This window comes from Rhamphochromis sp. 'chilingali', assembly GCF_963969265.1.
Source record: "Rhamphochromis sp. 'chilingali' genome assembly, chromosome: 4".
NCBI classification, from domain to species: Eukaryota; Metazoa; Chordata; class Actinopteri; order Cichliformes; family Cichlidae; genus Rhamphochromis; species Rhamphochromis sp. 'chilingali'.
The window spans coordinates 21,597,135-21,716,105 of record NC_137948.1 but is presented as its reverse complement, the minus strand read 5'-3'; the positions used below and the strand labels follow the sequence as shown (position 1 = coordinate 21,716,105).

Genomic DNA, 118,971 nt, shown 5'->3' with positions numbered 1-118,971 from the left:
ACAAATAAACATGTAGAGAGGAGTGTGTAGAATAAATGGAGCTGAAATTTGAAACTATTGATCTGTAAAAGTTAGTTTCACTGGTTGTGCTCTGAGAATAATTGTCCATATTTTATTCAATGCAGCTCAGTGTACACAGGCCGGAGTAACTTACGATGGGTAATAGTGTGCGTGTGTGTGTGTATGTGTTGGCACAGGGCCTGTCAGCAGCTCCAGACAGGAAAGTCACTGGGTAAATATCAAATGTTCATTTTCACACACTCTCCGTGCTTTTATGTGCTGACCATAGAAATGCGGCGAGATACCATCTCTGTGGTCCACTTCCTTACACTAGAGTCTGCGGTTGGAGAAGGTCCAACAATAAAAAGTGGACTGCCTGTGTGTGGGGAGACAGGATGACTGAGAGCTGACGGGAAAAGCCTCAAATTGCAGGAAGCACTTTTGATGTTCGGAAATCAGGTTTCTTGGATAAGTAATACTCTGTAACATTTTTTTTGTGATGAGCTATTGTTATTGTGCAAATTATAATCACCCACCAGGGTTATATTGGTTATATCTCAATTTTATAACCATTTTAGGTTATGTGGAGGTCTTTTAACCTATCAGTTGAGCAAGTTGCAAAATCCTGTAAATTTCTTAGACTAAGGAAGGACTTCTCTTTATTACTGTAAATGAATGATTTGCAGGGTTTGCTTTATTTTACAGTCTTTCAGTGGCTTGAATGAAATCACACCTCCAGGATCTAAAGTTACATCTTTTTCCAAGTTGGAAACTCAAATGGGATTAATTTTGAAGGGGACATTGTGCTCATCTCCATATTGCATGATTCGCAGCCTTACCTTGTAAGGTTTATTTTTGAAGTGTTTATTTTAGGCAACCATATAAGGCATTGCCTCTCACTGACATCACACATAGCCAAGAGTGGAAAAAATGCTCTGAAACTGAGAGAGCAGTCTGAAAGCAGGGCTTTTGGTTCATAGCAATTATGTAAAGCTCCTGCATAAAACTACATATATGAATAAGTTCAAATAAATAATAAGGTAGTTAAGTGTGATATGTCAATGATGGTTATGATCTTTTGCTCTCTGTATGTTTTTTAATAGTCCTACTCTGTGTTCATTTCTACAGTGGTATTGTAGGGTACTCTTCTTTGTTTGCATACGAAATGGGATCAACTGGAAATACCTGAGTTGAGCTTTCAGGGCAAGCTGCTGAGGAGGCAGTATAGCTCAGCTTAATGGTTAAATCACTGTTGTTCATCACATACTCTGGAAGACACACACACACACACGTATATACTGTGCCTGAGTCAGTGTCCACATCAGAGAGGAGCAATACAAGTTTAATCTTATCTTGACAAGACACAAATGAACAACTACAGGCCGATCTCAAATCTCCCGTTTTTAAGTAAGATCATTGAAAAAGCAGTTTCTCAACAGCTCAGTTACTTCTTAAACAGAATAATTGCTACGATGCCTTCCAGTCAGGTTTTAGACAGAACCACAGCACTGAAACCGCTCTGACCAAAGTGTTTAATGACATATGTCTGAATACAGACAGTGGAAAAATGTCAGTCCTAGTTTTACTGGATCTCAGTGCAGCATTTGATACAGTTGACCACAACATATTACTCAAACGACTGGAGAACTGGACAGGTCTTTCAGGAACTGTACTAAACTGGTTCAAAACATACGTAGAAAACAGGAAATACTTTGTATCAATAGGTAACTTCACATCTGAGCAGACAAGTATCACATGTGGAGTTCCCCAAGGTTCCATCTTGGGACCCCTTCTGTTTAACATCTACATGCTCCCACTGGCACAGATTATAAACAACAACAAAATAAACTATCACAGCTATGCAGATGACACACAAATATATATCACAATGTCACCAGGAGACCGAGGCCCTGTACAGGCTCTTGGTAAATGCATTGAGGAAATCAATGACTGGTTGTGCCACAATTTTCTCCAGCTAAACAAAAACAAAACTGAGGTAATAGTCTTTGGTGCCAAAGAAAAACGATTACAGGTCACCAGAGAACTTCAATCTATACATCTAAAAACCACAAACCAGGCGAGAAATTTGGGTGTAGTGATGGATGCAGACCTAAACTTAGAAAAACACATTAAGACAATAACAAAGTCAGCTTACTATCACCTCAAGAATATATCAAGGATAAAAGATCTGATGTCTCAACAGGACCTGGAAAAACTAGTCCATGCATTCATCTTTAGTAGGCTTGATTACTGTAACAGCATCTTTACAGGTCTACCTAAAAAATCAGTCAGACAACTACAGCTCATTCAGAACTCTGCTGCTCGAGTCCTCACTAAGACCAAAAAAGTGGACCACATCAGTCCAGCTCTGAGGTCCTTACACTGGCTGCCTGTCCGTCAGAGGATAGACTTTAAAGTTCTGATGCTGGCCTATAAAGCTCTGAATGGTTTAGGACCAAAATACATCAATGACCTCCTGACCCAGTATGAACCATCCAGATCCCTCAGGTCATCTGGATCCGGTCTTTTATCAGTTCCCAGAGTCAGAACCAGACACGGAGAAGCTGCATTCAGCTTTTATGCTCCTTATATCTGGAACAAACTCCCAGAAAGCCTCAGATCAGCTGAAACACTCAGTTTATTTAAATCCAGGTTGAAGACTCACCTGTTCTCAGCTGCATTTGAATAAAGCACCAAATCCACACTTTAAGCTTAAATGTCAAAACTTACATTTAACTACTGATTTTATCTACTGTTCTGATTTTATCTGTTTTGATTTTATATACTGTTGTTTGTTTGTTTGTTAATTAGTTAGTTAGTTTATTTGCTTGTTTTATTCAATTTTAAATCATGCTTTTTATTTGTTCTTGTTTCTAATGTCTCTGTAAAGCACTTTGAATCACCTTGTTGTTGAATTGTGCTATACAAATAAACTTGCCTTGCCTTGCCTTGCCCTTAATGATTATAAACCATTCACTTTAGGTTTTGAATCAAGATCAAGAGGCAAGTAATTATTTCTTGCATTCAATACTGCAGTCAATACTGGGAGCACTGCAGTTTCTTTACAGTAAGCACCTTTTTATTCATGGTGAGTATAAGTGAAAAACACAAAAAATAATGTGTGTAAATCATATCAGTCATCATATCATCGTATCAGTAAAACCTATCTTCTTAGATCAAGTGAAAAGCGACTGATTTGGATCAATGCACAGAATGACAATTTTTCGATAATTCCAAACCAGAAACGCCAATAATAATAAGAAAATCTATTAGGGGTGGGTTTTTATAATCGATCCATCGATTAAAATCGATTCTGGCTTGGATAACGTAAAATCGATTCATTAAAATCCTGAATCGATTTTTTAATATAAATTTATTTTGTCCGAAATGCCAGAATCTCTGGTGACATCTCACAAAATTTCAAGAACCACCAAACAGTAAATGAGAGCAGGTACAGGGATTCTGCACATAGACTTAAACACACAGCGCGACCCGCGGATCAGAATCAGTTAGATGTCGCCTTTCTCACAGTCGGGGCTGAAAGCCGACAGCTCGCTGATCCGGGTCCGCGCTTTGTGTTCACGCCCTTTATGCGCTGATTCTAAAGCTGTTAGTTTGATCTCTCTCCAAACAATATTGACCGAACCAGCAGCTAAAGAAGATCCAAACGCTTCACATAAACATCGTCATGAATTCTTTTACTGTTTTGCTTCCATTGCGATGCGCAGCTCTCTCTCTCCCTCTCTCTTTCTCTCTCTCGAACAGTTTTGCTTTCTTCATTATTCGCTTGCTTGTTACACAAGTCTACTGTTGTTTACAGGCTGTCAGCCGCTGTTTTTTCCCCTTTTACATTCTTCCGAAAAGAAAACCTCATTTCTGCTGTTCAATACTGAACAAATTTAAACTTTTTAAAATTATTCAAAATGCAAAATGCTTAGCCGTGTCTCTAATAAAACCGCTGTAACGTCAGAGGTAATGTTCATTAATTAATGGTTTTCTTTCGTTTTTGATGTACTGCAGAATATTTTTTATAAAATCCCAGGCCAGGAAAATCACCTTCATGTTTTTTTGTGTTTTATCTTCAGCTACTTTGACACAAAGGCATCTGCTGTGATGCTCACAGCTTGGATAAAGTCTTGCGTGTGTCAGCTTCCTTTTTATAGATACAAAAATATGTAAATGTACTGATCTGAATTATATTTCTGACTGTCAAAATTTCCCAGATTTAAATTGAATCGAATCGAATCGAATTAAATCGAATCGTGGATCGAATCGATTCGGGACCTTGTGAATCGGAATTGAATCGATTCTAGAAATCAGTGACGATACCCAGCCCTAAAATCTATCCAGGCTTTTTTCTATCCTGCAACAAAAAGCTTCTGGGAATGGCTCTATACAGAAATCACTTCAGTGTGACTCACCACCATGCATCGAGCTGTTTTCCTCTGGATTCCTGCATTTTATAGAGGTGGACAGCAATGCGCAGAAAGAGCTTTCTCATCAATAACTTCTAACTGCTTAGTGGTTTGATTCTTGGCTGTTCAGCACTCAATTGGAGGACATGTAATCTATACATCAATAGGAGGAGGACTAATAAGCAGATTTATGGCAGGATAGTCTGCTTCCATGGTGATCACAAATATTTCTAATCAACAAAGTGTCATAATTTACCTGCAAAGTTAAAAATCTGGGATAAAAAAAAAATCTAATTGGCTACTCATTTTAAACTACATTTTGATACATGAACATGTAGAAATACATAAATTATAATACAAAATACAATAAATAGTGACACATGATTAGTTACAGATTAGTAACAAATTAAATATGTTTAATTTAAAGTTACTAAATATTTTATCACTTTATGAGAAATCAAAATATTAATCTTTTTTTCTCTAAGTGGATCTGAGGACACCTAACACTGACCAATAAATCATTCAAGCAAACAAGGTCCCCTAACACAAGGCATCAACCAGTGATGAAAACGTGTCATATCTCTGTATGGTACGCAGTGTCGTCAAAAAAATGAGGAAACTGGACAAGTGGAGGCCAAAGAAGCAGCAGGCCTGAAAACAAATACCTAGAGCAGACGAACAGTGCCTGAAAGTCATGTCCTTAAGAAAGTGGGGGCTGACAGCAAAGACCTGACACAGGACCCGATGTATCAGGTCAGATGTATCTGACCCTTTAGTTGATCCATCTGCTTGGTTGGTCTCAGTGGAAGCATGGCTGTCAAGAAGCTGATCTTACGAAGTAAAACAAGGAGAAAAGACTCAGGTGTGCCAAATTACACAAGTCTTATGGAGTGATCAATCCAAACTTGATTTGATTGATGACTGGTTTGATTCCGTCTGTAGAGACAAAGTCAGGACAGAGGTGAAACAGTGAGTGTGTACTATCTGTAAAACCTGGTGGAGGCTCTGTCATGGTTTGGATTTCAGCCAGGGGTGTTGGGGATTTTGTCAAAATCCATTGAACTATTCCTGAAGACATGAGATGAAATTACAAGAAGCTTGCCTGAGAGTTAAAGGCTATGTTACAGAATAGTCATACAAATACTGATGTTCAATTTTTTTAGAACTGTACAAACCATTTTTCCCTCATATACTGTATTTCTGTGTATATTTGTATAATTGCTTCAATAAACTGCTGCACCTAATTTACATTTTCCTTGTAAAATATGAAAAAATAAGGGGTAGTTCAAGAATTTTGTCTCAGTAGTGTAATTTTCCTATATTAGGAGGGTTATGGTAGCATCTTACACTGTATTTACAACTGAGATGCAATCATTTTAAGAAATTTGCTGCCCTCTGGTGATGAAAGTTAGAAACTACAGCTGATTGTTTGGCCCTTTGTTAGCGGTTCGTTACTGTTTTATAGAATACTCTTTAATTGATGGAACTGCAAATGTTGACAACAGAAGGTAAATGAGTAAAACTGTATAAATTGTGTTTTCTTTTAAAGCCCAAATATAAAATTAATACAAATAAGAAATCTTTTATTTAACACTTGAATGAACTTGTCACCTTTTTTTTGTCCGTCTGGAACATTCTTGTACATGAACAGCCAACACCAGGAGTGTTCAAGATTTGGGAAAATGAATGTGATAGTCTGACACGATTTTTAAACATGGATCGACGCTAACTATTCCATAGTACAGAATTTGGACTTACTGTGACAGCTCCCGATATCTATGAGCATTATTAAGTGCTATTTCCTAAATGTTTCCCATGATGCCATCTATTGATAACACTCATTTACAACCACAACAAATGAGCTCTCCTCTAAAGGACAAGTTTAAAATTGATCATCTTCATTTGTTACTTCTTTTCACTTGAACTGACTGATTAAGCTGACAATCACAAAGGTTGCCTGCAAGTGATTGTGGCTGATGAGCTGATCAACATTTGATTTAGTCCTGTGGTTGTGGGCAACAAAAAAAAACAATAAATAAACAGATAAAATAGATAAATAAAACTCTGCTGTGTTATTTTGGTATAAAATTTAATAAGTCACAAACATCATGAACAGTTTATGCATTGTAACATAGTTAGCCACCAGTTTAAAAAGGTACACTCAAACATCCAAATGGTAGCTGTTTTTTATCAAACACGTTAAACCATCATATTACTTAAAATTCCACAAGGGAAACCCACATATGTGAGGGAAAAAAAGCCATCCTATTATTAATAACAAAAACATAAACCCAAATAAACATGTTACATTAGAGGCAAACTTTACATTCTCATACAATCTTTTTGAAAAATAAACATTAAGAAACATCTTCTGCAAAACTATGTAAAACTTCTGTACAAAGTCAGTTGTTATCTATCTGGTGGATGTCCCTGCAGTGTGACGCTGGCAACCTCTGAGTTAAAAATTGGAGATGTGGTTTTAGATGTTTGACACAGTATCAAGCTGAAGTCCCACGTGCCTGCAAGAAAAGCAAACAAAAACACTCCACTTTTACATCATCTGGCATGCAAAACCCAAACCTACAGCAGTGGTTAGCTTATTTACTTATTGGATCTTTCGTTCCAGGATTGTAAACAAATTTTCAGCTCACCATGGGCTTCATCTCACGACCATCTCCATCATCTGGCTTTTTCCAACCCATTTTTTTACTGTTTTCAACAAATTCCTGAAAAGGGGAACAAAGAGTTATACAAAAATGATTTAACTCTTAGGTCAAAATAATCTTCTTGCAAGGTTAAAAAGCAAATGAGAAAACATTTGAGCAAACACTGCGACTCAAAGCCAAAAAGTTATAAATTTAAAAGAAAATGTCTAAGAAATCAATATTAGTAATTAGAAGTTTTTAATCTTATTCACATATTCAAGTAAAACAATATAGTAATTTTTACAAAACGCCATGTAGGGTTAGAGGGATTAAGTGGCAGGAGAAATGTCTTTCCATGGAGTCCAGGAGTAGAAGGCCAGTTTTGTTTGGGGGGTTGTTAAGTGTTTTGGGTAAACAGTATCTGAACTGCCAATATCAATCAAAGATACTTTTTTTCTTTTTTAGAAAAGTTATTTTGTGGATTGCATGTTCTCCCCATGCCTTGGTTCTCTCTGGACGCTCCGGCTTCCTCCCACAGTCCAAAGACAAACATGTTGGTTTAACTGGTGGGTCTAAATTGGTCGTAGGTGTGAATATAAGCATGATTGGCTACCTGTCTATTTTAGAGAGACAGAACAATTGCAAAGGTTTGCTATACACCTTAACCTCCTGCCTATTTTGACATGAGCACAGAATGTCTCCAGTCTTCTGTTACTTCATATTCTCAAATAAAATAAAAAAGGACCTCAGATAAAGGACAATCCCTCATCTCACCATTAACGCCTTGTCCATGTAGTACTCTCGCCCAGGGCTGCCATCATTATACTTTGTGTCCACAGCGAAGCACAGAAATAGGACATCGACCACATTTTCAAACACAGAAAGGAAGCAATGGGCCACCAGGAAGGCAAAGACACAGACGATGAGAAGAGGCAGCACCCACACCATGTAGTCCCTCTGGTAGTTCAGAGCCAGAACGCCGGCAAAAGCTGTGCAGGAGACGATAAGAATCTGAGAATGAAGACACACAGCTGGTTAGAAAACACACCTCAACAAGTATTAAAGTGGACCAAAAATGTACGTCTAGGCAACGTGGGGGCAGAGCAAACAAGTTATGAAAACACAGACATGTTGACATGTGTTGATAACGTCAGCTTTCAAACTTAGTTATTTGATACATTTGGTACCTTTCCCAAGAAGAGGACAAAGTCGCCGACAGTGTTAATGGCGGCTACTCTGAGTGCGTTCTCCACCAGGATAAGGAAAGCTTCACGAGCTGAGGTGCAAAAACTTGTGCTGTTGATGGCTGTGGCTGTGTAAGCGTTCTGAAATCATTTGACATTGAAATGCAGACGGTAAATACTTGGGATAATCTACACACAACATACAGTTCATTAAAATGTGAGTTCTTACTTGATTCAAGTATGCTAAACACTTCTCAAGGCACCACAGACAGCAGACACAGGCTTTTACCATGCAACGGGCACAGGCATTTTCCTATTAAAAAACAGACAAAAACAAAATGCAATCCATGTACAAAGATGAAAAGTTTTAGAATATGTATTATAATATAATTTAAGAGCTTTAAACATGACTTTTAAAGCTCACCTTTCCTTTGAGCTGACTGTGGATGTATGTCAGGATTAGACGAGGGATCTTAACAAGTGTGATGATGAAGGAGCCTTTGGCCAAAGTACCCAGGTGGTAGCGGATAGTACGTGCCATAGAGGAAATGATAGGAGTTGCTGGCATCTGGGACTTGTTCCTTAAGTTAAACAAATACAGAAGAACCTTACAATCAGCTAATGCAGCATTAAGCATCTAGTGAGATTAAACCCAAAGTGCTGTCTGTTACTTCTTTTGTACCTTGTGAAATAGTAGGTGACCACAGCTCCAGCAATAGTCATCTGCTGGAAGGCAAGGATGAACTCACTGATCCAGATGAGACCCACGACGTGATACCACACCAGGAACTGGAGAGGCCCTTGCATTTCATACCCAACCACACCTGTAGAGTTGTTTTTTACTGGTGTTCCTATGAGGGGAAAACAAAAACAAAAACCCAGCATGACTTTCAGTTGCTTTAATATGAATGTTGCAGTTTTTTCATTCATTTTGCTGCCAGCCAATCACTGGAGTTTAATAAGATGCAGGTTTGAGTCAATGATATGCATATGAAATGCTAGTAACTACAACAGAAATGAAAGCCACACAGTGATGTCATGCATGTAACAGCCTACTTTACTGTAAAAGACACAAAGCCACTGAGCAGCTGCAATTAAAACCACAGGAATTAGATTTTAGCATTAAGAATTTCATTTTGATTAAAGAGCTTGAGACTATTGGTGGATTATCCCCAACGGAAACATAGGCAATGATTTTGGTAATTGCCAAATAAAACAAATAAACAATTCAAGACTTCACCGTTTTACCGCACAGCTACGTTCTTACTTGCTTGTCAAGTGTCACATCATTCTTTCCCTAAATTCCTTACTTCCAGAGATCTATTTTCTAGATTTTTTTTCTAGAAGATTTAAGAGTCCTAAATTATAAACTGTTTCCCTCTGATTTATTAAAAACACATTCCACTTAAAAGTTACAAGCAGTATTTAAAATACTTTGTAACCACTTTTAAAACATCATTCATAGAGATGTGTCTCATTTCTGCTGGACAGCTATGAACCCATGTGTACCAACTAATGCTCCTTTATTAATGTACACTTACTGAGGATCATTCACAAAACTTTTGTACTCCTAGTTTGACATTACTAGGAGTACAAAAGACTTTCAGATAAAGCCACTGGATTATTTTATTACTCCTTCACAGTATGTTATTTGTCTTGTGTGTGTACTTTTAAATTGTGCAAACTGAAATCAACTGAATTGCTGCTCTTGTGCTGACCTTTCATTTAAATACTATTTAAAATCCGCTGTGAAAAAGAGAATGAGGAGAAGGAAGAAGTGGTTCTTTCTTTGTCCGTTCTCCCACATCACGAGACTTGCACAAGACTCCGAATGTGGGAGTGCAGTCATGCCACAAAACAAAGACAAAATGTCACAATGCGACAATTAATATTCCGCTTGCTTGAACTCATCTGACGCTAGAAAAAAAAAACTGGTGCATTGCAATGTCAATACACAAACTGAAGCAAACAGCAACTCAAAGAATTCTCAATAATGACAAACAGACACATAAAAAAGAAACTAAAACTGTGGTCTCCGATAGGCCTTTCTTCTAACCTGTTGTCCCGAGGAAGAGAAGCACACCAATCCAGTAGATCCAGAAGAGTATGAGGCAAAGGAAAGTCCAGAAAGGCTGCAGGACCAGCAGGGGAAGATGGATGAACACCTTACCCGCCACATGGAACAGGGAGATGGTGAGAGCCACACGCTTCCTCATGAAGAACATCACCAGCAGGAGAACAACCTGAAGCGTTTCACAAGTTCAGTGGAGGTGTTCAGTTTGATGATAATTGTGATTTTTTTCTCTCTAATACCAGCAGAAACATGTTATAATGTTACATGTACAGTGGGGCAAAAAAGTATTTAGTCAGCCACCGATTGTGCAAGTTCCCCCACCTAAAATGATGACAGAGGTCAGTAATTTGCACCAGAGGTACACTTCAACTGTGAGAGACAGAATGTGAAAAAAAAAATCCATGAATCCACATGGTAGGATTTGTAAAGAATTTATTCGTAAATCAGGGTGGAAAATAAGTATTTGGTCAATAACAAAAATACAACTCAATACTTTGTAACATAACCTTTGTTGGCAATAACAGAGGTCAAACGTTTACTATAGGTCTTTACCAGGTTTGCACACACAGTAGCTGGTATTTTGGCCCATTCCTCCATGCAGATCTTCTCGAGAGCAGTGATGTTTTGGGGCTGTCGCCGAGCAACACGGACTTTCAACTCCCGCCACAGATTTTCTATGGGGTTGAGGTCTGGAGACTGGCTAGGCCACTCCAGGACTTTCAAATGCTTCTTACGGAGCCACTCCTTTGTTGCCCGGGCGGTGTGTTTTGGATCATTGTCATGTTGGAAGACCCAGCCTCGTTTCATCTTCAAAGTTCTCACTGATGGAAGGAGGTTCTGGCTCAAAATCTCACGATACATGGCCCCATTCATTCTGTCCTTAACACGGATCAGTCGTCCTGTCCCCTTGGCAGAAAAACAGCCCCATAGCATGATGTTTCCACCCCCATGCTTCACAGTAGGTATGGTGTTCTTGGGATGCAACTCAGTATTCTTCTTCCTCCAAACACGACGAGTTGAGTTTATACCAAAAAGTTCTACTTTGGTTTCATCTGACCACATGACATTCTCCCAATCCTCTGCTGTATCATCCATGTGCTCTCTGGCAAACTTCAGACGGGCCTGGACATGCACTGGCTTCAGCAGCGGAACACGTCTGGCACTGCGGGATTTGATTCCCTGCCGTTGTAGTGTGTTACTGATGGTGACCTTTGTTACTTTGGTCCCAGCTCTCTGCAGGTCATTCACCAGCTCCCCCCGTGTGGTTCTGGGATCTTTGCTCACCGTTCTCATGATCATTTTGACCCCACGGGATGAGATCTTGCGTGGAACCCCAGATCGAGGGAGATTATCAGTGGTCTTGTATGTCTTCCATTTTCTGATGATTGCTCCCACAGTTGATTTTTTTCACACCAAGCTGCTTGCCTATTGTAGATTCACTCTTCCCAGTCTGGTGCAGGTCTACAATACTTTTCCTGGTGTCCTTCGAAAGCTCTTTGGTCTTGGCCATGGCGGAGTTTGGAGTCTGACTGTTTGAGGCTGTGGACAGGTGTCTTTTATACAGATGATGAGTTCAAACAGGTGCCATTCATACAGGTAACGAGTGGGGGACAGGAAAGCTTCTTACAGAAGACGTTACAGGTCTGTGAGAGCCAGAGATTTTCCTTGTTTGAGGTGACCAAATACTTATTTTCCACCCTAATTTACGAATAAATTCTTTACAAATCCTACCATGTGGATTCATGGATTTTTTTTTCACATTCTGTCTCTCACAGTTGAAGTGTACCTCTGGTGCAAATTACTGACCTCTGTCATCATTTTAAGTGGGGAACTTGCACAATCGGTGGCTGACTAAATACTTTTTTGCCCCACTGTATATATTTCATTCTTCTGAATCACTGCATTTCTTAAACTGTAAATATATAGCAAAGCATCCACGTATGTGTACCTACCGTGAAAATAGTAGCACCAATGGCATAGAAAAGCAAAGCCTTAACATTATCCGATGCCACTTCTTTTCCAAACACTGATGTGGTGTTACTGTTGAGAGCCTTTCTGTGGTCTACGTAGAACCACCACAGAACGCCCGTCCCACCTGTAAAAGATCATACCCACGTAAATGTTGCTTCTTTTTTTTTTAAAGCAGATAAACTATAATGTTCTGTTGCTGTGACTCAGAGCGTCGGATTAAAAGATGTTACCTGTGGAGCCGATGATCACCAGAACTGTGAGAATCCACACCAGCAATTGGGAGATGTAACGAATGACGACCATCATGATCAAAGAGAGAACTGCATCAGAGAAATAACAGACGACATCACGTGAGTACAGAAAACAATGTTAACAAGAGAAATGCCTAAATATCTGCAGCCTAACTAACACGGAAATGCAGCATGTATAGTTTTATAATACAAAAAAAATTTTTTTTTAGTTGTTTGGGATATTGCTGGTCACGGTTCAGACACATGGCATATCAAAAACATTTTTCCCTCCATGTTATAAACCATAAACCAAGCATGAGAAAATTAGGTTGAACAAAAACAAACATTTTGTATTTTATCTCTTCTGAAAAAAGACACGACATAATTTTAAAAAAGCTATTTAACCTAACTAATGAAAACTTATAATTTTAAAACACAAACCAAACTGAAAGTTAAACTAAATGTAAAACAACATAAACATAGCTACTGGCTATAGAGGAATAAGGAGCACTGTGATAGACAGCAGAGGCATGGTTATCAGGAGCATCACAGGCCAAAGTGAATAGTTCTCCAGGGTTCTTAGAGGATATTCAAAGCTGTTCCTTTGAATGTTGGCTGCTTTTTGCTCCCTTTTCTTTCTATACTATTTTATATCTGTCAGACTTTGTTATATGTGGCATTTTTCTTTGATTCAACTAAAGAAACAGGAACAAATTGCGTATTTCTGCAACAAGCTGATCGGTGCACCTGTGGCTCATGGGACAGACAGGGTCATCCACAAGTCAGAAGGTCAGTGGTTTTAAAGCTACAGTTAGAAAATTGGTTTTGTATGTGTAGACACAACACTGGAAAGCCCTTGAGTTAGGTGCTGCTTTTGCACTGGAATGATTTGTAGGTCAGTTTTAAGCAGCTCACCAAAAAGAAAATATTACTGAAAATGGTCAGGTACAAGAGCTGGAGTGAAAATGTGGGAAAAAGCAGCCAATGTCCAAAGAAAAGCTTTGAAAGAAAAAAAAAACCCCCAGAAAGCCTGGAGAACCACTGCTCAAGATCACTTAAAAAAATACAAGGAGGTCTGGAAGCAAAATATAAAGAAATTAGGCTTAAGACTCAAATGTTAATCACAGCCTTAGCAATGTGGCTACATCCACTCTACATACTATTGCAAATCACTGTTTTTCCTTCTGTATCTGTTGTTTTTTTTAAATCTGTAAGTTTCAAATATTTGTCCAACTGTTACAAAACTATTTGAGGGCTATTTGTCAGGAATCATTATTATTATTATTATTATTATTATTATTGTAGAGAAAGTCGCTCTGAATCTGAATCACATGAAAAAGTCTGTCCTGTAGCACTGAAAACCAAAACCCCAGAACGAGGCACATCAAATAACTGAGATGAAAGACGTCTGAAGCTGACATGAGATCAGCTCTGTCTCATGGGGATGAGTTAAAGCAGACCTTAAATTAAAGCTTGCGGGCAGAACTTGAGTGGATACGACGACTGTAACCGCTCAAACATTTCCTGTTTTTTCAGGACAAAAATAGCATCCCTTCCAATGGTTTCCTTCCTACTGAATCCTCGTTAGAAATTCGAGCTGTGCAAGAGGGGCAGCAGAAATCATAAAAGCAAATCTCATACTGCAAGCTGGAGTTATACCTAAAGCCAGAATGCAAAGTCCTATGATGATCTCTTTGCTGGCCATCACCCCAGAGATGACACGCTGCAACACAGTGTTGTCGCTGACAAATGTCATAAAAGCTTTGGCGAACTGAGTGTAGCAGCTGATATCCGTAGGAATACAACGCCGGAAAAGCAGGACAGATTTACTGCAAAGAGCAAAAAGACACAGAACACAGATTTTTATTCATTTCTAATGACTAGGTCTCCAAGAAATAAATGATAAATTGTGGAAAACCATTTTTCTGTTGGTCCTGGAATGTATTTAAGCTAATAAGAGTACAGGAGAATTAATGAATTAATTTAAAACTAATGAAAGAACTATATCTCTAGATAGATAGATAGATAACCTTGGTGGAACAGGCAGCTTTGGACACTTGGTTGATTTTTCTGATGAATAGCTTGTGTATCTTGTAGGAGTAAGATCATAGGAGCAGAGATTCGAGCCTAACAGAAAGAAAAAAATATATCACATGTTCAACTTGGCAAAATGCTTCAACATACAATTATAAGGATGTTGGTGAGCAATCTTTTCTGTAAAATACTTGCACTTCTGAAATTTCTCACCATTATTCAACGCAAACTGCTTTAAATCAGAGTATGTCGTCAGCTCAGTAGATGGACACTTGGAAACACACAAAGCAATGGACTTGATCTTCCTGTTTATTAAGTCAATGTTGCAAGGATCGAGAAAGAAAACAAACCTAAAAAAGGAAGAACAATTTGATTTATTGCCCATCTGATACCAAATACTTCCTGCCCTTTACTTCAAAACGACAAAAAAATATCCCCCTATCTGTTAAGATGAGGACAGAAATATTAGCCCCACTATGAAATTTTCCTTTTTAAAACATTTCCCATGAGCTGTTGAACGGAGCAAGGAATTTTTAAACTACTTTTTTGAACATCCTACTTTCATTTTAGATTTTTAAATGATTTTGCTTTACACATAGGAACACAATTATTTCACAAAAATGAAACTAACTAAATAAGAAAGTAACTAACTAAGAGTCAAAATGCTAATAGATGCTAATAGTCGGTTGTGTGTCCTTTCCTGCAGATCATAGTCATAGTTTTCGACACTCTCACACGTCTCCTGAGCAATCCCAGCCCATTCTTCTTTGGCAAATCTCTCAATCCCTCCAGATTTGATGGAGGTAGGACTTCAGTTCATTCCACTGATTTGGAATGGGATTAAAGTCAGAGCTTTGTACAGCTAGTCCATAACTTTCACTTTCGTCTGGAGGTAGTTCTTCATCAGGAGCAACGTACGTTTTGGGTTGTTGTTGTGCTGAAAGCATTCCACAGCATTTGGGTTTAATGCCTCTTTCTCCTTTCTCCAAACATAAGGAGAGTTTTTATAACCAAAGAGCTCTAGTTTCATCTCATCTGACCAAAGGACCCACTTCTAGTATGCTTAATCTTTCACTGGGTTGTCTTTAATGTGCTTCAATCTGGCTTAAAGGCGTCTCTTCTGCAGACATTTTTCTTGGTCTGCAGCCTTGCAGGCCAGAGTTCTGGAGATTGTCTTCTTTGAGGCTACGATTCCCAGCTTGGCCAAGTCATTCAGTGTCTTGGCAGTTGTTCTGGGGTCTTTAGACACAGCTCTCAATGGTTTTCTTTCCAGAGTCTTTGAAAGCTTTTGTTTTCTTACCTTTGCCAGGTTTCTTCAGTACTGTGTGGCTCTCTCTCAATTTCTTGATGATCCTTTTCACTCCAGTTCTTTACACTTGGAAAAACTGTGATAACTTTGTATATCCATCTCCTGCTCCTTTAGTATCAATTCTTCTTCTACAGTCTAAATTGATTTTATTTGTTTTTAGCATATTTTCTCAAGTGCCAGCTCAAATCCTTGGTTAGGTTGTGTACTGTTCATAAATCATGATTTTCTCTTAGAACTTGATTTTACAAATTTGCGCTTTATAAAGTTAAAGCACATCATTGCACAGCAATAGTTTGTGCTATACGTCAATAAATAGATGGAGGACTAAATATTGACCGTGGTCATTTTGGTTTTTTTTCCTGGCACAACACTGTTATTTTGTGCAAATACAGATCATTAATGCATTCTAAATAAAACTAGTGTGTTTAGAAACGCTATGTTGAAAATCCCTTGGTCTGTTTAAAAAACAGCGACTTGGAAAATCTTGAGGCAGGCTAGTAATTTTGTCCTCATCTGTATATCATGTTTGGTTATTATTATGCCAGTTGGGAGTTCTCTGTCTGGTGAGAAAATGAAAGATGGTGACATTTGCTACTCTGTCAGACAGATCCTTCTTTGTAGCAGAAACGCCTTTTATTCAAAGCCTCCATGGGCAATCAGCCCATCAATAAAGCATGACCCATTGTTTCAGTAAAATGTGGCCCACAGGCTGCATGCTGATGGAAAACTACACCCCAAAACGCGAAATATAATCAAAGACTTCAAAGACAAATCGTGATTTTAAAAAAATCTCATTAACTAAGACTTTCTTTGGGCAAATTATACAGAAAGAAGGTATGCTAATAAACTACACTATTCATCAAGGAATGCAAAGAGCTTAAGAATTAGACTGTTGCAACAAAGGGTCTGCATAGCTGAAAATGATGAGTACAGTGTAAAAACACTCTAAACCTATGCCGCATGCAAAGTCATATGTAACCAATCAGACTCACTTGTTTTCCGTCATGTCCCGGCCACTAAGAGGAACTCCCTCAATTTTGGTGTTATTCTTACCACAGGTATTGCCATAGCTGTCATATCCGAAAACAAGTCTGGCGGCACCTCCGGTGGCAATAGGATAGCCACAAATACATGCCTGCAGGTGACACGGATCAAAGATGATATCATCATGAGATTAGTATAGAATTTATTAATGGTACGCCCACATTAAATAAAACTAATCTAATCTGTAATAAATGCTAATGATGGCAAACCTTTATGTTTTTTATTGAAGAATGCTGATTCAACTTTTTGAAAATGTTCTAAATTTACAACAGAGTTTTTTTTACATATTCAGATCTGACCAACATAGCCACAAAATTTATACGAGTGAGTGTTTATTAAATGTTAAAAATCCCTCTTACGGCACAGTTCAACAACACGACAAACCTCAGCCCCAAAAGCCATCATCGTATCACTGAATCTCAAGCTCGCAAAAACTGTTTTTGCCAAACTGGATATACAGCAGTGCTGTTACTGCAAAGGTTAGCAGCTATTTGATGAAAGGCAGCAACTTCACTGCTGTCTAACTCACTAACTGGCCAGCACAACAAAGAAGGGACATGAGTTAATGCAGAAGACCTGCAATGAACCCTGCACTCATTAAGTTTCTTACTGATGTTGCTTTTAGATGAGTTGCTGCTGACCTGTTAAGTATTGGAGAAGTACAATTACACAGCTACACAGCAGGCTCCGTAAAGGACCGCGAAGTGTGATCAACACCTCATAAAATAGTTTTAGATAAAAAAAAACAAGGAGATATCACAACTTTCTCAAAGGTAGCATTGGCGTGTGGCTAAAATATCAGCAGAATCACCCACACGCCTATGCTCTCATTCACCTAAAGACTTACCATGCCAATGCAAAAGAGTGTAAATATGATGAGCCATGGGATATCCGTGCAGCTGTGCTCCTCCAGCGGTTTCCATTCACGTTTACTCTGCCAAGGCATAAATAACAGTTATCCTAAAACTCCGTTTCTGTGGAGAGCGCCCAGAAGTACCTGCCTCACTGCCCTCCCAAAAATCTGCAAACTAGCGACTTCGTTGGTACCAGACGAAGTAACAAAAACAAAGAGCTGCTTCTGCTGCTCAAAGAGTGACGTTAACGCTGCGCACGAGCTTTAAACGAGCTTTGCTGTTCGGCTTTTCAAACTAAAAGCGGCCATAGCGCCCTTAGGTTTAGCTTAACTTACCTCTGTGCTCCCGCAACACCCCATCGTCGAACTACGAGTACACAACTTCAACAGAAAAAACTTTGAAGTGCCTAAACTTTATTAAATTTCTTAACTCCTTCGGCTCATGTTCAGTTCTCTTTAAACACTAATTCACTCTAACCACCTCAATGAAGCAAATTCACGAATTTGTTTGCAGGATTTTCCTTCCTTTGGCTAACACCCACTTACGCCCTTCCACTTACAGGTAAACACGGAAGAAGACAACTTTTTGTATGCGACGTTTAGGGGCTACTGTAAATACTCCAAATACTGAGCTAGCAATGCAGCAACAATGAAAGGTGTCCTTGACGCTTTTGAGCTTTTGCACGACATTTTTGTAGACGAGTCACTACACTTGAACTTGTCCAAGCCTGAATTTTCAATTTCTATTCTTTTTTTTGATCCGTTGACCAAACATTCACAGCCATGAAACATGAATCACCACCAAGCACACTCTTCTGAAAGACCACTGACTACTTATCCAGGAACACTTTAAGCTGGGGACCCCCGGACCTTATAAAATATTAGCCACAACACATTGATCTAGTAAAACTAACGAATGCTAAATAGGTATTTTATTAACAAAAAATCCTTAAAAATATCTATATTTGTCGCATTGTCCCTGAACGCAGCACATCGGCTTGCACGCCAGCGGCTTGTGTGGAATTTGGCGCCGTTTGCTGGAGTAAAGACGTAACTGCTGTTTGTGGTCGTGATTAATAGTGGATGAAAGTAGCTTAATAGCAGCAAATAACGCGTGCTTCCTAGTGGTACAAAATATATCTTTGAAATGAGTGCTGAGGCTTAATGAAGAATAAAATTAAGCTTACGCGGGTGTGTTTCCGGTCTGGTAAGTGTGCCACCTCTGTGGTTGGTATTTAGCCTCCAAAGGTAGTTAATGTTCAGGTGATAAAAATGAGTGATTTACTGATAAAGCTGTTCTTTGACTGTATAAAAATGAGTGAGCTTGTATAGCACTTGAAACGTTTACTTATCCCACTGCACGTCGTGTGCGCAGTTTCACTCTGACGGGGAAGGGAGGGAGTGTCTGTACAGCTGGCGAATGGACCTCACAATCTCGCTCGGCTCGGTAAATTCGCTCACTTTTGTGCTCTGAATCAAGTAGCATGTGTATGTAACATATTGAGGAAATGCAAAGGTCATCCCATTAAGACCATCAACTTGTATTTACCTGATTAATTACAGGCAAACACCTGCAGTCCTTCTGTTTGAGTACTCCAGCGCTTGAATTTTGGCCTCAGCTTAAATGTGAGGATAGGGTGTTTGTAGACCTTCTAGCTCATGACTACTCAGATTGAATCACTGTACACTGTACTGGGTTAGCCAAACTCTTACCCTAACCCTTGGACTAAATTAGCATCCCAGATGCACGCTAATTTAGTCCAAGTAAGGGCAAGGTGTAGTTCAGTAGAGTCTGAGGTGTTTTGTTTCACTACTTTTGTAGTCCTGAAAATCTGCCCCTTTGTGAGTCATATTTTTGTTTTCTTTGAACTTTTTTGCATATTGTAAGCTGATAACCAAACAGCTTACAATATGCCCAAGTTCACAATAACATAGTTTAATGTATTACCCAAAAGGTTTCCTGTCTTAATGTGAAGGTTTGAAGACACGACTTCCAAGTGGACTGAACGCACACAATATCATGATGAAGAAATGCTTTGCTTCTGATTTTGCAATAAACACACTAGGTGGGAGACTGTAAGGAAAAGTAACTGTGAGTAGGAGTAGTCTTTCTTAAATGACAAATTCAACATTCCTGCAAAGTAAAATTTCACACATAAAGATATTTTAGTAACTCTGAAGTCCATATGAACACAGGGGCAAATCTTCATTCTCAGTAAAAATCAGCATATAATAAAAGCAAGCTAATTCAGATCCTGCAGTTTCAAGTGTATGTAAGAGCACCGGTGCAGATGCAGGGAGGTTTCGCTTGGAACTGAAACACAAATGAACACGGAGCGGAAACATAGCTGCTCAGAGGTCTCGCTCATCATATGATGAAACGACTCCTGGCCCCTCATTTTCTGACTCTTGGTCTGAAGTATTTCCTGCTGATGCTGCTGTGGCAACAGTGTCCAAGGACAACACGTTTTTTCTGGTTCTCAGCTGGATGAATTAATGCCAGTGCTGCATATGTTCAGCAGAATTCTGGGTGGGAGGGTGTAGTACCTCACTAACTTGGACTGCACGGGGTCTGGTCCAGCATGCAGAGTAATTCCTCATGAACAACAAGACTTCAGGATAAATATTCAGTTTCTCACTTCGCAGACACTGTCCAGTTTGGGATTGTGTAAGGAATCCTGCAAGGTTGGTGCATTTTACTACGCGTTGATAAATTGCTTACATTTCAAAATGTCTTCCAAGACGAGTAAAGTAATTCTATCACTTGTCTGTATCTTGTTTAAATAAATATGATTCAAGAACAGACAGATTTACTTTTATTTTATAAATCTGGTAAACTTTAGCAAGTCCTCATGACCGTGTGTTTGCAGAACCGTATAAGCTTGTGTATGTGTAAGAATTCATCTTTCTTTGTGCTACTTTAAGGCTACAGAGGTGTTACAATATGCTGAGGTGCAGACGCTTATACGCTTCTGAGGCATGTGTTTGAGCCAGAGTGTACCGATCAAATCCAGCTGTCATCACCACCTTACCAGGCTTTGATCCATAAAGTTGAGATCCAAAATTTTGGGGGCCAGTGACTTTTTTAAGGGGAGAGAAATTTACAAGACCTCTCTGCTGCCTCATAATACTAACACCAATTTGACAGGTAATCTGGCTGAAAGTTCCGACTTCAAAACAGAGCTGTGCAGCGCGGGGCCTGATCCATTCCTCTCTGACAGGGGGGAACCTAACTGTATTGCCTCACTGAAAGAACGTCTTGGGTTTGGATTCACTACCTGGCTGAAACCTTTCTGTGGGGATTTTGCATGTTTACCCCATGCTTGTATGGCTTCTCTCGTTAGTTGTTTTGGGATCCTTTTACAGTATTAATTGTCAATTCTAAATTGTACTTAGGTATGATTGTGAGCATGAACGGTTGTCGACCTGTCCAGGGTATACCCTGCTTTGTGCCTTGTGTTAGGTGGAATGAATGGCGCCCTAGTGATGGACAAGTGCAAGAAAACCGATGAATAGATGCTATGCAGACCCACTAGCTGTGGTTCAGGAACCTCTGGGTAATTTTAGAACCACTGGAATAGTCTGCCTTTACTTAAAAAGTTGTATCCCAGAAAGTTGGTTCTTTTCATCTGGACATTGTTTTTTCAGTGGGAGAAACATTTTGTCAGTCATTCACTTCTACAGCCTCTTCTTCAGTCTTCTTTAGTGACTGAAGAGCTCACTTGGATGAGTGATGAAACGTTTCTCCCACTCAAAACGCAGAGCACAAGTGAACAGAATCAACTTTCTGTGATTTCTTTACCTGGGCCATCAAGCATCAAGATAAAAAGTTGTATCTTATTTTTTGTCCTTCCTTAGATGAAAAAGTTACTGCCTAAACAGGATGTTTGAAATTCACATTCCTAACTGTAAACAACATCAGCTTTAGTAGAGAAAGGCTGTTTTTTAGAAGGAGTGTCAAGTAACTCTCATACGGTCACAATCAGAAGTAACAGTTTCATAAAGGTCTCTGTGGAGATTACAATTCCTTCTTTAAGTCCTTTATTTGGATAGTTTAGGACTTCCCCTCATAAAATAAAAAAAACTGAAATGGCTTTCTTGGCTGCTGTTTTTGTTTACAGTATGCCTGCTTCTCCAGAATGAGGTCACCAATAAAAGTTTGCTGTTTTTTTAGGAGGGGACTTTCTGGGAAATGGAAGATGCCAGTTTGTGATGCTGTCACTATCTTGTTTTGAATAAGTTGTTTGCATTTGTAGTCATTTGTAGTCAGGGAGCAGCTGAAAGTGGCTTTATATAAAGACTGCGAGTTGTGAAAGTAAAGAAAAAAAGAAATTCAGCATTCGCTGTGGTTACATATACTCTGAAGCTAGATAGAGCATTTATTGTTTCTGCCAATGTAAGGTTTATAGAATAATTGTAAACAATTATAATTAGGAACTTAAATATAACTGTAGCTTTTTAAGAATACAATCACCCATAGCAAACATAGCAATACATGCAAGACTCAAATCCCCCTTCCAGGTAGTCCTATTTGGCCAGATGTGCCATAACTCCAGTATTTATATATTATTATATATTTAATATTTTGAAAATATGTGTTGTTTAAAAGAATTGGGGCTAAATAAATATTCCACTATGGTACGGTAGCACACATTGCAGGTTCCTGCTTTTGAATGATGCAGTGAATGACAGTCAGAGTCAAATTTATTTATTTATGTATTTACACAGGAGTGTGTGTCTGCTCTCCATCAGCCTGGTTTTGCACAGTGAGACAAAGCCAACACACCATAACCAGCATGACTGAATGAGTGACTGAGTGAGTGACTGAGTGAGTGACTGTGCAATTCACTTCAATTCAGCTCAGAAAAATTCTGATAAATTCAATTGAATTTTATTCATATAGCAGCAAATCACAACAACAGTCATCAAGATGCTTTATATCATAAGGTAAAGGTCCTACAATACCATCCATCCATCCATTTTCTTCTGGTTATCCAGTGCCAGGTTTGGGGCAGCAGCCTAAGCAGAGAAGCGCAGACCTCCCTTTCCCAAGCCACCTCCTTCAGCCTTTCCGGGGAACACCAAGGTGTTCCCAGGCCAGCTGAGAGATATAATCTCTCCAGAGTGTCTTGGGCCTGCCCCGGGGCCTCCTCCCAGCGGGACATACCCTCACACACCTCACCCAGGAGACGCCCAGGAGGCATCCTGGTAAGATGACTGAACCATCTCAACTGGTTCCTTTCTATGTGGAGGAGCAGCGGCTCTTCTCCGAGCCCCTCCTAGATGGCTGAACTCTTCACCCTGTCTCTAAGGGAGAGGCTAGCCACCCTTCGGCGAAAGCTCATTTCCACTGCTTGTATCCGTGATCTCGTTCTTTTGGTCACTAACCAAAGATCGTGACCATAGGTGAGGGTAGGAAAGTAGACTAAACAGTAAATTGAGAGCTACGCTTTTACGCTCAGCTTTCTCTTCACCACCCCTACAACAATACAGAGAACACTTCAATAATCAGACCTCCTATGAGCAAGCACTTGGTGACAGTGGGAAGGGAAAAACTCCCTTTTAACAGGAAGAAACATCCAGGAAGACCAGATTCAGGAAGGGGCAGCCATCTGCTGGGACCTCTTTAAGGTGGGGGGGGTGCCTTCTTAATGAGACTTCTGAAATGGCAATACAATGCTGGCTGTCCAAGCTCTTTAACCATGCAAGAGACCAAAAAAAGAAAGGCCGGATGGTCCACTGTGAACACTGGTGGGACTTTTATGAGTGTGTGAGGATTTTGTTTCCACTGTTGTCATACAAATGTAAAGCCCATCATTTGATTTGAAAAACAAATGTAGTCTATTACAGTTGCATACATCCACACCGTATATAACTGCCATCATGCACAGTTATAATGTCCTTCAGTTGCATCATTTACACACACAGACACAGAGCCCCTTCCCTAGGAAGATTAGATTATTTTAGCCTATTATGGTCTGTATTCTTAATAACTTGTACTTCCTGTTCCCACGGTTGGAGTCACACTATGACCTGTGATCAGTGGGCCTCTGGGTTTCTCCCACAACATTGTCTTTGAGGTTAGACCCACATAAACAAAGCAAGTCAAAATCAAAAAATGAACAAAAGCAGTTTTTAAAATCAAAACATCAAGGCAAACCTCTTAAGTTGCATCATATTCATTGAGATATTTCATTCAAGAATACTGTGACTGCTCAAGTTCCCACCCAGCCCTCAAACACGGTTATTTAGACTAGCATGACTGTAGACAAAAAGAGTTGTTAACCACAGGGCATAGCAAGTGACAGGAAAGATTTGCAAAGAGCTCGGTGTGGTTTGCAGATGTTATATTTAGATCATCTGATGAGAAACTTTGTTTTGTTGTATTTTTAGTGTTAATAAACCTAAGATCAATTTTCACAACTTCTCATAACTACCAGGCAAGTACAGTGTTTTTTTTTTTTAAAGTTATTTAAAGAAACCCTAAAAAAGAGCAACAAGATCTACTCAAAGCCGTCTTTGTATATGAAAGCACTGAAAATGACTCAGTTATGGGCGGGACAGTATTTTTCTTCTCTGCAAACGTCACCTAGATTTTCCTACATGGGCAAACACTGTTCTTCAATGCACATGATTTAGACTGACTTATTTTTCCAATAATAAACTATATCAGTGAGGAATGTGGGGTTGTTTCCTCTGGGCCCTCGTTGCTCCACTTAAGAATCTGACGGGTTGAACAGTGGGGGATTATAGGGTGAATCATGAATGGTCCTTTCTTATCCATGTATGTGACTGATCCAGACTTGTGACCCGCACTATTGCATGCCTATAAAAATGGTCATGCTCATCCTTTCTTGTGTGGGACTTTGAGTTTGACTTGCAACAGTGACTCCTAAGGCAAATACATGTTCCCATAAAAAACACGACTTATGGCATGACTTAATGGATGGCAGATCTGTTGGTAAAGCCAGACTGAAATATTGCAGAATCCTTTGGATAAATCCGCTGTGCCCATATAAATGAAGAAAGTCCAATTAAAAAACCCTGAAATATCTCATATCCTTTTTGTGCTTCCTGCTAAAGATCAGTTAAAAACAAATGATCTGTCCTGGTATTGTCATAGATTTGTGTCATAATCTTGTCTCTATTTATGTAGTTGAATGCTAAACTGGCTTTGTGATTTATGACCAAATATCTACACAATGATACAAAAAAGAATCATCTAATTTCAGAGTGCTTGGAGGGAGAGGGAGACCTAAAAAGAAACAAATGTCTGCAGCAGATGAACAGCATCTAAAAGTCACTGGAAAAACTCCAGCAAAGACCAGACATGGGACATGAGAGATACATCTGGCCCTTCAGCTGATTCATCTACTGTTTGCCAAAACTTCATCAGAAATGGTCTCAGTGGAAGGTTGGATGTCAGGAAGCCATTCTTAAGGAAGACAAACAGGGAGAAAAGACTGGGGTATTCTAAATCACATAAGAACTGGATTGAAAATCAGTGGGTCTTATCGAGTGATTAATCAATTTTTGTTTTTTCAAATTCTCGTCAATATATATGTAGCTGGTCAGGGGAGACTGTCAGGAGAGACTGTCAGCTGTGGGTGCCTGGGTGTAAAACAGTGGAGGCTCTGTCATGTACTGGGGCTGTATTTCAGCAAATGAAGCTACAGTTCTTGATGGAATTGTGAATACAGTAAAGCACTGTCAGATTTTGATCCACCTGCAATATTATCTAGAAAGCTTCTGATTGGCAATGGCTTCATTTGTTCAGCACAATAATGATCCCAAACACACTGCCAATGCAGTAAAAGCATATCTGGATAGAAGGACATTATCAGGCCTGACTAGAGCCCAGAATTTATTGAAGAAGTACGGGATCATCTTGATAGGGAAGAGAACAAACAGCAGCCAAAAGCCAAAGAAGAGCTTTGAAGGTCTTTCACAGAAGCCTGTAGAATTACTCCTGAAGACTTCTCAAAGAAATTAGAAGAAAGCCTGCCTAAAACAACTGTGTTGAAGAATAAAGGTCGTCATACCAAATATTGGCTTTCAAGCGTGTTAGAAATGTAGAAATGTTTTTATATACTGTATTTTCATGTATGTTTTGCAAAGTACATCATTTAAATCTGCCTACTTGTATTTTGTGTTCAGTGTTAAATATTAATTGGTGGCATGCTGGCAAGCTTTGTCTTCATGAATGGAGAACATTCCTAACAGTTTCCTAGCTGAAGGTCAGCATACATATTGTTACGTCATGGTTGGTATGTTCACATTCTTGTATTTAGTCCCTCCCTGAACTTCCACAGTAGTTGTAGATCTGTACTCACATCAAAGCTACATTTTGCTTTAACCTCCCACATTTAGTGCTTCGCTGCTCTTCCAGTTCACACACAACTGCACACACAGAAACATTGCTGATGGGCATCTTCTCTTGCACATGTTGTTGCCTAAATATGTGTTTTCACAGTATCACTGGTGTATCAGATTGTGACGTACACCAGTTGCCCTGAGGACAAGCAAGATGGTGTGATTGGCAGGGGAAGGCATAGCCTTTTAAATTATAGAGCAGCATTGGACGTCCGCAGGAGATAATGAGTGGATAGCCTGAGTCATGCTCTGTGTCGGGCTCCGCACTTCAAACACCAACTGTATCCACATGGAAGCTTCTGTAACTGAAAAAAAAATCTGCATTTCATTACATGGCACTTGGTGTAAGAGTGCAGAGTGCATCATGTGACATGCAACAGCAGAGTCTTGTTGTACTTGGATGGCTTGCCCTTGAGTTCGACCATCTGTGTCCCCGGAGAGGCAACATTTATGGTAGTGCACAGTTTCCCAGTGCAGCCCCTAAGAAAAGACTCATCCAAAGCTTCAACTCACATCTGGATGACCCAGAGGTTAGAGGCTGGGGTTAGAGAGATAGTTGGAGGGGGCTTCATTCCAGTTTTCTCTTGTGCTTGGACTGTCCCTGTTGGTATGCAGCTGATCCAACTGAAACAAAAAAAAAAAAAACCCAACACAAAAAACACTCATTATAAATCTGATCATAGCTGAACTTTTAGTGAAATTAGGAGATTACTTACGTTTTGAGGTTTTCAACTGGTCCGGGCTTTCCAAATGAAATATTCAGCTTGTGCTATGATCCTAATTTCACTATGGGTTTAAAAACAAATTATGTCAGTTGGTCTTTGTGATATGAAGAGCAGTCATTGCCAGCTTTGCCCTTTCTTTCTGCAAAGTGCTTCACAGAGAAATTACTATATTAGGAAATGAATTGCTGGTATTTTGGTCCTAAATATTTTTTTTTTCTTCCCACTTAATCTCCTTGAAAAGAAAATTGTCAGGTTCATAGCACTTTTAAAGCTGTCTCCATTATTATAAAGTATGTTTTAATGCTGAAATATAATTTACCATTTTAGTGTATTTTTAAATACCTCTCCCCAACCAGATTAACTATAAAGATATCTTGCCTTGTATTTTTTTCACGAGTGCCAGTATTTTTTATCTAAGAATACTTGTAGTTACAAGATGACAAATTTGCTGCAGATATGACTGCCAAAACATTAGAGCAATCTCAGTTGGCTCGCAGCCCGAAGTCTTACGAAGCAGCCTGTCTGTTACTAATCAAAGCCAACTCCTCCTTCCCAGCTCGGTGAAATAGGGAGCTAAAGAAGAATGAAGAAAATGTCTCCTGAAAAGAGAAGCAATATTTCTGAAATAGCGAGTAGTGAGTGTACAGTAGAGGAGGGTGGAGTGTATGGTGTGCTTCGAGAGCTGTGAGACGGGGGATGGGGCTCCTGAGATGTGACTCAGACTCACTGTCAAAACCAGCGGGGAGGGGACCTGATGAGAAAAAAGGATAGAGCGGAGGAGAGAAGGGAGGGCCGGGAGAAAAGAAAACCCAGCCCCTCTTACACCACCCCGACTCTTGAGCGTTCAGCGTCAGCAAAAACCATAATGTGATCAAGATGGAAGTTGTCCATGGACTTTTCACTGCTTCCCGGCTTTCTGCCTTCCTCTGGGGGCTTCACTGCCTGTCCAACAGTTTTACTGCGAAGATACTGACTCGAGTCTAGAAAAAGGCTCGTATAGCTTAAAGTAAGGACTTCTTGCTTGGAAAGAGTGAAGTAAAATTTCCCAAACGTGGACAGATTTCTTTTGATGGATGAATGAAAAGTCAGCTTGAGTAACATCTCTTGGCAAACTGCATTTCAGGAACTAATTGATCTGCAATCTTTGGTTTGGATTATATATTCCACTTCTGGATTTCCACAAAAGCTTTCAGATTATGTTGCTAAACAATGTGTCATCACTGGAGTATTTATGAGAAGTAAACATCAGTGTTCCTCCACTGTAGAATGTGGAGTTCGGCTGTCAGCTGTTCGTTGGAGTGCAAGTAAGAGGAGCGACTGCTTTTTGGATCTTTCCCTTATTTTACATATAACCAAATCTGGTACATGTTTGTGCCAAAGGGTGCAAATGGCAGTTAGAACCACCATCCTTATGACTTAAAATGAATATTTGGGAAAAGAAACTCTTCAAGCAGGTCTTCCATTTTTAAAATACTTTCAATACACTTAAAAAAAATCAGATTCTTTGTCACAGACTACTTAAGGTGGCTATGCTATGTTGTTTTGAATTGTGTTATTTACATAGTACAGAATGGTTCTCTTTAATCAAAATATTTTATTTGTCTGTCTTGACACATAGCAGATTTACGGAGTGTAAATCTTCCATGATTTACACTATGTTTCTTCACATCTATAAATTGAAATCAACCACAAAAGGAAGAAAAAACACAGAGCAGTGTAATGCAGTATATCTTACTTTGAATTCTGTGATAAGACTTGCATTTGGTTCTGTGATAGTGTTGGATTCTGTTCCAGTTTTACTTCAATCTACTTCAGTCTCTTATTTTTGTAGGTGAATGGGTGCAGAAAGACTGTTAACTAACACCCAGCACTTTTTCAGACTCTTTTTTTTTTCACTGTTAAAATGGTGCAAATCTGACAAACTGCTTTGTTTACAGTTTCCTGTTTGTGATAAGATAAACAATCGGAGGGATGTCTACATTAATCTCAACGATTTAAACTTTCTCCGTCTTAAAAAATTAAACAATTGTTAGAGATCAGAGTAGTTTACTTGTAGTTGCCAAGCTGAAATATGGAAAAACTTCAAAAGAAATCGGTTTCCTGGGTTAAATTAATACACTTGGATTGCTTACTTGAAAGTTGAAGCATTATTTGTACGTTCAGCTCCTGCAAAGTGAAAACTTTGCAACACTGGCTATTTCTTATCTCCTTTTCTCCTCTTGTTGCACCAGATCTGGCCCTTCTATTTAACCTGGCATCAAAAGCAGCTTTATGGGATAGCATTGGCTGCCCATCATGCCAGTTGCCATACGTAAAAGAAGCTGGGAGGAGCATGTGACTCACCCGTCAGGATTACAGTACAGCTATGATGATCTGGATCTCGTCTGCTGTCATGGGGTCGAAGGCGATGGGCTATGGATGGCTTCTGCGGGTTCGAAACAAGGTAGACGGGCAAGGTGTTCCTCTATGCCAGAGGGATGCCACCAGCTGCCTATAGATGACCCTGCTCAGACTTGTGAAGGGGGAGCTTCTGTGATGAATGATGATACTGAACCGGAACACTTAAAACTAATGGAAAACAATGGAAAGGATTTACAGGAGTCAGTGGATCGGTCTTATGAGTTGGTGGGTGCTGGCATACTCCCAAAGACTGACTCTGACTCAGAGGATCTCCAAACCGCAAGCCCTGGGAATTTTGGAGAGTTTTGTAATTCAAACAGTGGTATGTCTAGTGCAAATATTTCTTGTGCAACTGATAGCAGTGATAAAACTATCGATAATAAAAGTGATTTGGGCACAGAAAGTTGCCAGAATCACAGCATGTGCGATGACAGGGTCTTTAAAAGTACACATATCTCTCACCAACAATACGTCTCTATCTCTTCCAACAATGTGCCTCCATTGTCTGAATGTGCTGGTGAGCAACCTGGCAAAGTTCCAAACCATCAGGATACAAAGGGGAGCCATAGAGAGGGTTACAGCAGACCTCCTGAAATCACTGGGGCCACAGTAAACTGTTGCTCTGCTGGCGAACAGGAACCTCAAACCGATCTCCCAGATGTTGAGGAAAGCAAGACTGTCATCTCTGACCAGCCTGGTATGAATGCTCTGCTAAGCTCAGCAAATATGGAGGGTGGTGAAGCACTGGCGCTAATCAACAAAACTGTGGAATCATTAGTAGCAGATGGAGAATGTGACAAAGGAATATCTGAGAGCCGGAGTGCATGTTCTGCTGACAAGCAAGATGGATTGAGTGACCTAGGAACTCTAAATGAAAATACAGGACTGAGCTGTCTCTCAAGAGTCACTATAGGAGAAGAGCGGGACCATGAAGACTGTGCTGGACCGTTGGATAAGGATCATGGTTGGGAAATATCCAACCAGACATTGTTGGAGCAGCACAATGTTGAAATGTTAGCGGAGAGCAGGCCCCAGAGAGTGAAAAGTGCACAAGCAGAAAGCAGCGAGAAAAAAGGACACGTCAGACCTATTGAATCATCTGATGTTAGTGTCATAAATCAGTGCTGCTCTTTAATGGCAGACAGCAACGTGTCATCTAAACAAATGAATTCTGGACATGCAGGAGATGCCATTGGGACAAACACGACACAGTGTGCAGATAAGGATGTGAAAGGTTCTGTAAGTCAGTCACTGGGAAATACTGACCAAAGTTTAGTGCCTGTTAGTGAGGATCTCGCCATTCCTCATCAGACAGAATATAGTTGTTCAAAACTGGACACTATACCAGAGATCAGCCCTGTGGAGGCAAAAGACAGCTCTCTACTTCATGCTCAAAAGAATAATGATGTTAACAGTACCCCAAATCCAGCTGCTGAGCGCTGCTGTTTGGATGATAAACACGAGGTTGTTGAACAACACACGCAAAACCTGCCACCATGCTCTACAGAGGTCAACGAGGGACTCCATGGTAACCGAGCCTCAGGTCCTCACTTCAGTGAGTCACCTGCCTCTGAGGTGGCAGATGGTCACAGAGAACACCACCAGCCAGGAGCCACAATGGAGGCGTCAAGGGAAGACATACGTTCAGTTATATACAACGATACACAAGACGGCAGTTCGGCTTTAGATGGAACATATGAGCATGCAGATCAGAAGGAAGACAACGTGTTCAAAGTGCGGCTGAGAAAGGTAAGAATAAATATGATACAGAAGTGTAATGGATGTACAATTACTACATGTACTACATGTATACTAGTTTAGATCAGTTTTGCAAGTTCTGTCTTTGTAATTCTGCGACCTGAATGCTTCTAATGAACAGACACTTACTGGGCACACATAATTTTGGTCCCACACTCTGGCAAGTGTCTCGGAAAACACTGACTTCACTCTCACATGCTTACAGATCTGTGAGGGGGCTGTGTGGAAGGGGGGGGGGGGTCTGTGAAATGTTGTACTTTTTCTCAACCGCTCATTGCAAAACAAGGTCCTATAAGGGCATGGAGACCATGAACGCAGAGGGGTTGGAAGCTCAAAGTAATCTCTAGGGTGAAATGCTTAAACTGTTTTCTCTAGCAAATACTGTATCTTGTGCTGTTTTCACACTGTTAGCAGTAGGGCTGCTCGATTATGGCAAAAATGATAATCACGATTATTTTCACTGAAATTGAGATCACGATTATTTGACGATATTTATTTAACCCTTTAAGACCTACTATAGAACCAAGTCCACCAGAGCTTATATTATTTTTTTACATGCTGTAGTGCCATTTGTGGGAGCATTTCAAGTTGCTATACATCAATACAACTGTTATAGCCCATATTTTAATAATATGTATGCATTAAGTCCATAGTAATTACATAAATTGCAAAAAAGTGCAATAAACTACAAAAAAAATTGAAAATCGCTTTTGTTTTGTTTACATATATTTCTACTTGGAGAAATTTAAGAGGTTTATCCCTCAAAACTTTAAATACAATAAAGTTGCAAAAAATAGTTTACAACAACAGGAAATTTATTTTGAGTGTCTTCATAGTTTTATTTTGGAGATACAGCAATTTTTATATACTGCAGGAAAAACAAAAAACAATCCTATGATGCAAATTTGCAAAGAAAACAGCATGTGCATCATTTCACTGTGGGAAGTGTTACGAACAGCTGATGGATCGGCAAAACGTGTTTCTGGAATATTATGTTTTTGTTCCTGCAAGCGCTTTTTATGCAATTTTTGCAAAGCTATATGTGGAACGAAACCGTGACCGAGGACAAGCTGATGGCATCAGATGTAAGTACAACTCCTCCGGTTTCATATGCAAAACAAATTATTGCGCTAGCTTACGTGGTTCAGGTTCTACAGGGATTTAACAATAGTTACGCAAAACGGAGCGTGCTGCTCTGACCGGCTTTAAAGGGTTAACAATGACTTTAAAAAAATAATATAAAATAGTGTGCAACACCACTGAAGTTTTTTTTTAAACTCTCTTTTCAACCAACGGCAGTCACTCTCCAAATAACTTCTGCTTAGCTTTCCGAGCTTCCCTCGGGTCCTCTTAATCAGCGGTCTCCACCCTTTTTTGCGCCACGGACCGGTTTATGCCCGACAATATTTTCACGGACCGGCCTTTAAGGTGTCGCGGATAAATGAGGGAGGGGCTAATAATCGGCTCAGTCATTTTTAATGATCGTTGAAAGCCCAGATCGTAATCGTGATTAAAATTCGATTAATTGAGCAGCCCTAGTTAGCAGCATGCTTATGTGGTGCAAAAATATACCAAAAATCTTAGAAGCAGTTCGTGGATTTGGGATCAGTGAAGCAAAGCAACAATCAGACAATTGAAACTGTATTCGCTAATAAGTTGCTGTAGTTTCAGTCCTTTTAAAATAACAGTAAGAAGCCCATTAATTTCAACTCAGGGCCCATTAAGAAGGCATGTTGTTTGGACAAGAAACGTATTGTGAGAAGTTAAATTCTTGTGTGACATTCAAGATCAAATTGATCACACTCTTGTAAACAGTGACACATCTGAGTTTGTTTTATTATAAAAACTCGTGGAACGTTTCATATTCATATTAATTCACCTATTTTGCATTAATCAGAAGTATAGATATTTATAGTAACACCATTTATAAGAATGCCAAGGTAACTGCAAAGAGCCACACAGATATTTCCTGATAGAGACTCACTGATATAGGATTTTTAAGGCTCATACCAGTGTTTGGTGATTTAAATATCTGATATGCCAATTGATATTTATTCGTTGAGAGATACAAAGCATAAATAGATTTCCCTAACACCTGTTGTGTGTAGTTATTGATGGGTCCCTACTAAGATAATATGACATTTTTTCCGTCACAAGTTGTGGATTATTCGTTCACTCTTGACTCTGCTCTAATCCACTGGCTATTGTGTTTGTGATGTCCCCAGATACATGCTGCCATAAGTGAAGTTAAGAGTGGTGGGCAAAGTTTGCTGCATTATTACCCATAACATGGTTGAAGAGTATTTCTCCTGAATCTTCTTTACTTTTTACATGTATCGCCTGTTATAAATGTTGAAATGAATGTATCGGCAAATAGCCAATATCAGCTGGTATTGGCATGGCTGATATATCGGTTGGGTTCTATTTTTGAATATACCGTATTGTTAGCAATTATAATTTCTCATGTGATGACATAAGTTATGTTATTACAACTCATTCATTATTTGTTGAAACAAAAGGAGTCCATGTGCAACTGTGTAGTGTGTGGTTAACTATAGCTTGTTGGCTATAGTTTACATAATGTGAAAATAGTGCTGATTATTGTGCTATTGTTTGGTCATATTCAGTTGTTTTGTATATAAATCTATTGATGTGTGCTGCCATGACCCTAATAATATACCACAACCCCTTCCTAATAGTAGAATAAAATGCAGGCATACAATAAAAAAAAATATTTGGCTTGTAGTCTAGAATAGAAACCATAAAATCAGCTGGTGCTGAGTGGTTTATGTGTCATATATTGACACTCTGGTTATAGCTGTGTTCCTGAAAAGCCTATGGGTTGTGTAATCCTAAAGATTATCATAGCATTATTTCCACATAAATTTTTTAGAAACTTTGGAGCCACTTTTAGCCATGACTAATGTTGAAGTCAGTCCACCAACTGCCAAAAACAATAGGTCATACTCCAACAGGGAGACATGGAAAACCAGTGCCACATTTTCCCCTGGCTCTAATTTCAAACTTAGGATGACTTTAAATACCCCACCAAAAAAGCAGGATTTTGGAACTTGAAAAGAGCAGTTAAGCCAGTGGAAGAAGCCAACAATTCATCTACCATATGGTGATGGCTTGCCTCATCTTTGACAGCAACGTGATTTGTGTGTCCAGTTTAGCGCAGGAATTGTGCCGTATAGAAGACCATGCTGATAAAATATAAATTAAAAATGTAAAGCTTTATCCCACGGGACATAAAAAATGGAGAAGAGTGTTTTCAATATCACGAAGAGAATTACTGAGCTTATGTTAGTTTCTTTAGTGGATAATGACAGAAGCAGCCTGGAATGATCTCTGACAAGATATTGTACTGACTAATGATTGCATCCCCCAGTAGACCAAGTTTTTGTTACAGATTCAGCTTGTAAAACAAACCCATCTGGTTTGCATAACAGCTTGAGATTAAGCTGATATTGGGCTTTGTTACTGTGTTTATTTGTTTTAGCAACAAGGCCTTATCCTGACCCCAAGGCCAAACTGGCTCAACAGTCAGCAGACAACTTGGCAGCATCACCCTCAGTGCTCTCTCTTTTCCTTTTTGGCCTCTTTGTCTGTATTAATTAAGAGAGCCCACTCAATGCAGAGGTCTGAGAAATGGGATGCAGACTGGCTGTAAGACAGGCGACTGAGGGGTCTTGAAAAAAGAACAAGTTAAGGGGAAGGAGGGATCTAAGAGTTCAAACAGTGTGGGAAACATCTCCCATCTCAAAAAAACAGGAAGTTAAGTGGAATGTGACAGAAACCTCAAACATGGGAAAGACAGCAAAGAAACCTTCTGAGAACACCCAAACCACCAGAATGCCCCTAAAAACGTTGCCTCCGAGGCAACTGAAGTTTACGCTTGCACTTGTTTTTCACTCTGCCGTTTTGTGGTTGTTTTTGCCATCCCGAGCCAGATGCTTTTGTTCATTCAGCGAGGCCTCGTAAAGATGTCATTGTTTTACAACGGTACAATGTTTCATTGTGATACTTTGCCAAGAAGATGGGACCGTAGCGCTGCGCTCTGCCACGAGCTGCGCGCTGCCACGAGCTAGAAATGTCAGTGAATGCATCAGTGTGAAGCGCATTTCCCCGACACACACGGCATGTCTATTTGCGCTCTCAGCAAACCGATAGGATCTGACTTTGACAGCCAAATTGGGCACTAACTGGAAAATAAATGTAGAAGCAGTCATAAGACATTATTAGGGTTGGAGCTGGAAGCCAGACGCAGGGATGAGGCTACCTTTAGTATCCTGACTCTATTAGCACATTTATGATTAAACCATGCTGACCATTTCAGCAGACACATTTATGATCTGTAAAAAGTGCATAACCCAAAGATTCCTCTTCAAGGTACTGCATGTAGAGACAAACCAGGCATGAAAGCCAGCCTCACATCCACTAGTTTTTGTAGCTTTGCGTAAGCATACAGTCACAGTGGCTGTGTGTGTGCCATGAGCTCACTCTCATTAAGAGTTTAACAGCATCTGTTAGCGGGGATTGTAACAAGGTTTGTTTGCGGGTAATGGGCCAGCCATGAAATTTCCTCGGGTTCTTCTCAAGGGTAAAGCTCAGGCAGGGAGCCACACCCGGTGCCAAGATAAGACAGGCAGAGGGAAATGAAAACATACTGCTTTAAGCAGTGAAGAAAAGGATATTACACGTTTTACTCCTGCTCAAATTGCATGAAAACAACATAGAGCTTAAGGTTAGCAGAGGACAGAGTGGTAGGTGGAGTGTGATGCAATGCTGGATTGTAGCATGTCGGTCTGCTTGTCTTGCACAAGTCAAACCACCTGAGGTCAGTATGAGACTTGTTATCACAGCCCTAAGATGGATAAATTAGCACAGCATATTAAAGGGCAAATAAGTGGAGTGTTAAAGTAATGACAGAGGCGAAACAAAAGAGATAGCCATTAAATGGCCACAATGTGTAAATCAGCTATTTTAATTGGCTGAAGTGGAAGGTTGCTGGGGAACATAGAGGGACAAAGAACAAAGGAACAATTAGATATATTTTGTACTTTAAATCATGCTTAAAAGTTATAAGCCTTTAAAACAAAGTCACCGACTCTGTGAATAGTTCTGATCTTACTGTATAGTACTGACTTTTTGCTTTTCCGGTCACATTTCTAATTACGTTTCACATATATATTTCATGTTTCTGTTCTCTTCCTGATCATCTGGTCAGAGATCACAGATGACACTGGAGAAAAAAGTTTCCTTAGAGAAGTGGAACAAATTGATTTCGGCACATTTAATGCTGGTCTTAATAGTTTTGTGAGTTTGACTGTTCTCCACTGATCTGTCTCAGCGTGGGCATGCTCGCTTGGACTCGATGGTGCTGCTGCTGATGAAGTTGGACCAGCTAGATCAGGAAATTGAGAATGCCCTCAGTGCTACTTCCTCCATGGACAGCACAGCCACCTTCCATCGACGGCATCACCCGGTACCCGCACAACTGAGTTATCTAGCTGGATGTGACAGCAGTTTTTTCTATATTTGAAACTGTGCAGCAGTTCGGCGTTCTCAGTGAACTATATTGTTTGTTTTTTTACTTGTGCAGGAGTTTGATTTAGGATCCTCTTCAGCAACGTCACAACCACCCACGCATCCACATGCTGCTGTTGTTGCTGCTGCTGCTGCTTTGTCTTCAGGATCTCCACAAGCCCTTGGAGCAAAGCCTAAGAGTGGGGTAAGTCAGCACCCGAATGTATATAGAAATCAAAACAATGTTCCAGATTCCAACTGACTGATCACATTTTCTGGCAAAATGTCACTGACATGACTAAAACACGTGGGCAGTTAAAATATGAAAATATTTTTTAAAAAGGACTAAAAAGCCAGAAAATAGAATAGACAAAAACAGCAAAAAATAAACTGACATTAACATTTAAACTTAAAAAGCAGTGACAATAAAACACCTAATTTTTCAAGGTGAAAGATCAAATAAATGTTAATGAAATATAAAGAATATCCTGCATATAAAAAGGTACATTTCTAACATAAAATAGTTTTTTTCTTTCACAGTATGCCCAAAAAAAAAAAAACTGTAACAGGAAATAGTCTTCGCGTTTAGCTTAAGTGTTCGAACTAATCACTTTACAATGTGAGTCACCCGTTCACATGCCAGTTGTAATGGAGCTGCCACAGAAGGCGCCCGCCTGATCTCGATCAGCTTACAGTCTGGTGATCTGCTCGATGATACTTGGGCAATAAGTCGATAACCTGCTTGTGCCTCTATAGCCACAACAGCACACTACAAATCAGGCACTACTCTTAACTTCCGAAACACTGGCTAAACTGGGCCCCTGATGCCAGATTTTAGTCCTGAGGCCTATTTCGCAAGACATGAGCTGACACAGGTGTTTCATTGTAAAATGTCAAGGACACAAATATGCCTATCATATGACTAAAGTGGTATAGTGGTTAAGTTACTCAGTGGTGCTAGAATAGATGAGACAGCTACTAAGAATCCCAATCTCAGGCATGTAATTCAAGACATAAAGACCTGATGCAGTTAACATCCTCTGCAGGTGTGAAACAGAATGGCATGGTGGAGAAATACCCAATGCAAGTATTTGGCAAAGAGGAAGGGTCTTGGGTTATCTTTTTGCTTGGGTGTGAAGACTTTTTTTTTGCTTCCACTGAGATGTATGATGAGATAATGGTCTGATAGTGGGCAGGAAGCTTTGGAAAGAGAGGAGGGGAGGACACACAGTAAATGTCCCCGGGCATATTTGAACCTGGACCTCTGGAATAGCCTAACAGTATATTGGTCACCTGCTTCATCCGGTGAACACCCGTGAAGGCTCTAGGTTTTAACATTTAGCAAAAAAAAAGTAAAGGTTGCCAAACTGAGTGCACTTACTGTCTTTCCAATCAAGTGGCTGGAGATTGGTTGCAACTCTATAGATAAAACATGGTAAATGGCCTGTATTTGTATAGTGCTTTACTAGTCCCTAAGGACCCCAAAGCGCTTTACACAACCAGTCATCCACCCATTCACACACACATTCACACACATAACAGTGTTGCAACCTGATCTTTGAGAATCACTGAGTTGGACACTCAGTTAGGCTCCCAGTTCACACACGCACACCAAGTGTACAACTTTTTCCTCTTACTCTATACATGCCATTTAATATTTATAGGCCGTGCAACAAAACCTTAGTTTGCATTAGTCTGGGTAAGACTTGCACAGAAACTAGACCTGTGTCACAATCTGTCTCCATTCAGAGGTCCACTTCTATCATATCATACTAGAAAAATACATTCAATATTTTTTGATGAACAGCAGCAAAAAAAGAGACATGTTTTCCTATTCTGGGGCTTTCACTGGTTTTCCTTTACTTTACTGCCACCAGAATGATGTAACTATGACCTCCACTCCAAATTGGTCCATAATCTTACTGAGTAAACAGATTTAGGTCCCCACAACACTAGTAATATCTGGACCACACAGACACACATACTCCAATTGTAGGAATGTCCCTCAGCTCTCAGGGCTTAGCAAAGCAGACGTTAAAACTCTCTAATTGGCTGGTTCCAAAGATCTAGATCCCTTCACCCCATCAAAAGGGTCAGAAGGGGGGGTCTGGGAGGTGAAAAGCCAGGGCAAGAGGGAGCAGTGGGGGACACGCTTCGAGTGAGACGTGTGTCTAAAACCCTTGCATGCTCACTTAATGATTTTGTCAGCCTTGCATAGCCATTGCCTACATTCAAGCAAGCCTTTCTATGTCAAAACTGGTTAAAATGACATAGAGTATAACTTTGTAATCTTACAGAAGTGTCTGAGTTACTTTAAAATATATATATATATTAATTTCACGATTTATCTGTTGCAATGCCACAGTTGACATTGCTGTGTGCTGTTTATCTTCCCTGCCGTCAAAAAACATAAGAACAGTTCTTGGTTCATTTAAAGGGTACATATCAACATCCTCAGTGATGTGTGATTTATTATGTCTGTAGCCAGCAGTTTCCACAACCTCCATTCCTACAGTAACCCAAGGTAACTCACTAGGCTTGGGTAAACACAGCTTTCACTGTGCCTAATAGAAGGCCTTTTACAGTGGTGGCCCTGTGGAGTGATTGATTGAGGCCAAAGAGATGAAGACTTGGTGAAGGGGATCTCAGTAGTTCATAGTTGCAGGGGTCCTTTCAGACATAAAATGTTGTGACACCCACTTAATCTTTTTACCTACACAATACAAATCCACTGGCCTTTCCTAAAAGAAAACAGGAAAGGCAATCTGGCAACCTATTGGCTATTTCTGGTGGGTTCAGCCTCTGGAGAGGACAGGGGTTCTGATATAGCCAGCAGATATCTGTGCCAAGACTGTTTGATTATTTTTATTTATTTTAAATGCTTCAGTTCAGCTTAGACTCATTTTTTTAACACTGACAGGTTGTTGGTATTTGTCAGGTCTGTAGACTTTATCAAAGATGAACAAAGCTTCTGGGTGGAAAAATGAAGCCAGTGAAGAAGGGTTAAACCTGCATTCTATCTCAGGGCCACCAGATGGTGATGGCTGTGGCTGCAAAAAGACTTCAAGTATTAAAGAAGTGTATAGATAAACAGATTTCTGATTTGACCTTTGGGAACACTTTCCTGTTGGGTTTATGGCCTTAGACACATTTTGAGTCATAGTAGATAAAAAATAAAGCCTGTTTTGTAAATCTTGGTTACGATATTTTTTAAAACGAAGGATTATAAGTGCTTACTCTTTGGCTAACAACTTTGGCTAACATTTTATTTTTATTTTATTTAGTAAAAACTGGTTTTAACTGTGGGGCAGCATGGAGGCACGGTAGTTAGCAATGTCACCTCACTGCAAGTTTGAATCCACCACCTGGCCAGGGCCTCTCTGTGTGGAGTTTGCATGTTCTCCTCATGTTTTCGTGGGTTCTCTCTGAGTACTTTGGCTTCCTCCCACAGTCCAAAGACATGAAGTTAATATGGGTAGGTAAATTTATGATTCTAAATTGCCCATAGATGTGAATGGTTGCCTGTCTCTCTGTGTTAGACTTGCAATATTCTGGCGACCCGTCCAGGGTGGGCCCATTGTAGCTAGCATAGTGCTCCAGCCTCTCGATGCCCCTAATAAGGATAAGTGGAAGAGAATGAATGGATGGATGGATGGATGGATAGTTTTAATTGTTATTTTATCTTTAGTTACGTATAATAACTTTGGTTAACTGGTAGTTTTGAGATTGCACTTGAGATGTTACTTTTCCACTCCTTACCAGGACATGCAACCAGTGTTTGCTCTAATATAAATTCAGACTGCAAAACAACCTTCTACTATCAACAGTCTTGTCACTTACCTGTAGACATGAACACACATGCAACTCTAAATAGAGATTACAGGAAAGGCAGTACGAGGCAACTGTCTAAGATTTATTTTTCTTTTGTGTGGGTGTAATCTCAGGTTATAATAGGAAATAGCTTAATCCTAATTCCTAGTATTAACTTTTATTCTGTACTAATAACAGCTTTTATAGATTGTACATGTGTTGACTGAATTGCCAGAAGTACAAATGCATCATCACAAAAGGCATCTAAATCGTAATCAGGTTTAATTACCACCCCTCTGACACACTGTCGCCAATATCTAAGCATTACAATAGAATAATAGGATTTATTGAAAAGCCTCTGAATTATATACAGTTAGGAGGTACCTGTACTTTAGTTGCCCAATACACAGTAAATTGACATATCCAAACAATCAGGTCATACCCATAAAACAAGCCTTGTATTGTCTCACTACAAAAATGTTGAAACAACCAAAATCTCAGATAGGCCTGCTGTAAAATTAAAAGGGAAAAAAATAACCCTATTAGGAAATCTCTCGCCCTTTTCTGCATCGCTTTTTCACCAACATTTGTACATGTTGCCGTGAGCATCTCTTGACATCAGTCAGGAAGGTATTTGCAAGTTTACACAGGACAGAGCAAACAACATATCTCTTTAGCAAACCGGGGGGTGAGCGCAGCCTGACTGAAGGTAAAACGCTACCATGCACGCTTTTGTAATTTACGAGAGAGAGGAGCCAAGCTGAAGCAATTAGAGCACAGTCTGGACCATCTGAGAAAGTAAAATATGGGCATAGTATGATTTGAAATAACTGTCTAACTGCAGTTCTAATTCTTTCTGAATTCTCTGTGATTCCCACATGTACATCAAAGCATCAGGAAAGCTGTGGTGAAAAAGAGTGACACTCTCATCGCTGACATGCATGCGTTTCTGCGTGTGTATGTTTGTGCAGGATGTGCTAAAAGTAAAGTGTTTATCATTTTTGCATTAACATTCCTTCCATTTCTTCAGCTGGATTATGCAAGATGTGTCTGGTGTTTGTGCTGACACTATCCCCATGACACCTCCATAAACACAGTGCAACACTCGGGTGTAAACACACCGCATCTACTGAAGCACTGTCTCATGCTGTCCCGACCTTTACGTAACCACGCTAAAGGTGATATGGGGTTGTAACTGTTTGTGATGAGTGGACATTCACTTGGCATGCGCAGTATCATTCCTTTGCTGCTGTGGATAAGGTATTGGGTTCATGCGAATGCATTCTTGGCTCCTTGCAAGTTTAGACGGTGGGTATTGTTAGCCTCCAGCAGGTGGCTGTTATTCTTGCATAGAATGTGAGCCGAACACTTAGCGGATGTTGTGCTGCAGCAGGTGTTTGTTCTTATGCTGGAACTGCTATTCTTTACTCTGAGTGTTTTTGTTGGCAGGTTTATATTACTTGCTTAGTGTGGCAGGTGTCTTGAACTGTTGGTTAGCTTGCATTATTGTGTTGCAACAGGTGGGTTTTATTTGGTTTATAGACTAGTGGGTACACTGATTCAAATGTATATTGTATTCATGGCTGTAAATAATGATTATTTTTGTTTTTTGGTTTGATGATTATGCACTGATTACATTACAAGTTGGTTTCATCAACTGTTTTCTAAAAGTCACAAGAGCATTCATTTTACATTATAAAGGACTAGAACAGTAAAAAGTATAAAATTATTCATGCTTGACCATCTTAAACCAGTAAACAGGTGTAATAATTTTCAACTAATACAATCCTAGTATAAAAATGAGTATTTATTTGTCCAAAATTAGAGTAGATAAGCACTCTGTAGTGACATTACTGCACCATCCGCAGTGCAAGAAGTATTTGTTATGAGACTATTTTTAGGGCTCTGCCGCTGCAAAGGATGTGCCAAGTCACAGAGGCAGGCGGAGCCTGCTGACCCTTATCCACCTGCCTTTTAATTTTTTAGTCGGAAACAACATATCAGTCACCTTGGGCAGCGACAGTTCCCATGAGTAAGGCATGTAACACAGAAGCTGCTGAACAAATCGCATAACTGCCCATTAAATTTAGCACAGGGGTGTTTCCCATGTCATGCACACGATGACAGGGAAGGTGCTGGCGGGCACCACCTCTCATCCGTCTTCGGTGAACATTCCATGGAGCGGTGACCTTTGACCGTATGTTTGGATCTGTATTCTATCTCCATAGCAACAGTATTCAATTTTACCTCTGGTTTCACTGCCAGTGAATTTAGAAAGTAAAAGTTTCCATATCTGGGTTCATGGGATTGTTTTGCTTTTTTCTGGGAGGGATGATTGATTGAGAGATATTTCTATTTCAGAATGACGGAAAGACTCTACTCCCTGTCAGTAGGTTATGTATGAACATGGCTCTTTATCTGTCTGGTGGACAATAGAAGTGCTGTGGTTTGCGTGCTAAGGTCACTGGCAGATCTCTGCTCTGTCCTTCCTCCATGTTCCGGTTTGGCAGCCTCGCAGTCCCCAAACATCCTACATCCAGACCACACCTTCTCCGCGTCCCAGGCAGATAAAAGTCTGAGTATTTTGCTACTTTCACTGCCTTTTATTTATCTTTACATTTACTCCCACTCTCTCCCACTCCTGTCTGTGGTCAATAGTCGACACAATGGGCAACAGGCGTAATTATGTTTGCCTACATTCCACCCACGTATTGGCTTAAAGGCTGTAGTAGGCCATAATGAGTCAGGGAGCTATGAAACCAGTCACCATTCAGTCTGTCAAGGGCTGCCAGCAGTGGCTCTGGCCATGGCCATGCTAGCAGCTTTGTGTAGTGTCATTGTCCTCAAGGTCACTTCTCTGCTGAGCACAGCTGTAACAAGGAGACAAACAGGGACCTGCTGTGGTTTCCAAAAAGAGGGTAAGAAAAAAGAAAAGGCTTATGTTTGGAACAGGATGTGGAAAATGAATTTCTCCTCATGCCCCATAAGGAAATTCCTGTTGAATCAAGGCTAAAGGCAGTGCATAAAGTACTCCAAGGGAATTGATTCAGTGCCTAATAAATGTATTAGACTACCTGTCACAAAAACAAGAAAGCAACTGTCGAAAACATATTTAAAACTCATAAAAATGTATCATTATTTATCATTTATCAATCTGAACTCGTTTATATCCAAATTTGAGCCAGCACCTTGGACTCAGTAAGAAATGAATTGTGCATAACATTCAACCACTAAAATTCTATTTTTAAGTAAACAACTGTAATTTGGCATTGTAATAAAAATATATTAACTGTGTGTAACTATTTTTTTCTGCTCTTTTGTAAAACGGGGCAGCATGGTGGCACGGCGATTAGCACTGTTGCCTCACAGCAAGAAGGTCCTGGCAAGATGCCTTTCAGTGAGGAGTCTGCATGTTCTCCCCATGTTTGCGTGGGTTCTCTCTGGGTAAACACTCTGGCTTCCTCCTACAGTCCAAAGACATGGAATTACGGGGGTTAGGTTAGTTGGTAATTCTAAATTATCCATAGGTGTGAATGTGAGTGTGAATGGTTGTCTGTCTCTATGTGTTAGTCCTGAAAGAGACTGGCCTCCTGTCCAGGGTGGACCCTGCCTCTTGCCCTATGGTAGCTGGTCCAGCCCCGCCCCCCAATTCAACAGCAATGATTGATATTTTAGCATTAAAAATATAATTTTGATTAAAGAGATTATACAAACTAAAGGATTAATTCTTACAGAAACGTAAGTGCTTTCTATCCAATGTTCACTATCCATCACAAATCAACTTGGGGTTAGGATCTTACCCAAGGACATTTTGCAGACTGGAGTAGCCAGGCATCAAACCACCAACCTTACGATTAGTAGATGACCTGCTCTATCTCCTGAGCTGCAGCCACCCCATAATATCATATTAATATAATCACAAGTGAAACTCTAATAGAAAGCACAACACATGGTGTATTTTAGAGATATTGGTATTGTCCACATACATGAGCCTGACGTATTTGATGTGTTTAACTCTTTAACAGAAGGAGTGCTCTGTTTCAGCAGTGTCATGAATGTCAAATATCACATGATTCTTAGTGTTTACACACTCAGCTCAACGGCAACTCTCTGTTTTTATAATAACATGTCGTGGCACCGCCCCCAAATCACACCAGCCCAATCATCAATGCGATTTACTGCCTCCATATGGATATCGCTGCTTTTTTTTTTTTTTTTACTTAAATGAATCATACTTTTTCATCCATAATTACATTTAAAAAATCGCTTCACTATTGGTATCGTGGAACGCACTGAGTCAGTGAATTGAAGCGTGAATCGATTTCATAGAGGACACTGCAGAACGTGTAGCAAATATTTGCAAGATGATGGTACTTGTTGACACTAAATCATGAGGATGACTGTAAAATGCAGGCATCTGGAAATACCCCTACAGATACACAGATAATGAAGTGCAGTAAATCACAGAACAAATAAACAGCGTCTCAGGAACACAGACGCACACATGAACCCACTGTAAAACCAGGTGCAATTCAAGATACACTCACTGGGGCGTGCGGTTTGAGGTTTTAATTGGGACGTTTAAGTCAAGCGTGTGTTTGCATTTTTTTGTTTTCCATCCGTATTTGCCTTGAAGTTAGATTACCTCAGTCAAGAGATACTTGAACCTCTTGCTCAATTCTTCAGCTTTCCTTAATATCTTAAGGAAGGAATGCAGCCCACTGGTGTTTTGTGTTTATAGCTAGATGTGCTTGTGGCATTTGAAGTTGTACAGGTGAGGGGTTTACAGTTAGGTCATGCAAGAGAAGAGACTTGAGTGACCTTCTTTGACTGGATGTAGTGCCCTGAAAAGCGAATGGTTAAACCTAAAGTAGATGTTACAAAACCGTGACCCCCGCGATCGAGTAGCTGTTTTTGCCACAGCACAGGGCCACCATAATCTTGTGCAGAGGATATTCTAATCCCCCTTGTTAACCTACTCTCAGCTTTGTCCTTAAAAATGTCAGCACCTAATCCTGTGGGCAGCATTGTTGTTGCAGTTGGGATCTTAGCTTATCCCTATTAACTCTGGTCCATAACCCACAAATGTGACCTGGTGAGAAGAAGCAGGTGACACATTTAGTGCCTTAATGAGCGTAGTGACACTGTAGAGATGTAAAACTAAAATTATAAAACTAGTTTGTGTGGCTTAATCAGTGGTTTCCGAACTTTTTATCCCACTTTTTTCACATTGCCCTTTGTGGAGCTACTTTAGAGTACAATCCAAAAAGCAATAACTAGGCTTACAGAGTGATTAATTAGTTTTAGATATGATTGTGCGTATGCCTCGATCTGGTGCCAACCATTCTGTTTTGAAAGAACCAAAAAATGGAGGGAAAAGAGCTGCATCAGTATATGCTCTGCATGTTCAAACATATGCCTAAGGTGTGGTTATTTGTTCTACTTGTCAAAACATATACATTAGACTGCCTGCTTTCATAGCACCTTATCGGTTTCTTTATTCGTAAAAATTAAAACTTTTAAAATCATATTTCTCACTTTGCACATTTTCAGCTCAGATTCTTTTTGGCACCTGCTTGCTCTGGTTCTGCTGCTCTCATTAGGCTTGGTCATACAACAAGCATGAAAAGGATTATTGTCCCTTAAGATGCATAAAGTGGTTTCCTTAATGCTTTACTCATATGAGGTAAAGCAATGGCATTATTCAAAGAGAGAAAAATAAAACATTTTCCTTTTGGGAGAAAAACGGTCCTGGTCGGACAAGTGAAGAGTTATTGTCTTGTCTGGTGATGGAATCCAAGGGCCACTGAACAGTTCACAGTTTACGCTCCACCACTAAACCCTTCCACAACAGCGCCTGAAACCAGAAGTCCGTTGCTTTGGCTTACGTGTGTAAACAGAGTCAGATGTATGGGGCTGTCTGCGTTTGTGCACATCTCACCCTCTCTTACTCCCTTTCAGTGGACATCAGCACGTACAGAACATAACTCATGACTCAAGGTTGGGCGAGGGAACAAAGTCTCAGCTGGCAGTCTCGTGCATGTGTGTGAATGTGAGTAAGTGCACAGGTTGTACGGTGAAATCATTAACCTCGTCACACAGCTAAAGACTGAAAGTGCACCCATTCGTGCTGTAGGTTTTACTTGAGCTTTTTACTGCATTAAAAGATCACAGTAAACGTCACAGAGACATTTTCAAGCATCACCTCGTTTTGCGAGGTCACTGTTAAATCCAACATCTGGACGCTACTATACTTTTTCTACAAGAAATGTTCCAGTGGATCATTAAACCAAGTCATCGCATCACTTCCTGTTGACACATTCTAAGTGTGACATATGGAGACTATTAAAATGAGGGAAGGGGATGCAGGGGAGAAAGGAGAAAATGTGTGGGGTGGATAACTGTGTGTGTGGGAGGGGGGCTTTTCTGGAAAGGAGAAGGTTAAATGAAATTGTTTCCCACGTTTCCCTGCACACATGGAGTCTTGGGCTCTGAATAAATTCCTTTGTAAATGCAGGGCAAAAAGAGCACATGAATGCCAGTCAAAATACAGTGAGTTCCAGATAACATCTCCAATGTTCCTAGGAAAGCACGCACACACAGTCAGATGCATTTCTCTTTCCTCTGTCAGACACACACCTTAAGCATCTAGTGCTGGAGACTCAAGCTTACCTGGGCATAAGCCATCTGCACCGATTTAGCCATTCGCGTTAAGTGGCTGAGAAAAAAGTTTGGGTTTGCCTGAGCCCCCTAATCCTTGGCCAGCACAAACCATGGGTGGTCACACACACTCGCACATCCACACAAACACACACACACACACTCATACACACACTGCAGCTGCAGTGCTGGAGGGGGGTGGGGATGAGAGGTTGGCGGTGGGGTTGGAACAGGCCTGGTGGACTGCTTGGGTTTGTTGTGCAAGAGCCACATGCCAGTGGCTTGCTTAACAACTCTGACTACCTCACTCACACAGAAAGGCATGCCACACACAATGAGGGGCCATTACTAAGAGACAAAATAATATTTGTTACTAGGACTGAGTATTGAAAGTCTTTACTTATTTGTCTATAAGCTGTCATGTTTCCATAGTACAAGATAAATTAACCTTTCAGTTACTGAACCCAGGCTTTGAACGTCTCTTCAGCAGGCAGCAGACCATCTGTGAGGAAGCATCGGCCATGCTTCAAAGCCTCTTTAAAGATAGCATTCATTTTTCTCAAGTGGTCAGTCTGTTACACAAGTAACACATTATTTGACTCATCTAGCCATTTTTTTTCCTTGAAAATAGGTTGACAGGTTGGTGTCTGATGCTGATTAACACACCTATTACTGGTTGTTCGTTCGTATGTCCTTAGCATCTTACCTTTCATACCTCTTCCCATTCACTTGTCTAGTTGTACATTTTCTCACATTGGCTGTTGTGGATGTCCCAGTGTAACTGCAGTTGTTATCATCTAAATTCTAACTCTTAAATATCAGACAAGCTATATATTATTGAGAACGCTCCAATGAGTCTGCGAGCATTCCAGGAGGGTTAAGAGTGGTTTTGTAATCCCCTCTCATTACCAGAAAATCTGGGCAAGTACGGACCGACGTCCCAAACCAGATGAATGTCAGAAGCAGGGCTGATGTCACAATACCAGAAATGTAGTAGTTGGTAACAGCACCAAACCCATGTACTTTAACGTAAACTCCTGTATTAAAAAGTAATTTTTTATCACCAGCATTGTTGTAGCAGACCATTTATTTAACACTTATTTACATTGAAGGTTTGTAATTAACATATTCATATAACATGTGAATGTTCAAATTCAAATTTTATTTATCACACACACAACCATGCAAAGTATGACATGAGGTAAAATGCTTGTAGCTGTGCAGTGCCCTGTTTCAAGTGAGAGAGGGTCGCCTCGGGAATGGCGTCTGGTGTTAAAAATCTGCCAAATCAAACCTGCGGGATTCATCCGTTGTAGCGACCCCTGGTGAATAGGACCTCCCATATTTCCATTATACAAGGATGGTCCAGCAGAGGTAACATGCATGTAACTCTGCTCCAGCTCGCAAAGCTCTGTTGTCAGATGGAGAGAGTGTACAAAGTAAGTGCTACAACCGGCCTTGGGCCATGCTTGCTTGTGCTGTTGTTGGTCAGTCAGTTGCAGAAATGACTGACCAACAACTCCACACTGGGGAACTTCACTTGTTACACCAGCACAAAGGACAGGAAGAAAGAGTGAAGGGTGAAGTTCTAACATTACAAAAAGCTGAGGTGAAAACAAGTGTTAAAAGCAATGAAAAGTGTCCACTGCATCTTTCTCTGCTCTCATGCTATATTTGTTTAATCTTTGGAGTTTTTTACTCAGTTCTCCTGTTCCCAGTGAACTCCACTATTGCTTCCTCCTACTACAAGAACAAATTCTGTTGTGTTTTCATCATGTTTCCAGAATTTTGATATCAAAGGGTGTCACAAGCATCTGTTCTGGGGACATATACTACAAATAGTTAGATAAATATTTTAAAAATATATACCTGCTTGCCAGGAGCACTTAACAAACATTAGAATAACTGAACAGCTTTTAGAGTAAGGCAGTAATATTAAGTGTCAAAGTTCTCCATACTATTCCAATCAAAATATCCAAAATGTTTAGTAAAGTAAATACATACATAAATACAAAAAAAGTTTCATACCTGGATTTTTGAAATGTATTCACTAAAAGTGATTTGTTGGAGAAAAAAAACCCAAACCAAGACAAAAACAATTTCACCGGCCTGCTGCTTAGAGTAATGACCCTAATTAACAACCCTACAGTGTGTAATCATGCAGGCACGCATGCTTGCAGGCCACTACATACTCATGAGGCAGACGCATACCGTACCCCTTGTGCCCCAACACCAACCACTTCCAGTAAATTAGTGGCAGTAAATGAGGCAGCTGATGCCTGTGTGCTGTGCAGCCTGCAGCTCCCCAGTGGACACTTGACACGGCCTGGGCGACCCCACACTGGGAGAACCTGCACTGTGGCATGCAGAGTGGGGGAGAACAGAAAAGCATTAAGAAAATATGTGAGTGTGGTGCAGTGAAATCACTGGTACTTACGTGTATTCGTTAACATTCTTGTTCTCATAAATATATGAACATATTTCTAAATGTATTCATTATCTGTAATTGCTATCATAAAGTGAAACGCAACAGTACGTGAAAGCTGAGGTTTACACTGTGTGTAAGTGATCTCATGGGTCACTGAAAGGAACCCGTGGTGTCGTGTTTACACAATAAGATGGGTGCACTGGTGAACTGAAATGTCTTGTTAGACCTAAACAGAGAAGCCACACAGACCTCCCATATTTCCATCCTTCAGAGTTGTAGATGAAAATACAAAACATTAGCCATTCAGATTTTTTTTAAAAAGAACCTTTTTGCTACAATATAAAGGAATAACATGTCTTGTACATGTACAAAATCTGAGTTAATGTGGTGCTGTTTAAATATAAAACGCTGTTTGAGGATATATTTTGGCATTTTGGTAGTATTTCAAATAAAATTGTATATTGTGGCGAAACAAGAATAATAAATACTGTTTCTAACCTATATCCAGCTGATGAAAAGGCAAAAATGGAGCAGGTGGCTTGTGTTATCTTAGCTGAGTCTCATACCATTCATAATGTTTTCCTGTAACAAAACATTGTGGCTGAAAAAGCAGAGCTAATATTACCCGTGTGCAACAGCTGAAACAGCACTGAGTATAAATGTATGTCTGGCATCACCTCACTGCTGATGTTCTGTTTGTTCCGGATAATTTAATGACAGGAGCCTTCAGCTTCTCCCTGGTGTCTTTTTTAGGCTGTTAATTAGCAATAAATTGTGAAGCTGTTTGTCCACAGAGGAAACTTCACCCGTGTTACGTCTGAAAGTGACCGACAAATGATTTACTGCTGTTTCAGCACACATATGATATGTTACACATGTGCAGACATAAACACGTACACATGCATACTCAACAACCATAAACAAATGCATCGCCAGATAAAAATCTAGTTACGATTTTGTGTGGATTTTAGTTTAAACTATGTGTGAGCAGATAATTCACTCGTTGGATTCTAAAAACTGGATTTAGGACCAAGATAATTCATTTATCCAGCGTGAATCAGCAAACACGTTAGCAAAAACAAACTCGTGCATAAGAGCAGCCATTGTGTTTATACTCGCCAGACCGTGTCATACCTGTGGTTATTCAGTCATAAAATACAGGGGCTGCCTCTGAGACTGGAGGAGCAAATCGCCTGTAGCCATATTTTTTGCTCTGTAATGATTAGTCATGTTTCTTTCTTGAATGTGACCGTACTGCAGCCTGATGCCAATGAAATTAAAAGTGATTAATAATCAAAGTAATGCTCCCTTTATGGCAAAATATATTGTGCTCATACTAACAGAGAAAAAAAGAAACATTTACAAGGCCGGGAGTTTGTATTAATCAGATTTGTAAAGTTTAGTGTTGACATCAAATTTCAGGAAACAGTGGAAATTATTTGGTTACTAGCGTAACGCCGGTTCTCTGTAAGCTTATTGCGGTATCTCGTCATCCAAAAATTACATGTGATAAATGATGATAGAGGCATCGTATTGCATTGTAGTGCATTCCAGCTCAATTTCAAAATTCCTAGTCAGAATTTCCAACTGGAACACCCCCTCAAATCAAATTTCCAACTCGAATAGTTAGAGCAGCCCCACCAACACTGACTTAACAAGACATGATGGCAGTCGTGAACATATGCAGTAGTAAAACAGTAAAGATTTAAAACTGTACAGCCACTATTGTGTATTTCTAACTCGATAAATAAGCCATACGCAGAGCTCTGACTAGGCTCTTTCCATGATCACGCTGGAGATCTTTTACGTGCAAAAAAGCATCATTGCGCTGTATTTCTTGTGATGCATGAATAGTTCTACCTTGCTAGGAAGTAAAACAACTGACTTTGCTACTAAAACTTGCTCAATTCATGAGTGAAATCACTCACAGCTCTGAAACCCGATCTCTGAGGTAAATGAAATGCAGCATTAGTCCAGAATGTTTGAAATGAAATATGTTTACAAGGTAACGTGTTTCCCAACCTTACGGATGGTACAGAAAGGATAAAACACAAGTTACAAGTTGGTCTTTTAGGGAAACACTAAAAATCTTCTTTCTTGAATGGAGTTTTTTCCTTAAGGAAATAGTCACTCTTTAAAGGATCTTCATTATTTTGAGTCCATTATGGCACATCACCAAAGGACTCCTTATGCCAATCTCTGATGCCAGTATCACTGAGTAAGGACTCTCGGAAGAACAGAATGTGATCATTCTTCAGCCAAAGTGAGTGTGTGGGCAATTGCCTCAACTGTTAACCCAAACTACATGTTTCCAGCCAGCTGTCCTGTGGTATTTGTGCCACAATGTGGGTTTAGGCATTAGTAGGATAGGTCTTTCACTCCAAACTCATTGCATATGGGTGCACCCTTGGCATCACATTTAAATGCAATAGGAAAGTGTTATTTTTCAACATGCGTTTCCTAAACCTGTCCAAGTAGATTTTGGTGTCTAAACCTAAACTAATAAGCGAGTGAAAATGAAACAAATCAGTGAGTGATAAGTGAAACCAAGCTCTCAGACAGGACACAACCTTTGGTCTCTTGGCTGACGTTTTCTAACTTCTGCTGTTTTTTAATCACCTGAAGGTGAAACAAGAATGATTCATTTCTTTTGCTTCCACTCAATGTGATTAATTTGAATTTTGGTGCCATTTGAGGCATTATCGCTCTAAAAGAAGGATGGAATGAAAGAGGTCAAAGTTGTAACAGCATACTTAAACATCACTATTTCTGAGGGGAAAATAAACATTGAGTTGTAAACTCATCCTAATACAAATATCATATCGCATATAATATCACAATGTTTAGACTTTATGAAAACAGAATTCTTCTCTGGGCAGTGTGAGAGCATTGTAAGAATGGTCCTGCTTACTTTGTCTGATCTCTTCCAGGGGAGTTTGGATTAAACAGGTCAGGGTGTGGAGATCAGCAAAAGACCCTGAGGTCAAAAGTCAGCACCAAGAAAGACCTTTACATTCCAGCTGAATGCTCCACTCTACGCACGTGCAGACACACATGCACTTTACCACTGAAACGACACACAGACTGTTCTATTTTTACCCAGAAAGGTTGTTGATGCAGCATTATTTTCTAAAACCTGCAACAAATCCAAAAAAGGTCATATTAAGCAACTAGAATAATAAGAATCTACTACAGCTACAAAATGTGTTGTGATTTTATCAGTAATGTCTCTCCAGACGACCTACGTGAGAGCTGAATCAACATTAACTCACAGGAAAGTGTGCTGTGTGAACACTTTTAATGATGTGGTTTTTTCAGAATTCTTTGGTAGGTTTGTTATCTACTGTAACCATTTATTAAAATGTTTACACATCATAAAATTATGCATATTGGGTTTTGGCAACCACATTCCTGGTATCTCAAACCCGGTATGTCATGAAACAATGTGGTGTAATTATACGCTCCATTTAGGCAAGATTCTTAGAAGCATATATGGTTAATACCGAAGATCAACACTTATTTTTATGCAATGACTGGCATGCTTTTCTCTTTAGCCAGATGACCGACACGAACAAGCAGTTCAGCAAATACATACAATTTGCTGAGCTCGTGTTAAAACACTGGTTTATAAAACTGCAGATGCTCCTCAAATAAGAGGGATAACATGTAAAGGAATGAAATAAGTAGCTGCTGAAACACTGGAATAACACAGGATGAATGCTTATTTTAATTACACTCTCTAGGTCAAGGTTTATTTAGGAATGCTTACAAGTGCTAAGAAAAATCAAGCGAGTTTCCTGTGTGAATCACTCCGTGGCATCAAGTATCATGGAAATGCATCATAGCCAAGCTATCGTGACTATAATCTTTTTTTCTCCTCTTTTTCCCAGAGCACCCCCGTTGTTCCTGAGAAAGAAAAAGCTGGTAAGTGCTTGCTGTTTTTTCATTATCATTTGTGCCTGCCTAGATGAGAATCTTATTATAATTTTTTTTTTTTACCTTGTTCATTTTTCGGTCACGTAGAAGTTGTGAAAGTTGTCTTCAGTGTGTCTGGTCTGCGCCTAAAGTGGTTTATGTGAGGAGATTCTTGACAATTTGCGATGGATCCGTTGCAAAGTACTGAGAGAGAAGGTGGAGTGTTTGACTGAACAAGGACAGACTGTGGTGCTATGAGGCTCTGGATATGAGTGTAGATAAGATCCTAGACTCATCTACGAAACCATCAAGCCTGTCGCCTCTCCGAGATAAGAGCCAGACTGGATGTCGAGTCTGTGCCCAAAACTTTGAACCTTTCCCTCGTTTACCTTTTGCCCTCACTTTCCAGACTCTGTATAAAAAAGAAAAATGGGGGAAAAAAGCAAATAGAAATAATGATCTTATATCAAATACATACAGCAGCACACAAGTTTCTCTAAGCAATATTTATCGAATAATTTAGCAATACAAATAATCTATTCTGAATGAATGAATCTGATGAAAAGACTTATTTCTATTGACATGTTATATCATTACATTGCAATTCTCCCAATGGGCCACTTTATTATGAATCGATCTAAAGAAAAAACTCAAATCTGTAGTGAATGCTCCCTCCACTCTCTATCACATAGTGCACAGGAAACTGTGGATGTACAGACCTACTTGCAGACAGACGGCAGGGGAGCAGTGTTCATTAAACACCCCCCCATGTCGTCAGTATGCTGGTAAACAATACCGGAGAGGTGGTTCGACGTAGGAGATGAGGCTTTCATATTGCCCCCTGCTGTCTCAAAGCCTGATGAGAGTCCTCACTCAGGCTTGCTCTGTCTGTCCCTTTCTCTCTCTAATTAATACCACTATTGAATGGAAAATGTCCCAAATATGTCCTTGTGTCTGTGTGTGTGTGCATGCTGTGCATATGTGAGTGCTACCTGCATTCTAAGTTAAAGCTTGGGAAAAAAAAGTACTTTGGCAGCTTCAATGGGGTCAAAGTCTGTTCTTCATTTTTCTTAAATTAAATCACTCTGACTCCCTGTAAGCAAGTTATGTAACCTCAATCTTTGCGTCTGTGTGATAGGGCCCGTGGATGTGGATGGAGGGGGAGGATGGGGTTACAATGGGAGGTTTTTTGTTTTTTGTTTTTTTTTTGGGGGGGGGGGGTGCACAAGGCCCAGTGTTCATTGTGGCACTTCAAAGCCCTCTCTGTATCGCCAGCATTTAAGGCCTCTTGGAATGACACATTTCTGACAGTGTTACATCACACGCCATGCCCTGAAGGCTCCTGCTGCACTGCTATGAAAGACAGCTCATTCATGGTTAATTTTACTATGTGTGCAACAACAGAAGCTCACTAGTGATCAACAAGACGTTTCCACAGTCCATGCTCCCTAATGGCACGGTTGATGACCTGCCTGTGTCACTGGATGTACCTTAGCCAGTGTTATGGCTTGGCTGCGCACAAAGACCATGTGTCTGTTGCTCTGCAGAGCTACAGCTCCTGTCCTGCTGGTTATTGCCTGATTTTACAGGGCCTGCAAAGTACCAGTTAACTGTAATAGCAAGAAAAGACACAAGACATACCGCATACCATTGGAGGATAAGGACAGTCATGATGAGGTGAGAGATGCGATGTGTATGTTATGCTGCTGAAACTAAGAATACACTCAGATTTATTCATTTATTTATTCATTACCACAAATGTATTATTACTATAACAAAGAGGCAATTTTTGTTAAACAAAAAAAGCCTCTGTTTATCTTCAGAGGCAACTTTTTCTTGGATAAAAGATAGGAAGCTGACAGACTTGCCTCGTGGAGTAAAAACACAACAAGGAAAACAGCAAAGACAGCCTATATTGGAGGATTTAATATTTTTAATGCTTTCTGCTGTAGGCCTGAACACTTCAAGCACTCCTTTATCTGCTCTTTATTTGAGCAGGTTAAGGTAGCACATAGTTGGTATGGCTGGGTGAGGTTTAACAACTAGGGTTAGCTACTGTGAAGCTTTTCTTACAGTACTATTGGATCATCTGGGAGTAACCTTTATTGCCAATTTATGACTTAGAAATGTCGTAGACATCGCCCTCCATGTCATAACCAGAAACTGAAATGTGAAAGCAGAAAAACATAATTGTTTATTATAGCACTTGGTTAAATCCGTATCCAGTACAGTAATGATAATTATCTTACTGAAAACAAATCTTTTTTACCAATATCCTAAATTATTTGATTATCTATATTTCATAATTTGCAAGCTAAAGAGAAAATAGCTAACAGCTAAATGATGGTGTTTTAATTTTTGAAGACAGAGAAGACAGAGTGTAGCAGATAGAGCACAAAGTAACAAAAAAAGCTAAATGTTGGCATTTTTATTGTTTATGATTCAAACAACAGCTTCTGTTATTTGAACCAGTGACAGTGGTCTTGCCAAAACAAGATAATATGTGCTGCCTACAAAATGAAACGAATCCAGGTTCTTTGCTGAATGGGATCCAGATCCACAATATAACTTGATATCCAAACTAAGTTTGATAATAATAGACACTGTTGAGGGTAATAACACACAAGCTTAAACTGAATGTTCACTGATGTGAAAACTTGCAATGTTGTAAACATGTCAGAAATCCACGTTGCAGATTACTGATAGCAAAGTCGGTCTGTCTTCTGTGTTTTTTTCTTGGCTGTAGTTGAGTTTAGAGGCACCATGATCTGCCTAACTGATCTAAATATAAACCAGTGCAAATATAAAACACAATGATGGGCATCCAACCAATAGCAGGGTCAAATCCCGGCTTTTTACCTGGACCTACGTGTCTTGGCTAGCAGTTGGCGATAAGAAGAATAAGGAAACTGGAGGGTTAGATACCCTCAGTGGGATTCTTCATGCTCCGACTGTGAATAACTTGCCTCATCATGTCTGTCTGGCGCTGTTTTTTTTTCCTGTTTCCCTGTTAGTCACTATTCTTTCCAGTTACAGTGATGTTACTGGTATTTACGGCTGATGGTAAGATAATTGTTTATTAGAAGTGACCTGAGCGTTAAATTGTGGGGAACCCAGAATGAATCATTAGAAAATCTCACATCAAAAAAACTCCCTTTTGAAGGCACAGCCGTCTGGTCAAGTGAAAAGATATCAGCGTGTGGATAAAGTCAATAGTTTCTGATCTGTAATGTCAATATGATTCATGTGAAGATTTGAATCTGAAAGAAGCAGCCAAAAAGATGTTTTAACTATATTTAATAGTTTGACTTATACGCCACCAAATCACAACAGCAGTTGCCTCAAAGTGGTCTATTATATTATAAGTAATACACTTTACAATAAGCGAAAAACACCACACCAAGCAGGTGACCCCTGTGAACAAGCACTTGGTGACAGTGGGAAGGAAAAATTCCCTTTTAAGAGGAATACACCTTCAGCAGAACAAGGCTCAATAAATAGACAGAAGGCTTATTGTGTAAAAGAGACAGAACTGATCCACTCATCTAATAAAACGGGGGGAAAAAGAAATTTAAGTATATTTTTCTATTTTTTTTCCTTTAGTAGAAGTTCTTAGAAATATGGTGTATCTGTGAGGAATATGTGACAGACTTAGTCATCTGTGCAAACAAGTAAATCAGTCCTCTGAGCACAGATGGTGTCTTAAGGATCACGTTTTCTCTGCAGATCTTGTGACTGATCATTTTGGCTCCAACAGACCACGTTCCCACACAGCGTCCCACTTAATTCAGAGAACATCACAGTTAGCAGAGTTGAACAACTTGCTTTTCTCATTTGCGACAATTGCCTCTTTCCTGCAGCTGCGTGCCCTCTTAACGGCAGCGCTGTCATCTGAGAAAGCGCTCTGACATATGTAAACAAGCTCTTCGTATTTGGAGCCAAGTCAACAGCAGCTCATGACTGATGTTTGTTTTCTGCTGCTTGTTCCTCTTCTTTAATTGAGTCTGCCTTATCCCACTTTTTGCCCTCCCCACTTCATACCAAGTACAGGAGTCAATGTGTTTGTGCAAGGTCACATTCCTGGCCTCCCCCATCCGTCTCTGATGGCCTAACCCCCCCCCCCCAACCAGCCCCTCCTCTCCCCTCCCATTTGACACCCTCTCCTTTACTTCCTGTATGGAGACCTGTAGTGTAACATACTGCAGCTGAGTTGGTTTATATTTCAAACTTTTGAGTCTGAGGTGGAAAGATTTACAACTGCAAATCACAACTGTTCCCTTTGAATGTACATAATCCAGTTTCCTCATGCTTGATGTCAAAGGATATCTGGGATAGTTTGGAATTTTAAAAAAGTTTGGAAGCATTTGATCTTTCACTGTTCTGCTACTTCAGATTTCTGGTTGAATCATATTGTATTACAGTAAGTGTTCCTCCTGTGAATTTTGAGAGCTCTTTCTTTGGGCATCCATCTCCTTTACTGTGAAAAGGAAACCACACATGAAGGGGAATTTACAACAGGAACTCCTCCTGAAACTCCCGAACCTACAACAACAAAAGTCTCCCCTGTTCTATAGAAATAAGCCAGAAGAGGTGAAAGAGGCCTTGCGTCATCAGTCTTATTATAGCTGTTCAACAGCTATTGATTCAGTACCCACAATACATGCAACGTATGTAGAAGAAGAAGACTATCATGGAAGCTGCCGAGTAAATGTTCTACATGGATGGTGAGAAATTTATATTTGTCACTGATTTTTTATTTTAGTTTTTTGGTAATGGGTTTAGGCTTGATCCCAGTCAGAGACACAAATCCCTTTGGGGTTGCATCAGGAAAAAAACATCAGCAAAATCAAACATTTGGAGCTACCTGCTGTTGTGACGTAAAAGAAAATTGTCTTTTTTTAGTCTTTTTGCATAAAGAAACCTTTTTGATATTGGTTGTATTTTATTTTTAATGTCACCATTTATAGAAACTCATGACATTAGGTTAAGGTTGAGGTAATAAGTTCTGTTGTGGTTTAAAAAACACTCTCTGACCTTTCTGGCACTTACCTTCTACCTCCCTGTGTGAAGGGCGGGTAACAGGTGTAATGTGGGTAAAAATTTCCATTTGGCGGGTAATTCTCTGAGGTTGTCCACCACAAAGGTGAGTAAATGGAACAGGGTAACTGCAGAGAGTGTATAGAAGGTCGATAAACATCACATGTTTAACAAAACCATCAAGTTGGTTTCATTCTTGAATACATTTAATAGCAAAGTAGATTTATATGAATTATACAGGTCCTTCTGTTTGTTCATAATTTGTTTCAAATAATGACCATGTCTTTAAGGTTGCATACATAATTATTACCTAAATATCTATGTAAATGTATGTATGTAAATTTGATCTCTGCGATGCTTAGCCAGTGGATTGGCTTGTCTGTCTCTTGGTCAGGAAACCAAAAAGTTAGTTTTAGACATCGGATGTGAGAATATTTTTTGCAAAGGCTTTCATCACATGAAATAAATATTTTTTGGTTTTTGCTTCAAATAAGAAACATGGATAAGTTGGGAGGTAACTAAGTAACCAATTGATGCCATTCTGGATATGTCACTCCCTATTCTCTTTATTATCATTTTCAAAGAGGTGTATATCCTCTTAAATATATTCTTTATCTTAAATAATCCTGGAGGAATTTTCATCCATAGCCAGGAGGTTGTAAATCTCCCCAGTGATGATGGTGTAGCATGCCAATGCTGTCCCGAGGCTAATGAATCAGTCCTGGCTCAGCAGGCTCTGTCACTCCCTGGCTGGTTTATTCCCCTTGTTTGGTTGTCAGGGAGAGAGACTGAGGTTCACTCAGATTCTCACTCAGTCGGTGGATTTTTTTCCTTTATATATCTTAAGATGTCTGGGTTTTTTTTTTCCGTGATTTCGGAAACTTCATTTTTATACCTTGAATTAACTGGTAGCTAGCATGTGAGGGAGTGTATAGTTCTGCATCTACATCATAACCTACGCCATAACTGGAACTCCATTTTAACCCTACGCAGCAAAGTTCTGCGTAACCTGACGAGCACCTCCTGAAAATTGTATCTACACGTCAGGTCAACGCGTAGCACAATGACTAGAATGCCGTGGAAGTTTGCAATGTGGGGACAAAAGAAGTTTCCGGTTACTATGTAAGTTAGGATGTAGGTTTATCACAGAAGTCTAAATCAAGCTTAAGAAATCAAGTGGGTGGTCACATCAAAGGAACTTGCACACAATTACAGTCACACTGTGCCACACACACACACACACACATAACACATCTTTGGCTTTTCTGCAATGGGCGCATTGTTTTTCATAGACATTTTGATGGAAGACCCTGGCATACTGTTCCTATGCACTGTTTGAAGTCTTCCCAAAGCACAACACCCCTGTCTCCATATCTGGGTCAGTATGTTGGCATGTAACCCTCTCCAGACTGTATTCTGTGGATTCTGGTATTCGTGCACACTCCTGGCAGGCTGTACACTTGTTTGACAAAGGAGGCATTTGGCAGTGCTTTCCTTCCTGAGGTGTGAGACTTGCATTGTTTTCTGCTTCAGCATATTTACCCTCATATCCAGGTTACAGTCTGCGTATTGCCCCCTATCACAGGTATACTGGAGACAGAGAGGGAAAGTCCACCAATATGTTGTGATACACACACACTGACCCAGAGGGTTTCTGTTTGTGTCCTGGTGTACGCACACAAGCGCACTCGCCTGAAAACAACAACTCATGTCATGTGAGTCAAACCAGTGTGTGAAGGAGGAACGGAAACTCTGATACTTCCATAGTTTCTTTTTCTTTATCACGCCCTAATCCTTATTTATTAGGTTGTCCAGGACATCAGTCCACAGTTGTGGGAGCATGAACTAAAAAGTTGTGAAAAGGTTAAGATGCAACAATCCAACGTTATGAGTCTCAGCAAACCCCGGGAGACCATAAAGTCAACTGGCCGTGATGAGCACAATGCTATCTTGAAACTGCAATTAGCCTAAGCATTACCTTCACTTGCTGGAGCAATCAGCATGACTGGCTGATCTTTCTCAAGTGTGAGCTTAGTGTGAAATGTAACAAAATGCAGTTTAGCAGAACACAAATAGTCACACACACACACACACACACGAGTATGAGACTGTTGGGTCTAAAAGACGATAGAGTGTTTTTAAGTTCAGTAAACTGTGAGATATTAACTTTTTTTCTGGTTGGATGATTATTTGGGGGCAGCATAACAAACTGAATGCAAATGAAATTATTATCACCTTATAATATATTTTTCTGCAGTCTTCTTTCTGGTCAAACAATCACTGTTTGTCTTGTCTTTTCATTATCTTCTGAAGAAAATATGTTGCGCTTTAGCTGCTAAATTCTCCATTGCAATCACTAGCTTGTTGCTTGCCTTTGTACTGAAAATAATGTCCTGTTGTAGCTGGAAAACACAGTTATCTCACTAAATACTGACTTATGAGTCATTCAAGCACAACTTTGACTCAGGTATGACATATGACACAAGAACTGGACTGAAAACCAGTGGCAACAGTTTTTATGTAGTGATACATCCAAGTCTTTGAAACAAATCTTTATCACAACAACAGGTGAGGTCAGGAGAGAGGTACAACAGAGCCTCTGCAGCCATCTGTAAAACATGGCGAAGCCTGTCGTAGTTTGGAGCTGCATTTTAGCCAATGTTTGTCACAGTACGGCTGTGTGCAGGCAAAAGTAGGACCCAAACGCAAACTCACAGAGACAAAAGGTAAACTCAAAAAACACAGCTTTATTGCTGGTGTGGAGTGGGACACGAAAAACAATACAAAATAAACTAAACTGGAAAAACTAAAACACAAGGAGCCACAGGGAAAAATCACACAGCTATGATGGAGGACGCAACACTGACAAAGAGAAACATGGGGCTTAAATACACTGAGGGATAACGAGGGGGAATGAGCCACAGGAGGAGAGCACAGCTGAGAGTAATTAAGCAGGACGAGGCAAGGGAAGCAAAACTAGAAACATTAACATAGAACAGACTGTGAAAGTAAAACAGGAAACACACTGACGGAACTCAAGACATGTGGACTTAACAGACTGGGGGAGACAGAACATAGGGATCTGAAACATGGAACAGAAAGGAACAGTAGATCAACATGAACATAACAACGCCACAGGGGAAGAGTAAAACTGAACACGATTAACACAGAAACACCAGACCTCTTCACAATAAAACAGGAAACATAATGAGACGTAGACATGACAACCCAAACTTCACAATGTAAGACACAGACATGAACACATGAAAAGCAGGGGAGATTTACCATAGTTGGAAACACGAGGGGAAAATAATAAGAACTAGAAACACTTAAGCATGATAACAAATGAACTTAGGAACCTGAAGGGCTTACATAAACTAAAACATCAAAATGAACTAAAACTCAAAACACTGGGTCATAAGACCCAGGATCGTGACAATGTTATTGCAAGTCTTTTTAAAAGTTATGGGATTATGAACACAGAAAACCACATTATGATTTTAATCTATAACACAGTACCATCTGGAAAACATCTGATTGGCAACAGCTCGATTTGTCAGCATGACAATGATCTCAGAAAGAAAGAAATCTGGAGAACTGTTCCTGAAAAGATTACAAGAAAGATAGGTTGAAGAATAAAGGTGGTCATAACAAATACTGCAAGTATTTCCCAGTTTCCTAGCAAGCATGCTAATGGATGCATAGGAGGTCATTTGGGATTTAGTATTTTGCCCAAGGGCAAATAGAGAGTAGAGGAGCCAGGTACCAAACTACTAACCTTCTAATTAGTGAATGACCCTCCACCTTTTGAACCACAGCCCTTAGTTTATTGATTGGTGAATTTACAATTGCAGTTTATGCAAATTGGTGAATCTAAAAGCATTCAATTAAAAAGAAGTTACCATTTCACACACAGGTAACAATATGAGCCTTTTTTAATGTAAAAATAGAGTACTAAGCATTAACATTAAAAACACAGCGTAGCTCTCGTGCAAGTTTGTGTTTTCTTTGTCTTTACAGCATTTTATTAAATTTGCATGAAATATTAAAACCATTTAAAATGTAATAACAAACTTTTATTTGACTGAAAGGCACATTCCTATTTAGATTTTATCTTTCAAAGGCTTAAAGTAGCTTGTGTAGCCCCACCTTTGCAATGTGACACCAAATCAACACCAAAAAATAAAAGAGTACAAAAATCAGTTTAAAGTTTTCGAAATGTTACTACAGCTTCTTTTTTTAAATTCAGCCAATGCTTAAGCTTCCTCGCTGATCTCAGAGAGTTGTACTTGCTAAATAGAAGCCAAATCATGATTATCCGATCAACACCGCGGTGGTACAAGTAGTAACGGATTGTATTATGCTGTTTTTGGCCATTTCAGAAGCTTAAGTTTGGTTATGTAAGAATCAGCAGTGCATGTGTGTTTCTCAATAACTAATAGAATTTACTTGAGCTTGTGTTTATGGACGTGTGTGTTTGTATGTGTTCACTGTATGTTCTCGTCTGTCCATAATATATTTACAGTAAGTCATGCTATGAGTCGGACGGTTTAACACAGAATTGGCTTAGGAAAGTGATTATTGACTGTTGGGAATGACAGAAGTTTTTGTGGTCAAAGCAAGTTAAACTCACTTTTTTTCACTCTTTAATTGCTTCTAACATTTTGTCCTCTCTGAGTGGATCTAGATGTTATCCTGCACCCCTTCTTTGCCGTCACTTCCATTTCGTATTATTTCTTTAAGGTGAGGGCAGGTGGAACTTCAGAACAAGCATGCTGGCTTGGAAATACATTATATAACAGGCATTGATGCTCCTTGTGTCTAGACAGGGAAGGGCAGGTGTAAATAGACTGGATGTGAAGGAAGGTGGAACAGTTAAGAGGCAAAAATAGAGAGACATACAGGATAAAATGCAAGTCGTGACTGTGACCCACTCATTTATTCACAGAGAGGGATGAAGCTTCTGTCAGAAAGCACTTACTCACCTTAACACACAGCACTACACACACACACACACATACACACACTCTGGCAGAATAGAATATGAGAGCATTGCAGCACTGGCTGGATGTGTCCCAGCAGTTACCGCACTGATGCCTGCTGCAGCAGACGGGAGTGTACAGTCCAGACTCGAACAGAACAGAAGGAGAAGGAGAAGCAGCCCAATGCAGAAGATAGCTCAAAACCAGGTAGATGCAGAAACTAGTCAGATTACGCTTGGATATTTGAGCACTGATGATAGTGATGTTTAAGCTATTCCAGATAGATATTATCCAATTAACTGACGAGAGGGAAATGCACAAAAGACAACTTAGTCAGGAATAAGTGTGCAGATAGAGTGGGAGTCTGACATTGGTAAGCTTAGGTGGATCACCATGTCTCGCTCCATGAGGCTGCTGCTACTGCAGAGGTCCTTCAGTGACCACATCAGGTCCTCTACCTCCAAAGCCCTAGATATGCTCAGCAAGCCCGCTCGAGAGGCTCGTCTGGCAGGTGAGTGGCAAAAGCATGTTCGTGTTGTTGCTGGTTCAGTGTGCACATCCTTTCTTCTCGTTACTTTCCTCTTAACGGTTTGCATATATGAATGTTTAGATACAAAACATACACGTGTAGTTTATCATCTCTAAGATGATGCGCAACATTATGACAAAAATGCATTGTCATTGTCTCAGAGAGGAGGCAGGATTTATGGCCAGGCTTCTGTAAAGTCAGCTGTATTTCTGACAAACAGATCAATAGAACAACAGCTGACTGGGATTTAATGGATGGGTGGGGTACTGAAGCTCAGAGAAGGAAACAAGCAGTTCGGATTGTTTTGACGGGTTTGTGTCATGTTTAGAGCTTTCTCGTTTTTGGTAGATGTTCGTGAACATGGCTGACGCTTTCTTTTTAAAGAGAGCAGTGTTGCTGTCATACCTACTCTGTCTCTCTAGTGACCAGGTTTGGCCCATGTATAACTAATGAGTTGGTTATGCACACATAGGACTGAGTCCATTAGAATAGACTTCCAGGTCTCTGGTAAGCTTGCTTTTAAATAATACAAATAGTCCCTGATCATATAAAAGCAGCAGCACAGAGAGTGCATTTACAGAGATGCTCTTTAGGAATGCTGGCCCCAGATGGCTGACATCCACTACAAGTTCAGGTCTTTTCAAAGTGCTTTTAAGAAAAAGGTATCTTTATTTAAGGCCACATTATGTCCTTGCGTCATGTTTAAAATCTGTGTTCTTTGCAACTCAGCTCGGTTGTTGGATGTGCCTTTTCAAAGGGGGTCACACAAAATCCCCATCAATCCAGAGGTGAGTGCCCTGTGGACCTAACCTCAGTAGAAGTAAAGAGCACCAGGTAATAAATATCCATCGACAAACACTTCCAGATATGTCTCACACTGCAGCATAGATCACTATCTTACATGAAAGAGAGAAGACTAGAGAAGTAGGCTAAAGAATTATGACAGGATCTAATTACAGCTCTCCTGTTGTGACACTAATTTCTCCCTTTTGTTTTTTCAATACATGTCACTTCCTCAAGATTTAAGCTCAGTTTTAAGGCTTTCAACAGCAAATGTGTATGTAATTAACTTTTGACTGTGCGTGATGTCATTCATGACATTAGTGTGCAGGAACATGTTGTTCTGAACCGAAACATTCATAGTTGTGCCTTAGTGTGTTTGGAACCAAACAGGCTTAACACGTCTTCAGCCCCTTAATGAAGCTTTAATGAAAGTTTTCTATAATCTTTATGTGTGAGTCCAACATTTTCTCTTGCTGTGGGAGATGACAGCATTTCAACAAGACTCTTTTTAGTCCCTTGTAAAATGATTTCTCATCTAAATTGACCTCTAGAGGACAAAAGATGGGTAAGATGATATTTATTTACATTAACTCATGACAATGACTTGATTTTGGTCTGTAAACCTTGATGACGCATGTGCATTTTCTAACAAACACCGACAGTATGATCCTCAAGGATCTCACTTCTGCACAGTATCACACGTCCTGAAACTCAATAGCCTTGTTGACATTTCCCACCCTTGTCATCCTTACACTTACATCACATATTTAAGTGTGTTTACAGCTGAAAGGAGAAAGATGTACTCAACTGCAGAGTTCATCCACTGACAAAGCCCAGCTTCTAGTCCAGTCTTTGTACACACTGTCTACTGGAGACGTAAGCAAAAAGATCACCGCTTCCTCGAGCTATTTATTCTCAAGACCAACTTAAATCTGCCTACTTTTTCAGTACAGCGTTTCTTTAAGAAGCAATGAATGCAACATTTAGGCCACAGGTATGAAATTTAACCATGAAAGTCAGCAGATAGTAAACCAATGAGGCTGCAGACAAAAGCCATTCGAATGTTTTCTCAGTCAAAGGCGAGAGACGCAGTACACCCGCATGTCGCCAGTCTGACATTCCTTTTTTTTCTTTTTAAATCAAATCTTGCTGAATTTAATTCTTATCAGCCTAACAAAGGTGTCATCTATACATATGCTAACTGTGCACTAAAACAATGCATGTGACCTGAAGTTTCTCTGAAGGCTGTATTTAGACAAAATTCACATTTTGTGTTGAACCTCATTTTTAACATTGTGCCATTTCTGAGATGTAATCATGGATTGCTTATTTCTGCTCTACATTTGCACCATGTTTGGACAGCTACCATAGAGGTCTAACTACTTTATCTCTACTGTAATGCTCATAGGGTAATACTGTTGCATAAGAACCAGATCTTGATCAATAAATCTATTTATGAAGGGAGGCAACAGGTGTATTAAGTTGGTTATTTTAGAGCATTTCAGCAATTTCTTTAATATTACTACAAGACTAAGGCACTGTTATTCACAGCAACCTCTTAAATCAGTTGCCGTGTTGAAATTAGCTTAACTTTTATCTATATCTTCATGAAAGAATTCAACTTCTTGTCCGAGCCTTGACTTTTAAGGTCCCAGTAACCGTATAATATAGTGTAACCTATTCCTAACTTTTTATTTCATATTTGAGTCTATCCAAAAGAGCCACATTTTTCCATGAATATTACATATATGTTTGGGGTTTTTGCATAGTAAATAAGTTATTTGGCGTGACTACAGTGTCCCTTGTTAAGATCTTGCGAACTAGTGAAATTTTAAATGAGTACAGCAGCCGTTATGTGTGTGCAGCTTCACCAGCTTTATTAATTATAAAAAAGCACAGACTGTGTTTGCTTGTGCCGAGTCTTTGTGGAGCCATAATTCAACGCCAAAATGAACAAACCAAAAATAACTGCACTTCCAAATCTGCATTACCGCTCCATCCATTTTGAACTATATAAGTGGGTCCATCTTGTACCAGAAGCACACAGAGACAAAAACCTGCTTTGTGCCACGTGAAGCTGACGAGGTGCTGACACATAACCATCTGGACCAAAGTGGTGTGGGCGTGATGAAGGACTGGGGAAACCAATAACTCTGCAGCACTTGCTAAGAATAATGTTACTTAAAATTTTTCACCACTGCCAAAACAGAGACATCAAGGTCATGACATGTTACTTTGAAAATTATCTGTTGGGAATTAGTGCATTTAAGTGCTAGTGTTTCAATATGGGAGCGTCTTTGTGCCCCTGCTTGTCCATGTGTGATTGTTAAGTGGCAGCCAGGCTTTTGTATGGGTGTGAAGGGTGGGTCAGTGGGGTGCCCATAGACATGTTCCGGTCTGCTCAGACTCTGTCTACTGTTAAACCACACAGATGTTCTGGACCTATTGTGGCTCTACAGGGACCCAACAGAGTCATTTCACGCCTGAAGGACGCCCAAAGAGGAAGTCAGAATGGGTGCACCACTGTGACATCAGCATAGACCTCTTTGAATGAAAACCGACAAGGCAACTGTGTAACAAATTAGCTTCAACAACATACATTCACAGCAAGAATGGAAAATTTAGCGGCTGTTTTAGCTGCAGATAAACAAGACAAAATCACTCTGTGTGTTTTCTCGACAAAGTCCATTTTAACTGCTGGGACTGAAAAAGCTTGTATCACACACTACTTTGTTCACCATGTTCACCTTGCTGTTGCTTTTATGTTGTTATTCTGAACTATTTGTTGGGTTGCAGCTTGTACTTTTTTGTCTTCGCAACACTTGTCTATAGCACGTTTCAAATGGCTAATGGTAGCCGATCAAGAGCAGCGTTCCTGCACCTTCAACTAATGAGTATTCAAGTGTGATTGGCAGACTGTTGTCCACTGGTTTATTTAGCCATGTGCTGTAACCTGGCACTGATAGCCAGTTATTTGATCAGTCATGAGAAAATAATGAAATCCCACGGCTGTTTACACCTTTAGCACATCTCCGTTGTCTTCTCACGTCAGTGATGCGTTCATTGTGCGTGTAAATAGTCGCGTTTTCAGCATCTAGCTAGCTCTACTGAAGATGAGCAAGCATGAATGGAGTAAGTTTTTTTTTTAAGTGGCAGGTCATTTCAAGTGCAACTTTTCTAATAGCTCAACAAACCAACCAGTCACACTAATTGTTTCTCTGCAGTTTGTCACAATATGTACATGTGAGCTAAATGTAAGTTTTCTGTATTTCCCGGAGAAAGAAAAGTATGTTTAATGCACAGATTTTATAAACTGGAAAAGAAAAGCTTATGATTACTGTCCCATCTCGTTTTAAAGTTGTTAATTTGATATGGGATCTACATATGATGTGTTACATAGTTATGGTTTTTATACTAAGTATAAGTATACTCATTTTCTGTTACTCAAATTTGCAATGAAAATGTACCAGACGGTTTTGTGCAGGTTGTCACATCTCATCTTGGCCAATCAGAAGCCTACAGACAATCAAGGAGTTCACAGTCTGACATCAACAAAGGAGGTTAAGTTGCACAGCTTTGACAGTTTCTTAAAATTGTCAAGGAACTTTTCAGAAGCTCCATTTTCAGTGATCTGAAAAGCCATTTACGAGAGGACAAAAGACAAAAACACCCAGAAAAGCTATGTTTACAAGTATACCTGTGTAGGTGTGTTCAGCTTGTATTAAGGCTTATGACTTTGCTTTGTGAGGGGTGTGGCCTCTTTGAGGTGTTTTCCAACCAGTCTCAGCTTCTAGGCTTCACTTCACCTGGTTGACATCACTGAACTGGATCACTTGACCCTGTTTGTGAATATGATCACTTGATTCCAAAAGAAAGGCAAATGCTGAGCCTAATCTTAAGGCTTTAAAATAGAAGTCAACAGACCAATGGCTGACATCACAGCTGCGTGCATCTTTTAGGGTTTCGAGCCTGGCTACAACTCTAATAGAGGTCCTTGTTTCTAAAGTTGACCTTTTCTACTCCCATCTTGATGTCAAAGTGGCTTCAGGACAAAACTCTCCACTAAGGTTTTCTTTGTATCGTTAATTTGCCGCAGCAGATGCTCCTCTGGTGATTTGTCTTGTGGTCGTCCATTCGTGCATTCTGCAGAATGGCTTGTGATGTTCCTTCTGGGCACCCACCAGTTTCAGACGTCACATTTGAGCATTTGCTGTGACATTTAGGTCAAGCTGCTCATTTGTGACTATAAATAGCACGGCTTTATTATTTTATCAAGTGCACTCCGCTGTCTACTTCTCTGCGTGTTTTTCATCCTTCATGAAGATGAAGAAAAGTAGGCCAACACTACTTTCCTTTCCTGTGATCTCAGTGGAAGAGGTTCTATTAAATCCCACGTGTGTCTCTTGAGGGATATGTGCTATGTTTGAACCTCCTGAAAGAGCCATAAAAACAGTTTGTTTTTGTAGGTGTGTAAGTGTGTGAGTAATTGAGGGAATACGCAAAAGCATGCACGGACCCTTTTACCGCGTTAGCGTAAGTATGTTTGCTATATAAGATTACAGTCATTCCTGACTAGACATGACTATGGGACACATGCCAGGGACACACTGTATTTTCCTTCAGCCTCGTAATCAACCTTTTCCCATTGCTGCATGATTTTTGTTTTGTGTAGTAAACACCACACTTTCAGTTCAGTGTGTTTCCCTCATTAAAGGAGAAAGTGAAATGAATTAAATTTGCCGAAAAGTCTGTTTTTCTCCAGCTTCTGTGGGCAGTGGGCTGTAAAAGTTTGAGTTTCCACCTTGGTACTACCAAGTTTTCAAAAAATGTGTTACAAGCTTTCTGTGGATTATAAAATGTAACACCTTTAATGCGTTATGTGTGTCTAAAGCCTTATGCTAGGTCTATGCATTCCAAATATTTTGCCTTTTTTAAAAAAAATGCACCTTGTCTGAGTTTCATGGACGAGGTTTGAGATTGTCGTGCTGTTTTTCATACCATCTACTTTAATGCATATATCACCTCTATCAGAGTTTGACACTTCTTTTTAGCTTGCCTATTGTATGTATACCTAGGATAGGCTCCAGCCACCCCAGACCTTGAATTGTAAAATGGATAGCTGGCTGGCTGCTGGATGGATGGATGGATGGATGGATGGATGGATGGATGGATGGATGGATGGATGGATGGATGGATGCTGGATGGCTGCTGGCTGGCTGGCTGGCTGGCTGGATGGATGGATGGATGGATGGATGGATGGATGGATGGATGGATGGATGGATGGATGGATGGATGGCTGCTGGATGGATGGATGGATGGATGGATGGATGGATGGATGGATGGATGGCTGCTGGATGGATGGATGGATGGATGGATGGATGGATGGATGGCTGCTGGATGGATGGATGGATGGATGGATGGATGGATATGGATGGCTGGCTGGCTGGCTGGCTGGCTGGCTGGCTGGATGGATGGATGGATGGATGGATGGATGGATGGCTGGCTGGCTGGCTGGCTGGCTGGCTGGCTGGCTGGCTGGCTGGATGGATGGATGGATGGATGGATGGATGGATGGCTGGCTGGCTGGCTGGCTGGCTGGATGGATGGATGGATGGATGGATGGCTGGCTGGCTGGCTGGCTGGCTGGCTGGCTGGCTGGCTGGCTGGCTGGATGGATGGCTGGCTGGCTGGCTGGATGGATGGATGGATGGCTGCTGGTTGGCTGCTGGATGGATGGATGGCTGGCTGGATGGATGGATGGATGGTTTCTGAGGCTGCAAGTGTCTTTCTTCCTTTTATGTCAGCTACTCAGTTTTGGAGTCGCCAAAGTGGATCATCTGCCTCCTCTGTATCCTCTTCTGTTGCACCATCCCTCATTCACTCCCTCACTACATCCATTAACCTCCCCCTCGTATTATTACTTCATATTTACATGTATATGTTTTAATGTAAAATCCCCTGTGCCTTCATGTCAGTAAATCACTTTGTCCTCTCCCAGTTTATTAGGCTTGGCTCAATTGTTGTCACTGATTGTGTCCCATCGTTCTATACGTTAGTGTACTGGGCCCTATTTCAGGAAGCCGGTTTAGTGCAAACTCTGAGTAAGTATACCCTGAGTTAACGAAAACTCTGGGTTTTCGGTTTCACAAAGCGAGTTTAGATTAATTCTGAGTGAGTTACTATGACGACACACTCCGTGAAGCTAACCTGCCCCCTAGCAAGTTTACTTCAACTAACCCTGACCTTCTCCGCCTCTTTGTCAGAAACCTGACTGTAGGAAGTGTCAGACATGGCGTGCCCCTTCCTTGAAGAGCCAGTAGATGTTGAAGCCCAAATTCTCCGCAGAGCTCTCCGCCGGGAGAGAGTGATTAGAGCGCGTTTGGACATTTTATCATTTCCTGATGATTTCCTGTGTGAACGTTACCGTTTTTCAGCACAATCTATAATTTATTTGAATAACATCCTCAGGCCTAATATTGCTCATGTGACACATCACGGACATTCTCTCAGTTCTGTACATATTATTTGTATTGCACTTCGGTTTTTTGCAAACGGGAGCTTTCTGTATAATATTGGTTACGCTGAGCACGTTTCCAAGGCTACCGTCTGTCGGGCAGTCAGGAATGTTACAGTTGCACTGAAACATCTCCTGTACTCGTTTGTGGTGTTCCCCGGTCATAGACCCACAAGATTTATCAAAGAGGGATGCCACAAAATTGCAGGTAGCAGGATGAACGAAACTTAATTCATGATGTGGTGATACTTGAACTACTACTTAAATTTTACATTTATTCTCACGGTTCCCAGGCGTGATTGGCTGTAGAGATGGCACTCACATTCCAATCATTGCTCCTTCAGTAAATGAAGGAGACTATGTGAACAGGAAGTCTTTCCACAGCATCAATGTACAGGTACATAGTTCCCTGTAGCATTTCAAACTAACAAATTATTTCATTATAGTAATGGATGCTAATTTGTGTTCTCTGCACTGTGAAGATCATATGTGATGCTGCCAACATTATCACAAATATGGAAGCCAACTGCTCAGCCTCTGTGAGTGGTGGTGGTGGAGGACCCCCACCTGTTTTTCGGGCCTCCGCTTTTTTTTCTGTTGGCTATAACGGGTCACATTTGAGCATACAGAGTAAGCAAATATGTACTTGTAATGTGCTCAGATAATTTCAATAAGTGCTTACAGAGGGGAAATTAATGTAGCCTCTAACTGCAATTGATTTACATCGGACAAACAGACCAAGCACTATGGCCCATGATACAATTACACCTTACCTGTTTGGACTATATTTTTATATTTCATTTTTACTTGCTGCCAGGAACGTTTGGGGCCTGTTGGGTTGCACCTGCGCTCAAATCACGTCACAAAATAAAATGTATAAAATACAAAATAAAATAAAATATAATAAAATAACGTGTTAAATGGGTGGAAATCCCTAGATCAATGTTTAAATTAACACTCACGCATTGACTCTGTCGGCTATGTTTTGCCATGCATGCTCCCTTTCTTTTGCAGCTGAGGCTGTGTTACTTTTTTTCCGCAAAATTTGCATGTTATCGGCATATGCTGCCATCAGAATTTCGGCCTCAAGTGCTGTAAAATACATTGACCGCGCCTTCTTTCCCTCCGTCTCCATGGTGACTCACTTAATCTGTGCTCCACTAATCAGGGCTTTATGTATCCTCGTGCGCGCGTTTAACTTGGGGTTAAAGCAACTCCGTGTTGATTGAACTAATTGTTATCAGCCTTTCTGAAACCGAATATTCCGAGTTGGACAGTTCGGGGTTACTCAACCCTGAGTATCGTTTTTCACTCTGAGTTTTCTAAACCGGCTTCCTGAAATAGGGCCCTGGTAGCCACTTCAGTGTCACTGCTGGTGTGTGAGAGTGAACACTCTTAGTATTATGATTGAATTAGAGGCCATGAACACTGTTCCTGTTCAGTGATTTAAAGCCCACTTGTTTCTCCCTCACAAGGCCGCCTGTTTCGAAGACTTTGGAATGTTTTGCTAAACCCAGTAACTCCAGTAGGCTCAAGCCAAGCTTGTTTACTTTGCTTGTTCTCCCGTGCTCCCTCTCCTTCCTTCAGGCTTTTCTCATTTTCTTTTTTAAAGCCATGAAATTACTCAGTAGCTCTTTTGACTCTCCCATTATGTTTCATTGATCCAGCTATATTGAATCAGTTCTGTCTTTAGTTCTAAAGAGAAAATGTTTGATCATGGGAGCATCTCTTGAGCTTGTGAAATAAAAGTTAGGTCAACCATGCCTTTTATCTTGCACAGCAAGAAGGTCCTGAGTTCAATTTCACCATCAGGCCGGGGTCTTTCTGTGTGGAGTTTGCATGTTCTCCCCGTGTCTGCGTGGGTTCGCTCCAGAGTTATGAGGAGCTGCACCTTCAGTCTGCTGTTTTGTGAGCAGAATCCTAATCACCCTTTTTCTTTGATTTCTGTTTCTCTAGACCTAGCCATGACTCAAGTGGGATGTCTAGCACTTGTCAGCAGGATCACAAGTGGCCCACTCTATGCGTGCTCTTGACTTCTCATGGTCCCATTCACTGCCAGTGCTCTGCTCCTAGAGTCTCCCACACTTCCTCGCAGACTCAAATGGCTGGGCACGACTGAGCTGGAACAACAAGCTTTGCCATTTCAAGTATCCTCTGAAATTGTTTGCTGAATAGATGCTTGCAGAGTCGACACTCACAGAACTCCTGATCTGGCAAAAATTTGGGAATTCTAAAGCAATGTGCACAAATATTTGCACACATTGTGGGGTTCACTCCTGCTTACTTGGTAATTGTACTTGCTGATTTCATACCACAGTCTTTTGTGGCCCGTCCACTCCTACGTCTTTACTCCCTGCAGTTGCAGAAATGTGTGATTTCTCTTTGGGGCAGTGCTGCTTTGTCAGCAGACATGGACCTTTTCACATTAGCTTGAGTCACCGTGTAATATGTGCCTCCCCAGCTTTAATCAATACAGCAGGTTGTGTCGTGCTGAGAGGAGTCATGCACTGTCAATTACAGAACCAGGGAGAGAGAGTAAATCAGAGCAAAACACGTATTTCACGTCTGCAGACAGCCTGTGAGACTTTTTTGCAGAAGAAAATGATAAATAAATAATCACAGTTATTTCTTTAATCCATAAATTTTATGGCTAGAAAGGGAGGCTAGAATTTATGGCTCGATAATACTTGAGAATAGAATGCTTGTGTTTGCAATATAAAAATGTAATATACACTGGAGGACAAAGTGAGCCTGTCATGTGATTTTGTGCTCTAATAAAAGGAGGTGTTTATGCAATGGCTATATCAATAATATGGAAGGCCTCGTGAGATGATTAAGACCAGAGGGAACACAGCGAGTGTAGTTTGATGTCATGGAGCGTTGCAGCAAGACATTGCCACACTCACATTTCCTGGAATGCAGTGTGACCGTAGCTGGCTTAAGGACTTTTCAGCTGTACAGGAACATTAAACTGAGTAGAACGAAGAAATACAGAGGGGTTGCACGTAATTGAAAAGCAGCATAATCGCGGACACGCTAATGCAAAGGAACATTTCTGTGGGATGAATTTTTGAACTTCATGCAATTGGAATGCAAATTCATATTAATCACCGTTGCTGGTGCTGTTTGAATCCACATGCTCCATCAGTTGGTGCAGAGTTCATCCAAATGGCTGCATCTGTGGCGAATGGATGTGGATAATTAATGGATCCAAACTATTCTCTCCAGCACTTACTAGACATGCAGCTGAACACTTTCACTAACACGTCTTTCATCACCGCTGCCTCAAGAACAGATACTTAAAATCGCTAAAAACTCAAACCACAACACCTCATCGTAGATTTGAGCTCCTTTTTGCATCATATTTATATTTTAATTATGATTGAGCAAACTATTGTGTTCTCCATATTTTATTAAGGTTTTTGCTGCCGTAGATTTTTCTTATCTGGCCTTCGTATCTTTTATATAAGATAATAATCTTTAGTGAAAATTAAAAAACAATAATATCATGAGGATACATTCACTCTGGATAGAAGCTGTAAGAATGAGTGATTGTGCATTTAAAACGATTTGAGCATCTTTTACTTGCACAGTGAATGCACATTAATCCCACTATGAACTGTACTGCAGTTGCACAAGACAGGTGTATCTACACATCTGTCAGAATCTTTTTAATACTTTATGTCCAAGGTCTTTGTGTCTCACAAGCTCCAAGTTTTAGTGCCTGCCTTTTTAGCTGTTCATAGTTGGAAATGACTTGTGAGAGAGGATGATGGCGTGACGATTCGTCACCGGTCATTAGCTGTAAAACAGCCACATTCTGGAAGAATCTACTCCAGATGTGTACTTAAAACAAGTTTTAGTGCCCCATTAAAACAGTCTCATCTCTCGTGAGTTAACTACCTCTTGGGGTGCCTGATCTTATGGTATGTTGCTTGTTTACTCTCCAGTGGGCCTTCATTTCCTGTGTGTCTGCTGCTTTCAGCCCTCTAACAGTTCTCAGGGGGTTAGCTATCTTTAATTTACTGAGCCGTCGACGGGAGTTTTTTGGCTAATCTTGTTGTTCTTGTTTATATTTTTGACCCTTTGAATACCATTAATTGGAAACTTTCTCTCTAAATCTAGTTTTGTTGTTGGGAATAGGAAAGGTGCAATTTAAATCATGTTACAGTGCAAGAGAAAGGTACAGCCCATGCCCGTGTCTTTGGACTAAGGGAGGAAACCGGAGTACCCCGAGACACGGGGAAACCATGCTAACACAGAACGGCCCATATTTTGTTTCAAGTACTGTACCAGTGTTGTGGTTTGAATTTCTTTCCGGTATCTTGCTAAAATACTGCTTTTAACCAAATAGAAAATGGGGAGAAGATCATTGATATATGAGGAGCGAGAGAAATCAATTACAGATGGATTTCCAAAATCTAGAAATAGAATCAAGGACGCTCTGCTTAAAAACCTCCTGCGACTTATGCCAGATCTGGTTTCTGACTCATTTTCACAAAGCTGGAAAGTGACTCCTATTTTCTGTCTGTGAGATGGCCAGTGTTGGTCAAGTTACTTGAAAAAAGTAATCAGTAACTAATTACTGATTACTTCCCCCAAAAGGTAATCCCATTACTTTACTGATTACTTATTTTCAAAAGTAATTAATTACTTAGTTACTTAGTTACTTTTTAAAAACACGATTTACAACCCAAATAGGTGATAAAGCGATAGATCTTTCAGCCCAATTCTACTTTTTCTGCATAATCCATCATACAAAATGTAATCAAATGGAAAAGTCTCTTTTTAAAACTTGTTTTATTAGTTTTAATCTTTTAACTTTAGGCATCAAGCAAAAATTTAATTATCTGCAACATTCTCTGACTTGAATAAATTAGTTTAACATTTAAACCTATTTTCTGCACATTCCAGCACATAAAATAAAATAATTTTTTTGTGTGTTTACACTCAGTCTTTCAAATAGATGCAAGTAAAACACAGCAGAAAATAAATAAAATCAAAGACTCAGCGGTCCTTTTGCTCTATTTTCACCTGTAAAGCAGGAGTGGGGTAGGCGGAGGTTTACCCTGGTGCAGGTGTGCCGCAGCGGTCAGTGGAAGAATCCGCGAGTTTCTCTCTGAATTTCCCATTACGTCGTTGCGCACTCGGTGCTTGCTTGGACGTTTAGGTTTTTTTTTCGCTGTAAAAAGATGTTTTCTTCCCACGCACAACGGACACTAATGTTTTTGTCACTTTTTATGGAATCAAACTCAAAGTAAGGTCAGTACTTCCACGCTTTAAACGCTGCACGCTCATACTGTCTCCCGCACTCGATATATGATCCACTGTTGATCTGCACACAGCTGTTGTCACGAACGTCGCACTTGCTTACGTCACTGTCATGAGACATTCTCGCAAAAAAATCACGGTTTTAGTAACGCAGTAACGCAGCGTTCCTATGGGAAAGTAACGGTAATCTAATTACCTTTTTTGCAATTGTAATCCCTTACTTTACTAGTTACTTGAAAAAAGTAATCGGATTACAGTAACGCGTTACGCGTTACTGCCCATCTCTGGAGATGGCTTGCAGACACTCTGGGTCCTCGAGCAAGGATGTTCTTCATTTTCCATGTCCTAATTAGTTTTCGTTAAATTTGCTTGGACAAAACTATTACCTAAATGCCATTTTGATCAATCTGAGAACAATCTGGTCATCAGTCAGGGAACTGGTTAGAAGTCTGTACCCATGAACAGCGCCAATAAAAATGCATCAGCTGCTCTGATAAGCTGCTGAGACAGGATGCCTTCAGGCTCCTTCTGGTCTTTTAAAGACTGTTTTCTGAGAATCTCAAAGGAAAAGGTTTATCAGGGCAACAGTGTGATCGATCACAAGTTGCGTTGGATGCTAAAAGGTTACTACAGTGTTTTCTTGTTTTTTAAGCAAGTGCTTGCTTTTTATTCTGTTTAAAATATCTCATCTTCAGATGGTCTCTCCAGCTGAACTTACATTTCTGTTGTGTTGCCTAGACGCCTCAATGGAGACCTCCGTGGAGCCTGAAAATAGTCTCTTTGAATGTTTCTTCCTCCTTTTCATCAGGAAGTGTTGCCTGCAACCTTTTACCTTGCGGTTTCACAGGGATCCTAACCCTCTTTACCACCCTGAATAGGTGAACACAAGGCTACTCGCCAAGTGTTGTCACTCCCCACATCCAAGCCAAACTTCATTTAACTCTTTATAGCTGCTAATAAAAGAAGCACTGGGGCGCTTAGCGTTAGCGTGTTAGCTAAGTGACATTTTGACACCTTAATGTCTTTGGTTCTTGTGTGGTAGAGGTCAGGGTCAGTGAGCATTGTGTACTTAGTTTTCCTTGGGCTAACTGCCCTGACAGATTACACAATAGCCCCGTGCTTCCAAGAACACAGTCATTTTTTATCCCGAGGTTATAAAAGCAGCAGGTTTATAATGTTCTGAACAAATCTCTCTGAGGATATAATGAAAGGAAGGGTTTGTTTGAGTCTTCTGGAGGTGACTTTGGACCTGCAGTATTTATTTAATTCCTTTCTAACACAACCATCTGTCTCTTTCTGAAATGCCTTTCACTTGAAACTTAATGAATGGTAAACATGCTAGGTCTTTTATTGTCTTCTCCTGTCTTTCCTCGGGGTCAGTGTAGCTGTCATGTGAACCACTTGAGTGGCTCTAACAATGTGCGCTCACTGAAACATGACTCGTGCCTCCCGAGCATGTCATTTTTGAAGATCAAATTTAAAACTATGTGTGAATAAACCAAGAGCACAGTAACCCTGAAACCTTTTCTCTTCACATGCCTCAATACTGCACAATGAAGCTGTTAACACAACACCTGAAGACGCAAAGAGGAATTTGTTTGTTGTTTCTTGTTTCTTGTTGTGTGGTTGTTGCCTGGTCACAAGGACATTATTGTTTGTGAAAAAAGAAAATGGCAGGTGTTTGTGTCTTGTGCCAGCATCATGTGTTTTTCTTTGAATAAACTCTTATATTTGCAGTTTTAATGCAAGAAAGCCAGATTTCTCTTTCAGGGGTCTCTCGCATTGTGTGACATCATTCACACATTGCTTCAGTGTTGTCCGCCACATCAGATGTGATATAACCACCACTCAAGATTTAAAAAATTATGTTTCCCAACTTATTTGATGGGTGGTTGGTGGACGTTCCTTGTAGTTAGTGGATGAAATTGATTGCAAAGAGGCTGTTGCACAAAAACCCTTGTGGTCACGACCAGATTTCTGGGATGTCCATAGTATGCATGGAGGACACATTGTTCCCTAGCAACTGGAGGTGACAAGTATGCATGCATGACTGACGCCTTATATGCTTTATGCATTATGATTGTGAGCATATTGCTAGTTTTTTTTTCATCCAAAATCGCACTTTTTGGCCTATATAGGTTAATAAGCAAGAATTAAATTGTTATTTTGAAAATTATTGATTTCACAATCGGTATATCCCTATTTACTAATTTTATGATGTCAGCATTTACACGTAAATACTACCTTTTAATGCCTCATTAAGACTTCTGCAGTGACCGACGCTGTTGCCTACATTTATGTTTATGCTGGTGCATTACATGTTAATTACAGCAAGGTCATGAGCTGTTGTTTCATATGTGGTGCCAAATGCTGGGACATTTTTCCCTCCTGGGTCACCACTCATCTTTACAGGTATTTTTTTTTCTTTTTGAAGTTAAACATTTTTCCCCATATTTGTTTCCACTACATTCAATTTCTTTTATAGTTTCAGCGATCTACCTCCAGGTATCTGCTGATATTTGTGGGTCCTTATATTGATGATATGATTGTTATATGATTGTTATTCTCTCACTGATAGATTCAAAACCAGCAGCACAAAGTTGCCAGAAATGTATTCATTCACATTCAAACAGTTCTTTCTCAGAGCATCTCTGTTTTAATTTTTCCATCTGCTCACGTTTCTTCCTTCACATGTGAAGAACTGGAGGAATGGGGGAAGGTCAGTGATGAGAGCCATAACCCAATCTGCTGGACATATGGAGGGTTCTGTCGCTGCTGCCAGCCTCCAGCTGGATGGTATTATTCCCCCTCCGTACTCAAGGCTTGAGCTATCATCCTCCAGGGACCAATGAGGAGCAGAGGGATGAGGGGGGAGTCATAGGTCTAAACTCTGGCTCCTGTTCATCACATAGTTTTCCCACCCTAAAGCGTTTCAGTGCTTTCCATTAGCTCCCAAAGTAAATAAACCAGCTTTGTGAAGGCCAAAAAGACAGTCTAGGTGAATGTGGGCATTAGTGTTAATCACATAACGTGTTTTAGAATCTCTCGAGAAATAAGAGCCTTCTACATTAGACTTTTATATTTTATATCTAATGTAACTCCAGTCTGCTATATTTAAAACAGAATTCATTAATAGAATTGGTAAGAATAGTGGACCACATTTATTAGTGATCATTTTTATTTGGCTGATTAAGTGCTTGACCCTGATTCCCGTTTATCCTATTTGCATCTGGGTCGCAGTCCATTTACAAGATGTTTCCATTCACTGCCTAAGTGCAGAGCTGCTTTCTTCTCCTTATACACATACACTTACTTCTTTCAGTTTATTTGTATTTAGCTTACCAGATTCCTTAGATTCCTATGCTCTAGAATCAGGTCAGCTATGCATAAAGACAAACATTTAGACTCCCCAATTGAACTACAGCCCTTCATAAACATATCAAAAAGCTTCTTTTTTTGGTCAGCGCTTACACAAGACCACGTAAAAAAATGCCAAGCATGCAAATAAATGTACGTGTAGGTTTGCACAGGCACACACGTGAAATTGTTTCTACTTGAATCTCCTTAGGTTCCTGTGTGTGCCAGACATTTGTCTTGTGAATCTCATGTCCATCGCTAGTTTAGTAGGTCAGACTGTCACATGAGGAATGAGTTAATATCCACAGGCTGACCTTCCTGCTGTGATTTGACAGACCAGAGCCGAAGGGAAGAAAATTACTCCCACAGAAATGGAGTAGTGAGCAATGAGAGATAAAATAATAATAATAATAATAATAATAATAATCACAGGGTTTTACCCAGAGGAGGAAGGTTATTATTTTCATCAGCAAAGTTCTTTAACTCAAAGAGACATTTAAAAAGACAAAGTCTTCTAGCTTCTAGAATATAGTAAACACTAACACTTATTGCACTACTGTGCATTTGATGTAGTAAATGCAGCATTTTTATCAAGTAAATGCAATGGTCAGTTGCATCGCAAGTTTTTTATCTTTTCCATACTTAAGATTGTTTGCAGGGTCTCTAGTAAAAAGAGAAACCTGCTGGAAGGTACGGGTAGCTGATACCCGTCTATACATCCAACTGACAGATCTTATAGAGGTCTCTGTTTGATTTACAGTATCAACCCTATAGTTTCTGCTTTCTGTGCAAGCTGCTTTGCAACCCACCTCCACTATAGCTCCTCCTTGTGTCCGACTAGGTCACTGCCGTCGATGCCTCCTCTGTTCTCGGGATGGGGGGAGCATGTTACTATAGATGCAAATAATAATCATCTTTTAATCAATGTGATCTTGATTGAAGTATAATAAAATATTACAAAAAGAAATTATGTTTCATGTAGATTCACAAGTAGATTTCCAGTGAGACCAAAATTTCTAGTTTAAAATTCTTTCAGTTCAAAACAATGTTTGTTTGTTTTTTTACGACGGAAAGGTGAAAAAATTGATTTCATGCACTTCTTTCCATTTTTTCTGGTATATTATTTGTCATGGTATGTTTGTCATTTATCCCAGCTGTCTTTGATCTGCAGGAGCACTTTCACTCATTTTCTGAACAATGTCACATGAAACAGGAGTAGTAGCTGGCAGAAATCACTCTGAAATTGAAACCTGCTTGGTGCTCTATGGCCGAAGAAGCTCCAGGATCAGTGATAATCTCCCAGCTGAACCTGGTTTGTGTTTATCATGACAGCCTTCGAGTCTGCATGCTTTGTCACGTGGCTCGCTGTAGGTCAGGGTTCAAAGGAGGTCACAGGTCAGGGCAGGGAAGAACCAAAGCATGAACTTCCTGTGTTACTCACAGGCAGGTTATACAGAGAGAAACAGAGAGAGAATGGATATATGGTACTTTGGAATTCGGTCTTTGCACGACACAATTAGAACTCCAAGACAAAAGTCAAAAACAGGAAAGAAAATAGAAAGGGGACGAGGGGAGTTGTTAGAGCTTCTTTTGGATGCCTCAGCAAGAACATGCACGTGCAGGATGCGGTGATATGTTTAAAAAAAAAAAGCATGCCACTCACACAAACAAAACAAAACAAAACAGGCACACAAACATATACAGGCATGCAGCCATTTTTTCTCCCAGATGTCATATTTCTTCATCTTCCTGGCATATCAAACGTCCATCTGTTCTCACCTTGCCCTTCACTCAGTCACACTCAAACTTCCACAATAGCTGCTGGGCTTATTTCAATCTCACTGCAACTTAAACTTTGCACCCAAGGCCTTGCAATTCATTGTTGCTGAAAGGTAGTTGGCATGCAACTCTTCCAAGTGCTGCATATATACCAACCCCACCTTCATTCAGGGCAATTCATCATGATGTCAGACGCTATCAGCAGGCCGTACATTCTTACGGACGTGTGTCACTACGCTTCTGTAGTGCACTCGGAGGATTATTGTAAGTCTTTCTTTGATTTTATGACAAATCCAAGTCGCTGTTCTAAAACATTGATGATATTGTGATCTGTATAAGTAATGTGGAGCTGGAGATGTCGTTTTTTTAGTTTGTTAAACTTGAAGCGATATGGGATGAAAGACTTGAGCTCACTTGGATTGTTTTGCTCTCTCTATGTTTCTAGTTTGGAAAGCCTGGCCTGTAAGAGTACACCTTAATCCATAGAGTAATTATTGTACGTCACTTAGTTGAAATAGGAATTCTGGAGATTTCCAGGCATTACGGAGGAGCTGCGGATATGTGTTCATTTCAGAGCCATATGGTTGGCATCATTAACCACTCCCTAAGAATTCATCTCAGTTTCCCAGGCAGACCTCCACCTCTTGTAATTCTTAGAAACTGTGGTTGCGCACACAGTAACTCTTTATGTGATTAAGTGCCATTTTACCAGTCCCACAGCCTGTAGGAATAAATCAAGCCAAATTGTTTCATTCATTTTAGGCCAGTAACAACTGCACTTTGTAATAAAACATTGTTTTTCAGTCTTTTGCAGTGAAATTAATGGCATTAATCAACCAGTGTTTGCAGAAAGCCCACCACAGTTATTTTTTTACCAAATTTGGAAGTTGGAATAAAGTCTTCTTCTTATTTAAAATGTCACGTACTGTGGAATAACACTTAGTGATAACAGATTTTATTATTTGTTTTAGATTCTCTCAATCTTTCTCTCTTTTTTTTCCACGATCATTGCACATTTATAACACTGACTTCCAACCTTTTTACTGTTTTCACATGTCCTTCAAATTCAACGCCCAGCTTTTTGTTTCCATGAGAGATCTGTGTTTTTGGAAACATCTTTAAATGTACCTTTGGATCTGCTCTTCCTCTGGCGCCCATCTCTCACCCAAAAGCAAACCGTCACTAATCTGCTTTCTTCAAGCATGACTAATATGAAAACTATGGAAGGTAATCTGGAGCTCTGTGCATGTGTGTGTTCCTTTTTCATGTTAATCGGAACATTAAAGTGGTTTGCTAATCACTGAAATTGTTAAATGTCTGCGTTGTTGTACGTGCCTGTTTCGGTGTAGCGTCTAGAGCATAGGTGTCAAACTCTGGCCCGCGGGCCAAATTGTGCCCGCAGCCTAATTACATTTGGCCCGCGAAGCCATACCAAATTACTATTAGAGCTGGCCTGCTGGTATTATACAGCTAATATATATATTGTTTAGTATTAAGCTTTGCTTGTTCCATATTCAGTTTTTCAGCAAAACGTGTTTGAGTCCATAAGAAAAGATTCATTCTTATATCTGGAGGAATAAATATATTTCAATAAATATTACTGTTAGCCCGCGACTTTGTTCCCATTTTGAATTTTGGCCCACTGTGTATTTGAGTTTGACACCCCTGGTCTCTGTACAAAGTGACTGGTTTTTTTTTTTGTTTTTTGTTTTTTGTAGGCAAACACTTAGAGAGTGCAGCAATGTGCAGAATAAAATATCTACATGAACATCTATGCAAATATCCAGTTCTTATGTGTGCATTTGGTGTACACGTGTGTATTTGCTACATTACACAGAGTTTGCATTTGCATTTACACATCAGTGTTCGCCAGTAATACCCTCTGCAACTGTCCGAAAGCCAAGGTTGAGTAGATACCACATATGGTAGCGCTTAACAAGAAAACAGTGATTTAACTCCTTTAAGACGTCAGTGATGACAAGAACAAGATTCTCTTAATTCTGACGTTAAAAATAGACTGAAAACCTGCTCAAAGGGTTCGGATAGTTCTAGTCACACACACACACACACACTTTTAAGCTTTATAAAAAGTCAGGCTAATCTGAACAGATCTGGGCTACAATTGAAGTTTTATAAATTTTGTATAGTTTTAAATTTCTACTTATTCATCATCATCATTCAGCCTCTTTGTTATTTGATCTGTATTTTAACACAAGCACCTGAATCTTGGGCTCAATATGACAAATCCCCAAATTAAAATCGAATCAGGCTGGAAATAATTTGGACTAGAGTTGCAATTATTGCAATTTTCTTTGCCCAATTCCAAAGTCTGCCCTGCCGATGCTGAAGTTCTCTTTCTCAGAGCTATGACTACAGCAGTTTATGCAACAAAAATGGCTTTTCTCCAATGCAAAATATTATCTATAAAATATAAAATATAATATAAATATAAATGAAACTATTACACTTTACAGTTTCCACCAAACTGATCTAAGTTACAAGATCACCTCTCACTTAAATAACTGAAAACAAAATATTCTGCTACTGGAAAGAGGAACAAAAAAGCAACTAAAAAATGAGTTGCTCTACATCAACCTTTACCGGACATATTTTACCTAAGCATGTGCAACAGAATTATGTAATGAAACAAATGTCAAGTATTTGCATAATTTTACAGTAATTTCATAAATTAACTGTACGTATCGTTACTACGTTACGTCGCTGGATCATTCTGGATCACAGTGAAGAGCTTCCTTGCTAAGGACATGTTAGCGTGTTACTGTATGTATGTGATAATTTACCTGCAGTGTTGTATGCATGTTGGACATGAATAAAAAGGGCTGCTCGTAATCAGGCATACGTGAGGCTGACCAATCCTTCACCAGTCGCAAACCTGGCAGATTTTAGATCGGTACATCTCTAATTTGGGCCTGAACTTGTTTTCCAGATCCCAAGTTAACCCATCGATGCTAGCCAAGACTGGATCTTCTGTAGCTTTGTGACTTAATGTGCAAATGTGTGATGTATAAATGAAAGTCTTGAAACTGTTATCTCAAATGTGAGATGTTCTGAAAACCTTCGATACGATATGTGCGTAAGTACGTGGTCTCAAGTGGACGTGCAAAACAAACCGCATGCAAGACTGTGGAGCTTAAAAGCCCATTATCCCTGCACAATACAGATCTTAAGCAGCCCTCCTTCAATAGTTCATTCTTCCTGCTTTAGGTTTTTGTACCTCCATAATCTAAATACACTCCTTCTGCTGTGATGTACAAGTAAAACCAAAGGGATAACTGGATCCACCATAGTATGTATATTTTTTTAAACACACCCTATGGATGAAAATACAAAGTATTAGTCGCCTGTGCAGAGATCCATTGTTTGTGTCAGTGTGTGTGTATGACTAGCTCCTGCCTCTATTGTGATCATGGTCAGTCCATCAAAGCCCGGAGAAGGTATTGGCAAGGCATTTGGTCCACTGTCTGCTTCACACTTCCTTTGTTTGTGTGTGTGTTTGTGTGAGTGCTGGTCCAAGCCTCTGTCTCCTCACACTTCCTCCCGGCCATTGTGTGTATGGAAGCATATGCTCGCTCTCCCTTTCTCTCTCTCATTCTTTCTCTTTCTCTAATCAGTGTCTCATTGGGTTGATCCCCAAGACTCTGGATGAGCTATTTCTGGAGATTCCTGTTATGAAAAGATCATCCACCCCACCTAAACGCCATAACTCTTCTGTATACATTGCTATGAAAAAGTATTTTCGTCCTTCCCGATTTCTAAGTTTTTTGTGTATTTGACACACTTACGTGTTTCAGATCATCAAACTGATTTTAATATTAGACAAAGATAATGCAAGTAAATACAGAATGTCATTTTCAAACGATTAACCACATTTTTTGGAAAGCTTAGTTCAGTTTCACTAACAAGAAATCACTGAAATATAACCTGTATGACAAAGTGAAGTAGGCTAAAAGATGTCAAAAAGCATGATCTAGAGAAATAATTGAGTCATTGACATCAATCAGTCTGGAAAGGGTTGCAAAAGGCTTGGGGACTCTATTGAACCATGGTGTGAGCCATAAATGGAACATGATACAGTGGTGAACATTCCCAGGAGTGGTCAGCCTACCAAAATCACATGAGGTCACAAAAGAACCCAAAACGACATCCAATGAACTGCAAAAATGTAACTTTTCTGAAAGTATGAATCTCGTTACATTTAGCCTAAAACTAACACAGCATCTTATAAAATGAACATCATAACAACAGTCCAACCTGGTGGTGATAGTGCAAACATCTGGGGATGCTTTGCTGCTTCAGGATCCAGATGACTTACCATAATTGATGGAACCATTCATTCTGTGCTCTACCAGAAAATCCTGCACGAGAATGTTCAGCCATCTGTACATGTCCTTATGCTCAAGCACACTTGGGTCTTTTCAGCAGGACAATGATCTGAGAGACACCATAAAATCCACCTCTGAATCACAAAGAAAAAATCCCACAATCCCCAAATGATGGTTTGGGAATGGCCTAGTCAAAGTCTGGACTTAAATCAGATTGAGATGCTTTGATATGACATTAAACAGGCTGTTCATGCTCCAAAGTCCTCCAGTGCAGCTGAATTATAAAAATTCTGCAATGAATACGACCAAATTCCAGCAAGACTCACTGCCAGTTATTACAAATGCTTGATTGCAGTTCTTGCTGCCAAGGACGGCACAACCTGTTATTAAGTTTAGGAGGCAATTACTCCTTCACACAGGGCCAGGAAGGTAGAGCTAATATTAAAATTTGTTTCATGATCTGAAACATACAGGTGTGATAAATATGCAAAAAGAAAAAGAAAGAAAGAAATCAGGAAGAGGCCAAATACTTTTTCATGGCACTATATCTCTCTGTGTCTCAAAGTCTTTAACTCATTTTGTATCAGTGAAATGCAGAGGACAAACGCTTGCCATCAGAGGATTCGACTTCACAGTTGTGTAGATCCAATTTAGAAGCAAATGCATTACCTCTACCTTGCTTATGAATAGATCACATGACAGGCACACAATAAGTTGACAAAGTGGTGCCGTCATAAATACAGAACTTCAGTTTTTTGCCGATTCCAGTGGACCTCATTGACCTTTGCAAACCCACAGTTTGGTTATCTGTTATGTGAGTCTTTTTTGACATGGCCTTTGGGTGTTTGTGTATGTGTGAGTTGGACTGACACCTCCCTGCACTGACCCTCACTTGGCCTTTCTGTTCGGGGTTAGGAATGGCAAAAGACTGAGTGTAAACCCCGAGGCTGTCCCATGTCTCTACAGCAGGGGAAATAGTTTCATTCATTTTTCTCAAGCTTTTTGCTGTTTGATGTATTTGGCTTTGAGTCGTTCTTCTTCTTCTCAACTCATTTTTTATGATTTTTTTAACCCTCCTTTTCCCCGTTTCCCTCTTCCAGGCCCTCCCTCTGTGTCTCGGGGTCAGAGGTGACACTGTAAAGTTTACAACCTACAACAGTAGCATCACCTAAGACAACCAGCTACAAACGCTGGATGATGTCTGTTTTGTTTTTAAAAAAGACATCAGTATGGAAGTTATCACTATGAACCACTAGGGGACATGTTTTAAAATTTACTACGTTATACAAGATAATCCACTAAAACTGCCCCGCCTTAAATGTAATGTTTGTATTTTCTAATTCCTTTGCTAAAGGGTAGTTACACATAATGCCGGCTCTAATCCGCTGTGTCTGTCTGGTGCAACACTGATCCATCTCCCCATTTCCTTTCTTTTGTCCAAAGCCCTCATTATACTTATGTGTATTTGATCTGTATCTGAATCATAAGCCAAACAAACGCCTGACTCTGACGAGCTTTGATGAATGAAAATTGTAGACACTTGAGAGAGACACACTCATTTTCCCCTGAGCAACTGGCAGCAGCGGCAGTCTGCTTGTCTGATCTCTTGACAATTTACCACACACATACATCAACAACAACTTGCATTATTGTGCATTTATCGCCACAAACCAACTTGAGAGTGTTAACCCCCACCCCCCTCATTTTTTTGCAGGGTTGTTGCCCCATCTCAAGCAAGTGTAGCTTTGGGTTAGGGGTTTGGTTGCAGCCTCTGGGTGGTCGGGTTATGTGGCTCAGGGATTTGGCCTTGTTTGGCAATCTGTCTTCATCTTTTTGTCCCTTTCTTTGCTTTCTCTCTCTATTCTTCTATCATTTTCCCCTCTCTTTCTCTCTTTTTCCTCTATCTCGCACACAGACTAATAATCCAATTAGCTTTCTTCCTCCCTTCAGGTAACAAGTTAAGGATAGTCATCACAAGAGATGTTCCTTCAGATTATGAGCTCATAAAATTGCATATTTTGATGTTCATGCATCAGTGATCACGCTGATCTTTTTTGCATAATTTGCATGCTTATGCTTTATCGCTTAACCTGGACTGTTTCCTGCAGTGAGAGTGCAGCTGATGCAAAGTCTCTCCAGCCTTGTGCTGTATTTGACAACTGTAAACCGTGTTCTGACCTGACTGTCCCGACATTGTCCGGATATCATGTGTGAAAACAGCTTCAGTTTTTAAATCAGATAGGATCAGGAACTTTTATATGAGTGTGTTATGTTTTTGTATGACTGCTTGTACCGTCCCGTATGTTTTGCTTAGATTGGCTTTACTTTGGATTGTTTTGGGTTTTTACAAATCTGATGTGGAATGTTTAAAAATAGAAATTGCTAAAACATATATTTTAAAGAAAAAAAAACTATACAGATCACCACCACCGTGAATTTTATCCATTCATCCATCCATTTTCTTCCACTTATTCAATTCAAGGTCACCAGGGGTGCTTATCTATCTCAGTTGCCATGGACAAGTTTCACGTCTGTCACAAGACTAACAGAGAGAGACTTACAACCATATACAATCACATTCACTTTAGAATTACCAGTTAACCTACTAACTGCCATCCTTGGACTGTGGAAGGAAGTTGGAGTACCTGGGGAGGACACACAGAAAGGCCTCGACCAGATTCGAGGCCAAGAGCTTCTTGTTGTGCTCTTTCCAAACACTCGAAACTGCCCTACCGTGAATCACCATAGATTTTATAGTTATGGTGAATGGACATGGAAAATGTGATATTTTCATCTCCCCAAAAGTCAGCAGAGATAAATCCTCTTTTCTCTTCAGGACTGCCCTAATTCTTTGTGGCATAGATCCAACAAGGTGCTGAAAACATTCCTCTGAGATTTTGGTTCATAATGACGTGATAGCATCACACAGTTACTGCAGATTTGACGGCTGCAAAGTGTGCCAAGAAAATATTCCCCACTCCATGAAACTATAACCAGCAGCCTGAACTGTTGATACAAGGTAGAATGTTCTCTTGTTGTTTATATGTATGTTGAAACACAAATTGGGAATCAATAAAGAGCAGGCAACATTTTTCCAGTCTTCTGGAGTGGCACCTGGTGTGGTCTTTTGCTGTTATACCCTATCCTCTTCAAGGCGTGTTTTGCATTCAGCAATGCTCTTACCTAGATTTCAAGATTTCTCATATTGTGTTATATACCGTTGCCTTTCTGTTGGCTCAAAGCACTTTGGCTCCTTTCATTCTGCTCACTGAATATTTTGTCTTTTTCAACCATTCTCTTTAAACCCTAGAGAGAAAGATTCCTGTACGTCAGCAGTTTCTGAAATACTCAGACCAGCCCATCTTGCACCAACAACCATGCCACATTCAAAATCACTTGAAATCGCCTTTCTTTCCCAGTCTAATGCTCAGTCTGGACTTTAGCAGGTCATCTTGACAGTTATAGATATTTGCACTAATGAGCGGTTGAATGGGTGTACCTGATAAGGTGAGTGTATGCTATAGTCATTCTGAAGGTACTAATGTCTGGATTCCATCACTCACCAAAAAGGTGTAACTCTCTCTTGTAGAGCTTGTGAACAAGTACTTACAGGAGTTTTTGGAGGGATAGTACTGTATAAACATTATGGGCAGCATCAATCACACACATGTGGCATATGAGAAAATCCATTGTTTCTGCTTAATACCTGCCAAGGTGGTTATGTGTGGTGTGTGTATTTATTACAGGGTTACGCAAAAACTTGCTGACAGTTTGGCATGAACATTTTGCCAAAGGTGGAGTTTGATTGCATAGACTGATTCGGATCTGGATCCAGGAAATTATTTGGACATATTACCTAATATTTTCATATCATATAGCCTCCCAAATACATACTAAATTTAAAAAGGAAAAAGTGTGAAATGTGGTCTTTATCTTTTCAAGGAAAATGTCACAAATGGATCTGAATCCATACATAATTCAGGAGCTAGTGACTCAATGTATACATAGGAGGTCTTGTTGGATGTATAAAGGACTGCTCTTGTTTTATTGATTATTTGTGTAAGTACAAGATAGGCCTTTAAAGTACTTAGCAAATAGTAGTAGTGCAGAACACAAGCAATACACGCTTTTTTATAGTTTTAGAGGTAGGGTTGCAAAGACCAGATATAATGAAATAATGTGTTTGTGTTGGGGACTTTTAGACATATTACCAGTGCTAAATGTATGATAGACAGTCTTTGCAAGTCATACACTAAATGTTTAGAAATCTTCTGTGGGCTATAAAAACAAACAAAAAAACTGCTTCTTGTTAAAACTGAAAACTCAAGGCAAAAATTCCAAATTATTCTCATCACCCATCAGAAATGAAAACAATATGCCTCTAACATGCTCACTTCAGTAGTTGGCTGGCTCTGTTCTGACTGAATCACTTGTGACTCCATCGTCAGCTGGTTCTGGTATAAATGCCAGCGACAGACTGCGCACAGAGCCAGGATTTTCTGCATCATCCTTTCCCCCTTCTGGCAGTCCGAACTCTGGATTAGACATATTTCCGTGCCACTGACTCGCCTCCCTTTTTTTTTATTTGCACCACTTCAGCGCTGTGAGTTACCATGGCAATAACAGAGTTGACGAGATCTAGGAAAAGATGAGAAGTCCACACATGGGAGCATGTGGCAGAATCTGCAACACTCAACTGGCTGTTTCTAAGTATACCAAACATAAACGAGTGAACTGTAAGTCTTATTATCTCAGTATCTCGTCCTATGTGCCCTGCGGTCAGGAATTTAAATGTGTTGTCACTGCAGTCAGCCTGAGCATGGTGTACGTGCGCCTGGCGCGTCATGGACACAGCCATTACCATACCTGCAACACTTCTTTTCAAGGCACCACTTGCGCTTTTCAGACTAAATCCCGCGTCACAAAAGAGAGTCTCACAGTTGTCTCCATTAGTTTCTAATGATATGCAAACTGGGTGCCAACCTACAAGTCAAATACTTCTTATGGGAGTGGTAGAAGCGGGAGAGATCCTGCAGCTGAAAAGAGTACGCAAGTCTTTAAAAATATATAACTCGGTTAATAACTTTAGTTTATCTACATGTAACATTTGTAAAATATATTTTACGGTTCTGAGCAAATACATTTGCAAATGAATTAGAAACGGATATCATCGAATGAAGTCGCCATTTGTAGCGGGGAACTCAGTTTGTAACTGTTAGTGCGTTTGGACACAAAGTTGTGTCTCTGATCGTCAAACAAACTCCAGTCCCTGCACATTATGAACTGCAGAGGTTGTTCTGAGTGCATCTGCATGTCTCCAGCTCCTTATCAGGTGTGGAGCAGCAGAGTGAGGGGGGGGGGGGGGGGGGGGCGGGGTGGAGCCACGGCAGAGCTGCCCATTCCTAAAGCTTGAATCACACTTTACTCTCTCCATTCACATTCCTGCTGGGAACCGCTTCATTCAAGGTCCGGTGTGGTGTTGGGACGATTTGAATATTGTGGAATTCTGTTTGCCGCAGCAAGATTAGTTAGGACTATGGAGTTACCGCTTTGCCCAACGGTCGGAGAACATTTGCACCCGATTCTCTAGTTTGCGTTTTATCTACAGTGGATTTATCATGCGGACTTCGTCCTAACGGTGGAGTAGATCTGACTGAACTGTCTACCCTGCCAGAGTGCAGCCGGGAGTTTGGTTTTATGGTGGAATTGAGACCTTAAAAATGATACTGACACGTAAGTTCATTTCATTCTTATCCACCGAACTGCGTTTAGATAAGTGATGGTTTTCAGTTTGTATGAATAACGTGTCCGTCCAGTGAAGCGGTTTCCTGTTCGTCGGGGAGTGAAGAGTTCCCAAAAGTGCACTTTTTAAAGGTTATTTTCGGAATTTAAGATTTAAAACTTTTACTGCAGGTTTAGTTTTGAGTGGAGGTTTTGGATAAACCGTCTTTGGGGCGCAGCGCTGTGGACTGTCAGAAATTCTCACAGCCTGACGCGTACGGAGTCCCGACCTCTGTTCACAATTCTCTGAATATGTCCGGTTTTTGTTGTTGTTTCTTTGATTGTTTGCTTGTTTTTGTTCGTATGTTTGTTTATCGGTGACCTCCACAATACTAAATGGGGACTATTTTCTCACATAACCAAAAACCTACTGTAAGACTGACCCTTTTACGCGCTCAGCCAAGAGAAGTTTCTAGCAGAGCAGCGCACACTTCACTGTTAGAATCGATAGTGGTGATGAAACCTTCTCCAAAATGTGCCTATTTCAAGTAGCCTTATTGATATTGAATTGGTTTTGAGATTATCCTGGGTATAGTACCAGCCCGCGACAGTAGTGCCATCCTATCGCCTCCAGTTTGCTTAACTGCCTTTTGCCTGACGGCCGACCTTTTGCGAAAAGCAGGGGAGGGGGGATATTGAGGGGGTGCTTTGTGGCTGTTTAAGTCCTGTTTTCAGTTTAGTTTTGTCAGGCTTAGCTTGATTTGTTTGCTTCTCCTTTGTCCCAGCCGTTTTCAACGTTTGTTCCAACACATGGCTTCTTATCAGCTGCCTGAGGTTTGGAACAGATATGAGCGCTGAGGTTCAGTTGAGCCATAAAGGCATTAAGAACGTGCTCAAAGGCGCGCACGCACACACAGTATATACTCATTTCCAGCCATTATGATGCAAGATGAATGAACTTTATCTACAGTAACCACTAATCCAGGAATAGTATAATGCTGATATCATTCTACTATGCAAACTAGGAATAGAAGGACTATCCAGTCAAAAGTGTAAAAGAGACCACATTTTCTTTTCTTTTTTTCAAGCCTATGTGGGATGAGGTAAACCACCTTAGACTGGGGTTGTTCTAAATGAAGGAAACATGCTTCATCTGGATTCTTTGTGAAACAGGAAGAAGCTGTGACCTTATCTGGAAGATTTACATCCAGCTGTTTTCTTCATGTCCTGTGAGAAAAGTCATATGTTCGCTGTTGCTCTCACCTTCCTTTGGCTGAAGGTACTGGGCTGTCCTGGGATCTGTATGTTAATGGATTGCTATCAGGGGAGGGAGGGAGGGAGGGGAGGGGTGCAGGCAGGTAGACTGTCATCTGGTTGCTGAAAGCTTCTCAGAAGCTTTGAATATGCCTGGTCACCTGATCCAGGGCTAGGGCCCTCCATGTGAGCATAAATCTGTCGTCAGGGGATCTTTGGGGTTAGCGCTGCGATGACCCATCTGGGACAGCCGTGTGTTTGCGTGTGGATGTGCTCGTGGATCCGTGCCTGCATGCCTGCGCCAGCTGGTGGTTGATAACTGGAATGGAGCATGTTAGTAACTTGATTATTTTTTTGTTCGTGTCAGTGGGATATAGTTTGAGAACAGCCAGATGGTAATATTCCTGGCACCGTATCACTTAGCCAACAGCCAGGCCTTCTCTGTGAGCACCAGCTGTCTCCACAGTGGAATCACAAAACATGATACCCATCAGGAAAGAAAAAAAAAATGTCCATCCTTACATTCCACTAGTGGAGCACAGGAGGGATTTTACATTGGTCACGCTAAAAAATCTGCAACGTCCAGTTGTTCTTGGGTTTTCTCACATGTGTGTGTTGTGATTTCAATTTTTTTTCAAGTCTTTTACAGGCTTATCCTTGTCGGTGCTTATGTGAAGGACAAAAGCAAGGCAGCATTCAGGCTCTGGTGCTCTGCTTATTACGTCTGAGCCAGCCACACAGTCTGGCCTGGTTTATCACATCACCTATATAAACCAACTTTGCGGTCCCTTTGGAACGGCCCACTCTGAAATGAACTTCATTAGGATCTGACGACTGCTTTTTGGGTTGTTATGCAGTGGGCACTTGGAAACTCAGCAGTGATCAGATGACTCAAGATAAGCCACCTCAATTCACAACAGTGGTTAGTCAAGCATTATTCTCAGTCTGCCAGCTTCAAAGCCCCAGCATCACTGTTAACTGTATAGAGACTCTTGACCTCCAGTTTGCTATAGGTGGGGGAGCAGCATCCTTTGTTTGCTTGCTGCTGACAAACTCCCACTGGAGCTGAGCATTCAGACTCAGCCAGCCAGACCCCGTTGCCTCCTGCACTGGGGGTGGGAGGTGGGGTGGGACTGTGGTCGGCAATTGTGAGAATTTCCTGTTACCGGAAGGGAGAGAAGAGAAGTGGCGAGCAGAGTTGAAATAAGTAGAGACAGCGCAGGAGATGAAGGTGAGAGCAGGGAAAAGGAAAGCAAAGAAAAGCTGTGGTGGATAATTTTAGAAGTTGATACTTCGGGAAAGTGGGTAAAGCTTGACTGGGTGCTCACCAGATTAGCTTTGGGCAATGTGCAGGAGAAAAGATTCTCGTGATCCATATGAAATCTCTATTAGCATCAGCTTGGATCTTATTAGTTGTGTTATCTGCTGTTCTTCTGTAATCATCTTCATCTTTCCAAGCAAGAGGGAGTGTGTCCCACTGAGTTGTTTTTGCTTGTTCATATCAGTCAGGATTAGTGTGGAGCTGACTTGTCTTCATTTTTTGGTTATAAGATTCAGAAATCAATGTGGCTAATTATGTCAGAATATTTATTATTTGTTGGAAAGTCTAGACGAAGTCACCTCAGAGCCTCATTCCTTTCAGACGTTCTTGTCTGTTCTGAACTTGTGATTATCCAAGTTCTGCGCCCGTCACCTCGCCAGTGGTTCTCAGACTTGTTCTTAGAAGCTGAAAAAACAACACACCCTACACTGAAATTCAAAACGGAGCAAAGTATTATAGCAGCAAAGTCCTGTTTAGTTTTCAAACAAAAATCATACTTGGCTTCAGGCCTATTTTTTCCCACTAATCATCAGTGGTCCCACTTGTAGTGGCCACAGTGTGCCAAACCTACCATGTGGCAACTGGCTTAAAAAAAAAAAGAAGCAGCCAAACATGGGAGACGTTTGGCATAATTATCTCAGTTGAGAATCGCATCATTATTCACACCCCGAGTTAATGGCACGAAGTGACAAAGTTCTCATAGAGTGGTGTACAATAAGTTTCCTTCAAAAGCAAGAAGATAAATCCTCCAGGAATTAGACTGAACATGATGAGAAGTGAAGTGAGCTGGATGTAAAGAGCTTGCCAGGACATGTAGCATTTTGAGTGGTGCCACTGGCTTTGAACCTTTGACTCACTCTGTATGTGTTATCCCTTCTTGAGCCGACTTGGCACACGCGTGCTGAATAACGCGGTCATTATCAGGGTGATAAAACTCTCTTTTCTGCTTTCTCACTGCAATGTTGAGGCTCTAAGTGGGTGCCGCAAGATATGTGTTTAGAGTGGCTTTGTAGCCATCTTTAACCACGAGGACGTTTGGTAAGTACACACAATCGCCGGGGCCCGTGTTTGTCTTGGCTGCCTCCCCGTCTATTATCTGGTCTGGAACAAATGAAGGCAGGGCTGCACAGCCAAGTGGTCGGTGGCCGTTGCACGCTGCTAAGCTTTCTTCCTGTGAGGGAAGCAGGAAGGGGAAGTGAGGTAGTTCCCTGATCAGGGCTAGGGAACCAGGGTGGACAGTGAGTGAAGAAAAAATTTGAAATACACCCTCAAATCTTTTTCTATCGAAGCTAACATAAATGTTAATGGCTAGGAGGTCTGGTTAAAGATGATGTTTTTATGGCCTGAGTTCCTGGGATATTCTTGTAAATTCCTTTTGTTGCTTTGTTGATCCGGCTTTTGATTCTTCCAGATGCATGTTAGTGCAAGTGGGTGCTGCTCTATTGTTAAGAATGTTTGTGCCAGATGCCCCATGCCCCTGTCCACTTCCTGTGGCCAAACAAAAGACAAAAATATTCTTGCTTTTACTCTGTGAATGAATGGACACAATGTAGCTCAGTGACAAATATTATTCAGTCGGATCCATCTGCGGGGTGAATGCTGCTGTCTTTATTTTATTTCCTCGGCACACTAAGTTCACATTATCTCACTGTAAAATAGATTTGACACACATTCTAGCCCAGTAGGGTGTGTCACTGCATAGCATCCCAGCAAAAGGCACTTATTGGCTCGCGTAGCTCCTTTTCTGGGGACTGGAGGGGGGCGTGGGGTTGGAAGGCCAACCATGTGTTTGCATGTCTAATTTGCATTTCAATAGCTTTACTGTCTTTTGAGTGGTTTGTCTTTAAACATGAGGTTAGTCAATGCAAACACACACAGACAGACTTACTTGTGCACACACATTTAAACACGAGCGAGCACAGGAATCTCTGGCCCTGTGCACTGCTTGCTTTCAAGAATGCTGGTATAATTATTGCTTGGTTTGTACTTTCCTCTGGGTTCACTACGCTCCAAAAATACTCAGCTGAAACACACACACACACACACACACACACACACACACACACACACACACACACACACACACACACACACACACACACACTTTTTCTCAGGCATACAGCTTCACATCCACAAGGAAAAATAGCGCACGTTTGACAAATAACGCCGGAGTGTAGTTGTTAATGTGCCATTTGACACTGCGGTGCGCGCTGGTGTCATGGTAGTTGTTTAAAGGAAGTTGGAGCCTCTGCAGTGGCAGTGGGGAGACTCTTGTCTTGGTCGTGTCACACCTTGTTGTTAGTGGGTTTGTCTGCCGTCTAGGCTTGTTGTTGGTATGTAAATGTCGGCATATCGCTTAGTCCAGACCCTTTGCAGCTGTAGTCTTCCTTGACCTCTCTGTTTCTCGTTACTTTTCTTGCCTTTCAGGTTGTTCTCTTTTTGTGTTCTTGTGGGAAGATATATATAACGTGTGGAGCGATTTAGCTTTGAAATGGGGTGTAACTGCTTAATGCGCGAACCAAAGATATAATGCACTAAATCCAGTTTCTTTACGGGTGGTTATGATTAGCTAATTACACTCAGCCAGACACAGTAACCCAATTAAACTTGCCAGTGTAGCAGTTTGTAAAAGCAAGAACTTTTGACTGTCCTCCAAGTCTTTTACTTGCTTTGTGCCTCGGGGGCGATCGTGGCTCAAACGTTGGCAGTTTGTCTTGTAATCGGAAGGTTGCCGGTTTGAGCCCCGGCTCCGACAGTCTCGTCGTTGTGTCCTTGGGCAAGACACTTCACTACTGGTGGTCAGAGGGCCCGGTGGCGCCAGTGTCTGGCAGCCTCGCCTCTGTCAGTGCGCCCCAGGACAGCTGTGGCTACAATGTAGCTGCCATCACCAGTGTGTGAATGACTGAATGTAGTGTAAAGCGCTTTGGGGTCCTTAGGGACTATGTAAAGCGCTATACAAATACAGGCCATTTACCAATTTTGTCACTCAGGCTTTGTTTCTCTCAAGGTTGATCTGCGTGTGTACTTGCTATCATTCTAGGAACTAGGACACTGTAAAACTCTTCTTTTGGTCTCCTGTCTAAAAACAGGTAGCTGCAGGGATAATGAAGCATTTATGGCGATTGGAGCAGCCATTTGGCACATGTCATCTAAAAAGCTTTCACAGGAGACATCCTCGTGGCACCGGTGACACACTATAGACCTCAGCTTGTGTTCTAAGGGAGTTATGGGAGAATTTGTTTGTCAGCCTTTAATAAGTATGGAATAATGGCTTTTATGGAGAATCTGTACGAGCTCTCAGAATGACACATCTGAATGTTAAACTCCCTTTCCTATACTCACGCTAATCTTCAGAGTTTACTTGTGATGGTAACAGGAGGAAACAGATGCTCTTAGACAACAAGCAAAGAAAATGTAACATGTTAATACTTTAAAGAATAAATGTTTTCCATGGATGCAGATCCACGGCAACCATTGTTTGTGTCACGTGAGGAAAAGGTTAGGCAACGTTTACTGTCAGAGATATGTGACTCCACTGCATTACCTAGCTAAGAAGCTTAAGTGGAAGACACTTGAGAGTGTGATGGTGTGAAGTTTGCACGTATGTTGCTCTTAGCTCTAGAAACATGTGAGAGGCGTGCGTGACGGAGTGTTAGATAGCTAATAAGGTCAATCAGTTCACATTGGATAAGCTGCTAACATGCTGGAGGGTTCCAGAGTGTTTTCTTGGATTGGTGTTTAAACTTGATAACTTTATTAAATGATGTTTCATTTACACTCGTGATGTTATTACCAAAGCCACGCTCATGTCTTTTCATGTTACTACACGCTTTTTGACATGATGCTGTTCTTCTGTAACCCTTAACGTGTGTTTCACTTGTTCTTCTCCATAGAGATCGAAGCCAAAGAGGCCTGCACGTGGCTCCGAGCTGCAGGGTTCCCGCAATACGCCCAACTTTATGAAGGTAAGGAACACTAGGAGACACCGCAGCCTGCTCAAAACTGGTACATGACTGATGGGTTTGGGTTTTATCACTTTGCAATAAGAATAATTTTTATATTTAGTTTTCAAAATTTAAACACACAGCCTAACATTACAGAAGAGCAAATGAGATGTGTGTGGGGTTTTTTTTTTTGCTCTACATCCGAAAAGAAATCCATGTAAGCCCCAGCGAGCTGTACTGTATTGCAAACATTGCCTATGCTTTGAATACAGTGTAACCTATATAATTATAGCTTTCTGCTCCATCTAAAGCTACACCTGCAATGACAACTGCTTGAAAAAGAGTACTTTGCATGACCCTTGAAATATAAATAAGCACCAAAGTACATAAAACATTCTTCACTCCTTGTAGGTCTTCTATACTACTGCATGCCAGGGGCATACCAGTTCCCTTTATGTAATTACAGAATGATGACAGCAGTACCGAGCTGCCATTGTCAGCAGGTCACTGCTTATTTCCACTTAACTGTGAAAGGTTTCCTATTTGAGTTTCTGTACAGGTGTTGAGACCTTTCAGACAAAAAAAAAAAAGCAATACAAAAGTGCTGAAAACTGCGCTTGACTCATTTGTAGTAGTAGTAGGAATTGCTCTGTTGATACGTGACACACATTTCCCTTCCTTATTTCCATAAGAGATTCTTTATTGTCTGTGCTGTCGAGACTATTGCCCCACTAAAGATAGGCAGACTGATAGGCCTGCTCCAGTACAGTACAGGTTAAAGGTGCTGGCCCCATGATAGCATTTTCTTATCAACATGACCCCTGAGGGTTTGGATGCAACAGTCCCATTTTGGGTTGGTCCGACATTCCAGAAAACCTTGTAATATCCAGTTGGTCATTCTTGGCATTCAAGACAGAATTTCAAGGCATACTCACTCTGCTTTTACCAGCCCAGCAACTGGGCGAACAAGTGACCTTGTTATTCAGGTAGACCAGAGAGAAAGAGTGAGAAGCAGAAAAGGAAGCGGGACCTCTGAGCCACATTGGAGTACCTATTGTCATTCTTCAATCAGTCCCCTGTTCTCTCCCCCTGTGCTGCATATCCCCCCTGCCTGCTGGGTCTGAAAGCTGCAGCTGTGTTTGTTTGGTCGACTAAGACGCTACTTCCTCTTTTAGCTTTTAATCAGGGCTGTATGGGTGGGTGGGAGTGAGAGGGGGAAGGTGGGTGTTTGAGTAGGTGGGTGTCTTTGGAGCTGAGGGTGGTATCTTTTAGTTTTATCTGAACATACTGATCCAATCAGTGGCAGGGAGATGCCCTCACGTAACCTGACTCACTTCTCTCTCTTTAGACGCCCAGTTTCCCATTGACATTTCTTCAGTCACCAAAGACCACGACTTCCTCGATCGGGATGCTATTGAGGCTCTCTGCAGGTGAGATTACAAGTCATGCTTAAAACCCTTCATACGCCTTTTATCTTTCTTTTGATGGTATGTTCCTTTCTTCTTGTTCCTCATCATCTTCTCTCTCTCTCTCTCTCTTTTTTGTACTATCACTACTTTTCCCTCTGATGAAACCATGAGGGCACGACTTCAAAAAGAGCCATGCTTTGGAAAGTTGCCGATGAGATAAAAGAATCGCACGATAAGCAACCGTGCACTTCCCCTCCCTGTTTGGTTTCACTATGTTCTTACCTTCTTCCGCCTTTATTTTCTTCTTTATCTGGGACTGATAGGGTTTATCTTAGCCGTTAGAGTCTTTTGTACCATCCTCCCAGGCACATATCTTTCTCCTTACATCACTGCATCTTTCTTTTTATGTTGTAGGGGACAAAAAAAATTAGACTGCAATTGTTCCCTAAAACATAAACATTTAAAAGGCTCTGAGCTTTGTGAGCCTTCATTTTATATGTGAAGTGATCCAAATGGTTGCAATTATCATTGAAGACGACTGGGTTTGCATTCAATTTGTCCCCCTGCCGTCCTTTTTAGCATATGAGGAGGGAACTAATGGTTCTTTAATGGACTCAGCCTCTTCATCAGAACTCGATCCTTAAGTAATAAACCACAGCAGGTGTTCCTCCATACATCTGGAAGCTATCATCTCAGTGTCTCCTCTTTTGGCAGCATTCATCCCTTCCCCACATCCGCAGCTATCCTTGAGTTCCCATCACTTCATCTCTCCATTGTTACATGATCTGCTCTAAGAGCTCTTCAGAGGTTGGACCCCCTTCTCCAGGTGGCTAAAGGGATAATCTTTCTGTCCCCTCCCCGAGGTTGCGTCGGCACTCCAGCAGATTTCATTCTCTTTGCACTCTCTCCTTCTCTTCCTGTCCACGTAGGGATTATCCCTCCGCATCTCATTAGCCAGACTGGATGCACCGCAGTTCCTTTTTGCCTTGTTTCATCTTTCCTTCCTTTACACATCCTTGTGTTCTAGTGAAAGTTGGTGAGGTTTAATATTTAAAGCCCACGCAATTCAAATCTAACCAGTTGTGCATGTGTTTGTGTTTGCAGGAGACTGAACACCCTCAATAAGTGCGCTTTAATGAGACTGGAGATTTCGCCACAAAGAAAAAGAGTAAGTCTACATGCAAGCACTTGAACTACCCTCCTTTGTGAAAAGCCACTTTGCACATCTCCTTATCCACAGTTGCACCGCCTCACCTCAACCCACAGTTCGCACTTGGCCACAGGGCAAAGCTGCATTTTCTCTCATCTCGTTTAATGAGAAGGCACCTGTTGAGTTCATTTCTATACCAAATGGGTTGTGGGATAGTAGGGGAAGGGAGGAGAGCTTTAATGTCTAAATGAAGGGGTTTCTTTGACCAAAACTCCCCCATTCATTTAAAGTATGCTCACCTTCTCTCTTCTAAAATACTTCCTCGTATTTATACATCTTTCAATGATTTCAGAGGTATTATAAAGGCATGTTTTCAAGCAGTTTTTCGCACCAATTAAACCCCCACCAACACCAGCTCTTAAATGTCTCTTTTAAGGAAGCCGTCCTAGTGGAAAGTGTTTTTCCTCCTTAGGATAATTATGTAAAAATCCCACTTTTAGACCACTCATGTTTCAATTAAAGCAGAAAGTCTAGACTGACAGACACTGTCACTTTGTGACAAGAATTTCTCTGTTTTCTACAAATCAACCAAATCTAATGCCCTTAAGGGCTACATAGGAAGATCCTTGTTCTATGCGTGGTGGTATTCATTAGGATGACCCTTTCTGTGTCACCTTTCATTTCAGGAGTCAACAGAGAAGAGCAGAGGAGTCAAAGAGGTTATTTGCCTCCTCGACTCCTCCGCTCTTGCGGGACAACAGCCTCCCACCCCCACGCCCAGACAGCTTAGGAATGCATTGATCTCGTCACGTCTTTACATTCCCTCTCTTAAATCTCCATCTCCTCGTCTCCCGTTCTTCGTGGTTTGCTCGTACTGTCCGATGATTATAAGAATAGCTTTCATTCTGCGACCTCATTGATGTGGCAATCAGCGTATCAATCAGTATGATTTGCTGGGTGGACAGTAAAAAATGGTTCCAGCTATGATCACCAGTGAGTGCTGGTTACCTCTCATTACAACCGGAGTAACTGGAGAAACAGGCTACGGTCGTATAGAGCAGTGTCGCCAAAATTACTAAATTGTTCTTTTTAGGTGAATCCTCTTTGTACCAGGATAGATCACAATCTTTATTCACTTTTATTTGAAACGAAGCCTATAATAAAGCCCTTTGTGAACTCTGAAAATGATGATTTTTTTTTCCTTTTTCAATCAAAGTGCTTATCTCCAGGATCCTTTATATAGGAACTTCATTTATAAGTTTTTGGTGTTCTAATGAGTTCAGATTTTAGATTTGAGGCCTGTGTTTGACTTTGATTGTATACTATAGACGCCAGTTTTGTAGGTGGGTTGTATAAGAAATTTTAAAATATATCAGTGACGGCGCTTGTTTTACTCTCCAACCATGAGTGCCTGTGCACAATCAGATAACGACTGTGTAGGTGGGTGTAGGCGGGGGGTGACCCCAGTCTGGCCGGCTACATTGAGAGCTATGGGGTCAAAATGGAATTTCCTCAACGCCCTTCGGGGTCTGAGACAGATTAACCAAACTGGGGGAGGTGTGTGCATTTTTGTAATGGTTCATATACATTAAATGTGACTCAGCAATGGCCAATTTATTCTACTTATTTTTCTGAGGTTTTCTGACTGACCATGAATATAATTACCTCATGCTTCATGCTGAAATTTATACATGTCTTCTTATAAAAGGCCTTGTGTTATGGAAGCTTTTGACAGCCATTGTATATAATTATATTTCATGTAGGTTAAAATTAGATCCATTCTAAAATAAGTTCCATAACTACAGAAAGTTTCCTGGATCAAGGTGAGGAATACTGGAAAAGAAGTGGAAAATGTGGCAGTGAATAATGTCACCAACTGTTTCTCTCCCTCCCTCTCTTTTTTCCCCGTCTCTTCTTGCTATTCCTTTCTCTCCCCTCTCCCTTCCTTGGCCCCCTTATTCATTCAGAGTGAGGACTCAGATGAGGATGAGCCTTGTGCCATCAGTGGACGCTGGACCTTCCAGAGGGACAGCAAGCGCTGGTCTCGGATGGATGAGCTGGAGGTTTTCTCCGCGCTGCCCACAGATGCCTGCCAGCCCCCTTTTCCCAATGACCAAGCATCCCAGAAGGGCAAGCTCACCCTCCGAGAAGGCAACAGCTCGGAGAGTGTGCTGACCGACCTCAGTGAACAGCCCGAAGTCGGCTCCATCCACAGCAGTGGGAGTGGAGGGAGAGGAGAAGAGAAGACCCACGGTGCTGCTCTGGTAAACGAAGCTGTGCCCCCTAATGCCACCCGTGCCAGCTCAATAGCTAGCATGTGTTCATCGTCAGGCACGGGTGGGTCAGGATGTGCTAATGAGGACTCTCTGTCTGACGGGTTGCCTCCATCGCCCCTAGAGACTCTCAGGCAGTTTACCTTTGATGTAAAGACGGGGGTCGCCGGACGAGGGGGAAGTCTGGACCGAGGATCCGGCAGCAGCAAAAGCACACGTTCGAGAGCTAAGAGCTTTCTCAAGAGGATGGAGAGTCTGCGGCTCCGCAGTGGCAGCTCCTCTAAGAGAAAGAAGAAGGGGGGCACCGGCGGAGGCAAAATAGAAATCAGCGGCCCTGTCGTCAAAGAGGGTCTCGATGATGACAAACTGCGGAGGCTCAACTGCGTGGACATCTCCAGTCTCAACCTCAACCAGAATCTTAATCACCATCGCAATAATACCCAGACTATGACACTTAACCGCAATCGCTCTGTATCCTACTCCACTCAGACCAGCAACGGAAGTACTGGAAGTACTGGGAGCAGCCAGTCGGAAGCTAGCAGCGGGAGTGCGGTGAGCACGCCGAGCCCAGTGACTCGAGCTCGCAGCCACAGTGCGGCAGCGACCTCCAGTAAGCGAGGGGGCATGTATTTGGAAGGTTTTGATCCTTTCAGCCTCCTCCAGCAAGCTTCAGATCAGCAGCAAGCTCCCAAATCTGCCCCACCCATCCCCTGCCACGCTAGTAATGGGATGACAGTTGATGAGCAGAACCGCAAGAACAACTACAGCGTGCAAGACAGCAGCAGACAAGTGGAAGAAGAAGAGGAAGAGGAGGGCATGATCTTTTTCTATTTACCAGAAGGCCATAAGCCTGGAACCTTTCCCAAGGCCCTCCAGGATGGGAGTTCACGCACTAATGATAATGGAAACTCTGTGATCCTCAGGGGACGGCACAGCAGACGTCAACGCCGTGGCTCATCGGGCTCGGTCGACAGCCGTCTGAGTTTTTATGACAACGTCCCTTACACGGAGAGAGTGGAGGGAGAGGAGGAAGAGGGGGATGAGCACAAATTAGAGGAAGTGCTTCAACACGTCAGCGGTCTGCAGCGTTTCGTTAATGCCTGGTCTGAGGATGCGGCTGGTGAAGAGGAGGAGGAGGAAGATGAGGAGGAAGAAGGCGACTCGGATTCAGCACTGGACTCGGCCTCCCCGTGCCCATCCTCTCCTCTGCAGAACCGCCTGGAGGAGGCCGAGAACGGAAGCGACCAAGACAGCACAGGAAACCCCTTGGGCGAGGGGGAGGAAGGAATGAGGGAGAGAAGAGACTCTGGTGTCGGAGCATCTCTAACCCGAACCAGCAGGTGAGGGAAGAAAATTCAAAACCATCTTTTTACAAATGCAGATCATCAATGAAGGGTCGGTTCATCCAGATTTTAATAAAAAAATCAGAGGTTTGAAATCCTTACATTTTATAGTAAGGTGCAAACATGCCAGGTTAGAGTACATGTGGTCATTTATATCTATAGTCCCTAAATCAGGGATGTCTAATTCATTTTACACTATGGGGCACATACAGCCCACTTTGATTTTAAGTGGGTCGAGCAGTAAAACCCCTCTTTTTTTATCAATGTAAAGAAGTTTAACTACACTTTTAATACCTGAGATGTAAGAAAAAGAAGTGCAGTTTCAACACAATGTCTCTTTTTCTACATGATAAAGAAATGCTGTATAAATAACTGTGGGGGGAATCTTTATTTGGAGCCAAAACTACAGTTAAAAGTCTAAAATTTATGCTCTCCTCCACATATTTTCTTAAGATATGGAGTGAGCCAGATTGAAGTCTTTGCCAGGCCAGTTCTGGCCCTCAGGTCCATTTCATACTCCTGCTCTAGATTAAACAGCAACTTTGACTCTAAATAATTCCCAGACCACACTGTTAGCCATTCTCAAAAATACAATTTCATGCATATTTTTATATAAGAAAAATTTTATGTGCTACTTTTAGTTTTAATACTAAGTGGAAAGTCTCATGCTGCCAGTCTTTCTTCTGTAAAAGGACAAAGCAAACCTGAATGCAGCACTGAGGTACCAACAAAAAGAGTTTTACATAAAAAGTGACAGCATAGGATAAACAGGGGGACACGCTGAGACTTCTCTCCTTATGTAATGCTACCGAGCGCTCTGGAATGCTGCTTGGTTTCCATGGGGACCGTTCCTGTGCTTTCAGGAATTCACAGGCAGACTTACGTTCGGCGGGCTTTTAGTCTCAAAGACAATCTCTTGATTGATGTGTACATAAGTCCTTGTAATCCCCAAACTGATCACTTGGCACATAACAACTACAAATACTGTGTGTGGCCGTGGGTTTTATTGTCAACGTTTATGCATGAACAAAAGCATGAGGCAGATCCCGAGGGTTAAACTTGTTCTTTCTCAATCGTCAGTATTCTTCTCACATCTCAATTTGTGCTCTGCTCTTCTCCGATGTACTCCAGACCACAGAAACTCCGCTGGCCCAGCTTCCAGAACTCCCATCGGCCCAGCTTGGCCTCCGCCCAGCTTCAGATTAGCTGCCAGTCTGTGCTACAGATGAATCTGCTGCAGAAACTCTCCCTTCTGCAGCTCACTGCTCTACTGGAGAAACACACTCCTACAAACAAACATGGCTTCAGTTGGTGAGTGGACTGTAGGGAAGGCTTGTGGACGGGAAATGGAGGGTGAAAGCATTAAGAAGTGTTTTTCTTTCTTTTTAAAGCTTCATGTGAAATGGCTTCTGCCACTGCCATATTGTTCCTCTAAGTAATGCCCTTTAATATACCCATTCAGCCAGCTATTAACCCTCTCAATCCTACCCATCTCCAAATCCTCTCCATCTGCAGGTTGTTGTATAGTGTGGGGATGGCTGTCCACAGAGGTTGGGTTTCACATTCTTTTCCCAGGCCCATAATTGCTGGGAAGGGGCGTACATAGTCTTTTTCTCAACGGGGCAATCATGGCAGTTCACACGCGAGGTGTTGAGCTCGAGGCTGAAAAGAGCTGCACGCAATAACTGTCCTTCTAAGCTATCTTCTGTACCACTTCTAAGCTTAAGGTCTGGGCTAATGTAATTCCCTGAAATGAAAGGAGCTGAATGTCACTGAACATTCTTCACATTACAGTAGACTGAAGTGTCATTGTGCTAAATTGCTATAAGCCAAAGTGCTACCTAGAATTGGCTGTTTTGAAGAAGCTAAAGTTAAGGAAAAAAGATGACTAGAAGTGGAAAAATCACATTAATTCTGTGTTATTTTTCTGCTCGAGGCTTTCTTTTAAACGGGAATAGAAGGCATTATGACAGTCTTATGACAGGTCGAGGCTCACTGAAAGACAGTGTCCAATTGTTGGCCACTGGAGGCCCACAACATAGTCAGAATTCTGCCCGGGATCATAACATGCTCTTTTTTTTTCTTCTTCTTGTTTTTTTTTTCTAAACCGTGCTTCTAAGAAGCACTCCGAGTCTTGTGAACCCCAGCACTTACAAAGATGCACTTGTCCTGAGTCACGCATAACATCTCTGTGCAAAACACACTCACACCCATGCAGACAGATACTCAGCCATAAATCTGCGGGCACATTCTTGTGAAACGGTCAGGGTTGCATGTTTCAACTCTGGGTTTGTGGATGGAGACTTGCTGTTCACTAGGAACCAAATCCTTGCACACAAGCTCGCCCAGAGTGACAAATCTGGAGACGGACGTCGACTGGAGATGTACAAAGTAGCGGGTTTGTACATCTCCTTTCCACGATCCCCATTTTTCCCTTACCTTTTTACCCACGCCCCCCGTAACCCTGCAGATGGACCTCTGCACTCGCTCACTTTCACACTCGCCTTGCACACACATAAAAGGCTCAAGCACTGTGTGATAAAAGGCCTAATTGGATTTGTTTGAGTTTTACATTGCATCTGAACTAAAAATAAACCATTTGACGCATTTCTGACGCGGCGGTGATTCAATTTTCTGTGTATGAATAGGTGTTTGTGGAATGTCTGTGTTAGCCCTGATTACTGTGATGTGTTTTTGTTGATTACAGTCTAGGCTCTCAGTTAGTAAAGAGAGAATGAAGGTATGTCATTATAATGTTGACCCATTTTAAAGATCCAAATTTGTGTGTATGCTGCAGGGCTGTGCCGAAGTTTATGAAGCGCATCAAGGTGCGCGACTACAAAGACAGGAATGTGTTTGGTGTGCCACTACAAGTCATCGTCCAGCGGACGGGACAGCCCCTGCCTCAAGGAATCCAGCAGGCCATGCGCTACTTACGAAATCAGTGCCTCGACCAGGTAACATATAGTACAGAAATATGCACAGATGTGTGCAAAACCTTTTTATACACTGGAATTGCAAGTTTACATGTAATGGCCACCTCAGCTTTAGCTTTAAGTACTATTTTAGCTAACTTGTTTTCTTTAAGCTACTCAAACGGCATAAAATATCAATTTAAATACATGTGCATATTTCTCTTGGTGTTACATAACATGAGGCAGGGAATTGGAAAAAGTCTGCTGCCCACTCAGTGTGTAAACACTTTCTGTGTGCCAGGGGAGAGTCAGTGTGCTCAGTCACCTGTGTCGCTTTAATCTATACCCAGTCTGTCACAGTCTGTGCATTTATAAAGGAAGGAAAGGTGCAGTCAAATTGAAAAATGGCTTTTAATATGGCATCATGCAAAAGAGAATGATGGCTCTCTTTTCAAGGACAGACAAAGTGCCTCTGTTTGGAAGTGTGAAAGCTCATGGAAAATATTCAGTGAACAAGCCAGCAGTCTTCTTCTTTTCTCCTCCCCAACATTGCCATTTCACACAGCCTTAAAAGGCCATTGATGAGGTCCTACACAGCATTCACTACAAGAATGCCTACTGGCTGTTGTTGGAGCTCCTTGTAAATACAGTCAACAGGATCTGTTGTGATGTAACCATATTGACTGTAAGCTGCGGATTTGTGGATAAGTCAAGAATGTTATTTTCCTAACGCAACAGCCTAACGCAATAAAAGACGTGTGTGTGTGTGTTTGTGAGAGTCATTTTTGATACTCTTTGATCGGGTACTTTATAGTTCAAAGGTTTCTGCATGGTATGTGAGACGTAACCCTTTTCTTCTTTGTTTCCCCGCCCAGGTGGGTCTTTTCAGGAAATCGGGCGTAAAATCTCGTATCCAAGCCCTCCGTCAGATGAATGAAGCGAGCGGCGCCGACGGGGGAGGAGTCAACTACGAGGGCCAGTCAGCTTATGACGTTGCCGACATGCTGAAGCAGTACTTCAGAGATTTACCAGAGCCCTTGCTTACCAGCAAACTTTCAGAGACCTTCCTGCAGATCTATCAGTGTAAGAAGACACAAAACACAGAAAATGTTCTTCCAGGCTCGTCTACGTCATTCCTCGCGCAGCTTGACGTATGCAACTGCACAGCTGACATACTTTGTTTTAGATGTTGTAGCCATAGAGCTGTAAAAACACATGAGACAGATGAGCACACATCTGTGGACGCTACACCGTTTGCGTAAGGTGATGTATGAGAGGTCAAGCATATAGTGGACCCATACATATAAGCTTATGTAACATAGCTTATGTAACAGGTCAACACAGATCCCATCATAACTCGTTTTTGGCAGGTAATTGGAGGCCCGATACGGTCTACTTCCTGAATTAAACAACAGCTGGAAAGAACGATGACAGGATGTAGTATGACAACAGATATTAGTACTGACTGACTCTCCTTGAGCTTTTAATTTTATATATGATAATCTTATTGTGGAGCTAAATAAATTTGTGCTAAATTGAACTGAAAAGGAATGATGATGGAGTCCATGTTCTTCTCCAGACATGCCTAAAGAGCTCCGCCTTCAGGCAGCTCGCGCTGCTGTGCTGCTCCTGCCGGATGAGAACCGAGAGGCACTCCGGACGCTGCTGTGTCTGCTCAGCGATGTGACGGCCAGCGTGGCTGAGAATCAGATGACTCCCACCAACCTAGCAGTTTGTCTGGCCCCATCCGTTTTCCACCTCAACACGCTTCGACGGAAGGAGAGCTCCTCGCCGAGGTGTGTGTCTGAGTGCGCGCCGTTGTAATCGGTTCAGTTTCATGCCTTTAATCAAAATAGTTTTTGTTGCAGCATCTTGCATAAGGGCACAATATGCCTGTGCAGTTTTGGAAAACAGGAAAGGGTCACTCCAAACTAGCACGAGGGCAGAATAGTGTGGAAGAGAGCAAAGCCGGTGAGAAGAGGAAGGGGGAGAGACAGAGGAAATAGAAAGGTTACATAAACGTCCAGACCTAAATAAAAAAACACATGCATTGTTCCACATTTGGCACTTCTAGGTGATGGTTTATCAGCTTTATACAGCTAAACCGTTTCCTCCAGTTTTTTTTTTTACTTTTCTTTTGTGGTGATTGCTCTGATTAGCCTCATTATGTCTTCTTCTTTTTCCTTCTTTCCCAAAGGGTGATGAACCGGAAGCAGACACTCGGAAAGCCAGACCAGAGGGACCTGAATGAAAACCTTGCTGCCACTCACGGCCTGGCGCACATGATCCAGGAGTGCAGGAAACTCTTTAGGGTCAGTGATTAAAAATCGTGTAGCAGAACCTGTGCAGCAAACTCTTCACTTTTAAAGTTAGCTTAAAAAATAAAAGCAGAATGAGTTACTGGCTACTACCTTCACAGTAAACTGCCATTTAAGGTAACGAGGGTATGTTTGCTGACAGAATAAATGTCACCTCCGGTTTCCTGCCGCATACCTCGTGTCCCTGCGTTTGTCCTGTCAACAAACAGAGTCCCAGTTATGTAAGGTATTGATCCAATTCATGCAGTTATTCGTTCAAGAGGAGTTTGGATTATGGAAAGTGAACATGCTACGGGGGGCTGAATACCTATGTTGTCCAGAGCTCTGTTCAAGTAAACGCCCCCCAAACTCTAGCATAGTATCACAGGGGTCAGAAATCCATAAATTCATGTCAGTGAGATTTGGCATCTCCACATGGATAGCACAACAGGAAATAATCAGCAAAACTACAGCATTACAGATCCAATTAAAACTGACATTAAGCCAGAAATGTGCTTTGCCTTGTGCCATCTTCTCTGGACATGGTAGAGTAAATGTTAAAAGGCTGCACACTATGTCATTAAGGTCATTAAGGTCGTTTAAAATTCTATTAGGCTGTGGAAAGGCTTCCTGCTTTCCTGTCATGGTCACATTGCACAAGTAAACCGAATTAACCTCCTTAAATGATTTCTTTAATTACATTTGCATTTGCTTATGGAGGTTTTTTTAAAGGGAAGATTGACGATAACACTGTCAGGATGCAATTAACAATGGAAGATATGAAGGAGACTATATTGAGGATACACTAGGCAAACACAGGATGTGTTTCCAGTTTGTTTAATGGGATTAATGTAATAATGACAAAACCAGAAAAACCATGACTTCAGTGTTAATCACGTATTCAGAAATGCTTTGAGATCTTTAAAATCAGACCTGTTTTACATAATAGTTTTTCCCCACAGTAAGCTCACACTGCCAATCATTTTTAGTGAAGGGGGTCTTAATTAATTTTTTAGTTTTTTCTCTGAAGTTTTCTGTGCTTTGTTTTCTCTAACATCAGTAGGAATTGTAGAAGTCTGTCAAACCAAAAGATATTTCTTTATCCTAAACTCTAACAGACTAAGCAGATGAATAATTGTTCTAACCATCCATCTCCTCTTCTCTCACAGATCCCAGAAGAAATGAATCGCTGCAGAAACTCGTATATGGAGCAGGCTTTGCTGCCGCAGCGCTTGGAGGAGCTTGCAGGTGAAGAAGCTGCGCATGGAGGCTACAGGGCGTACCTACAAGATAGCCTGGACACTCTCCTCAAAGAGGCTAAAGACAAGTTCAAAGGATATGACAGCTGCTCCACGCCAGAGCATGCTGACCTGGCATATAGGAAGGTAGGTCCTCTTTTTTTCTTTTTTTAAAAATCTATCTCTAGGTCCTCTTAAATGTCATCTGTTCAGCCTGTGCGGCTACTTTCAGCCTGGAAACATTGATAAAATTGTCAGACAGCTCACAGGAAAGATTTATTATCTTTCTATAGAGTGTAAACAAGCTGTCACTCCTGAAACATGCACACCATCTCTGTTTCCTCTCCTCTCTTTTCCTCTCAGTCCTTGCCCTGCCTCTCTTTTAACTCTAAATATCGAGTGGAAAACCTGCAGTTAGGGTTTCCTGTGTAAAAACAAATCCGTGCGAAAGTGGCCTGGCCCCTTGGCATCTCATTCCCATCCCAGTACTGGACTCCATCCCAGAATGACATCAGCTTGACATAGAGACACACACACACAAACACAAACCCGTACAGAGCCTCTGCATTATCCCAGGCTTACATTTCCTGTGTCCAGTTTGCGAGGCCCTGGATGAGGTTATCTTTTTCTCCAGTTTAAAGTCACAAGGCACAGAGTGTGTGCTTTTTATCATATGATGGCAGAAAGAAGCAGCTGACCTGGCCAGAGCGCAGTGAAATATGTTGAAACACAGCCTAGCTGTTGTGCATAAGATTACCGTTAAATTACTACATCCGATTTTTGTAATTTCCCCTAATGTAACTGGTACAATTAGATATCTTATAGCAAGCCTCCAAACACTTGCATAAGACACTGAAAGTTTATATTTACCACATTTCAGTCAGGAGCACTACAGTGAAAGAAGATTATTTCCATCTGCAGCAATTTATATTTGGCAGTGAAGGGCTGTTCTGGGGGCCTTCCAAGCACACATGTGGAGATCCAGAGACAGCAACAGCAAGACCCCAGCACAGAACAAGATGTTAAGTTAGATACAGCATGAAATGTAGGAACTGAGGTAAAGACGGGGGAATGCTTAATCAGAGCTTGAAGGGCAGGCAACTGGTGTTCTTTAAGTTTGCTGAGGACATCTCACTCGTTGACTGATTATTAATCGTGTGCATTATTACACGACTGTGAAAAAGGTGTCAGATATTACCACCAGAGGTTGTGAGTGAAACTGAACTGACGAAGCCTCTTGGGTGAGAGGTGAAATGTCTTGAAAATACTTAAACAAGTCCAGTCACCTTCTTTTCAAGCCCTTAAAACTAACTGCAGGAACCTGTGTGCATGACATTTCCTGTCTGCTGTAATTTCCTGTCTTTGTTCTGTGATTTTAATGACATAAAGTGCTTTAAATCAATGGACTGCAAGTAAAGTAACTGGGTCTCGCCATCTGTTTCTCTAGGTCCATGATGGGTATCCACTGCGGTTGTGGAAAGTAACGGTGGAGGTTCCCGCAACTCCCGAAGAGGTTTTGACCCGGGTGCTGCGAGAGCAGGGACACTGGGATGAGGACCTGCTCGAGAGCCGTGTAGTGGAGACCCTCGATGACAGGACAGAGGTCTACCAGTATGTCAGGAACTCCATGGCGCCTCATCCTACCAGAGACCATGTCGTGCTCAGGTAGATCGCTGTCTTTTTCTCTTCTTTGTGTTTATTTTGCTTTTGTCTTTATCTTTCATCTTACATCTAATTTAATGCTGTTTCTAATCTAAAGTGTCTTTATTGGTTTCTAACAGAACATGGGTAACGGACCTGCCAAAGGGAGCATGCGCACTGGTGTGTACCTCTGTAGACCACGAAGGGGCGTCTGCGGTGGGCGTCCGAGCCAATGTTCTTACTTCACGCTACTTCATAGAGCCCTGTGGAGCGAGCAAATCCCGACTCACGCACATTTCCCGAACCGACTGCAGGTGAGTGGATTACTTCCAGAGCCACAAACAAATCAAGTTTTAGAGCAACGCAGTAGGCTAACAGCCTCCTCTCTTTCTTTGTCTAATCAGGGGTCGTTTCCCAGAGTGGTACAATAAACTGTATGGACACTTGTGCGCTGCCGAGGTGGCACGGATACGAGACTCATTCACTGCACCCATGGACAAATGAGAAAGCGCTGTGCAATTTGGACGGCGGCAGTTTTGGGGAATTTTTTTGGGGGGGTGGGACTTTGACCTCCATCCCACCAGGGAGGTCAAAGTCCAAGCCTCCATCCTCACATCAGGACAAACTCTGGATCCTGGATTGAAGGACTTTTTTTTGTGATTTTTTCCCCCCCCCCTATGTCCAAACAAGATTGATGTTATGTTTTTAAACTGTTCTTTTGGGGCCTCCCAGCGTGCTGCCAAGAGGACTTATGTCAGACAAACATTTATCTGGGCCAGAGGAGGCGATGTTGATACAGGATGTATGGTTTGTCCAAAGGGTGCTATTGCTTCTGAGAAGCAAAAGAGGGATTTAATGTATGCGTGAGAGCGTGTATGCGAATACGTCAGTTAACACAGATTCGTCATACTGGTTTCCAGTAGCAGAAAAATGTGTACATAAAGTAGTCTGTTCAAAGTAAAGGTCGGCGTATGTCCTGCGTTACCTCTGTCCCCTTTTTTTCTGTTACAGCAAAGCACAGCAGACATTATTATGGTCAGCCGATTGATAAATCCACGGGCGAAGAAAGACGGTAATGCGCAGACTGAGCGGAGACAATAGATAGGATGTTGTGAGACGACAGGTGGCCGGTAGCACAAAGGGTTTTAGTGTTTTAGGGTAGAGACAGACGAGTACTGGTGGCTGGCTCACCAAACTGAGAGGAGCGATCAAAGGAAGGGCCTCATTTACTAACATACAGATAGATGTCTTAAATTCCATCAAGAAGAATTCAAATTGAGTAAGCGGCAAATGTCTCTCGAGCGTGTGATGCCATTGTTTGCGTTCTCGGAGATGCATAGGCACACTTTATGGATGTCACGAACCGAAACGCAAGACCAAACTGATTTAATGGACCAATTCTTTTTAAAAACCCAAGATGAAAACAGTAGATTCCCCACAGTGAGCTTTTCCTCACCGTCACAAGTGTTAGATTTGTTTAAAGCACAGCACAGTTTTTGAGATTTTAGGCTTGTATGCTATCAAAGTTTTTAAAAACATATAATGCTTTCGCAGTCGCTTTGATGTAGACGAGAACAGAAAGGTAGTCCGACAGGAAAAGTAGAGGGGGAAAAAAAAGAGGGGTCCTTTTATAAAGGTGGTGATTTTACAGGTTTTACTGTAAAGAGGAGGGCAGACTGAATGTGTGAATTTGAAGGAAGGAAAATATCTTTGCGTGAGCTTCTTTCGCTGTGCTGTCTCGTCTGTGTTCAAAAAATAAAGACATTGTATCAGCTGACCTTCACTCGTAACACTCGTGCTTAAATCTGAGGTTGTGCGTTGTTCGCGCTGACGTGTCCGATTAATCCACTAAGCCATTGTTCGCATCGCAAGTGTTTTAACTGTGTCTCTGCCAAATAATAATGCATGACAATGACAGTTAATTTAAAGCCAATATATTTATACCTCAGATATGTTTGTTTTGTATCATACTGTTTTATTGTACATGTTAAGCTTTGTGTTACGTAAATGAAAATGTTTTATCTTTTTTAATAATATTATTTCTGTACAGGTTAATCAAAGTGCACTATTAAATGTATTAAAATAATAACCGCGTGTGTGTGTCCTGTGAGTTATGTAGTTGTAAAGAAACAGGGAGGGCCACAGCATGGCCAACTTTCACGCCAAAGTATTGTGGCTTTGTTCTGGCTTTGCTCTTCAGATCCCCCATAATCTGCTCGGTCGCCTGTTTGCACAACAGTTTGTTCCAAGTAATTACACCTTCTCAGCTCCAGACTGATACTGGACTTCCATTTTTGCTTCCCCTCATCGCCCGCTCTCTGTGTTTACTCCACACCAGTGAACGCATGATGGGACCAGAGAGGCTTGGTAGATCTTGGTGATCTCACCCGCTGTCCTGTTTGTTACATAATAGTGTCATATAGCAGAAGACAATGGGGCCTGTTGTACCACAGCTGTCCTGGCTTGGACACAGCAGACCCTACAATGAGGAGAGCAGTCATGTGGCAAAGCAGGGAGGGTGGGGTGGGCTCCAGGGTTTAGAGCTGAGAGCAGGGGGGAGCTAACATACCCATCTATGTTTTTATCCACTTGGCCAAGTGAGAAGTGTCCATGTGCGGCAGGAAAACATCCTTCGCACGTGCTGTACATGTTTTGTTCAGGATCTGGTGTAAACCAAACAGAAGAATTGTTATGATCCTTAACCGTGAACCGTGTATTCTCATAGCTCAAGTCTCAGTACTTTCCATATACGTACAGAGCGACAGCATAAACAAGTGTTAACTTGACTGCGAAAGCCCACAGTTAAGACGGGGCATTTACATTTCACGCTGGCATCCTCACTCGCATTTTTTTTCCCCTGTTGGATCAAGAACACTTCTTCTTACACTCGAGTGCAACACAGAACTGGAGACAAACCAGAGACTCCAACAAGATCATACACGTAGCCGGAGACGTGCGCACACGTGCTTGGCTTTGAATTTGTCGCATAATGTTTAACAGAATCTTTCAAATAACATAAACCTCCAGGTGACCTCTTCCTCCCTCTAGTTCTAGTGTGTGTGTGTGTACGTGCATTTGCTTGCACACTCGAAATGCTGCTGTGTTTTTTGCATGTTCTTGAGTACGTGTTTCTCCTGAGAACCCAAACACCTCTGGGAGATTACGCAGGGCCAGATAAGGCTGACCAAGAGTCACCACCAGGGCTGCATTCCTGCACAGCTGTTTGAGAATCAGGCACAGAAGGTTTCCCACATTGATAAATGAATACGAGCGTGTGCATTCTTCCTCCAGATTTCTCAAGACGTCTACGCTCAGAACAGTGTGCATTTTGTTGCTCTGCACAGTCTTTTTCTTTTTATTCCTTAAGTGAATAATGCAATTTTATTCCACTCTGAAACAGATAACACCAGCACAGACAACCTTTGTGCTTCAGATTGAATGATAGAAATATGTCGAGGCTCGTTATGTGACCACATTTTCTCCATTTTACTTTACAAGTCAAACGATCGACACCATGCAAGCTGCCTGCTTATTACAGTTTAAGCATCACATTATGATGCACATGTTACACACCGGACTTTTTTTATTTTTTCTCCCAGCGTTATCAGTCCCACAGACATATCAAACTGAGAGGAAGTGTGTGTCACATATCTCCGCGTGGACTGGAATGTTCTGACAAATCAACTGTAGCACTGTTTTGTCAACAGAAATGGTATGTCATCGTGATAAGACTGTATTTGAAGAGTCAACAGGGAAAAGAACGAGGGTTTAGTCACACAGTGTTTCTGTAGTTCCTTTGATTATCTTTATATTTCAGAAATTCAAAGCCTGCGAACCACTCGAGTACACCGTATGCATCAGTGTACGAACATGATGCAACGTACAATAAACACACGGGTAAGCAGGCCTGAGTCTGCAGACCTGCGTTCATTTTATACAATGTTTTTCTAAAAGTCAGTTCCCAATATCTCAGGACGCTTCATGTTAAAGTCAGCAGTCTTGGTAACTGTAAGAATTCTGCTGGATAGATTAAATAGTTTTATGAACTACTGAGAACCAGTGTGTCTGTAAATGTGACTCTGGTTTGTGTAATTATTCTTTAAGGGAGACTGTAAATATTTATAAAGTGAGAAACTCATCACTCTTTATGTGTTTTATGCTTTTAAAGCTTTTGATCCTGAGAATCACACAAAGTTATTAATTAAGAGGGGAAGAAGGAAGAAGTTTGTTCCCAATTCGTTTAAATGGGCCTTTCCTACTCTACCCAAGCACTCGAAGCACTTCATTCATAGAAGCACTTTCTTCTACATAAGTGCTCTTATTTATATGGGGCAACTTGGGGTTAATATCTTACCCAGAGATATTTAACATGCAGACTGGAGCAACCGGGAACCAGGGATCGAACCACCAACCTCCCAGTTAGTAGCTGACCCGTTCTATTGCCTGAGCTACAGACTTTATGCTAATGAGTTGATGAAACTTGTCAAATTTGGTACTGTTCAGCCATCGCTCTACTGATCTCTAGAAGCTCCTTGCTAAATTCACCAATCTCTTTTATCTTATTTCACTTTTTTAAATTCATTTTTATGTAATTGTACTTCTGCTTTTGTCTCTTTACTATATCTTTCTTGAGTTATTTTGTCATATTTACTTAATATCTACTTAATTTGTGTATGCTTAATGTTTTGCATGCTGTAGCACAATCATTTCACAGTTTTGTGGATAAATACCATACATTTTATCTTGTTTTTTGTTTATGGCGTGAAAAACGACCCCCAACCCCTCAAACTAGGTAAGTGGAAGTAAAGAGATAATTGAATCTTAGGATCTGTAACTGGGGTTAGTTACATTGGGCATCTTGCATTGATCAAATTGTTATAACTGTATTTTTGTGTGGTAATAATCTTGCTTGCTTTTTTAAAAATATGCCATATGAAGGCTTTGTTATGTTATTAAAAAAAATCCCTTTGTGCAAACACTCTGTGGGGAGTATAGGAAGAAAAAACTTCCTTTAACAGGAAGAAAGCTCCAAAAGAATTTTCTCAGGAAAAACAGCCATCTGTCTTCACTGACTGGCAAACCAAACAAACAGCAGTTTTTGTTGTTGTTTTAAATCAGTAACTACTGAGCAGCTTCAGACTCAGGGCCATATACAGACAGACAAGGAGCGATTTGACACAGAACACACAAAGCTACTGACATGCAAAGCAGCACCGGAACCAGCCCTATGCATTGCATCATCACAGAGAGTGGCTGCCATCTTTACTACACTCCACAGGAGATGATGGACAATAAGGAATAAGGAAAATAAAGAATTACAATAATTCCGGCTTGAACTGGCAAACGCAGGACTAGTTTTCCAGAATCACTGTGACACCAGATGTTCCTAATCTGTACAATGTTGCACAGGTGAAAGAAGGCATTTGTAGAGATTTGTTTAATGTGGCAGTTAAAGAACATATCTTGGCCAGCATGTTTGCTCTCTAACTATCATTCACGTGTGAGGAAGACTTATAGTTTGCATAAAATGGGCAACTGTCAGATAATCGTTATACAAAGTAACATCTGCTATAGTAAAATTTTGTGATCGGTTTTGAAATCAGTATATGGACTGATTATTTCCTTCTGTGCTTCAAATCCGCAAACTATGGTTAGTCTGTAACTCTTCAGATTAACCATACGGATGCACATTTGCAAGGATCTAGAAATAAAGAGGGATGATCTTAAATAAAGAAAAATAAAAAGGCTCAGTCAAGTATAGCTTCTTAATAAAGACACATTTAATTGGAAATTGTTGATCAAGAATAAATTATAGGGGATGACACTTCCTTTCTAGCTTTTGTGACATCGGATTTAAAATTATATGAGAGCGACAAGGAAAGAGAAAGGAAGATTCATGAAAGGAGGGCGTGCCGACTCTGTTATCATCAGTGGCACTGTAACGTGTTTAATGTAGCAAATGAGCAAAATTCAAGTTGTGCGTCTGCACAGTTTTAACCTCGTGAGACCCAGCCTGTTCATTCACATCCTCTGGTGTGGACGCACAAATCACACACAAAAAAAGTTCAACTGAAAGTTTAACCTCCTGAGGTTAGTCATGGAACTGTATGCTGGTTTATGCATCTGATCATTCGAGTGAGCAGGCTGTGACTCACAGTTTACACAGTGCAACACTGCCCTCTAGTGGGTGTTTATAACAAGCCTATCACATGACAGTGCAAACTGCTTCATCGCGCTCTCTGTGGATTGCGTACCATCAGAATGTGCTAAGAACCAAATAATGCGATCCGTGCGAAATATTACATATAATGAACTGCACGTTGACAAGTGATCATTAATGCTATGTACATTTCTATTTTTCAGTATAAAACATTTCTTTGACATGCTTTAAAATTCATTCGATTAAAAATAGATACATATTTTATTGTATTTATTCAATCCAGACATTTTGTAAATAAATAACTTTTTACAAATAAAGCTTTTTTAAACAAGTCCATTAAAGCAATAATATTC

At 40.9% G+C, this 118,971-nt stretch overlaps 2 protein-coding genes across 3 annotated transcripts; one reads left to right on the top strand and one right to left on the bottom strand.

Moving 5' to 3' along the window:
* Positions 1-6,487: 6,487 nt before the first annotated feature.
* Positions 6,488-18,343, bottom strand: slc44a1a (solute carrier family 44 member 1a). Its single transcript, XM_080881500.1, has 16 exons — positions 18,096-18,343; positions 17,754-17,840; positions 16,855-16,997; positions 14,767-14,903; positions 14,550-14,646; positions 14,179-14,348; positions 12,520-12,609; positions 12,271-12,413; positions 10,301-10,487; positions 8,927-9,095; positions 8,669-8,825; positions 8,474-8,557; positions 8,248-8,385; positions 7,835-8,071; positions 7,067-7,141; positions 6,488-6,934 (listed from the first exon to the last, which is right to left on the bottom strand). Exons 1-16 carry the CDS (start codon positions 18,117-18,119, stop codon positions 6,914-6,916), a joined length of 1,959 nt encoding a protein of 652 aa, XP_080737626.1. The 5' UTR covers positions 18,120-18,343; the 3' UTR covers positions 6,488-6,913.
* Positions 18,344-28,012: 9,669 nt separating this feature from the next.
* On the top strand, positions 28,013-114,547 carry dlc1 (DLC1 Rho GTPase activating protein). 2 transcript variants are annotated; one of them, XM_080880613.1, is made up of 18 exons: positions 28,013-28,161; positions 29,089-31,006; positions 36,369-36,503; positions 36,621-36,749; positions 53,333-53,366; positions 98,142-98,213; positions 99,541-99,622; positions 100,706-100,769; positions 102,719-104,364; positions 105,499-105,678; positions 107,165-107,324; positions 108,158-108,365; positions 108,862-109,078; positions 109,480-109,594; positions 110,749-110,964; positions 112,265-112,482; positions 112,599-112,772; positions 112,863-114,547. In XM_080880613.1, exons 2-18 carry the CDS (start codon positions 29,153-29,155, stop codon positions 112,960-112,962), a joined length of 5,604 nt encoding a protein of 1,867 aa, XP_080736739.1. In that variant the 5' UTR covers positions 28,013-28,161; positions 29,089-29,152; the 3' UTR covers positions 112,963-114,547. The 2 variants fall into 2 exon arrangements, with proteins under 2 accessions (XP_080736739.1, XP_080736740.1); XM_080880614.1 differs by lacking the exons at positions 28,013-28,161; positions 29,089-31,006; positions 36,369-36,503; positions 36,621-36,749; positions 53,333-53,366 and adding an exon at positions 91,375-91,685.
* Positions 114,548-118,971: the final 4,424 nt, after the last annotated feature.

Bases quoted from the DNA above. Each gene is read 5' to 3' on its own strand.
- slc44a1a (XM_080881500.1), bottom strand. From the start codon at position 18,119: ATGGGGTGTTGCGGGAGCACAGAG. The intron at 10,488-12,270 runs GTAGGTACACAT...GAAACGCTTCAG, and splicing joins TTGGTGCTACTATTTTCACG to GTTGTTCTCCTGCTGGTGAT. The intron at 8,386-8,473 runs GTAAGAACTCAC...AAATGATTTCAG, and splicing joins GTTTAGCATACTTGAATCAA to AACGCTTACACAGCCACAGC.
- dlc1 (XM_080880613.1), top strand. From the start codon at position 29,153: ATGCCAGTTGCCATACGTAAAAGAAGCTGGGAGGAGCATGTGACTCAC. The intron at 99,623-100,705 runs GTGAGATTACAA...TTGTGTTTGCAG, and splicing joins GCTATTGAGGCTCTCTGCAG to GAGACTGAACACCCTCAATA. The intron at 110,965-112,264 runs GTAGGTCCTCTT...CTGTTTCTCTAG, and splicing joins CTGACCTGGCATATAGGAAG to GTCCATGATGGGTATCCACT.